At 46.6% G+C, this 121,896-nt stretch overlaps 1 protein-coding gene across 5 annotated transcripts; it reads left to right on the forward strand.

The window, feature by feature from the left end:
• The first annotated feature begins 17,037 nt into the window (after window positions 1–17,037).
• On the forward strand, window positions 17,038–116,912 carry Tacc1 (transforming acidic coiled-coil containing protein 1). 5 transcript variants are annotated; one of them, XM_057752139.1, is made up of 14 exons: window positions 63,933–64,292; window positions 65,228–65,343; window positions 88,358–89,414; window positions 91,888–91,923; window positions 93,144–93,204; window positions 95,628–95,748; window positions 99,669–99,721; window positions 103,086–103,211; window positions 104,463–104,539; window positions 106,669–106,712; window positions 108,630–108,790; window positions 109,159–109,265; window positions 110,146–110,266; window positions 111,903–116,912. In XM_057752139.1, the coding sequence occupies exons 1-14, from the start codon at window positions 64,129–64,131 to the stop codon at window positions 111,969–111,971; spliced, it is 2,313 nt and encodes a 770-aa protein (XP_057608122.1). In that variant the 5' UTR covers window positions 63,933–64,128; the 3' UTR covers window positions 111,972–116,912. The 5 variants fall into 5 exon arrangements, with proteins under 5 accessions (XP_057608124.1, XP_057608126.1, XP_057608122.1 ...); XM_057752141.1 differs by lacking the exons at window positions 63,933–64,292; window positions 65,228–65,343 and adding an exon at window positions 17,038–17,264; XM_057752140.1 differs by lacking the exon at window positions 91,888–91,923.
• Window positions 116,913–121,896: the final 4,984 nt, after the last annotated feature.

The raw sequence follows: 121,896 nt of genomic DNA on the forward strand, positions 1-121,896 counted from the left end.
TGTGTGTTTTGTATGTATCCTTTTGTTTGTTTGTAAGTTTTGTCCCTAAGAACTATCAATTCATCAAATAACACAGATACTAGCCAGTACTTAACTGACAAATTACTATGTGCCAGGCTCTGTGATCAGTTCATGGTCTGTGAAGCTACGTAATAGCCTCCGAAACGTACAAAAAAATTATTTGGGATTAAAAAAATAAACTGAGGAACTGTGGTCAGGGTTGTGGGGAGGCAGACGGGAGCTGCTGGGCGGACAATGGGCAATGCCCTGCTCGTCTCCTAGGTAGTGTCTCTTCCTTTGTTGCCAAAACTCCTCAGTGTTGTCGTGGGCACTCTCGATGCCTTCTGTTCCAGATTCCTAAACCACTGACTTACCCCACAATTCTGTCAAAAGGTTCTCCACCGGGTCACCACGGCTTTCCTCTGGTCAAAGACAAGGTTTGTGGGTTTTTTTCATTCCATCCTTACCTTCTCTGACCTCACGGCAGTACTGGATTTGTTAAGTGCACAGCCTTCTGGACTCCTCCAGTCTTACCTCTCCAGGTTTCCCTTTGCCAAGCTCTCCAGGGTGCTTTCAGAATGCAAGAGCCCTGCAGGGTGCGGTGAAAGCCATAGTTCCCCTCTGCAGGAGGATGTCCCTGTCTGCCCCAAATCTACCTGTACTGCCCGCCTCTGCCTCTTCAGTCCTGGGCTTTAGAGGCGTCTCATGAACTGAGACCTCAAACAAAGGCGTCTTCTTTCTCCAATGAGTTCGTCTTCTTCCAAGTGTCTCCAAGGGGAATGGAAACCCAAGAGACAGCCCATTTGGGTTTTGGACTTGCCTTGCGTGCCTGAGGGTCAGTTTTCTACCTAGTACCTACAATGAAAAGACCTCCTCTGACATCCGTATGAGAATCGGGAGATACCTTCTTAAAAAATATCCCGCGACTAAGGGTATGTCCCAGGGACAGAGTTAGCATCAGTGAGGAGCTAGATTCAGCCCCTAACACTGAGACAGACAGACAGACCAACCGACGGCTCCTTTAACACATACCTGTATGTAGTGTTCTTTCTCTTCACCCATCTAGCCCTGTTCATTCTTTAGGTCTCGGCTCTGACATCACTCTCTCAGAGAGGCCATCTCAGATCCCCAAGTCCTCCACGATTCCTCTCTGACAGACCTATGCCTGCACAGTATATAGTATATGGATTATAATGTCTGTTCTATGTGCTTCTGGGAGTCAAACTTCCTGCTATTGAAGGTTTCTTCTTTGTATTTTTCTTTCTTCCTTCCTAGATTTTTAAAAATAATTTATTTTTTTGTTTTTTTTAATATTTATTTATTTATTATGTATACAATATTCTGTCAGTGTATGTGCCTGCAGGCCAGAAGAGGGCACCAGACCTCATTACAGATGGTTGTGAGCCACCATGTAGTTGCCAGGAATTGAACTCAGGACCTTTGGAAGAGCAGGCAGTGCTCTTAACCGCTGAGCCATCTCTCCAGCCCTAAAAATAATTTATTTTTATTTTATGTGCATTGGTGTGTATGTTTGTGGGAAGGTGTCGGGCCCCCTGAAACTGCAATTACAGACAGTTGTGAGCTGCCGTGTGGGCCCTGGGAATTGAACCAGGATCCACCAGAAGAGCAGTCAGTGCTCTTAACTGCTGAGTCATCTCTCCAGCCCCCCTTTCTAGATGTTTTAAAGCAGGGTCTTGTTGTATAGCCCAAGCTGGTTTCAGGTTCAGGCTACTTCCGCCTCTCCCACAAGCGCTGGCATTACAGGCCCTCACCACCACACTCTGCTTATGATATTCTTTATTATGTACATTTTCTGTAAGGAATATGTATACTTTTATAATGTTAAAGATGGTATCTTTAATCATTGCTGTCAAAAAGAATAGAGGAAGAAAGAATCGCAGTATTCTCATTGCGAATTTCCTCTTGCATCTCCATGGAAGCCTCCCTCCCCCAAGACTCTGACCCACTCAGAGTGCTCCCCACACAAACTATTGCGAATGGCAGTTATACTCACTTCCATACAATCATCCTGACTGCAGCATTCAGTAACAGGGTAACAAGTGTGTGTGTGTGTGTGTGTGTGTGTGTGTGTGTGTGTGTGTTACAGTGCCCCTCAAAAGGAGTTTATGGTCTAGTGTATAACAGATGACTAAAAGGCAGAAGCAGGGTGTGTGACTCAGATAGAAACTGGTTAGAACATATAAGGTGATGGGTTCAATCCTCAGCAACAAACAAACAAACAGGAGTCACATAACAAAATGAGATGCTATCAGACCAAGTGCCGTAACTTTATACAGCCACTCAGGCTTGAGCTCTCCGGGTCCGGGATGGCTTTGTACCCTCTATTGTGATATGAGGCTCTCCTGTTTGTACATTTTATGAGTTAGGCTACAACAGTGTAGCTACACAGAAGGGACCATCCTGCCTTGGCTGCCTTAATGTGGCGCGTGTCAGTCGGTAGCCTAGACAGATGGCAAAAGTTCCCCGTGATGGGGTCACTTACCATCCAAATCAATGGGCTGGGTCCACTAGGAAGCACTTAGTTTATCTGGAATCAGGAGTTTGCCTGGGACGCTCTCCCACCTTAGCTGGATGTGTCTGTTCCTGGTATGTAAGATTGCCAGAGAGATGAAGCAGCTACTCAGAGGCCGAATAAAGGATGCCTGTGTCTATTCGAGGGCTCTTTGGCAACTGGAAAAGAGCAATGGCTCCTTCCTGCAAGGCGTGTTGTTATGGGAACCCAGAGCACAGCCAGCCAGCGTGCTTCTAGAAGGTGGGTCTTGGCTTAAATAGCAGTCTCAAGCCAATTGCCTAGTCAACACCTCTGCCTCTGCTCAGGTCACAGCAGTGCCCCCTGCTGGGAACCTTGGCTTCTGCAGCGGCTTCTGTAGCGTCTACAACTGAGAGGCAAGTGGTAACCATGCCACTCCACTGTTGCTTTATGCCCCTGGGCACGGGTGCCCTCTCCCACACTGTCCTGAGAAGGCTGCTATTGTGCACGGCTGAGAACGGCTGCCCAGGAGACATTACTCAGCCATTTCTAAGTATAGGTTGACGTGGCAGGCGAACCTGTCCCCAAATCAAGTGGCCCAGAGGAATCCAGCTGGGAGAGGGAGCCGTGACAAATCACAGTACTCTGTGTGTTGCATCTGCAGGTGACCCCAGAAACTGTTCTGAACACATCTTTCTGTTCTTCATATTGAAACTGTTTCACGATTACCCTGAATTCTTTTGTTGTTTTGCTTTTGGAAAACTCGTGGCCAATCTGAGTTTCCTTCGGAAATGAGACTCCAATAGACCTCTTTCTTGGGCACATGCCCTTTCTCTACCCTCTCCCTAAGATGCCAAAGAACCATCCTACAGTTCCCCCCACTCTTTTTCTGTCCCCCCCCCCTTACATTTTTGCACTGTGGGATACAAACCAGGACCAGAGCATGCTAAGTGTGTGTTCTAACGATGAGCTGCACCCCCAAGCCCCTGCCCCCTTAGTTTTCTGTAAATGCCAACTCCAGAAAGATTCCTGGGCAGGATGGACCAGAGTCTAAACCCGTGCGACTCCTTTTCCGGGGGACCCACCCCTGGCTGGCGACTAAGGATGTAAAAGTTTCTCAGACACTGGTATGGAGACCTAGTGAGAGTCTCGGTGCCACACTGTGACTGTGACAGCCCCGAATACAACAGGAGCAGCCAAGTGTAGGGCTGGAATGCCAGGCAACTGAGCTCTCGGCTCCCAGTGAGGCCTCTCAGCCCACTCTAGGACAATGTAAGAGATTGTCATGTGTTCTTTGCAACTTGGCTGCGAGGGTTTTCACGCAGGCCTGGGGGCCATATTGTTCTTCCCCTCTTGGCAGATCTTTGGCCCCCTCCCTCCTCTCCGGCTGCCCGCAGGCATCCCTGCAGTTCCACCTTGGCCTGATTCATGCAGTCTAGATTTCCCCAAGGGTCCCGGGGAGTGGGGGTTAAGTCACGCTAGAAGCCTAATTTGACTGATCACTTTTTTGGGGGGAGGCGGATAGACTTCCTGTTTACTGTTCCTTCCTATACAAAGCCAAGCAGACACACGATGTTTTAAGATTTTCTTCATTCAAGGATAGCCAAGAAACAAAATTGGAGTCTGCTAAGAAAACAAAAGAAGCCGTGGCTCCGGAGCATTGGGGCTCTGGGAAATGGCTGCGTCCCCGTTGCGGGGGCGGCTGCCACCACTATGCTCTCCACGTGATGGCTGCCAGTTATTAAACCTGTCTGGCTGAGGGGGAAGCCAACGAAGAACACAACAAGAAAAGGGAGACAAATGGTTCCTGAGGAATAACAACTGCGCAGACCAGGGAAAATAAAAAAAAAAAAACAAAAACCTGCGCTTGATTAGAGTTTATAGCCAGGAGAATAAACAACACTTCATTCACAAACGATTACCATTTGGAGATGATAAATAAATAAATAAATAAATAAATAAATAAATAAATAAATGTCCTTGGAAGAAGAGTTTGCAGGACAGAAATCGCGAGATTCTCTGCAGAACATTTATGAATTCTGTTTTTGGTCTGGAGCGCGCTCAGAAATGGCCTCCTGGCTTGGCTCCCGAGGTGCTGCAGGGGTCTCATCCTTACAGCCCTGGGGAGCCGATTCCCCACACACCCCAGTACTAAAGAGGAGGGGTTGTCTTGGCACAACCTTGTAAGTGTCAAGTGCGAGGCTGTAGTGAGCTGGACAGCATGCCCTCTTCATCGTACTGGTCCAAAACGCCCACCATGCCGAAGCTGAAAAGGTCTCAGAGTCTCCTCGGCGCTACAACTTCCTGAAAGAAGTCAAGCAAAAGGTTCCCGACTTTCCAGAAACATGGGGCTCATGGGATCTATGGAACTAGTATTCTGATCTTGGTGTGGCTGGAACGTCCCCAGGGCTTCTGAAACCTACACTTAGGCTCGGGGTCACTCGCTTCCCCTGGATCCAATTGCCAAACGCCCAGACGCAGGCAGCCGGCTCCCTCTAGAGGAAGAAATGCGTGCCTGCTGGTCGAGGCGGTCCCTAGGTCCTCTGGGCCTCTTCCGCACCCCAGTGTGGCTAGGGAAAAACCCAGGCTTTACTTTATTAAGAGTCTGGTTTCGGTTCCAGCTAGTCCACTGGCTCCCAGTGACTCATGAGCTTCCTCTCACATCCGTGCTCCGCAGAAGTTCTCAGGGGAGTAGGCAGTGAGCAAGCACAAAGGCATGGTTCAGTTGTAGCCCTGAAATATTACCGTCACAAGTGTCTGATCATGGCCAAAATGGTTAGGCAAATACGGCAGAATGCGTGGTGAGTAAAGGGGCGGGGGTGGGGTTGGGGTGGGGGTGGAAACAGAACAGAACATATAATGTCATTTCTACGGTAGCTCCAGCCTGTGGTCCCAGCACTTGAGAGGCTGAGCCAGGAGGATCCCTGGTTTGAGGCCCTGTTTCTGAACAAACCCCAAATGAGATCTAATGTAATTTCAGGTAGGGTTCACAGCTTTTAACAATGATAACTGAGGGACGGGAGGTGGATACCCCTTTCCGGTGTTTCTAGCAGACAAGGAAGGTCTTTCTGCGAAGTCCTAAGAGAGGACATGAGGGCGCACACTTGGGAGGGAGGCAGAGGCAGGATTTCTGTGAGTTCAAGGCCAGCCTGGTCTACAGAATGAGTTCTAGGACAGCCAAGGTTACACAAAGAAACCCCGTCTTGAAGGGAAAAAAAGAAGACAGGTGTGACCTTACGAACTGAGTTACCTTTGACCAAGGCAGTAGAGACCGCACCCTGGGCCCTGAGATTTAGAGGTTCCCAGGCATCCCTGTTGAGACTCGGGGCAGACCCTTCTCCACTATAGCCTCATCCACATGCGTCATTGTTGTGGGCTGCCGTCTGCCAGGGTTGAGACAAGCACAGGCCACGTGGCTGAAGAGCTTAGGTAAGAGGGGGACGAACCAATGCGCCACCGGGGCTCCTTCTCAGATAACATCTGTGGAGTGGGGTGGACAGAGGATCGTGTCCTGGAGGTCTGCACATCTTCCCCTCGTCTTCCTGCTCTGCAGACGCTCGCGGATCGCAGCGATATCTGCAGCTCGTGCACACAGAATGGGGAACGTTTTGTAGTGTTCACGTGAAACAATTAGTAAGACATGCCACTTCTTAACCCTTACAGCCAGATGGGGACTGAATGCTAAGGCTGAGACTGTTGGAGGGGCTGAGGATGTAGCTTAACGTGGAATGAGGCTCGGGTTCAACTCCTAGAAAAAAATCCAAACCAAAACAAATGTAAGGACTATTTTACATAATATAGTTGAATTCCAAATAGTTTTTTCCAACAACTACTTAAATAATTATTGTAAAATTTCAAACAACTCATTTGAATATGCGTTGATGTCATTATAAATAATTTTGAATACTTGAGAAAAGTAACTTTTTTGAAAGCACACATAAAAAATCATTTTAACGTCGAACTTGCGTTCATTATGTTTTCAGTGACAGTGTACTTAAATTCTGTACCCACTGAGACAAGAACATTTTAAAAACTTCTTTAATAAACCACCTTAGGAGACCATGAATGATTTGATGGTGCCCGTATTCGTGATTTCCCTTAAATAAAAGTCCCTCTGCACAATGAACTTATGCTTTGGTATAAATAATGCATGCCCCCATTTTATTATTCATTCGGGTTTCACTGACAAAAACCCAGAGCGCCCAGACATACGCAGTAATAATTGGATTCAGTTGTTCTATTTTACTAACGTACGTTTAGCACAGACTTTTCCACTTTGTCATTAGGAAGGATTTGCCATGGTAGGAACAAAGAGTATATTTTATGTAACAGCTCTCAGTGGGGGGGGGGGTTTGCTTGTTTTTGTTTGCGTAAGTTCTTGGAGACAAGGTATACACGACCGGTTTGCGCCCACGACCGGTTTGCACCATCGGTCAAGGTCCCTGTTAGGTGGAGATCTGTGAGAAGAAGCAATAACATACTTGAAGACACAGAAGTAGCAAGGTGCTGGGTGCGTTTGAGGGTCAGAAAGGGACCCGACAGGTGACGCTGAAGGAGACGGGCAGGCCAAGCCATCACGGGGAGTTTGAGTGATCCCACACTAACACTGGGGAGCCATTGGGGTTTAAAGTACAGAGGGTGGTTCTGGCTACTGCGTGGAGGACAAGAGCAGAGGCGAGCCCTTTGGGAGCCTCCTTTGGCCCTGGCGAAAGACAGGCACAGTGAGTTCCCTTTGAGTTTCGTCAGCCAAGGTGATGAGGCTTGCGCCGATTGGGATTACATCTGAAGGAAGAGTGGACAGGACTTCCGGATGGATTGGGTGTTTGTGACGGGGAAAGGAGAAACTGGTGTCTATGTTGTTGGTTTGTGTGGCCGGGTTTACAGCCATCCCCAGCATCTGTGCTATTGTCTCCAGGACTGCCCCCCTCCCCGGCAGATGTTCCAGCTGCAGATGTGCGGACCAGGTTTACATTTAGCCTCCGCTTCTCCTCCCGTGTGCTTCACAACGTCTCCACTTAAGACGCTTAATACGGCGCAAATGCTGTATCTGATTGTTCGGCTGAATGGGTCAGGAAACTATGACACATGGGGACTGCATGCGATCCGCAGACTGTGTGGTCTCTTCTGTTAGCGTTTGTCTGGACCCTTATACATGGAACCCATAGACGCGAGGGCCAGCTAGATAGGGAAAGAGAAAGTCTGCTTTGAGGAAGTGCGTGAGCTTCTGATAATGGTCAGGGAAGAATCTAACAAGGCGGGAGACATTTTCCTATAGTGCCTGCTCCTAGCCTTATCAAGTTTGTGGGTCTCGCTGGGGCTTGTCACCCATGTTCCGTCACTCAGTCCGTCAGCTGCTGCTACAGGGTTCTCACAAAATAGTTGCGTGAGCCTCCTATTTGATATTGAAATCCCAGTCATAAGGTAACATAGTGGGATTATGAGGATCTGAATTTTCTAAATGAATCCTCCCCTCGCCTTCCCTCCCCCCTTCTCTCCCTCCCTCTCTCCCTCCTCTCTCCCTTCCACATGCTCAATGCTGGCAATCAAACTCAGGATCTCTTTATCCACTGAGCTACATGCCTCGTGCTTCCAGAAGGACTTGCTGAGGGCTGAAAAGGTTTCGGTCAGTAGACATCTTCTCTCTGACCGTCCTCCAGCTGCCAAATCGCACTGCTGTGTCCTTATGTCATCCCATGGTCCCCATCTCTCTGCAGGTCCTGTTTCAGAAATGAGCAAGGTTGTGGAGATGTCACTGTGTGTTCCGTGGACTCAGCTCCGAGTACTCAAATCCGTAGGATATCAGAACAGTGAGTCTCAGGGCTGGGGCTATGGCTCAGTGGTAGAGCACTAACCCAACACACACAAGGACCGGAAAAAGAAAAAAAAAAAAAGAAGAGAAAGAAAGAAAAAAAGAACTCAAGAATCCAGCTGCTTGGCTTCTTAGCTGCCCTAATGAAGTAGGGATTTAGACTTCATTGTGACATTGGATGGCCACACAGCTGGCTGTTGACAGACGTGAGCTGGCCTCTAGGCTGAGACTTCAAGTGTGCTTCCCAGAAGTACAGCCTCTGGCCCCAGGGTAAAGAAACGGGTCAGCCGGGCGAGCACATGACAGTGGGGAGGTTTAAATGACTTCAGAGGCAGGGGTAGACTTAGGTCATTTCCTAATGGGCAGAGCCTGCTCCAGCCTCCCAGAGGTCAGAGTTCTTTCCTAAGTGTAAGTCATATTGATCTGCCCTCCACCAATCATCCAGCCCACCAGCTTTGATAAGAACCTCGTAGTGGCCCGGGTAGCTAAGGCCGTGTCAGTGAAGCCTGCGGTCTGGATGCGGTGGGGGTGAGATGGAAAAATTGACGTGACAGCTCCCACCTTGAGCTTGTTGCTGCGACAGACATGTTCACAGGGTTACCTGGGATGACTCAACAGAGACAGAAATGTCTGGGGAGGGCAGACGTCAAGCGCCAATCAGCCCTGGGCTGTACAGAGGGACTGATAGGAACTAACCAGGCCAGAAGGAAGCCAGAGGCAATGGTGGTCCCAGGAACCATGTGCAAAGACAAAGAAGCAAGCAGTAGAATCTGGGACATTTGAAAAGTCACAAGACCTTGGTTCTGACTCTGGCAAGGGTTGGGAGGGAGCCAGGAGGCTGAGGTGGGCGGAGCCAAGGACAGTCTCCTGTCCTCTACTGAAGCAGACCTCAGATGGGCCTCAGAGCCCCAGGGCCTCCTGTTATTTGTCAAGTAATGCCCCAAATGAGGGCTGCATCCGAATCATAACTACTCCCTGCCTCCCAGACATCCCTCCTGAACAAAAGTTTCAAATAAGGGATCCATCCGGAGTGAGAATCAAAGATCATATTAGAACTTTAGAAATGAATGGGGAAGCCACAGCTTGGGCTGTGTGGGAGCCGGGCCTTCCTATTTCCTTTCTGCAAGGCCTTCTACAGCTGCTTCTGGATCTTTCTTTTGCTTCACCTGGTACATTGCTGGCCCCCTACCAGCCTGAGCAATAACCCCCCCCCCAGTTTCTCCCATAAGTGTGGAAAAGGCTCTGCAGAAAGTTCCAAGGTCATTAACCTCAATGTACCTGAGACATACAAGGTGATTTCTATAGTTGGAGAGTTGAGTGTCGTGTGAGTGTGTCCACAGGGACTCTGCTTTGTGTCCTTCTGGGGTTTTCCTCCAACTTTGCAGGTTCCCGCTACCGTGGATTGGGGACAGAAGAGCCATAGAAGGCCAACATTGTGTTCAGCCCTTACCCTCCTCATCCTTAAAGCCCCCTTCACGCCATCTCCACCCAGCTGCTCCTACCCAGTGGCAAGATGTGCTCAGATTTTGAAAAGAAGACACACAATACATATACTTTTTGAGAGGCTGAACCTCCTCTGGAGTAGGGAAGCCCCTGTGGTCAAATGGACAGAGCCTTTTTGCTGTGCCATGTAGGGATATTAGCACTCAGTAGCCCCTTGTAGAACTTAGGTAGGTCAAGGCCGATCCAACTGTCCAATGAGTCAATGAATGCTTCCACATTCCCACTTCCACCGTGTGTCTGTGCATTCGTGCATGCGTGTGTGTGTCTGCGTGTGTGTGTGTGTGTGTGTGTGTGCGCACATGCGTGTGTGGTATTACAGGTCTCATGTAGTAGCTCAAGCGGGTCTTAAACAGAATGTTTCCAAGGCTGGCCTTAAGTCCTGGATCCTCTTGCCTTTGTCTCACAAATGCTGGGATTACGGGTCTGCTCCACTTAGCAGAATCAAGGTGTTCAGAACTCAGAGTCCTCAGTTTTTGGACCCTGTCCATGAGGGGGTCTAGTGAGATGAAGTTAGGAGCCTAAGGTTATTTTTCTTAGGTGAGAAGCCTGGCTAAGTCAGAGGCCTATGTTTCGACAGCATTATTCTGGCCTACATGCCTGGCGCCTGAAGTCGAAGACAGGGCCCTTGGCTGTGGTCCTCAGTGGCAAAGGAAAGTAAGAAAGCTGGAAGTTTCTTCTGAAACGACAATGCCTCCATCTACTGGACAACTTGAGAATTACATCTGTCCACCCGGAAGCAAGAATGCGCCGTCCTATCGAAGGACTCAGAAAGAAGGGCAGCTGAATTACTTATTGTTCCTTTCTGTACAACTGATATTTCAAGGCCAGAATGGAGCCACTAACTCCTATATCATCTGTGCCGTGAGATGTTAATAATCGAATCAACTATAACATCAACACTAGTAACGAAACTCCTGGCCATACACTCTATAAAGTCTCTATAAAGTGCCAGTTTCACCATTTCCCAGTTATCCAAGCAGGCACAAGAGAGGGATTGGGGAAACGGAGGGAAAAGACACAACAAAATTAGAGGTCAAAGGGTATCATTACAACGGACTCCAATGAAATACAGAACATAGGAGAATTTCTAAATGTGCATTTTTTTTAAAGATTTATTTATTATGTACACAGCGTTCAGCCTTCATGTATGCCCGAAGGCCAGAAGAGGGCGCCAGATCTCATTACAGATGGTTGTGAGCCACCATGTGGTTGCTGGGAATTGAACTCAGGACCTTTGGAAGAGCAGTCAGTGCTCTTAACCTCTGAGCCATCTCTCCAGCCCTCTAAATGTGTATTGTTCACCAAAATGAAACCCAGACTCATTATGATGCGATGAATCTTTTTTTTTTTTTTTTTCGAGACAGGGTTTCTCTGTAGCTTTTTTGGTTCCTGTCCTGGAACTAGCTCTTGTAGACCAGGCTGGCCTCGAACTCACAGAGATCCGCCTGCCTCTGCCTCCCGAGTGCTGGGATTAAAGGCGTGCGCCACCACGGCCCGGCTGCAATGAATCTTTTTACAAGGATTTATTTACAATGCATGATGGCTCTATCTATGTGCATACTTTTATGCCAGAAGAGGGCATCAGATTGTTGTGAGCCACCATGTGGTTGCTGGGAATTGAACTTAGGACCTCTGGAAGACCAGCCAGTGCTCTTAACCACTGAGCCATCTCTCCCACCCATGATACACTGAAATAAGCAGATTCATGACGCATAAAGAGTTGGGCTCTGCAGCCAAAGCCTCCTTCAAAGAAAAGCCCAGACCCATCAGATCCGTGGCTCAGTCCTGTCGCACCTCCACAGAAGACCTGAGACCAGTTCTTCCTAACCTGTTCCACGGACTAGAAAGTGAAGGAACCCTGTCAAAATCACTCTGCAAAGTCTGAATTTTTATGATATCCAAACTGTGTAAAGACAGAAAGATAGAGAAGAAAAACAGAAAAGATAACAGAAAACTATAGAGCGATTTGTTAGATGAACACAGTTGCAAAAATTCTCAGCAAAAGGCTTGTAAACTGAACTCAGGAACACATTAAAGTCACACAGTATGATCAAGTGGGCTTCATCACAGAAAAGCAAGGTTGGTTCAACATATGTAAATCAATAAGTTCACCATATAATTAAACTGAAAGGCATAAACTACACAGGTGTTTCAATTGATGCTGTAAAAGGCATTTGACAAAGTTCAACATGCCCTCAGGATAAAGGAAGAGATGTAACAAGCCTCAAAATCATAAAGGAGATATATAACAAATCTATAGCCAACACTGAATTAAATGGAGGCAGACAGCATTTTCTGTACACATCAAGAATGAGGCATGGGGGCTGGAGAGATGGCTCAGAGGTTAAGAGCACTGGCTGCTCTTCCAGAGGTCCTGAGTTCAATTCCCAGTAACTACATGGTGACTCACAGCCATCTGTAATGAGATCTGGTGCCCTCTTCTGGCCTGCAGGCATACATGCAGACAGAACACTGTATACATTAATAAATAATTGTAAAAAAGAATGAGGGATGAATGCCTACTGCTTTACAGAGTGCCTGAAGTCTTAGCAAGTGTCGATTAGGGGAGAGAAAGGCAGACTCATAACAATAAGAAGGGATGAAAACGATGCCTATTTGCAGATGACACAATCCTTTACTAAGGCACTATAGCATCTACCAGAAAACTCCATGACCTCATAAACACTACAATAAAGTTGTAGAATACAAAATCAATATATTGGAAAAGCAGCCTTCACCAGTTCCCAATGTGCTGGCTAATTTTATGCCCACTTGACACAGCCTAGAGTCATCAGAGAGGAGGGAACCCCAACTGAGAAAAGACCTCCATGAAAGTAGACTGTAGGCAAGCCTGTAGGGCAGGAGGGCCCAGCCCACTGTGGGTGGGGCCATCCCTGGCTGCTCCCCCTGGGTTCTATAAGAAAGCAGGCTGAACAAGACGCGAGGAGCAAGCCAGTAAGCAGCACCCCTCCATGCCCTCTGCATCAGCTCCTGCCCTGCTTGAGTTCCTGCCCCCATTGCTTTTCGTGATGTTCTGCTGTATGGAACTGGGAATGAGATAAGCCCTTTCCTTCCCAAGTTGCTTTCGGTCATGCTGTTTCATCAGAGCAATAGTGACCTTAACTAAGACACCAGAACTCTATCTACAACATGCGAGCGTGCTGTAGTGTATATATATGTGGAGGTCAGAGGATAATCTGTGGGTGTCAGTTCTATCCCTCACCATGTGGGTCCTGGACACTAATGCAGGTTCTGGGGATTGAACTGGGACTCGGCAGCAAGCACTTTTATTGTCTGAGCCATCTCACTGGCCCCAGAACATGGTTTCTAAATGGAGAGAGGCTCGGCGTTTAAGAGCACTTAAGGCTCTCTTCCAGACGACTTAGGTTTGGTTTCCAACACCCAGCTCCAGAGGATCGATGCGCTCTTCTGGTCTCCACAGACATGCACTCACACGGCGTACATTCATACAAACTCACGTACATTCGTAAATAAAATTAAGTCTTTCAAAACATATTCTTTTTCTTGGAATGGTTTGGCAGCGAATGGCCCCTGCATACCAAGGAGGCCCCTGTTCTCCGCTGACTGGCACATCGTGGTCCCCTCCCCTTGCGTGCTCTACATCACCTGCGTATGCTAATGAAGCCCTGAGTGGCCTATGCCAGTGTTCACAGGCTGGCTCCTCTGCCAGAAACCTCACAAGTATCCCAGAATAAAGCTAGAGCTTGCTCATGTCTAAACAGTAAAAATTAGAAATAATTTATTTGATTTGCTTCAGGCAATAACTTCGCCCCTGCCTTAAATATTAGTTCAGTGATGATTAAGGGTCTAAGTCTCTGTGATTTTACTTTTAAAATCCTTTAAAATGTGCTAGTTGTTTATTTGCTTGTTCGCTTATGTGTTGAGATAGGTTCTCGTGTAGCCTACGTGGGTCCCGAACTTACTCTATAGCCTAGGCTGGCCTTGAACTTTGACCCTCCTGCCTCAGCCTCTCGAGTGCTGGGATGACAATGCGCACCACCACACCTGGTTTGTGTGTTTTCGTAGGGAGCAGAATGAAGTGAGCCTGGGAATCTCATTTCCTCAGAGAGGAAAGCCCTTCCGGGAATGAGAACATGGCCCACAGAGGAGCTGTTCTATGAGTGGCTTCTTCCCATGAGTCTCCCGTGAATCTTCTGTTTTCTCAGACAACGTCTTGAATGTCTCAAAATGCACCTCAGGATGAATCAGCTAAGAAAATAAGAAAGTACACAAGAAAACAGCCCCTTGGGCGTCAGGGTGAGTCACGGGATGGGTAGGTACGGCTCTCTTTTCAGGCATGGAGGGTGTTGGTCCGCTCGTTTCTTTATTTGAGACAGGATCTTGCTACTGTCTATCTCCATCTTCCTGCCTCACTTCCAAGTCCTGGTTGCAGGTGTAAACCACCAGGCCTACTCACATTTTGTTTCTGAAACGGCTTTTCTTTCATGTAGCTCACAGAACATAAATTCACCCATTGTGATTATACAGTTGAATGGTTATTAGTATATTCAGGAAGTTATGCCATAAAAAGAAAGGAAGTAGCCACGAACGGTAGTGTGCACCTCTGATCCCAGCACTGTGGAGGCAGAGGCAGGCTGTCTACAGAGCGAGCTCCAGGACAAGCAGGGCTACAAAAGAAATGAAGTATTGATATATGATGTTTAATCGTAGATGACCTCTGAGCTTGCAATAAATTCTTGCAAAATGAAGAAAGTCAGTCACGAAAGAACACATGTGATATTGTTAATATGAACTATCCACAATAGGCAAAACTGTAGAGACAGGAAGTACCTTAGTGGATGCTGGATCTGTGTGTGTGTGTGTGTGTGTGTATGTGTGTGTATTGAAGTTGGGGCTTTGGGAATTGATAAAAGATTTCTTTCAGAGAGATAAAAATGTTTCAGAATTGCTTGTGATAATGATGGCTGACAAATCTGTCTCTCTCAGCTCTGTATACCTAGGGGTTGGAGCAGTTGGTTGAACGATACAAGTGTGTTTATTTCTCTGCCGACTAGATTACAGACATCCCTTGGGCATTCCTTCATCTTCTGGCCCAGTGCGAGGCACGCTGACACTCATAAATATTTATTAGCTGGAATGAATGGATAGATGATATTTGTAATCCTCACACAGAACAACAGAGCGAGTTGCTGGACTAAACAGGTATCATGAATAACATGAATTTTAAAAAAGAAATGCTTCAGCCAGACCCAACGGAACAGATGCCCATATGAACTCACAGAGACCGTGGCAGCAGGCATAGGGCCTGCACAGACTCAAGCCAGATGGGGTCCCAGGGCTGAGAAGGAGAAGTGGGCACACGCCCTCATCTCTAAGCAGGAAGCTATCTGCCATTGAAACCTGTTGACACAGGGAAAATGAGTCTACTTCAGTGGAGTCTCTCACTGGGTATATTAGCCATTCTCCAGGGTAAGCCGCATGCCTGGGAGTAGTTGGCTAACACAAAACGATCTCACTGGGTTTCTGTAGACTTTTTGTCTCTTTTTGCTTTGCCTGGGTGTCTTAGTTAAGGTTTTTATTGCTGTGAAGAGACACCAAGACCATGGCAACTCTTACAAAGGAAAACATTTAATTAAGGTGGCAGCTTGCAGTTTCAGAGGTTTGGACCATTAGCATCATGGTGGGGAACATGGCAGCGTGCAGGCAGACGTGGTGCTGGAAGAACAGCTGAGAGTCCTACATCTTGCAGGCGACAGGAAGTCAACTGAGATACTGTATCAGAACGCAGTATCCTGAGCATAGCAAACCTCAAACTCTACCGGGTATTTTTGTCGTATTGGTCTTTTGCTTGTATATTTTAGTTTTGTTTTTGTGTTTTTTTTGGGGGGAGGAGCTTTGTATGTGTTTCTTGTGTTTCGTTTGTTTATTTTTGTGTGTTTATTTATTTTTCTATTTTTTTAAATTTATTTTTTTGGTTTTTCGAGACAGGGTTTCTCTGTAGCTTTGGAGCCTCTCCTGGAACTAGCTCTTGTAGACCAGGCTGGCCTCAAACTCACAGAGATCCTCCAGCCTATGCCTTCCTAGTGCTGGGATTAAAGGCATGCGCCACCACCACCCAACCTTATTTTTGTGTGTTTTTTAAAGAGACGAAAGTGAATATAGAGCTGGGTGGGGGGCATTTGGAGAAACTTGGGGAAAGGAAAGATATGATCAGAATACATTGGTTGAAAAAAATTTTTTTTTCAAAGGCTCTGATCCCCAACAGTCTTAATACCAACAAGTATTATTGCAAAATATTCAGCCACAGCCAGGCGATGGCGGCGCGCGCCTTTAATCCCAGCACTCGGGAGGCAGAGGCAGGCGGATCTCTGTGAGTTCGAGACCAGCCTGGTCTACAGAGTAGTTCCAGGACAGGCTCCCAAGCCACAGAGAAACCCTGTCTCGAAAAACAAAAAAAAAAAACAAAAAAAAAAAAAATTCAGTCACAGCTCATCTTCTGTAGACGGAGAGCATTCTGCTTGGGGCTGGAGAGATGGTTCAGGGAATTGGGAATGTGTCCTGCTCAAGATATTCCGTTTCCTGACTGCATGTGCACCCCTAGTCAACACTGTGGGGGTCAAGTGTTCTAACAGTTCCCAGTTTGTGGTTGAGTGTGACCATTCACAGAAAGGCTAAATAAAGGTTACCAACACCCGGATCTTCTGACGGACACCTCATCCCGGGCCACCGCTGGTCTCATCCCTGGGGGCCAGCGGAGACAGTAAGTTGGGAAGGGTAACAGGTTCTGCCCCTGAAGACCCTCCTTAGGTACCCCGATCTTTTATTGTGCTCCACACAGCTACCGGGTGGCCGCACCGATAGGAACCGGCTCAGCTGGAGGCTCCGAGTTAAAGGGCTGTCCCCTGCCAGCTGTTGTTTTTCCACCGGAAAGAAATAAGGGGACTGGGACCAGTAAGAGGGATGTGGGCGTGCATTTTCTTGGAATCCAAAGGATCAGGGAAGAAAAAAAATATCAAAAAATGTTCCCAGTACAAAGTTCAGAAGGGAAAAAAAAAAAAACCTCTGGGTGTTTTGTTTTGTTTAACTAAATTTTGTAACATGAGAGAGTCTCACACAAGAAGAGTGTTCTGGAGCCAAGTGTACCCAAGAGGAAAAAGTTTTCAGTACATGACGGAGTAAAGAGGGCCAAGGAGAAGGCGGGCGGGTGGGGGGGGGTAGCAGGGAGGGAAAGAGTAGAGGGGTTGACCGGGAAGGGAGGGGAGAGAGAGGGAAGTAGCGAATTTGAGATAGCTTCCAGGAAGACCCGCGATTACTCCTTGAGCTCCGCGTCCCTGAGGACGTCTCCTGTTCAGCCCCTGGAAGTTCCAGCCAAGAGTTACAAAACATCCTCTCCCCTGTGCCCAGGGGCTGGTGGTGGAGGGAGGCGCTGGCAGCTGCCAGTCCTCGCAGCAGGTGGGATGAGGCGGGCGCCGCGGACAGGTAGGATGGCTGCTTTTCAATCCTCCTTTGCCAACCAGGGGTGGGTCCTCCAGCTTTGCTCGGGGATGTTTCCGTGAAGAGGGTGGTTAGAAGGCCACCTGGGGGAGGTGGCGACGTTTCAAAATGCTTGAATGGATAGTGTGAATGGCCGAATTCTAGGAAGGAAGTTCTGTAAACTGAGGTTCTCTCTTCTGACTCCTTGCCCCCTGGCCCAACTTGGCAAAGAATGTCGGTAAATAGGGTCAGCTGGAAGTAGATTCAGAGAAGCGATTAAGGTTAGAAAGGGCCCTAATGAACCAGGGCTTGGACCTTGTGTGTTTCTGGCTCATTTTCCTCCCTCGCGTGGTCCCGGCTCAGCGTGCCCTGATGCAGTGGTCCCTCCAGGTACCGGGGTGTAGCGCCAGGGCTGTGTCTGTGGACAGGTGGGATGTGAAGGGTCTGTGGTCCAATCAGATGCCTGCATGTAGCCTTGGCCCTTGGTGGTGACATTCAGCAAACCGTGGCTCTATAGTCTTGGCCATTGCTGCTGACGCTGAACTGGCCTAGCGAATTCAGGGTGTCTCCCCCCCCACACACACCCCGAAGCTGAGGAAGTCGATGGAGAAGTCGTTGTGATGGAGCCCTTCTCGGGAGTCCTACGGCTTTCTTCTCTTAATGACACATTTTGCCCCTTAGCCACACATCTCCTTGCCTTATTCTCTGACAGGCTCACTACATGAGGAAGGGAACTGGACTAAATCGTCAGAACTTACCAGTTGGCTATGAAGAAGTACCAGCTGACTCTTGTTGGGCATCTGCCATATGCCAGGAGACAGGCGAAAGGTGGCAGACACTGTCATCATCCTTTCTGTTCTACAGATGACGATCAGGCTCGTGGCTCAGTAAATGACAGAGGAGGGATGTGAGCCACGTAGGTTCAGAAGGCAGGGCTTCAAATCTGGGTTCCAGCCAGGTTTTACTATAAAGCAGGTGGACAATGCAGATGTGTTCTTTCTGGGTGTTGCAGTATGAGGGTTCCTGTGCAAGGGTTCCTGTGCGGGGTTCCTGTGTAGCCACGCACACACACCCCACCCCATGCAGAGGCCTGGGCTCTGTAGGGAGTGTCCCGAGTGCCTCGACCCTAGTTCACTAGCCAGCAGAGTGTGACTAGAGCTAGCCATTTACCCCAGCTTCCCACCTCATACGCAATTGCATCTCCTGGATGATGCAGGGACATTGCTCTTTGTAATGTTGGGGTCCCCTTTGGGGAGGAGGAGTTCAACATGGAGGCCGAGGCATCTGGGGCCGCGATGACCTCATCTTTTAAGTTCCAGCCCAGGAGCTGCATCTTTATCTGGCTGGAAGGTAAGGGTCTAGTTTGAAAGGACGTTTTAACGGTTTAAACCGGGGGTGCATGGTGATCTGCCTGGACTGCACATGGTTGCTCTGGAAACCCTGGTTCACGGACTTGTAGTCACACAGTTCATGTGGTCCTCACTGAAGCCCTGAGAGGCATCTACAGGGAGGGACAGACCTCATATATCTGGTCCAAGCACACTCAGCCTGTGTGTGCAATTGGAGCCCCATCCTGCCGAGTCTGGGCCTCAAGGCATTGAATGCTTTTGAAGGTTCCTTTTACAGAGGTAAGAGACTGAAGTAGCAGGGGCTCTTTGTGTTTTTGTAATGGGTGATTCTGAGAGGAATCTGAGCTGAGCGGGTCACAGGGCCGAGACAGAATGTTCTATGAAAGGAAGCGTGCTCTGTGCATGCATGGAGTCGGGGTCTTTTTTGTTTTGTTTGTTTGTTTTTCGTTGCGGTCCCGTATGGTAGTCTTTGGAGTGCTAGGATTGCAGGAGCCAGCAATGCTGCATCCTGCTAAATATCTATTACAAAATGGTACAGAGGGTCCCCTGTCTGTCCGTCCGTCCGTCCGTCCGTCCGTCCGTCCGTGTGGTGTGTGTGTGTGTGTGTGTGTGTGAGAGAGAGAGAGAGAGAGAGAGAGAGAGAGAGAGAAAGGGAGAGAGAGAGAGAGAGAGAGAGAGAGAGAGAGAGAGAGAGAGAGAGAGAGAGCGCACTGAGGATGGAACACAGGGCCCCATCCATGCTCGACAATAACTTAACCTCTGAGCTCCATGCTCAGCCCTAGACACAACCGTTTAATGACAGAGAGCTGAGCCTTGCAGTTGGCCTGCTGGTCCATGGTCCACGTCTCTTCTCTGCCACACAGTACACCACAATGTGCATCCAAATGTGTGGGGTTTGGTTGTTGTTTGTTTTGTGTGCTTGCTTGTTTGTTTTCTTTCCGTTTTCGTTCCCCATTGAGGAAATGCCATTAGCAAACCCATTAGTATTCTAGGAGAATGACTTTAGGATTTCGAGCCGAGATATCAAATATCAAGTGCTGTATGTAACTTATTTTAAAGAAGTAAGGCAGCTCAAGATTTACAGAAGGGCTTTTGTGGCTGTTGTTTTCAGAACCCAAGTTGAGCTGGGCGGTGGTGGCGCACGCCTTTAATCCCAGCATTTGGGAGGCAGAGGCAGGCGGATCTCTGTGAGTTCGAGACCAGCCTGGTCTACAGAGCTAGTTCCAGGACAGGCTCCAAAACCACAGAGAAACCCTGTCTCGAAAAACAAAAAAAACAAAAAACAAAAAAAAAAAAAAACCCAAGTTGATCAGCATCTCCTAGTTCTGGATTAAGTTTAGAATGTTCTTGAAACTAGTATGCCTTGGACTGGAGAAATGGCTCAGAGGTTAAGAGCACTGACTATTCTTCCAAAGGTTCGGAGTTCAAGTCCCAGCAACCACATGATGGCTCACAACCATCTGTAATGAGATCTGGTGCCTTCTTTTGGCCTTCAGGGACACATGCAGGTAGAATGCTGTATACATAATTAAATAAATCTTTAAAAAAAAGAGAGAGAGAGAGAAACTAGTATGCCTTGATATACCAACTTCTAGAAGTCAGTGAAGAAGAAATTGACAGCTAGTGTTTGCCGGGTCCTTTGTGTGAGCCCGGCCTGTGTGAGGCACCTCTGTGCACTCTCCCAGGGGATGGGTGGATGGGCATGTATTTCCTCAGTTTGCAAGGTTCTGAGAAAGAAATGAGGTGCACAGCAACACACAGCATGTAGGTGCTGGAGCTGGGGTTCGAACTCTGTCCTAACGCACGGATGCTTCTGTTAGACATCAGAGCTCTGCTAAATTCCACCTGATGACCTGCTTGAATCCATTTTCATCCATCTGAGGCACAGTGAACATGAAAGCTGAGGGCACACTACTTCTAAAGTGCCAGAGGCTAAAGGGCGCCAAGGGGGACCTCACAGGAGACTCATGGGGTCATGGCATCTGAATAAGAAAACTACCTGGAGCAGCTAGCTGGTCTGGGCATAACTGTGAGATCCATGGCCTCCTTCTCCTTCCTTCTCTTCCTCCTTTCTCTCTCTCTCTCTCTCTCTCTCTCTCTCTCTCTCTCTCTCTCTCTCTTTCTCTCTCTCTCTTCCTCCTTCTCCTCCTCCTCCTCCTCCTCCTCCTCCTCCTCTTCTTCTTTTTCTTTCAAGACAGGGCTTCTCTGAGTAGCCTTGGCTGTCCTGAAAATAGTTCTGAAGGCCAAGCTGGCCTTGAACTCATAGAGATCCACCTGCCTCTGCCTCTTGAGTTCTGGGATTAAAGGTGTGTGCCATCACCACGTGTGGCCTTCTTAATTGTACCTGTGAACCCCCAACGGTTCTGTACCTCCATGGTCTCCCCGCCATACACACACACACCAGAATCCCGGTTAACGTATGTCGTGGTTTGAATATCTCCCATAGGCTCAGGCATTGAATGGGTGATCTCCAGTTGGTGATGCTGTTTGAAGCAGAGATGGGAGGAAGTTTGTTGTTAACTGAGCACTTGCGGGGAGGTGGGGTTTAGAGTCTTGCCCCGCCCACTTTTGGTTTGCTCTCTGCCTCCCTTGTGGTTGAAGATGTTAACTCCCAGCTTCCTACTCCTGTCACTCCCGCTGCCATGCCTCTCACCATGATGGGCTTTTGTCCTTGTGAAGCCATGACCCCAAACAAACCCTTTCTTCTAGGAGCTGCCCTGGTGGGGCTGTTTTATCCTAGCAGCAGAACAGTCACTAATACACCATGCCACAAAATACAGAGTCCTGCCCTATGTCTTACACATTCAGAACCCCCCCTTCTCTTTCCTTCCCTCCCTCTCCACCTCCCTCCCTCCCATGCTAGAGTGTGTCTACAGCAATAATCAATTTTTTTTTTGCTAGAAACATGATAACAATAGAAATCAGGAGTAAGGAAAGAGATGTCTTTCATTTTTTTAAAAATCATTGGTCATCATTTTAACTTTTTTGTTTGTTTTTATGTGTACAGGTGATTTGCCTGCACATAATTCTGTGTGCCACAGTCAAGCGTACCAGATCCCCTGACCTGCAGTTACAGATGGCTGTGAGCCACCATTGTGGGTACCAAGAGCAGCCAGTGCTCTGAACCACCCAGCCACCTCTCTAGCCTGGAAAGAGTTCTTAAGGACTTGGGAATATAAGTCTCCTCGGCTTCTCTCCCTCCTCCCATCACACACTACAGTAGTGCACATTTGGGACTCATCAGTAACTGGGGGAGGTCCTGGTTTGATGACCGAGAGTGGGTGGATGAAAGAAAGGAACGCTATTTAGTCTGCTACAGTCTACCCGAAACACATGAGATGGGCACTGAGGGGGGCACCACCTTTATGTTTCTTTACCCTCAGTTCTGGAAATACCAAAGAAGAGACTTTCTCCCTTAGCCTGGTCCTCCAGTCTTGGAGGCCCCCAGGGAAACCAAAGCAGACAGAAGCAGCTGAAAACCAATGCAGAAGAGAGTGTCGCAAGGCAAGGCAGGAAGGGAAGACTCGGTGTGTTTGTTGGCCAGCTTAGGGCCCTTGGAATTTTCCATAGTTTGTCTTTCTGGCTAATCATTACCATCTCCATAATTGCTGGCAATTGACCGTTTGCTGCTGGGTTTGCCAGCCACCTGCCCACCAGCCTGAGCATTGCACCAGCTGCTGCCAGCTGCTGAGGTCCTTCTCAGGCTTCTTCAGGAACAAGGGAGGGTGCTGGTTGCCTGCCCACCCAGATGCCGGATGAATGATCGTCTCATTCTGTTTCCTGGGCTCTTAGAAATAAGCTCTCCAGCCTATAACTCACATGAGCGCAGCATGATCATCCCTGGAATGGCTCAGGAGCCAGCCACCATTGCCCATGCAAGCGCAGATGCTAGTCATGTAAGGGAGAAAGGCCTGGATATATTTAGCAAGCAAGCAGCTGTCGGCTCTCAAGGCTCACACCAGCCTAGTCTGCAAAGGCCTTTAGTGGCTTCTGGAATCCCATGGACCAGAGCGGGACTCTGCATGGCCGTTTTAAATTCTCAACTTCTGATGAGAGCTGGGAACTGAGCGGGATGCCTGGAGGGGAAATTGACTGCTTAAGACCACAGAGCAGGGTCCAGAGCCCCTCTGTGTCAACAAGCCAAGGTGATACACGTGGATTATCCTGGGAAGGACTTGGTGCTCCAGCCTTCCTTGTGTCTTCATCTTCCGTGCTCCCCCACTGTCCAGCCTCCCCCACGGTGCTTTGGACTCAGCATACTGGCCTCTGTGGATGCCTTGCATCAGCTGTATGTTCACCTCACTGATGAAAGCAGCTGTAGGAAGTCAGAGAGAGGAAAGGGTGGAGAAGGGACATAGTCCCCGGCTCTTCTCCTGCTGGGATGTCCCGGGATGGTCATGTTACCTGACTGACAGCTGAGTCAGGCTGGGCCTCTGTCTTTGTTAGGGTTACTATAGATGTGAAGAGATACCCTGACCATGGAAGCATTTATAAAAGGAAGCGTTTAACCAGGGCATGTTACAATTTCAGAGGTTTGGTCCATTGTCATTCTGGCAGACGCATGGCAGCCCTCAGGCAGACATGGCACTGGAGAAGGAGATGAGAGTTCTACACCCAGGGGACCAGAGTGTGGCTTCCAGCACCCACATCAGATGGCTCACAACCACCGATAACTCCAGTTCCAGGAGACCCAGAACCCTCTTTTTCTCGTCCATGGGTTCTCACATGCACATTTGTATACATACACACGGTGACACACACATAAATAAATAAAATATGAAGTAAAATGAAAAACCCCATAGGTTGGGAGTTTTAAAGCATGACATCTTGACAGGGCATTAAAGAAGGCAGACGAAGTCGGTAGTCATATACGACGGTCCTGCCTTGGGAGCCTCGGTGTTCGCCACTGTCAGTTCTTGGAATAATCAGCACTTTAATACAGCTGACAATCTTATTTTAAATCTCACACGGAAAGACCAAGCGATTTAAATAGACAAATTGTTTTTAAAGAGGATGGTGATATTGGAGCCCTCACCTCACACTGCTTGATCTCAAGAATAGTCTGTGAATCTAAAAATATAAAGCAAATTGATCCTTCATAAATTAACATGCAAGGGACTGGAGACACAGCTCAGCAGTTTAGAGCACTGGCTGCTCTTCCACAGGGCCTGGGCTTGATTCCCAGCACCTACGTGGCAGCTTATAGCCAACTGTGACTTCAGTTCCAGGGATTTGATGCCCTCTTCTGGCACCAGGCATGCATATAAAAAGGTCCACACACAGGCAAAATACTCACACACATAAAATAATAAAATTTTGAATATTTTTTTTAAAAAATCTACATAGAAATGATATCCAAGCCAGGTGAAATGGTGCCTCTCTGAGATCACCACATACTCCTCAAGGGGACTTCCTCTCCTACTGGATACTCATGTGATGTGATTTGCAGGAGCACGGGGTGTCATGTTGAAGGTAAGCTTTGTTAGAGAGACAGAGTTGGGCTTGCCTGCTGTGTCTAACTGGGGGTTGCTGCTGTTTCTTAGTTTTGTCTTCAACGGGAGCATAAGAAGGAGAGGACTCTCAACAAAGGCACATGAGTAGAGACATTGCAGATAATTCCACAGTGTGCTTCTGATCTGACAATCCACAATGATGTCTGGAGTAGAAAAACAGGTTTTGTTTCTGCATCCGTGAGAACACAGATTGTACCCTGGGGGCTGAGGGGCATCGGGGATCTTAATCTGTCTTGGGCCTGCTTTCTGAAGAGCTCTCGGATAAGTTTCCTTCCCAAGGACGAGGTGAGGACAAGATGTCCCCTTCACTGTGGTCATTCCCATGACCTTGGAGATCCAACTCCCCATAAGCCCTTCCTATAGCTGCCAGGGCAGCCAAAGAAACAACAAAGCAACATTGTGGCCACCCAACACCGGGAGAGAGGCTGGGTAAGCCTCAGACTTTCCTTTGTTTTGTAGAACCCCTGTCTCAATGTCTCTGCAACACAGCAGGGTCCCTCTCGCTATTTATTGTTCTTTGTTATCGTCATCATGGTGGTCGTTGTCCTCCTCCCCTTCAGTGCTGGGAACCAGGGATAGCTTCACACCTACTAATCAAGTCTTCTAATACTGAGCTCCGCCTTTAGCCCCATCTTTGCCTTTCAAACCATTTTAGGGACACTGCCCCGTGTCTTCCGGCACTAAACAAGAACGAAATGTCCCACATCCCACAGTCCCACAGTCTTATCTACCCAGAGAAGGAAACTTTCTGGTTCCTGCCCTCTGCCGTCCTACCCCTCCCATTTCCTTTGGAAGGCCTCTTGGAAAGAAGACCTTCCCAGGAGGAGGGGCCAAGCACTCCTGAAGAACTGGTAGCAGTGTTGCTCCAGGGTCATCCCACTGCTCCAGACAACCTGTGAATAATCTGAACTTTTTATAAGATAGGTCTCTGGCTGCATTCTGCTTCTCTAGATACTTGAAGTCTTTCTTGCAAAAAAATCCCAGTTCCAGCTCTGCTATGCTTTCCTTAGTTAATCTTTTTTCCCCACTCCTCATACTCAGGGCTTCAATGTGTCAGCACTGTGGACATTAGGGACACTGCCCAAGCAGTGTAGCGAATCAACAGATGGTCAAGATGTTGACACACAACAGAGAGCTTGTTAATGTAACACATCTTTATTTTCCTATAGCTTCCAGTCAAGAGAAAAGTTAACGCTGGGCCCAGTGCTGTGTGCCCAGCAACCACCTCTTTTGTTCAACTAGTGCATAGTCATCGCTGATAAACCAGAACACAAGCACAAAGCTAGGAGACAGGGGTCCGAGAATCTTCTAGCCATTACAAAAGTTACAATCTAAAGGGGCATGGGCTGCTGAAAATCTGAAGCCACAGTTCCACATTTCAAGGCTAGCCTTTGTAACCTTTGCGAGAGTTTTTCCACAAAAAAAAAAAAAAAGTGTGTGTCTCTCTCTGTTTCCTAAAAAAAAAAAAAGTGTGTGTGTGTGTCTGTGTGTGTCTGTGTGTGTCTGTGTGTCTGTGTGTAGCAAATAGCTGGACTTGCTGGCACATACCAATAAAATACCTGTACTTGGGATGTGGAGTAGAAAGATTAGGAATTCAAGATCATTCTGGGCCAGCAGGTCTTACAAGAAACAAACAGCGTCTCAGTATGTAACTCTGGCTGTTCTGGAACTCACTGTGTAGACCAAACTGGCCTCGAACTCACAGAGATCCACCTGCCTCTGTCTCCTGAGCGCTGGGATTTAAAGGGATGTGCCACTATGCCTGTCTGTTTTCTTTCTTTTTTTATTCTTATGAATTTGGAAAAGACTTCATTCTTTGGTTGGCAAAGGCAACGTGCACATTTCGCAGTGAACACGTTCCCTTATTCTACAGATGAAGAAAGCAGGACTCGGAAAGGGTGCAGTAACTTGTCCCAAGTCACCCAGCTAGTTGGGGAGTTCGGGTGAAAGCAGATGGCAGAAGTGAGATTCGCCGGGCTTCACTTGCAGCCAGGGCGGGCGGGAGGTGACTACGGCCCCGCCCCTCCCCGCGTCAGGCCCTTCCTCCCGACGCCTCCCGCCGAAGTCACCCGTGGGCTGGCAGTGATGGGCGGCTCGCACTCCCAGGGTCGCGGCCCTGGGCCCGAGTGGGAGACGCCCCCGACAGTCGTGGACGCCGCCGCGTGAGTCAGCGCAGTGCGTGGGACGGGGGACCCGGGGCAGGGACGGACACCGAGCAGGGTGGGGGTGCTCGACGAGGACCCGCGCGGGCCTGCGGGGTCCAGGGGTTGGGGATGTGGCGCTTGTGGCTCCCAAGAATTCCCTCTTGTTTGTGGCGAGTTTCACGATGACCTCAGAGAAGGGCAGCATTGTAGCTGCAGTAAGCGAGCTTTGTTCCGGGACAGCAACAGCTGGGGACACCAAGTACCGTAAGGGGCGGTGAAGGGAACTCAATGCTGGGAAAGTTGGGGAGAAGGCGAGCGCTGATGAAGACTTGAGAGATGGTCAGAACCGTACAAACTGTGTTATAGAGTTGTGTGTGCTGGAGGCGACTCTTCAGGGAGATAGACGGTGTGGCATGGCATGCCTTTTTCCTTCTTTCTTTCCTTCCTTCCTTCTTTCTTTCCTTCCTTCCTTTCTTTTTTAAAATAATCTTTTCAAGGCAGAATAGCCTCTTGGTATCCAAATACTAAATATGCTATTTTACTCCTATTATTTAAAACATTATTGTTATTAGTAGTAGTAGTAGTGGTAGTGGTAGTGGTGGTGTCAGGGCACATGTGGAGGGCAGCTCTCTTTACTACTACGCGGGTCCCAGGAATTGATCTCAGGTTGTCAGGCTTGGTAACAAATACCATTCTTGACCTGTTGAATCATGTGTCATGAGCTCTGTGCCTCCTGATATTTACAATATGATCACAAATCTAAACGAAGTCTGAACAACTTGTTAATAAAAAGGGTAGCTGAGATTCACTGAGCCAGTGAGAATTATTTTTTTAAAAAAAACCTTAATAATTGCTTTGTCCAATTTAATCTCCAGGAACACTGAATTAGTTTCTTGTATTATCATCCTATGGGTAAATAAACTCAAGCATAGAGAAATCAAGGAAGTTGTCCAAGGTCCCCCAGCTAGAAAGTAGTGGGCTCCAGGGTGTCTGACGTCAGAGCTCAGGTTGTAGCTGCCTCCCACTCAAGAAAAGAGGGAAGAAACTGTCAGATTTTTAGTTCACGCAACAGAACACATACCCCCCCCCCTTTCATTTCCCTGCATAAGGAAATCTGAATTGGCACTGCTTAATACAAGAATATAAAATGCTAGAGCTGACTTAACTTTTTTTTTTTTGGTTTTTCGAGACAGGGTTTCTCTGTGGTTTTGGAGCCTGTCCTGGAACTAGCTCTGTAGACCAGGCTGGTCTCGAACTCACAGAGATCCGCCTGCCTCTGCCTCCCAAGTGCTGGGATTAAAGGCGTGCGCCACCACCGCCCGGCCTGACTTAACTTTTATTAAACACACAGAAGGGACTGCCACGGTGGCTCAGCGGCTAAGCACACTTGCTCTTACTGAGGACCTGAGTTCAGTTCCCAGCACTCACATGGTAGCTCAGAACCATCCATAACTCCAGTTCTAGGGGATCTGACCTCCTCTTCCTTGGGTGCCAGGCATGAATGTGGCACGCACACACACATGCATGCTGGCAAAACACTCATATACACAGAATAAAAATAATTAGCCAGGTGGTGGCAGCGGCACACACCTTTAATCCCAGCACTCCCAAGGCAGAGACAGGTGGATCTCTGAGTTGGGGCCAGCCTGGTCTACAGAGCAAGTTTTAGAATAGCCAGAGCTACACAGAGGAACTCTGTCTTGAAGAAACAAAAAATAAAATGAAATGAAAAATTTCGGGTAGGCTGGGGGTCTTTTATTTATGTTTTAACTTCTCTATTTCTTTGCCTCATCGTTCATTAACCGAATGGCAGAAACAGTTTCACGGGCTGTTCTGAGGTTGATAGAAGGTTGGGTGTATGTGAATCACAACCATTTTATCTGTGGACCATTTTATCTGTGAACTCACACCGTCTATTCTGTCAGTCAAGGATGAAAACTGAGTGGTCTTTGTGGATTGTGACTGTAAAGGTTTGCTGTCTAGATCGTGAGATTATTCGCTGGAGGCTTTTGGAAAAAACGAAGGTGCATGTGATGTCAGTGGCTGGGTATTAAGTCGCCAGTTGTTCAGTGTCCAGTGTGTTGGTGTTCTCTCTCTCTCTCTGAGATCCCCTCCCCTGGAAGTTCTTCTGTGTTTGGCAAAGTTTGCCTAAAAATCAGCCAATACACGTGGCCATCCTTGGTCTTCCCTTAGGGTAAGCACACCGGTTGTTACTCAGTGGTGGAGTGCCTGCCTAGGCTCTGGGCTTCGCTCTCAGTACTGCGATTTTTGGTCTTCCCAGAGTACACAGTCTCTGACAGTGGTCAGCCTTAGCGGACACATGGGACATCAGTTAAAGACCGTTCAGAAGCTGTGGTGTGGTGTGGTGTGGTGTGGTGTGGTGTGGTGTAGTGTGATGTGGTGTGGTGTGGTGGTCCATGCTTTCAGTATCAGCACTCAGAGGCAGGCAGATCTCTGAGCTGGAGGCTAGCCTGCTCTACAGAGCAAGTTCCAGGGTAACACAGAAACCCTATCTCCAGGGATGGGGGGGGGGAGGAAAAAACAAAAAAAGATCCCTTTAGAAAGATGAAATTCCATTCCTGTCAAAGCTGTTCCCCAAGTGTTGCTGATCGGAGGCACACGCCACAAGTCTCTCCAGGGCTCACGAGAGCAAGGACGCATTGTCCACACGGTACCCACAGACTTCCTGTCGGACGTGTGACTGCCCTGGATAACGTTGACCTCAAGGAAGCCCCCCCTTGGACAGTGGCACTTTGGAAGCTTATTGTTCCTTTAAAAAAATTATATGAAAGTCACATGACGAATGCACCCACAGGCATTTTCTTTTGAGGGAGAAATTGTCTTTGAGAATGGTCCCGGTCTGTGTTTCAGAAGGACTGGATACTAAAAGGCGCCAGATAAGGCCTTTACAGAAACTCCGCTGAGAAACACAAAAGTGCATACATGTGCGTGGAAGCAGTGCCTGAGTCAAGGTCAAATTCGTCAGTCTTTGAAAGTTTAACCTTTTCGGAGCACAAGGAAACAAATGGCTGGCTTGGGCAAAAGGCTGGAGTAGTTTGGTTCATTTGTTCCTTTGTTCGTTCGTTCGTTCGTTCGTTCATTCATTCATTCCAGGAGGCTTTGAGAATTGAGGGAGCACAACTGTGGGGTCAGGCAGACCTGGATTAAGATTCCTCTTCTCCTGCTCACTCCCCCGCCCCCGTTTAGTTTCAGGCGAGTGGGAAATGCCCGCCCCACAGCCCCACCAGTGCTGGGATTACAGATGTTCTCTGCCCTGCCTGGTTTTACACAGTGCTGGGTATTGAACACAGGGCTTTACATTTGCCACTCAGGCACTCTGTCAAGTGAATATCCAGCAACCTCTCAACTCCTTCTTTAGCTAATTTCCAGGTTTCTTCAAGAAGAAGCGCTACCAAGAAGATAGGCACACCTTGGGTGTGCGGTAGTTTAGTGTACTGTTCAAAACCATCACTTCCCTGGTCGATTGTGGTGATAGGGTTCAAAGAATGACATAAAGCAGAGCCCATGATTTATAAATAATCACCTCGTTCTTATTTAGCTTGTCTGAAATAAATGATACACACAGGTTAAATTTATGGACTGATCTTTGCATTCTGGATTTAGTGAATAATGGACTGGCTGGGCCAGTGGCGGTGTGTGTGTGTGTGTGTGTGTGTGTGTGTGTGTGTGTCTAGGCAGTGCTCCGAGGTCTTCAGTGATTTTGCCTGTGTCTTTCAGGTCATGTCAACAAGATGCAGCAGGTTCAATATTCTCTTGACAGTAAAGTCTCCAACATTTAAGCTGAAGGAAGCCCTCCTCTCCTTCCTCCTCCTCCCTTCCCCCTCCTTCTCCTCCTCTTTTGTGGGTGTGTGGGTGTGGTTCCAGGATTAAATGTAGAGCCCTGTGCGTGATAGGCAAGGACTCTGACTGAGCCACATCCCCAGCCCATCCCCCGACTTTTTTCCCCACTTTGGTACAAGGTCTTACACTGCAGACTAGGTTGGCCTTGGATATGCAGTCTTTCTGCTCCAGCCTTCCAAGTAGCTGGGATTTTAGGAGCAGCATCTAAAGTGTCGCTTGATGGAAAAGCTGTGGTGGAACAGACGGACGTCCTGACAGGAAGAGGGCTGTCGGCCTTGAACTTTTGAACTCAGAAACTTGGCTCATAATATGCACACTTATTGTGAATCCCACTGGCTTCAAATTCATAGTGTTCTTCATCATCTTCTCACTAGATAGTTGTAGTAACATTTGAAACATTCTAGTTCAGCCAGGCGTGGTGGTGCCATTTTTAATCCCAACACTCAGGAGGTAGAGGCAGGTGGATCTCTGTTAGTTCTAGGCCAGTCTGTCTGGCTTATATATCAAGTTCCAGGCCAGCCAGAACTATGTGATGGGGTCCTGTCTCAAAAACAAACACAAGACAAACAAACAAACAAACAAAACTTAATTAAAAACATGTTAATCCCAAGCCTGGCATGGTGTGTACACTATAATTCTGACACTCAGGAGGAAAGCTGGGACACATAGTGAGACCTTGCCTCAAAATAAATAAATAAGCAAATGAATGAAAAATGAAAGCCTCATTGGTTTTCATTTACTACAGGGGTTTTAAAAATGCCTATGTAAAATGTTTTAGTGTAGAATAAAAGAAAGATTTAGAGAAAGTTTTGGAAAAGACAGAAAAAAGATTAGCTATGTGAAGACAAGTTAAAAGAATTATGGTATCTAACTTGGAGAACTGGCCTGAGAGATGTAGAAATATAAGATTTGAGGAGATGTTGGCTTGTTCTGTCTAGCAAAGCTCACCCAAAAGGAAATGGCCTGAAGTGTATGACCTGTGTGTGCGTGAATGCACATGTGTGTGCTTCTGTAAGTGTGCTTGTGTGTGTGCATGCATGTGTGAGTGTGCATGTGTGTGTGTGTGTGCAGTGGGGATATCTCCTGTGTGTGAGGGGCTGGAAGTAGCCGTATCTAGTAAGGCAGAAGGTACTGTCTCTAATCATGACAAGACACATACTCCGTCAAGGTAGCTACTGAGTAGGAATGCAGGAAAAGCCTAGTTCCACTAACTCTTCCCCTTTGGGGCTAGTACACAGCAGCACCCCATCTTCTTTCCCTCCTCCCACACCTTTCCTAGCTGGCACATGTTTCAGTATTAAACACCCAGAGACACAAGAAAGAAAAAAAAAAGGCACAGCTGCTGGATTGTGTAGGTCTGAGCTGGTGAGGGGCCAGAGTGGCTGTAGTGTACAGAACGCCATCAGCCTGAGGCTGGGCATGTCCTGGCACCATCCGTGCGGGTCCGATTGTGAGGTTGCTCGCTCTGGCTGTGAGGGTGAGGCATGCTCTTTTTATTTTTTTACTTTCCCCACTGTGCAGGACCGATACTGGAATTCACGATTTTAACCCCTCAGGTGTAAGTGTGTGGGTGTGTGGTGGACATATCTGCTCTTGCTGGTTTGTACACGTGTCCACTTTTACCATTTTAAAGTATATGATTCAGTAACACTGATAACATGTACAACCATCTCTGCTGCTTAGACGCTTTCACCACTGCGAACTGCACTCGTGGAATGATGGGAAGTTCCCCATTGCTGCTCCCCTGGCTCCTGGTAACCTTTGGATTTTTTGTTTTTGTTTTTGTTTGTTTGTTCTGTTTTATACTACCTATCCTAGGTCCATCATACAAACAGAATTATATAATATTATTCTATGTCTGGCTATTTCACTTAGCATAATATTTGCAGATCTGTTCATGTTGTAGTGTGTATCAGAATGATTAAAATGTGACTCGAGTGTGTACTCGTGTGTGTGTGTGTGTGTGTGACATTTTATTTCTTCATTCATCTGTGGGCAGACTACTGTGAATAACCCTGCTTTGAACATTAGAACACAAGGGAGACCCTGCATTAGATTGTTTAGGCTATACACATAGGAGTAGCATTATTGAGTGATTCTGTTTAATTTTTTTTGAAGTTTCCCAAAGTGGCCTACCCCCTCTTTTTAAAGATTATTTTTATCTCACGTATACGAGAGTTTACCTACATGTCTATAGGTACCCCTTGTGCATGCCTGGTGCCGGAAGAGGCCAGAGGATAGTGTGAGTTCCTCTGGAACTGGAGTTACAGCGGTTGTGAGTTGGGTGGGTGCTAGAAATTGTGCTGGGCCCTCTGGAAGGACAGCAAAGGCTCTCAACTACTGAGTCGTTTGTAATAGCCATCCTGAGAGGTGTGAAGTAGTATCGAGTTTGATTTCTGTGGTGATTCATTGTATTAGTTACCATAATAACCTGACAAAAAGCAACCTAGAGAAGGCGGATTTATTTTGGCTCACAGGTTGCCGGTACAGTCCGCCTCACAGGGAAGGTTGGGTACTAGCGGTGTGAAGCAGCTGGTCCTGCTCTGCAGTCAGGAAGCCAGAGGAGCGACTGCTTCTGTTTAACTTAGTTTCTCCTTTCTCTTCAATCCAGAACCGCACCCATGGGTAGGTCATCCCGCTCAACCTAATCCAGATAATGTCTCACAGATGTGCCTAGAGAATTTATTCCCATGGCACTTCTAAATGCCACCAAATAATAATCAAGATTACCCTCACAGGGACTGGAGAGCATGTATTGTTCTTCCCGAGGACCTGGGTTCTGTTCCCAGCCCTCATATGATGGTTCACACAGCTGCCTGTAATTCCAGTTCCAGGTAATCTGACACACTCACACGCTCTCCTACCCCTGTGGGTGCCAGATATCATACATGCAAACATACACATACAAAATAATTAAAATAAAAATAGAAAAATATTACCCGCTATAGTACTGGTCCAAAAACTCATGTACTTAGTTAACGTATCCTGTTAGGGAAGTCTGTAAACTCTTTCTTTAAGTAAACAAATCTTTTCTTTTATATTTTATGTATGAATGTTCTGCATGTCAACCCGTGCCAGAAGAGGGCGTCAGATCCTATTACAGATGGTTGTGAGCCACCATGTGGTTGTTGCAAACTGAACTTGGGTTCTCTGGAAGAGCAGCCAGTGCTCTTAACCACTGAGTCATCTCTCCAGCTCAGCTATGATTATTTTTTTTTTAATATAAATCGACCCATGATGTTATCTTTTGTAATTCTTTCTTCAGCTCTTATGTTTCATTATAGGATGAGATAGGTTGTTTTTCTTCTTGTTGCCTTATGACTTCTTCCTCATAATAACCGTTTATTCTGTTTGAGATTCCTGAGTCACCAATGGGATATAAGCCTCTAACAGATCCCCTCTCCCACTAAAATAGCTAATCAGGTCCAGTGTGGTGACTGTGATCCCAGTGCCTGAAAAATGGAGTCAGACACTGGGTGTTATCACACATGCCTTTAATACCAGTGCTGGGAAGGCAGAGGCAGGCGGATCTCTGTGAGTTCCAGGACAGTTAGAGCTATGTAGTGAGACCCTATGTTGGAAAAAAAAAATACCCCACCCCCCCCAGAAAAAGAGAAAGAAATGGAGATAGGAGGATGAGGAATTCAAGGTCATCTTCAGCTACATATCAAGTGGCTAGCCTGGGCTTCATGAAATCATTTCTATATATATAACAGAAAACAAATCAGTTGTTCTAATATAGTATTGAGGTGATTTGAAAGAAGCTGGCCCACATAGGCCCATGATGGAGGAGTTACTTTCATTTAATAAAGAAACTGCCTTGGCCCATTTATAGGCCAGCCCTTAGGTGGGTGGAGTAAACAGAATGCTGGGAGAAAGGAACAGAGTCAGGAGTCGCCATGATTCTCCCACTCCAGACAGACGCAGGTTAAGATCTTCCCTGGTAAGCCAGCTCGTGGTACTACGCAGAATATTAGAAATGGGTTAGATCAATATGTAAGAGCTAGCCAATAAGAGGCTGGAACTAATGGGCCAGGCAGTGATCAAAAAAATACAGTTTCCGTGTAATTATTTTGGGGCATAAGCTAGCCATGTGGGCGGCTGGGTGCCGGGGACGCTGCCCTGCCGCTCGTATTACAACAGGCCCAGAGGGAGTGGCACTATTAGGAGGTGTGTTCTTGTGGGAGTAGGTGTGGCCTTGTTGGAGGAAGTGTGTCACTGGGGTGGGTTTTTTAAAAATATTTATTTATTTATTTAGTATACAATATTCTTTCTGCGTGTATGCCTGCAGGCCAGAAGAGGGCACCAGACCTTATTACAGATGGTTGTGAGCCACCATGTGGTTGCTGGGAATTGAACTCAGGACCTTTGGAAGAGCAGGCAATGCTCTTAACCACTGAGCCATCTCTCCAGCCCCCCTGGGGTGGGTTTTGAGATCTCAAATGCTCAAGCCAGGCCCAGTGTCACTTTCTGCTGCCTGAGGATCCAGATGTAGAGCTCTCAGCTAGCTACCCCTCCAGCACCATGTCTGCCACTCTGCCACCATGCTTCCTGCCGTTATAATGAATTAAACCTCTGAACTGTAGGTCAGCCCAATCAATTAAATGTTTTCCTTTATAAGAGTTTCCATGGTCGTGGTGTCTCTTCACAGCAACAGAAAAATAGAAACACTAAGAGAAGTATAAATTGTCGAATAACCCTTTCTCCTCCCTCTTTCCACCCTCCCTCCCACACCTTTTTTTTTTTTCTTTTAAGGAGGCATCTTGCTACACAGTCTGGGTTAGTTTTGAACTCCGATCCTCTTGTGTCTATCTCTCATGTGCTGGTGATGATCACAGGTGTGTGCCACCATGCCCAGCCTACAATACTACTTAGAGTTCATTAATGTAGCCTGTCTTTGCTTTTGCTTTTCCCGTTAATGACTTTTTCTTCCTTTCTTCTACACTGCGGAGGAGAGGACATTCGTTGTTTTGTCTTCGGTCAGCAAATGTTAATTGGCCCCTCTCTTATGGCTGAGCACTGTGAACGTTCTGTTTCTCATGTGGGAATTCACACACACCTCGGGAGGCCTTTCTAAATGTATGCAGTCTGAATGTTCCACTACACTATTGAGGTAAGAGTGAGAACAGGGAGGGGGTGACCTTGAGGATGGGAGAGAACACCGCACCTAAAAGAGGTGGACGTTCACAGTCAGACCTTTCTTGTGGTTACTACACCCATCTTACTCATCTTAAGTGATGCAGCTTTCTCTTCGACGCAGCAACGGCATGAAGCCTGCCACTCTCTGCTCACCCAGGGTTTTATCAACCCGTGGCTTTTCCATAGACAAGACTTGCTTTTTTATATTCAAGGTGCTAGCAGGTTCCTGTGAGGAAAGGCAGACAATAAATCACCCTGCTCTCTCCCTTCATCTTCTGCTCTTTTGCACACGAAGACTTGGTAACTATGGAGATTTCTACCAGTAGGAGTCCTGCCCTTTGACGTTTACTCAGAAGTCTTGCTGGGGAGGGTACCGTGGATATAACTTTTTTTTTTTTTTTTTTTTTTTTGGTTTTTTTTGAGACAGGATTTCTCTGTGGTTTTGGAGCCTGTCCTGGAACTAGCTCTTGTAGACCAGGCTGGTCTCGAACTCACAGAGATCCGCCTGCCTCTGCCTCCCAAGTGCTGGGATTAAAGGCGTGCGCCACCACCGCCCGGCTCCGTGGATATAACTTTTAAGAGTGTTTTGGTGTATAGATAGTATGCTTTCCCCTTCATCAGTCTGATGGGAGATTGGCTGCAAGTGTTGTCGGTAACAACTGTAGACAAAGAAATTACCTTCCTTAAACTTGGGGATTGTCTTAGTCTCTTTTCTGTTGTCGTAACACAGTATTTGAGACTGGCTCATTTCCAGGAGTGCGGCAGGACTTACTCAGCTCACTGTTCTAAAGTGTGGGAAGTTCAAGATTAAGCGGTGTCCGCTCAGGTCTGTCACAGACATTCTGCAGAGCCCCCAGTGTGTAAGGTGACATCACGGGGCACAAGAAGTGAGAACTAGAGATAGACGCGGATCCAGGAATGGCTCTGTTCTCACGACCCAGTCACACAGCCCATCACTTCCTCCATGTATGGCTTCTCAGTGGAGATTAAATGTCAACATGTGTTCTGCTGGGAACAGTCGAACCACAGTAGGAGTAGACTGTGTAGAACTGTGTCTATTTTCTGAGAGCAGGATGGTCCTGTCTCTGAGAAGACTCATTCATCCGTCTTCTACTGCACACCCTGGGAAAATTCTGATGGTGCCCAGCACCGGTCAGGGTGAGCGCTCCCAGAACTCTGGCAAAGGTACTGTCATTTACAGCAATAGTTCTTAAAAGATTTATTTGGGTTAAACATTCCTTTCTTTCTTAAAAGATTTATTTATTTATTTACTATGTATACAGTGTTCTGTCTACACCAAAACTCATTATAGGTGGTTGTGAGCCACCATGTGGTTGCTGGGATTTGAACTCAAGAGCTCTAGAAGAGCAGTATTCCTAATCCCTGAGCCATCTCCCCGGCCCCTAACCATTTCTTGATACTCCAATAATATCCTTATAGACATTTCTGTGTGAAAATGTACACACACAATATATAAAGGGGGTGTCAGAGACCCAGAAATATCATCTCGTGTAATCTTTTTATTTTTTTTTTCGAGACAGGGTTTCTCTGTGGTTTTGGAGCCTGTCCTGGAACTAGCTCTTGTAGACTAGGCTGGTCTCGAACTCACAGAGATCCGCCTGCCTCTGCCTCCCAAGTGCTCGTGTAATCTTTTTGCAGTCTTGTGAAGCAAGTACAATTTCTCTTTTACACATAAAGAGACTAAGGCTTGGGACTGGAGAGATGGCTCAGTGATCAAGAGCCCTGACTGGTCTTCAAGAGGACCTGGGTTCAATTCTCAGCACCCACATGGTGGCTCACAACTCTCTGTAGCTCCAGTTGCAAGGAACCCAACACCCTCACACAGACATACATGCAGACAAAACACCAATGCTCATAAAATAAAAATAAATAAATAAATAATAAAATAAGGTTTGAGAAAAGTTCATGAACTGGGTCACAGAGTCATCAACGGGAACCTGGGCCTCAGGTGTGGAGAGCAGGGCTGAACCAAAGACAAATGACCAGGTGTCTGTAGTGGTGGCTCATCAGCCAGCTGAGGGTCTGTGTATCTGCTCGGAAGATGTGTTCATGGCCTTTCCCCTGCTGCTGAGGTAGTATCAGGAAAGGAGATGCTGAGAAAACGTTGTCCAGTCTGGTCTATAGATAGGTCCCATACTGCATCATATTCACAGAGCAGAAAGAATGTCTCTTGTGGGCTTCTCGGAAAAAAAAAATTATTTGTAAGTCTTACTTTTCTAACAAGTGCAAAATGTTATGTTTCTATGACTACACCAAAACTCCTCTTAAATAGAGGTTTGAGGAAGCCAAGTGAGAGAGGTTTGGGCAAGATAGGAAGACGAGAAGACAATTAAAGTTGTCTTTTTAAGTGTAGACACCCTAGCCACTGCGGTTCCTCCCACCCCGTTTATTTTGAGACAGAGTCTGACTACCTAGCCCTTGCTGTCCTGGAACTCACTCTGTAGACCAGGCTGGCTTTGAACTCACGGAGATGCACCTCCCTGTGCCTCAAGTGCTGGGACTAAAGGCGTGTGCCACCACGACTGATAGTGAGCCCTCCTTTTGATCAAATTCAAGAGTTTTCTTAAACTGGTTGTGATGGTACACTCCTTGAATCCCAGCACCTAGGAAACACACACACACACACACACAGAGAGAGAGAGAGAGAGAGAGAGAGAGAGAGAGAGAAAGAGAGAGAGAGAGACTATCTCTGAATAACAGCAATAAAATAGTCTACTTAGCCTGCACAGGCTTCAGAGTAAATCTCCAACAACACACCATCACCCCCCCAAAAAAAAACCATATTTTTTTCTCAGCTTTTGGTACTTCATGTATGCAAAGGTATGTATGTTAGCCTCTGTCACCATAACAAAAACATTCAAAATAATCGATTTATAAAGAAAAAAGGCTTATTCTCAGAGTTTGGGAGGTTCTAGCCCATGACTTGGGGCAGGTAGAGAGGCACCGCATGGTTGTGCCAGTGTGTAGCAGATCAGGAGAGGAACAGGCTGGTATGAACAAATCCCCTCCCTTGAAGGGCATTCCACAACCTCCCACCAAGCCCCACCCAATAAAGATGCCAGAATTTTCCAGGGATGTCTTCTTGTTGGTCAAACCTGTAGCCCACGGACGTTTTAGAGGACAGGCAGCCTCCAAACTTAGTACTATAGAACCTAATGAATGTTCAGTGGCCCGGAGCAGACACAGTTCTAATTATCAGGGGCTCACATGAACAAGTTGATACCCGAAATGGAGGCTGATATGTTTTCTTGAGGACAAGATTAGAACTAGAAGATGTGGCTAATTTGGGGAACATATAGCGGTAATTGGGAAGGGAGTCAGTGTGAGCATGTCTGAGTGTGCAGTCTGGAGTGGGTCCCTCATCCTGTCTAAGGCTTTCCTTACCTTTTGCTAGAGGAGGCGCTGTTCTCCAGTCCTGCCACCAGGGGGCACCAGCCACCAGCCACTTAGTTTCCCCCCATGGGTCGACTGTCTGAATTACTGGGTGGGATAAAAAGAAAACACCCCTCAGACACTGAGATTTAGTACATGTAAGTCAAAAGAAAATAGAACGAGGAACTGAAGGTTTTGACGCTTCGTTCCCTTCTGACCAGGATCCTACATCTTTTTGTTTAGCCTCCAATCTCCAGGTTCAGAGAGATTTTTTGTTGTTGTTGTTGCTTTTGGGAGTTGGAAATCTTGGTGTTCCTCATGACTTGTTCATTGGTACTCGTTCATGAAGTACGACGTAAACACCTTCGTTAGAGGCAGAGGGATTCACGGAGGCTTGCTTGTATTCATAGCAAGGCAAGTTTAAAGGCATTCTCTTGAAAATCGTATTGGTTGCATGACGACAGTTTGGGGTGCCCAGAGACTCTGTTCGGCCTATGAAGATTTTAGTAACAGAAGCGGGGAGAGTGTCACTTCCCCACGCAGGAGGATGCCAGTTCTTCACCAAGAACGATGGGTGTGTTCCCAGAATCCCAGGAACCCTGAGGTTGAAAAAGGGGGGTTAGGGGGTTGCTTGAGCCTCAGAATTCAAGATTAGCATGGGCAATATACTAAGACTTCACCTAAAAGAAAGAAATTTTTTCTTTCTTTTGATTGATTTTCAGGTCTATAACATCCATTTGGTTGGGTCTTCCAACATTTTTTTTTTTTTTTTTTTTTTTTTGGTTTTTTGAGTCAGGGTTTCTTTGTTTAGCCCTGGCTGTTCTGGAACTCTCTCTCTCTGCAGACCAGGCTGTCCTTGAACTCAGAGAACTGCCTCCTGAGTGCTAGGATTAAATGTACTCCACCTCCATCACCCAGCTCCTTGTGTGTTTTCTTTTGGATTAGTTTATAGTTGTTTGTTTTTTTTTTTAAGTAAATGTTATTTTCTTGCCCTTGATAATCGTCTACTTTGAGTCTATACTCCTACCCCCAGTGTGCTTGAGGTGTGTGTTTATGGTGTGTATGAGTGGTACTTGGGGTGTTGGAGAGTGTTCTGTGTGACTCTGTGTTTATTCATGTGAGAGATTGGAAAACGCATGACTCTGTTGTCAAAGACCAGCTTCGACAAAACTCGTATGCCCTAGAATAGGAGCGTGAGGATTAGAATTATGAAGCCAAAGGAACAGAGGTCTAAGAGAAATAAGAGACAGAAACACAGAACAGCATCGGGAGGGACATTCAGTGAATACTGAACTCATTTATTTTCCACAATTCCAAAAGGGGAGGGGGGAAGAGGCTTCACTAACAGGATATAAGGAATAGACTTGAATTCTTTGACCTTTGCTCCAGGTGGAGCTCCGGGTGGATCCATCTCTACACCCAAAATACTAATTAACCACACCCTTCATCAGGATCTCTTGTTTGTAGCCACACCTGTTTTAACAACTTGGAGAGAGCAAAAATAAGCTCAAACTCTCTGACCTCCAGTCAAGGTGGAACAGGCTCACATCTGTGGGAGTCTCATATACATATGAGACTGAGTGACAGAAGTGTGTGTGCTGTGACTGCGTGTAACTGTGGTGTGTGTAACTGTTGTGTGTGTGTGACTGTGTGTAACTGTGGTGTGTGTAACTGTTGTGTGTGTGACTGTGTGTAAATGTGGTATATTTATGTGTAACTGTGTAACTGTGGTGTGTGTAACTGTTGTGTATGTGTGACTGTGTGTAGCTGTGGTATATTTATGTGTGACTGTGTAACTGTGGTGTGTGTGTGACTGTGTAACTGTGGTGTGTGTGTGACTGTGTGTAAATGTGGTGTGTGTCTGTGTGACTGTGTGTAGCTGTGGTATATTTATGTGTGACTGTGTAACTTTGGTGTGTGTGTGACTGTGTAACTGTGGTGTGTGTGTGACTGTGTAGCTGTGGTGTGTGTGTGACTGTGTGTAAATGTGGTGTGTGACTGTGTGTAGCTGTGGTATATTTATGTGTGACTGTGTAACTGTGGTGTGTGTGTGACTGTGTAACTGTGGTGTGTGTAACTGTGGTGTCTGTGTTACTGTGTAACTGTGGTGTCTATGTGACTGTAACTGGTGTGTGTAACTGTGGTGTGTGTGTGTGTGATTATGTAACTGTGGTGTGTGACTGTGTAGCTGTGTGTGTGTATGTGTGACTGTGTGTAACTGTGGTGTGTGTCTGTGTGACTGTGTATAGCTGTGGTGTGTGGGTGTGTGTGACTGTGTGTAACTGTGGTGTGTGTCTGTGTGACTGTGTAGCTGTGGTGTGTATGTGTGACTGTGTAACTGGTGTATGTGTGACTGTGTGTAACTGTGGTGTGTGTGTGACTGTGTGTGACTGTGATGTGTGTATCTGTTACTGTGTGTGTACATGAGACTGTTCATGGAATTGTATTAGTGTGTTTAAAGTATGTTATGTATCTGTGATTGTATGATACTATGTGAGGAGTATATGTATATGAGTGTGTGTGTGTGTGTTGTGTACACATGCCCAGTACTGCCTGTTCTGACTTTCTCATAAAGCCTCCAAAAAGCAGTGACAATTTCTCACATAGAGATGTCAGAGAACTTCGTACCCCTGTCAAGCCACAGAGCCTGGCTGGGCTGTCATGTTGCTGTACGAATACTCTAGGTGGCAGTATCCAAGTCTGGTCCATTACTATCCGAGAGGGATTTTTTAGAAGTCCCTCCCCAAGGGCAATGGCTTCCCTGTTTCTGAACGTTTGAGGGACTTCAGTTCCCATTTTTCCTTTGCTGGCTACACTGTTGCCACGGTAGGATCATCCCTCCCTCCTTCCTTCCTCTCAGCTAGTCCATTCCCCTCCGTTCCCCCTCCAATGTTGCCCCCCCCCCACCGTGGATGCTGAATCAACATGCTTCCTTTTTTGGTCATAGTTGAGTTTCTTCCACTTTCGGAGCCTTGAGTTATGTGAAATGAATCAGTCCTTCCCCATCTGAATGCCTGCTTCCCTGTCAGCTTCAGAACAAACAAGCAGCTCCCCGGGGGTGCCCTGTTCACAACCGAAAGCCACTTGATGGGAGATTTTGAATGGTTGACTTTTAATTAAAGTGTTAGTATAGATGATAAAAATTATTCTAAATATCTTGCTTGGGGGACAAAAATCAGCATTTTCTCAAGAGCAGAGAAGAACTCCAGCAAATAAGAAAGGAATAGGAGAATTCTTTACATTTAGTCCCTTATATTGGTAGGGAGCTAATTCTGGGGAACATTGAGGCAGCATTTGGTCACACAGATGTACCAGGAGCTGTGGGATGAGACTGAGGAATGGCTCACACCATCTGCGTATGTATTCCTGGCACCCGCCAACCTGGGAAATGTCTCTACCGGTGGTTATTGTAGAGGTTGAATTCAACATCTGAAATAAAGGGATTAAATAAATTCAGAGGCCAGGGACTGGTGGAAATCCCACTTTGTTGGCTAATTCAGCGCTGAGTCAAGTTTCTCCATATAAAGCCCCAGAGACTCAGTCCTTTCCCCAGGATCCCTGCTGGGTAGGTACCTTGCCTCCATCTCAAGGAGGTTATTTCCCCTGTGAGGGTACAGGTAGGCGGCTCTTTAGCGCGTTTCCCACGCTGGGGATGCTGTCTTTGTTCTGGAATCCTGCCAGGGCCCTAGATTTAATCTACTAAACATAGTTGAAATGTGGTAAAGGCCGTTGAGGGACAGTCGTTGGGTAAGTTTGGGTCCTGCATCTTTGCCGGGTCAAATACTGGTTTTGGGGCAAATGTCAGGGTCCGGTGCTAGCCCAGACCATCAATTATTTCTCTTGACCAGACCCCAACATAAACTCTCTCTCTCTGGACTGGCGTGGAGGCACGGAAATAAAGACACAACTCACATGGTTTTATCGGGAGGGGGATTCTCAGTGGTCCCTCATGATATCCTGAGTTCACATCTTGAAGAATTTCTCCGTTTATTCTCCAAACAGTCTTTATACCAAAACTTGACTTAGGGGAAACCATTAACATTCTGTCTCCTAGGTAGACAGGTGAATGGCTTTTTGTCATGTCCACATTTACCTGTCTGGTGTGTATGCTTGCTGTCGAGTAGGTTTGAATTAGCATCTCTATCAGGCATCCTCCAAATTACAAAGAAAGGAGCAACAACATCCTGACCCTTTGTTAGGGCAGTGACAGCCTGCCTGGCAGGATACGTGACCGCCTCAGGTGTGGCCTATGGCTTGACAGCTTGGCTGCCATGCTATATATAAATATGAGCCTCCAGACAAGGGACTAAGGAGATAGGAGCAGGAAAGAATTGTGAGTGGGGTCTGAATCCCGTTCACAGCTTGCAGTTGAGCTGGAACTGCACCCGGGACAGGCAAGCCTTGGAGCTCCGGAGGAAGTATGGGTGGTCATGAAATATGGAAAGGTGTCATGAAGACAGAATCAGAGATGCCTGTCATGGCTATACTCTGTCGGCTGAGCCTTTGGGCTCTGTGAGGCTGTGGGCCTGGGAGTTTCACTGAGGAGAGAATGCTGCAGGTGAGAGGAAGTCGCCAGTAATGTGCAGTCTGGAAACACCAGGCTGAGCGCGAGGCGTTGAACCTGGAGTGGGAAAAGCTTTTAGGCTCTAGTTTAGTGCTGGAGAGGAGTGTCCTGGGAAGACAGCACAGCTTTACGGACGGTGCTGGGGACAGGACAACCACGTGTAAAAGGGCGAAAGTCGGTCTAGATCTCTCATTCCCAACAAAAATAAACTCAAAGTGTGTCAAAAGCCTTCGTGTGTGCAAAAGGCTAAAACTCCTGGAGGGGAACTTGAAACTCTGCAGGACAGAGGTTTCAGCAAGGACTTCCTGAAAAGGAGACTCCAGCCCCATGGGAAAAGATCCCAGGAATTAACAAATGGAACCCGTGACTGTGGAAGGCTACCGCACAGCAAAGGGATCATTGAACAGATGACAAAGTGGAAGAGAGATCTCAGATAGGAGATTCATATGTAAAATCAATGGAGAACACCCTCCCCAAATTAAATACAAATTATCTAACCAATAAGTAGCCAGTGAGTTAAAGGCAGTTATCAAAGGAAGGAAATACGAAAGACCGATAAATATTTGAAAAGCCGTTCAACATCCTTAGCTTTTTGGGAGGCTGCGCGTTAGACTACATTGAGATTCCCTCTCCTTAAAGTCAGAATGGCTGTCACTGAGAAAGCAAGTGTCTTCAGTGCTGGTGAGGACGGTGGGAGAGAAAAGATCTCACCCGCTGCTCGAGCTGACTTGGGCAGCCACTGTGGAAATTAGTTGGTCCTCAAGGAAAGGACAACAGAAGGACCATATGACGCTGCTGGGTGTGAACCAGAAGGAGTCTGAGTCAGCATTCTACAGAGATGCTTGCACACCAGTGTGTGTTGCTGTGCTCGTCCCAACAGCCAAGAGGCGGAGCCAGAGACGGAGCTTGTGCATCCACAGACGAATGGGGGGGGAGAGAAGTGCAGAGTGTACGTGTGCTTTATTCTGTAAAGAGGAATGGAATTATGAAAGGCAGGAAAGGGCTTGTTAGTATGGTAAGTGAAATAATCCACACTCTGACAAGTATGACCTTCTCTGATGTGTGGAATCTAAACATTTTATATATATAATATTTAATATTTTAATTAAATATTTAAATCTTTTTATCTATCTATATAGATAAAAAGATTTAAAAGATTAATGGATCTTGGTATTAGCTAAAGTCTGAGGGAAAGACTATCTTATATACTGTCATTTAAAAACGTGGGTTAGTATTGTTACTGGAGCCCTTGACCACACAGCACCTCTCTTTAGAGAGTATAATAGTTGGATTCAGCCATTTACCTGGAAATGGAAAAAGTAATGCCGAAAGACGGGAGAACAGTTTAATCACTGTGGCTGTGTCTTAGTTGCTTTCCTATTGCTGTGATAAGACACCATGCCCAAGACAGCTTATAGCAGAGAGTTTATCAGGGCCGTCTTAGTTAATGGTCTATTGCTGTGAAGAGACACTGTGACCATAGCAGTTCTTTTTTTAAAAAAAGCATTTAATTGAGCCTTGTTTACAGTTTCAGAGGTTTAGTTCAGTAATGTCATGGTAGGAAGCATGGTGCCGTACAGGTAGACATGGTGCTGGTGAAGTAGCTTAGAGTTTTATATCTGGGTTGGAGGGAGGGAGAGAGAGAGGGAAAGAGTGTGTGTGTGTGTGTGTGTGTGTGTGTGAGAGAGAGAGAGAGAGAGAGAGAGAGAGAGAGAGAGAGAGAGAGAGACTAGGCTTGGCTTGGGCTTTTGAAACCTCAAAGCCCATCCCCAGTGACACACTTCCTCCAATAAGGCCACAACAAGGTCACATTGTAACTGAATTTTCTTTGGACCTCCAGCTCCCAAATAATGACAGGAAGACTTCTTATTAAGTGTGAAAGCTTGGCCTTAGTTTAGGCCTGTTCCCAACTAGCTCTTAAAAACTTAATCTACCTTTAATCCCAGCACTCGGGAGGCAGAGGCAGGCGGATCTCTGTGAGTTCGAGACCAGCCTGGACTACAGAGCTAGTTCCAGGACAGGCTCCAAAGCCACAGAGAAACCCTGTCTCGAAAAACCAAAAAAAAAAAAAAAAACTTAATCTAACCGCTTATATTAATCTACATGTTGCTACCGTACATCTGACTTGCTCCATGTCTTGCTGGCGATTCTTCCCCGGAGTTCCTCTCTCTCCCCAGAAGTCCAGCCTAACTATTGGCCACTCAGCTCTCTATTAAACCAATCTGCAGAAGGTGCCTTAGGCAGGTGAGGTAAAACAGACATTTTCACACAGTGTGGTCAAATATCCTGTCACACACACACACACACACACGTCCTAATCCTTCTCAAGTAGAGCCATTCCCTGGTGACTAAGCATCGGAATATATGAACCTATGGGGCCCACTTTTCTTCAAACCACCACAGGGGGTTACAGTTTCAGAGGGTGAGTTCATGGCCATCATGACAGTGAGTGTGGGAACCGGAAGGGAGGCATGGCGCTGGAGTAGTAGCCAAGAGTACACATCTTATCTACAAGTAGGAAGCAGAGAGGGACATAGGAACTGGCTTGAGTCTTTTGAAACCTCAAAGCCCACCCTCAGTGACGCATCTTCTTCAACAAGACCACACCTCCTGACCCTTCCCAAATGGTTCCACCCAGCTGGGGACCAAATATTCAACTATATGAGCCTATGGGGGCCATTCTCACTTAAAACACCAGAGGCTATATTAGCAAAATGGGGGGGGGATTTGGCATCTTAGCCTTGTCTTGGGGTAGATCATAAGCCTCAGGTGCAAGAGGAGGAGCTGGGGTGGGGCCTAGAGTGTGCATCTTTTAACAGTCTTCATCAAACAGTGATCTGGCAGAGTTATCTTGTTCTGAGTCAGCTTGTTGCCTCGAGGGAAGAGGGCGATCTAGTTCCCACAGTAAGATGATTGCTTCCACTTGGGCGAGCAGCCTCAGTTCCCACCCAGAAATAATTGTTCCCCACTGGGTTTGGGGGTAATTTCATCATAGGATGATCTGCCTACAAGACTTTGCTGTTCCTGGGAGGTTACAACAATAACTGGGGACATCTAGGCACCACTTCACAGGTCTGGAACGAGATATAAGTGCCGGCAGTTGACAGTATCTCAGAAAAATGTTAGCTATTCTTTTGACTTTGAAGGGAGATGTGATAGGGCAGGTAAGTGTAGGGTTACTTAACCTTGTGTACCAGCTTTGAGACTGATACTCCTTAAGTGGTTAGCATACCTATGTGTGGAGGTGAGCAAGAATCTGACCCAAAGTTTAAGGTAGGAAAGAAGACAGACACTAAATGAAGCAGAGAAGCCAAACTTTGCCCTGCCTTCAAATACCCACTGGGCAACTGTAGACCCAAATGAAGAGTCAATACTTTTAAATAAAACCTGTCTCTTAGTCCTTGTTACAGTACACCCTTTCTCAAGGGCAGTCTACTATGTGTATCAATGTAAAAATGTATATGGTTTCTTTTTTTAATATTTTTTATGGTTTATTTAACTTTTATTTTATGTGCATTGGTGTGAAGTGTCAGATCCCCTGGAACTGGCTCTTTCAGACAGTTGTGAGCTGCCATGTGAGTGCTTGGAACTGAACCCAGGTCCTCTGGAAGAGCAGTCAGTGTTCTTAACCACTAAGCCATCTCTCCAGCCCAAAATGTGTATGATTTCATATTCTGGTCCCACTTCTGGCAGCTTGTGCTAAGAAATCATTTATCTTTTTAAAAATGATGTATGTGTAAAAAGATATATTTGCATAAGTTTGTTCATTAGGGTTCATTGATAACAAAGAATCCATTAATACATCCTGCCCCACCATGAGGAGTGAGCTGGTCACACAGGAATGTCACACAGGAGTAGGAAAAACATTTGGCTCTGTAGGGAGGCACATAACATCCTGTCTCCCTCTTCCGCATCTGGGGAGCAGAACACTATGAAAAGAGAAGGTGTCGAGAATAGTTGCTGTCTTGCCGGAGACAATGTTTATATTTCAGTCCTATTTTGGGGGGACTGGAGAGATGTCTCAGCGGTTAGGAGCACTGGCTGCTCTTCCAAAGGACTCGGGTTCAACGTCCAGCACCCACATAGCAGCTCACAACTGTCTGTTACTCCAGTTCCAGGGGATCTGACACCCTCATGCAGACATACATAGAGGCAAAACACCAGTGCACATTAAATAAATAAATAAACTCTTTAAATCCTATTTCTGTAAAAGTTTGTCTGTGTATGTGCACACATGCATGCTCATGCATGTATGTATGTATGGTCTATCCTTCCACATAAACACATGCTTGTGTTTAAGGATTTGTACACTCTTGTTTTTGCATTCGAATGTCAATATGGTTAAGCAGATGGTCACGACTGATGAGACCCTTTGTGGTCAGAAAAGACTTCTGTTGGGAAGCACAGGTTACATGTAAACAGCAACAGCAATCTCCGGGTAAGTTGATTCCAGATGTGAAAGTATTTTGCAAAAGAGAAGAGCAGAGCCTGTCACTGTCACTTTAAAGAAGCTGTTTGAAGATTGTCCGTTGCTTTCCGCTCTTCCTTTCTACTTCCCCAGCCAGCTCTGAGGTTTTCTTTCTTTAACAATGATGACAATGCCCCTTGCTATGTGTGCAGTCCAGCTTCTTCTGCCTGTGACAAAATATCTCAGAAGAACATTTTGTTTTCCTTTTGCTTTGTGTTTTGAGACAGGGTCTCATTTTTGTAGCCCGTGCTGTCCTGGAACTCACTGTGTAGCCCAGGCTGCTCTTGCACTTGTAACAATCCCCCTGCCTCAGACAGATAAACAAGTTTAAAGTGGAAAGGCTACTAGGTTTGGCTTGTGCTTTCAGAAGCTGTGGTCCACATTAGTCCCGTTGTGGCATCTGGCAGAATACCTGGGGAAAGTGGCCTGACTGCCTCAGGGCAACTGGGGAGCAAAGATAAACAAGGGGACCAAGCTCCCATTGTCCCCTCCAAAGCATCCTCCCAATATCCCAATTTCTTCCCCCTAGGCTCACCTCCTAAGGTTCCTGTCACTGTTCACTAGTGCCAGAGGCTGGGGACCAAACCTTCAACACGTGGGCCTTTGGAAGACACTCACACTCAGCTGGGCTGTGACTTGTGCCTTCTCCCCTTGACTACATGAAATGTTTCAGTCCACCCTCTCCTGAATTTGCCTCACTGTGCTCAGATGAGAGCAGGGACTCCCTTTTGTCCACTCGGCATCTTGGGGCACATTGTTCTGTTACCCTCAGACTTCATGTATTTCATCTGTGACAATTCATAAATTACATACGGTGTATTTGTTTACTGATAGAATTGGGGTCTGAGTCAGGAGGACATAGCATAGGCCGGCAGAGTCCTGTCGTTTGTAATATTTGTGAAATAAATGTATGTATATGTATGTGTTTTGACTTATGCAATTAAGTTATTTAAAGGTACCGTTAAGGCCCATGTGGTGGTGCATGCCCATCATCCCAGCACTCAGAGCCGGTGGCAGAAAAAGCGTGAATTTGAGGCTAATCTGAGCTATGTAGTCTCAGAAAAGGAAGGGCTGAGAATGTAGCTAAGAGTGCTCGCCTAGTCTGCACAAGGTCCTGGGTGTGCTCTACACTACTGGGGTGCGGGGACGACAGAGGGAGGGCATTAACTTTGGAACAAAAACATATTTGTGTGCACGCACCCTTAATCACAGCACCCTGATAGAAGCAGGCGGATCCTTGAGTTCAAGGCCAACCTGGTCTACAGAGCAAATTCCAGGACAGCAGGAGCTACACAGAGAAACCCTGTCTTGGGGGTGGGAGACGACGACTGTTTCTAAGGAAACCATTGAAAAGAGTCCTTAAAAACTGTGACAAAGATGCTGGAGGGTAACTCTTCACAGCTGGTGACTTCTGATGGGCGTGGGGTGGGAGGGGCAGGCCGTTGGGAGCTTGACCGTGCTACAGTAAGCGTCTGGGCACCACAAATTGGGCTTGGAGTTTTTCTGGTTTTGTTTTGTTTTTCTTGTTTAGGGGAGGACACAAGGATGGGAGGGTGGACCCGGGAGGAAGGAGAAACAAGTGTGATTGGGATACATTGTGTGACATTCCCAAGTAATCAATAAAAATATTTTGCTGGAAAGACTTTTTTAAATAGAAGAAAATAAAAATACTTTGGAAGTGGGGACTTGGAGCAGAGGCCGGAAAGCTTGCCTCCTGGCGTGCTCGGCTGCTCAGTCCTTGGCACCACAGAAAAGAACAAAATGTTTCGATACTAAATGCTGGAAATTGTTGGGAGTAGCCAGTATTAAAATCAAACTACAGCAACTGTCTTATAGATTGTGGGTTGGTCATTCTTTTATCTGTGGGATCAAGCAAATACTCCTATTTATTATTTAGTATTTTTTAGACTTATAAAGTCATATTGTTTCAAGGGCATCCCTCCAAAGACATTAATATTGATTAATCAGGATCCAAATCCATTCTATTTATAAGTCTTAGCCTTTGATGGAACCTAAATATTGACTCCTAGCCCTTTAGATCCGCACCTGGCACCCAAAGTGGTCCTTACCCTAGCTGACGAAAGAACAGCACTCACCTCAAAGGAATAAAAGACACGGTTTATTCTGGACTATATATGAGTGACTATGGCCAGGGACCCAGATTTAGGCCGCCCCAAGTTCTGTGTTCTCACATGGAAATAGTTCCGTGAAATTTTACAGTGTTATAGAACAAAGAAAGTAGTAAGTCTAAGCGAGGTGAAAATACATTGGTGAGTGCATCAGAGAGGCAGATGCAGCGAGATGGGAGGGGGTGCTTTCCTACAGGGCCTAGATGCAATCTGATGACATTATTAGCTTTGGGCTTGGCGGAAGCTAGTGGCCTGCTAAATTAATAGATTCCAAAAGTTTTTTGTTTTTTTTTTTAATCTCTTTGTCACAAGATGTTAGTTCTGACACAGGAGGGCAAGGAATTTAGCCCATGATAAGGCAATTAGGCCCTGGGCCTCAACATTCCAATCTCTCTGCAGTATTGAAGTTCTGCTGGGTCCATCAGTCTTCATAGACACAGCTCCTTTGTATCAGCCAAGCTCTCTCTGCCCACGTTCCTTACTTCTTGGAATTTTCCTCTATGCAGGAGAGGCATAAGGGTAGCGCAGTCTTGTTTTGGGGTGGCCAGGATCCAGGCGGCAGACTTGAGGACTGGAAATGGGAGCTTGGGCACTGGCATGTCTTGAAGGAAGGGGGCTATGCTGCTGGGGGGGGGGGCAAAGCCATAGGAAGGAGAGGCATCTCACAGAGCAGTCCCCCAGAGCCTCGGGCGGCTCTTGGTAGTTACTGTTCTCTTCTCTCTCTCTCTCTCTCTCTCTCTCTCTCTCTCTCTCTCTCTCTCTCCTAGCCTCACCCACACAAGAGGTCTGCTCACAAAGAGGTTTCCTTCCTTCTTTCCTTTTTTTTCCCCTGGAGGGTGGGAGGGTTGTTTTATTATTTCAAGATAAGGTTTCTCAAAAATTCACTCGGTAGTACAGGCTGGCCTTGAACGCAGAGATCCGCCTGCCTCTGCCTCCCAAATGCTGGGCTTAGCACCGCCTGGCAGAGAGGTTTTCTGTTTTAAAGGCTGTATGTATTAGGTTTCTGTTGCTGTGATAAAAGACTCACCAAAACCAACTTGGAAAGTAAAGGGTTTATTTGGCTTACAGGTCATACCTCCTCCTCCTTCTCCTCCTTCCCCTGCTCCTCCTCTTCCTCTTCTTTTTCTTCTTCTTTGTGCTAAACCTCAGGTATGCTAGGCATGCGCTCTTCTGTTGAACGCTCCTTCTTTCAGATTTGAAAATGAAATTTTTTTTTAAAAGATTTATTTATTTATTTTATTTTATTTATTTTTTTTTTTTGATTTTTCGAAACAGGGTTTCTCTGAAGTTTTTGGAGCCTGTCCTGGAACTAGCTCTTGTAGACCAGGCTGGCCTCAAACTCACAGAGATCCGCCTGCCTCTGCCTCCCTAGTGCTGGGATTAAAGGCGTGCACCACCACCGCCCGGCGATTTATTTATTTTGTATACAGCACTCTGCCTGCATGTTTGTCTGCACACCAGAAGAGAGCACCAGATTTTATCATAGATGGTTGTGAGCCACCATGTTGTTGCTGGGAATTGAACTCAGGACCTCTGGAAGAGCAGTCAGTGCTCTTAACCTCTGAGCCATCTCTCCAGCCCCCGAAAATGAAATTCTTAAATGTTTATTTATTTCCCAGGTTTCACACTGTATGTAACTTAAGCTTTCTTGGAATTCACTGGGGAGCCCAGGTCAACTCAAGCTCATAGGAATCCTCCTGCTTCAGCCTTCCAAGTGCTAGGATTACAGTTAGAGACCACTAGGCTTGGTTGAAAAATTAGACTCTAAAAAAAGAAAAAGAAAAGAAAAGAAAAATTAGACTTTAGTCAGCCTAATATTCCTGGTTTGGAGCTTGGCCACATGTGGAGACGAGGAGGAGAGAGGCTGATGCAAATCTATATTTAACTGCAGGTTCATTTGAAGTTCCCTGCTCTGGAGATTGAAAATGTAGCCGATTTAACTTGTCTGTCTGTTCGTTACCTTTTCTTAGACAAAAGCCATAATAATGCTTAGATATAACCAGAATGCTGGAGCTCATTGCAGAGATGCCAGTGAGTAGAGATAGGAACTGACTTTTCAAAGATTTATTTTATGTGCACAAATGATTTGCTTGTATGTGCATTGTGTGTGTGCCTGGTTCTTGTAGAACTCAGAAGAATGGACCCTAAGAAAGACATACAGGGATCTAATCTACATGGGAAGTAGAAAAAGACAAGATTTCCTGAGTAAATTTGGAGTATGAGGACCTTGGGAGAGGGTTGAAGGGGAGCGGGAGAGGCAGGGAGGGGAACAGAGAAAAATGTAGAGCTCAATAAAAATAAAAAAACTCAGAAGAATATGCCAGATCCCCTAGGAACTGGAGTTATAGATAGGTGTGAGCTGCCACGTGGGTGCCCGGACCCAAACCCAGACCCTCTGCAAGAGCAATAAGTTCCTTTAATCACTGAGCCATCTCCAGCTGCAGAATTGGTTTTTAAAAAACTGTTCTTTATTCAGCAAGCCTGTATATGAGAAGACAGTGGATTGACCTCTTAAAGACCTATCTTCCTTCAACTCCAGGCAGAGATGCTGTAAGGAGAAGAGAGTGGGGACAAAGGCAGTCAGTCATTCTGGGACTGAGGCTTGCTCCTCGGGTCCAGCTCTCAACGACTTTCCCCCCAGTTTGTCTGCTTCCTGTCATCATCCCTCGCATCTTCCTCTGTTTTGTGGATGCTTGCGTGGTCAAGTCAGCCTGTGTGGGTACCAACCTTGTATTCTTTTTTTTTTGGATTTTCGAGACAGGGTTTCTCTGTAGTTTTTGGTGCCTGTCCTGAAAGTAGCTCTTGTAGACCAGGCTGGCCTCGAACTCACAGAGATCCTCCTGCCTCTGCCTCCCGAGTGCTGGGATTAAAGGCGTGCGCCACCACCGCCCGGCAGAACAAAAGTTGGAGTGGAGGTACCGGGGATCGAACTGGGGGCCTCGCAGGGACATCCAGGCTGGGGTTTAACTCAGACAGATGTGTGTACAAAGTGAGACATGACATGTACATTCTGATTCCTTTTTCCAGTATGGAGTACAAGTATGTCTGCAATACAGAATATGAAAGTTCCCCCATCATAAGCTTCTAGGTTATATTCACTCTGTAGCACTAACCAGCCAACTAACCAAAAAGATCCATATTAAGACTCTCCTCAATCCCCACCCCCAGACTGTGGGTTTCAAGGTAGGGACTGAGTTTGCTTATAGTTCAGGTCAAGTGCTTGGTGGTTGTATGGCACCTGGAAAGCAGTTACAATTGCTCAATTTATTGTAACCGCTAGGTTCCGGGTGTGAACTTCCAGGTTTTCACACGTGTATAAGGTAACAAGAATTAGCCTTTGTTTTCCCTCAGCCTGTCGTTTGCCTTTTAATTTGAAGACATTTACAAGCCTGACTTTCCATGTGTAGCCCAATAAATCTGGGATTTGATTTTGTGTGTGGTTTCATTAATTACTTCTGAGTTGGACTGACATCCTTCTCACAGAGCGCTGACAGATTCTGTTTCTTCTAGACTGCTTTTTCCCCATGGCTTGATTTTTAGTATTTAGCCATCGGATCCATCTGGAATGTCTTTTGGTATATACTCCGAGGTAAGAGTTTATGCCGATCAGTTTTTCCATTGCTAACCAATATTCTCCATGCTTCTACTAAGCAACCATCCTTTTCTGTGTCTTAACATCTTTATCGTATAGCAAATGCTTACATCTGGAAGGCTCCTTTCCTGAGCTTTCTGCTGGTTTAAAGAATAAAGATATTATTTTTGCATAAATGTATTGTGCCGGCTGGTTTTATGTCACCTGGACACAAGCTAGAGTCAGCAGAGAGGAGGGAGCCTCAATTGAGAAGATGCCTCCATAAGATCTGACTGTAGGCAAGCCTGTAGGGCATTTGCTTAATTAGTGATTGATGGAGGAGGACCCAGTCCATTGTGGGTGGTGCCATCCCTGGGCTGGTGGTTCTAGGTTTTATAAGTAAGCAGGCTGAGCAAGCCAGGAGGAACAAGTCAGTAAGCTACACTCCTCCAAGTCCTCTGTATCAGCTCCTGCCTCCAGGTTCCTGCCTTGACTTTCTCTGATGATGAACAGTGATATGAAAATGTAAGACTAATAAATATTTTCCTCCCCAAGTTGCTTTGGTCATGTTGCTTCATCACAGCTATAGTAACCCCAACCGTGTATCATTATTCCTCTCTGGTACATGTTCGTGTGGGTGTGTGTGGCGTGTGTAGTGCATCTACAAATGCTTGCACATGTGGGTGTGTGCGGTGTGTGGAGTGCACCTGCATGTGATTGCACATGTGAGTGTGTGCGGTGTGTGGAGTGCACCTGCATGTGATTGCACATGTGAGTGTGTGCGGTGTGTGGAATGCACCTGCATGTGATTGCACATGTGAGTGTGTGCGGTGTGTGGAGTGCACCTGCATGTGATTGCACATGTGAGTGTGTGCGGTGTGTGGAGTGCACCTGCATGTGATTGCACATGTGAGTCTGTGCGGTGTGTGGAGTGCACCTGCATGTGATTGCACATCTATGTGGAGACCAGAGGCCCAGAATAAATCTCTTCCTCTACCACTCTTTCTTCCTTTTTGAGTCAGTCTCACTGCATCTGAATCTCATTGATTTGGCTAGGCTGACTGGTCAGTGAGCTCTGGGGATCCATCTGGCAGTATGCCCAGGTCTTGGGGTTACAGACCGTGTCTACCTTTCTATTCCTGGTTGCCGGGGAATCTGCACTCAGGGGTTCATGCTTGTGCATCAGGCCCTCTACCTGCTGAGCCATCTCTCTAGCTCCTGTCATACTATCTGTGTGTGTGTGTATGTATGTGATGTGTATGTGTGTATGTGATATGATGTGTATGTGTGTATGTGATGTGATATGTGTGTATGTGTATGTGATGTGATGCGTATGTCTGTATGTAATGTGTGTGCATATGTGAGTATGTGATGTGTGTATTGATGTGATGTGTTTGTGAGTATGTGATATGATGCGTGTTTGTGATGTGATGTGTGTATGTGTGAGTATGTGATGTATGTGATGTGTGTATGTGATGTGATGTGTATGTTATGTGATGTATATGTGTGTGTGAGCATATGATGTTTGTGTATGTGTGAGTATATGGTGTGTGTGTGTGTGTGAATGTGTGATGTGTGTGTGTGTGGTGTATGCTCATATGTGTATGTGTAGGGGATGCATGTTCCCTCAGGCCCAAGGAGGACATCAAGGGTCTTGTTCTAGTACCTCTGCTTCATTCCTTGAAGATAGTCTTTCACGGAATCTGGACCTGGCATTTAAAACATGAAGCTGGAGAGATAGCCTGCTTTCTTAGTGTGTACTTTATTCAAGAGGAAGCTGAGTTCTGGCTGGGGATATAGCTCTGTGGTAGAGGGCTTGCCTAGCATGTTAGAAGCCCCATCACTGGAGGAAAGAATGGAGGGAGATATGGGGGAGAGAGGGGAGAGAGAGAACATAGAGAAAATTAGGAGAGAAGAGAGAGGGGGAGGGAGAGGAGACAGGGGAAGAAAGGGGGAGGGGGAGGGAGGGAAAGAGAGAGAGAGAACGCAGAGATGGAGGTAGGGAGGGAAGAAGAAGGAGAGAGAGATCTAATAAACCCAAGGAGACAAAGTGTTACCCCGGTAAGGATAATTCTAATTAGTCTTGTGGGATGATGCTCTGTCTAGGAGTCCTGCAGCGTGTCTGCAGGACAGACACAGCCTTTCTATTGGACTAGGAGCTGTTTCTAAGTCTGATGGTCATTTTCTACAATAAGTAGATCTTTGTGTTTCTTTTTTCTTTGCCTCTTTTAAACTTAGGGTTTGTGGAAGGCTTAAGGCTACTGTTTGGGTATTTTCCTCACTTGGAATAAACAGACTGACCTAGTTATGTTTATGTCTTTGATACTTAAGGGCTGCTTCTTGTATCCCAGGGTAGTAAACTAAAGTGATCTCTCTTCTTTTTTTAAAATAATTTATTTTTATTTTATGTACTTTGATGTTTTGCCTGCATGTACATCTGTGTGAGGGTGTCAGAAACCCTAGGAACTGGAGTTACAAACAGGTGTGTGCTGCCACGTGGGTGCTGGGAATTAAACCTAGGTCCCCTGGAAGAGCAGACAATGCTCTCAACCGCTGAGCCATCTCTCCAGCCCCCTATAGGGAACTTTTTATGGGGTCTAAACAGGGCCAAGAAGTGTGACAGCAATGAGTGGGAACATCACAGACCCCCAACACGACCGGTTCTTTAATGACACTAGTTATTGCAAACATCATAAAATAGGTGTCGTCTTCTCCAGATTCTCTGAAAACTAACAGCACACAGAGACAGTTCCAGTACTCGGAAGACAGAGACATGAGAATAAGTCCATACCAACCAGGGCCAGCCACATCGTGAGACTGTCTGAAAAACAAACACATTTAAGAAGGAATTTCTCTGATGTAATTTTCAGTGTGAATAGGCAGCACACATTCCTTGATTTGGGTGTGGCTGGACAGTGAGAAGAAGATTGCGGGGATGACAGCTCACAGGTGATAGGATAGCATCGACCTCCCGAGACTAAGACGCTAACCTAAGTCACAACCCTCGAGATAACACTACGATGATAATAAAGTTACAAGCTGTCTAGTGCTCTTACAGTCAGCGCTGTACAGGCATTAACAGAAACTCTATGCGGGGACTGTGGGGGACAGCAAAGTACATGGGCTGACCACTGGCTTCCTGCTAGCGTTGGTCATTCTGTAGACCAGGCTGGCCTCGAACTCAGAGATCCTCCTGCCTCTGCCTTCCTCTGAGTGCTGGGATTAAAGGTGCGAGCCACCACTGCCTGGCACAACGATAGTTCTTCATAACAGCAACATCTTCCCAGCTGTGACTTTGTAAGCTGTCCGGATAAGGAGGGAGCAGGCAGAAGAACCCTTGCTGAGATGGAACGGTGGCCAGTGGGCACCCCGCATACTTTTCTACAGTACGGTTGGGAGGCCAGTCTGCTTCCTCCCAGCATAGAGAATGAGGACGACCAAGTTCGGAGAGTGGAGTGGAGTTGCATACTGGCACCTGCCTGCCCCGCTGGTGACTTTCTGGCTGGCAGTTGGCCTTCTTACCTTCAGTTACCCTGTCCCCAAAGAGAATAAATCTCATCTACCTGACGGGAGGGATTGTGAGGACCGATGAAATCATTTGATTAGAAGAGCCGCATTGATAGATGGCCCTGTCATGACCGTAGGGACATTCTGTGCTCAAGTGTGCAAGGGGAAAAAAGCCGGCAGCTGAGGGTGTTGAGCTTATCCAGTGTGGGGAGAGAGTGGTCAGTAGTCAGGTTGTAGAGTCCGCCAAGGAAAGCCCTCCATCTCTTGAAAGCTTATCCAGTGGAGATAGGAGATACTCTACCGAGGCCCCGCTGAGGCCCTAAGCATCATAGAGTCCTGAACCTTTCCTAAGGGATTTTGAGAAGTTTGGCTATTTTGTTTTATTTTATTGAACTTACTTTTTACAGTGCTGGGTATTGAACTCAGGGCCTTGAGCATCCCGGGCAAGTGCCCTACCACTGAGCTACATTCTCAGCTCTCATTCTGGCATTTAATCTTGGTTGAGTTAGGCACATATTTTGCTCAACAAAAACGAATTTTTTAAAGATGTTTTTACGTATGTGTATGACGATGTATCTGTGTGAAAGGGCCTGGAGAGGCCCAGAAAGGGCATCAGATCCTCTGGAGCTAGAGTTATAAGAGGTCGCAGCTAGGGTTACTATTGCTGCGATGAAACACCAGACCTGAAAATCAAGTTGGGGAGGAAAGAGTTTATTTGGCTTACACTCCACATCACTGTTCACCGGTGAAGGAAGTCAGGACAGGAACTCAGACTGGAGCCTAGAGGAAGGAGCCATGGAGGGGTACTGCTTACTGGCTTGTTCCCCATGGCTTGCTCAGCCTGCTTTCGTACAGAACCCAGGACCACCAGTGTTGGGGTCTGGTGCTAGCCCGGACCATCAATTATTTCTCTCGACCAGACCCCAACATAAACTCTCTCTCTGGACTGGCATGGAGCCGCGGAAATAAAGACACAACTCACATGGCTTTATTGGGAGAGAGATTCTCAGTGATCCCTCATGAAGTCCTGAGTTCACATCCTGAAGAATTTCTTTTGTTTTATTCTTCAAATGGCCTTTATACCAAAACTTAACTTAGGGGAAATGCATTAGCATTCTGTCTCCTAGGTAACCAGGTGAATGGCTTTTTGTCATGTCCACATCTACCTGTCTGCTGTGTATGCTAGCTGTCACTTAGGTTTGAATTAACATCTCCATCAGGCATCCTCCAAATTACAAAGGAGCAAAACAACATCCTGACCCTTTGTTAGGGCAGTGACAGCCTGCTGCAGGGCTATGGGACCACCTCAGGTGGGGCCTACGGCTTCAGAGCCTGGCTGCCACACCATATAGAAATATGGGCCTGCACAGTAGCCCAGGGATGGCACCTCCCACCATGAGCTGAGCTCTCCCCCATCAATCACTAATTAAGAAAACTTACAGGCTTGCCTACAGCCAGATCTTATGGGGGTTCCCTCCTCTCAGATAACTATAGGTACCTATAGTATGTCAAGTTATAAAACTAGTCAGCACGACTCCCTACATGGGTGCTAGAAACCAAATTTGCATCTTCTGGAAGAACAGAAAGTGCTCTTAACTGCTGAGCCATCTTGGCAACCACTAAATTCTTAAACTAGCTAGATGTGGCATATTCCTACCACCCTAGCACTCTGAAGGCTGAGGCAGGAGGACTGCCTTGAGTTCAGGCCAGCCTGAGGTAAAGTGTGAGATTGTCTCATTCCCCTTACCAAATAAAAATTACGTGGATGTTAGCAATAGACATAAAGCTGGAGGGGGTGTCCACGCCTTTAATCCTAGCACTCAATTGACAGAGGTAGGAGGAGCTCTGTGAGTTCGAGGCCAGCCTGGTCTACATAGCAAGCTCCAGGCCAGTCAGGGTTATGTAGTATCTTTAATTAAGGTTTTTATTGCTGTGAAGAGACACCATGACCACAACAACTCTTATAAAGAAACCATTTAATTTGGGGGGGCTTGCTTACAGTTTCTGAGGTTCAGTCCATTATCATCATGGTGGGGAGCATGGCAGCGTGCAGGCAGGTTGTGGCGCTGGAGCTGAGAGTCCTGCGTCTTAACTCAGACACAACCGGAGATGGGCTGTCACACTGAGTGAAGCTTGAGAAGATCACAAGGTCCGCCCCCTCCGTGATGCACTTCCTCCAACAAGGCCACACCCCCTCACAGTGCCACTTCATGTGGGGGCCATTTTCTTGCAAGCCACCACACACAGGGAGGCCCAATCTCTGTAAGACAGAAGGCCCACAGTTGCTGGAGTTCTCCAGCGTCACCCTGTCCTGCTCTCTCCTTGTCTCTTTTTCGTTCGCTTTGTCTCATGGAAATGCCTTCTTGCGTCCATGGGTGGTCAAAAATTGTTTGTTTTTGGTTTTTTTTTTTTTGTTTTTTTTTTTTGTTTTTTTTTTTTTGGTTTTTCGAGACAGGGTTTCTCTGTGGCTTTGGAGCCTGTCCTGGAACTAGCTCTGTAGACCAGGCTGGTCTCGAACTCACAGAGATCCACCTGCCTCTGCCTCCCAAGTGCTGGGATTAAAGGCGTGCGCCACCATCGCCCGGCCTTGGTTTTGTTTTTAAAGCAGCCTGGACATTCTGTTCCTTCAGTGTAGTTATGTTTCCCAAGTGCCGGGGTTATTCACATTCTCGTGACTTACTGATCAAGTGGACTGAAAGAACCAAGTGAGCACTGATTTGAATCTTGCTTCTGTGAGAGGAGCTATTATCTTTGCTAGGCAGTTCCGTGGCAGAGAATAGACAATTTCTTGCATCTCTTCAGTCTCGAGTCCTTTAGTCCAGGCCTCCCAAGTTGCTTCCAAATGATCTATGGTCTTTCTAAATGCAGTCATAACTACTGTGTTCCAAAGAATGGGTATTCCTCTTTGCCTGTTCGGGTTCTATGGAACAAGAGGATGCACACATGGCTTTGGTCGGTACTTCAGCTGCACCCGATCTCAACAGTTTACATGAGAGAAAACAGTCATGATATTGAAAGATATCTTTTAGAATCCAATATTTAGGTGTTGCATGGAAGATGGGCAACGGGGCTTGCTAGAGCTCCCAGCTATGCCCTTTGATAAGCTGGGTGGGCTCTTGTGTTCCCTCCCTTTATATCAGGTTCTGCTCTCCATATAAGGTCTATCATGTATAAGAATTGATCACAGTGAGGCTCGCCTTACCTGCCTCTCTCCTCCGACTCTGTCCTCACTGTGGCTATGCTACTAAATAATGGTTTGCTTGTTAAGGGGAGGTCTGCTGTGACTCTTGTTAAATATGGAAGACTTCATTTAAGGGGCAACTCTGCTAGGCTATTGAAAAGTAGAGATCTGGTTTAAGCCCAAACAAAAAGACAAGTGAGTATTTATAGGCAGGGATCTGCACTGAGGCTGGGGGGCGGGGATGGTGGTGTCACTGACTTGAAAAATTACTAAATTACTAAGAGGAAGTTCTGGGGGCGCGTGATGGTTCTGGCTAAACCTACTTGACAAGATTCTTGGGGAAGGCAGGCCAGTGTGAGAGGGTGAGGGTGGAGATAGTCATTAAACCGAACCTGCAGGATTCCAGATAAAACTAGATTCTAGGAGAACAAAGACAGCTTAAGGTAGAGGCAAGCTGGGGTTTAGCTGAGGCTAACAAGAATTAGGTGGTGGCGCACGCCTTTAATCCCAGCACTTGGGAGGCAGAGGCAAAAAAAAAAAAAAAAAAGAGGGCCAGCAGAGTCTTAGGCATCGGAATTTGTTTACTCGGTTTATTTTCAGATTGATTTGTTTACGCGTATGTGTGCTTTGCCTGCGTGCATGCATGTATGCCACTTGTGCCCTTGTGGGCCAGAAGAGGGTGTCAAGCAAGTATCTAGAACTGGAATGAAGGGTGGATGTATGTAACCTTGTGGGTGGTGGGAAATGAACCTGGGTCCCGTGCAACAGCAATTAGTTCTCCAGCCCCGACTCAGTTCATTTAGCTTTTACTAAGGAGACCCACACTGCAGACCCCTCTGTAGCCTGGACTGCTCTGTCATGCTTGGCCTGGCCATCATTTGTGGGATGCTTCGAAGGAGTTATTTTTGTCAGCGGGAATTGAACCCAGAGCCCCATTCACGCTACACACCAGCTATACCACAGAGCTACGTCTCCAGCCCCACGGAACTATGTTTTAGATTTTCATGTTATCCCAACCCATAGCTTCTGGGAAGGGCACGAAGCTGTGAAAAAGAATAAAGGGCCCTTTCTCAGCTGAAGGTCATTTCCAAAACAAATAGGTTTCTTGACTACTCTGTTATGTATTTGCGGACATTCTGCTCAGGGCGGCGGAGGAGGGCAGCTACCATGGTCTGCCTTTTCTAGAATTTTGGGGAAATGGACATACCAAACTTATTCAGTTTCTGTGATATACAATCCCTGAAGACTATGGAGTTACTTTGTTGCTGTTTACTCTGAGTGACTTGAACAAGATGGGCATTTCTGCTCCTCTTTTCTCAAGCTGCCACCCTTTCTCACTCTGAGCCACCCCTGGAGCTGGTTCTGTTCTTTGCTCCTTCAAGACATAGCTTCCCTAGGAGCTTAGTCAAGCTGGGGAAGACAAATGGAAACTAGTATGTTTGTTTATATAATTTATTGACCACCGTTGAGTGTGCTTACTTGTCCAAAGTTTCTGGAAAGACAAAAATATTATCACAAATATGACATGGTCTCTGACCTTTGGAATACATGGCTCAAATGTAAGATGCATGTGTGTGAATAAACATGTTGCACATGCTATGTTAAGTGTAGGGTGACCTTACACCCTGAGACAGGCTTGGCTTATGCCTGTCATCCTGGTGTCCTCCTGAGAACTCTCCTTTTCACTTGTACAACTAAGGCCACAGCCGTGATCTCAGGTGTACAAGGGTAGGGAGCACAGAGGTACTTTCCCACAGGGCGCCACTGAGCTGGCTGAGGAGAGGAGTTTGGCTAGCCAGGGCCAGGGATTCAGGCGGGAGAAGAGGTGTAGTTCAGGAATGCAGAAAGCTCTGCAGGCGAAGAGAAACCAGTTGTTCTGGGAGCGAGGGCAGTAGTCGGCCTGAGTTAGATATCGTTTGCCAAGTTTACCATCTTGACAGTTCCTCAAGGACAGTATAATACATGTACAACCGTCTAGACACCACTGAACCCCTCCTCCTTGCTTCAGGATAGGGATGGAATTCAGGATCTTGTGTGGGCCAGGTCTTGTGTGCTCCCTCTGAGCTAGCTAGATCCCCAGAGTAAATTTCTGTTTTTACAATCTCCTAGGTGTTCTTGGGCATATAAAAGTTAGATCTAGGTCCCTGCTGATGGTGGCTAGGGAAGTAGGATCTTTTAAAATTTATTTTATGTGCATTAATTACTGTTTTGCCTGCCTGTATGTCTGTATGTCAGGTCTTAAGAGTTAAGAATCGTTAGTAGCCATGCGGGGTACTGGGACTTGAACCCAGGTCCTGTAGAAGAGCAGTCAGAGCTCTTAACCTCTGAGCCATCTCTTCAGCCTGGAAACTGAGGTTCTAAGAGGTTAGGGAGTGCAGGAACGATGTACATCACACCAAGGATGGAGAGAAGGGAAGAAGATTCTAGCACTATTGAGGAAGAATGATCAAAACCAAGTGCTGACTCACATGGGGATTATATTCAGGCCACAGGATATGTGTATCAAACCAAGGAATCTAAGGGATTTCTAACCTGGAGATTTATTTGGTGATCATAAACCCAAGACACCAACAGTTGGATAGTGTTGGCATACTTCTTGTAGACCTGAAACAAAATGACTTCTGCCTCTATTTTAAGTCTTACGCCACTCTTTCTTGACAGTCCTGTTTATCTCTGGCAAGAAGCAGTAATGGATTCCAAAGCATCCTCCTGCCTTTTCATTACGGTGGGATACCTGCCAAGCCTTATCTTACATGTTTGCTTTGTTATGGGGTATGTAAGACCTTTCTGATTCATCAGCAATATACTTGGTGCCAACTCCGTTCAGGAGATCATCGGTGTCCTACAAGTTTCAGCGCGACCTTGTCCTGACTTTTGGAGGCGCACTCTCTGTGGGAATTGTAGCCACATCACAGATTCCCCGAGACTCAGAAATGACAGCAGCACAAGAAACACATTATTGACGCATCAAGAGACTCAAGCTTTGGCGTTAGAGGCAACGGGTTCACTTCGTCGAATCTTTCAAAGATGAAAGAAAAAAACTCTTCTCTTCGCCTACAAAGATAAAAAGATTTTATCCTGAAGGCTGCGGTCACTAGGCCTGCTGGCTTCGTACTGGAGCGGGAAATGACATCAGTAACCAAAGACCTAGATTATATGAAGAAACCCTTAAAGTTCTGAAAAAGATGGACAACGGGAAACCGCTCAGGCTGTCTTGTCAGGGGGTAATTTTATGTCCTCTATCCCAGGTTTGGCCACTCCAGAGCCTCCGTGAGTGTGGTTTGGTGCTGGCAAGGCATCTTCAATTCTTATGTTGGCTGGGGGAGCCTCCCAAATCCTGGAAGTAACGGGGATGGAGATGAGTAGTGTCAGGGAGCGGGCACAACAGAGGGTCCGAGTGTTTTTTGTTTTTTTTGTTTTTAAATGAAGGGCTTAACTTCTGTGCGGTCCAGCGTCAGCCACGCCATTAAGTCGTAGCGGCAGGAAGAACAGATAAAAGGGGGAAGAGGAAAGGCGCAGCAGCGCGTACACGCTCGGAAACGGACGTCGGCGGCGCGCGGCGCGGCGAGCTGCAGACGCGGGTCCCCGCGGGGGGAAGAGGGCGAGCGGGCGCGATCGTCCGGGCGGTCGGGCAGCCCCTGCCGGAGCAAGGCCGGGCGCGACCAGCGCGGCGGGGGGAGCGCGCCCCAAAGCCTTCCCAACCGTCGCCCCCGCGCGCCGCGCCAGTAGTTCGGTCCGAGGGGGCGGCTCCAGGGGCGCGGCTCCGCGGTGGCCCAGGCTGCTCTAGGCGGGAGCCGACCCCAGAGCCAAGCGGCGCAGGGAGGGAGGGAGAGAGGGAGGGGACAGGCGGGCGAGCGGGGGCGAGCGTGTGGCGCGGCGGCTCCGGGGAGCGGGGGCGAGCGGCGCTGCGGGCCGTGGGAGGAAGCGCTGCGCCCGGCCCGACGGCGCTCGCTCGTTGAGCCACATCCGCGGGTCGCCGGCGCCTGTCACAGCCCCTCCATTTTGAAGGAAGGAGGCCGCCGTTCCCGCCGCCGGGGCGGCAGCCGCGCTCATGGCGTTCAGTCCCTGGCAGATCCTGTCGCCCGTGCAGTGGGCCAAGTGGACGTGGTCCGCGGTCCGCGGTGCGGGCGCGGGCGAGGAAGAAGCCGGAGGTCCCGAGGGTGACCCAGAGGAGGAGGAGGACTCGCAAGCCGAGACCAAATCTCTGAGTTTCAGGCAAGTACACCGCATCCCAACCGGGATGCAGGCGCGCGCCATCCTCCCACCGCGGTCATGCTGTGTGCGCGCAACCGTGTTGCCGGCTCTGGCTGCGTCTTGCCCGCAGCCGGGTCCCCGCTGTGCACCCGAAAGTTCGGGATGTTCTGTCTGCCCGTGTGCTTTTCGTCCCCTGTCTTTGCTGTGAGCTTTCTGAACCCGGCCCCGAATCGGCGGTCTCCCCATCCCGGTTTGCCTGGCTCGTTTTCTCCTAAGCGTCGACACCCCGGCTCCGACACAGCCACACCGGGTAGTGTCAGTTGATGAGGCCAGGTGGGATATGTAGCTTTTTACCCTGTGGACAGGAAATCGTACCCCCCTCCCCCGCATCCATCTCGGCCCCGCAGTGTCCGAAAATGCTGCCGTGGTAAGAGAGGATCGCGTGATGACAGGCCCCTGGCAGCTGGTGAGAAATGGTGGTCTCTGCTGAGCTGTCACACGTGTGATTGTGGAAGGCAGGTGACGGCATTTTCAGCCGCGAGTGACTTTGAGACAGGTAGAGGCCTACCAAAGAACAAGGAAGGCATGGTTAAGAATTGGCTTAGTTTGGGCGGGGGAGGGGGACGATATTCACTTTTAAGCCTCTGAAAAAGGGGTCAAGTACGAGGAGTTGATTTGAAGCTCCCCTCCCCCCGTTTCGGGTGTGAAAGGCAAAGATGACCTCAAAAATAAGTGGTCCTGGTGAGACGTTCCAGAGGACAGAAGAGATTTCGGGGAGTTAGGATGTTGGGCATCGCTGAAAAACTGCCGCAGCCTCTCCCTCAGCCGGGTTGAGGATTGATTGGTTGGTTGTAAAGTTAGACGGAGGTGCTGGACTTGCACCGTTGTGAGTGCAGTTTAAAGGCAGTTGGAAATACCGTTGACCGTGGTAATGCCTCGTTTTTCCCCCCTGGCAGCTCGGATTCTGAAGGTAATTTTGAGACTCCTGAAGCGGAAACCCCAATCAGATCGCCTCTCAAGGAGTCTTGTGGCTCACCTCTAGGATTGGCAGAACCTGAGGCCAAACCCCAAGGTAAAAACAACTTTAATTTTCTACTTCTTTGGTTTTTACTTTTAAAAGGGAGGGGCATAAAAAGGGGTGCGTGTGCATCTCGAGGACCACTTGAGAGAAGTTAGATTGTCCCCTTGCTCCAGAAGAGGCTGATTTGTAAGGCTTGGCCTTTTGTTTTGTAAAATAAACGTTTTGATGATTTGGTGATCCCAAGCTTCCTTCGTTCTCTGAAGAGAGATTATGCTTTTATCGACATTCCCAGCCATTCCTGCTCTCAACCCGGAATAAGTAAAAATTGGGTGAGTGATGGGTTGGGTTATGTTTAGATCTGGCTTCTCAGATTCCACAGTCTAGTTGTTTCTACAAGGGTGTGGCTAGACACAAAATTATAGGTAAGAGTTGATTTTTGAGTCAGGAATCTTAAGCAGTTTCAAAATTGCTTGCCTTTCCTTCCCACCAAGGGCTGGTCGGGAGCCCTTAAGTGTAAACAACACATACCCTCTCCTTTCCCCCCAGAGCCCAATCTCATACATGCCCTTCAATTCTAGATGCCTCTGGCCCACTAAATTAATCACAAAAAAATTATTTTTTGAGACAGGATCTTAGATAGATAGCCCAGGCTAGCCTTGAAACTCACTATGCATAGCTGAATATAACCTTTAACTGATTCTGGAATGATAGGTGCGCAACGCAATGCTTGGTTTATTGTTACATAGTTTTGAATAAAATTTCATTTGCTCTAATCGGAATTAATTTGTTCCTTCAGTCAATAGAGGCCCTGTGATACAGAATTGAATCCCTGATTTCACTGAGCAACATTTTGGAGGGAGGCGAACCTTTTAAGCCATAAAAGCAAAATCTGTTATGTTAAGTTCTGTGGAGAACGTCAGGGTTGGGGGTGGGGGCTGACCTATGGGTCTGGTTCGTAGGTGCTGGAAGTTGGTTTAGGGGAACCTGATAGAGATGGTACTGTGAGCCGGGCGGTGGTGGCGCACGCCTTTAATCCCAGCACTTGGGAGGCAGAGGCAGGCGGATCTCTGTGAGTTCGAGACCAGCCTGGTCTACAAGAGCTAGTTCCAGGACAGGAACCAAAACCACAGAGAAACCCTGTCTCGAAAAAAAAAAAAAAACCCAAAAAAAAAGAGATGGTACTGTGAACAGACTCCTAAGGGGAGAGTTGAGGAAACAAGAGTTGTGTGTGTTTTGGGGAGAAGAACCCTTTCTGCAAAGGGAACAGTGTTTGCAGAGAAGCAGCCCCTAAGCATGGAGCCCTAGGGCCTAGAGAATCACGCATCGTGGAGGAGCAGGCCCAGAGGCCAGTGCTGCCCACGTGGAATGACTGGGCTGCTAAGTAATAGGAGCTGAAGTCAGCAAGGCGAGAGGCAGGCCAGGCAATTATAATGATAGGTTTTCAGAGTGAGGTAGGAAGCGGCTGTAGGGTTTCTGAACAAAATACCATAAACCGAGGAGCTTGAAACCAGTTCACTCTCATAGTTGCTGAGAGCTGATCAGAATCGGAAGTCTGAAACCCGAGTGTTGGCAGAGTCCTGCTCCTGAAGACTCAAGGAAAACTTTGTCTGTTCTAACTTCTGCTGCTTGTCAGTAGCCCTTGGGGTTTGGCTTGATGCAACGTAATTCTTTGCTTTATCACACGGTGGGTTTTCCCTGAAAGTCTGTGTCTTCCTGTGGCCGTGCTTTGAGGACTCAGGTCTTTCAATTTATTACTCTCTCCAAACTAGTATGACCTCATTTTAACTTCATTGCACCTCTAAAGATACTATTTCCAAATAAGGGCACATTTCTGGTAAATTATGTCTTTTAACATATCTTCTTGGGGACAGTTTAATTCATTGTTGCAAGGCTTTAACTCCTTGAGACAGGGCCTCAACTGTGTAGCCATGGCTAGCCTGGAACTTGCTATGTAGACCAAGTTGGCTTTGAGCTTGTTATGCCCAAATCCATGGGTCCCCACAGAACCAACAAAGGATACCGAGTCCCATATGTAAAGCAAAGAGTCTTTATTTTAATCAAGTTTGCAAACTCGGTCTCTCCGCACGTCCAACATATTGGAATAAACGGAGAGCCCCGAGCTCAATTGGAATTGGGTTTTTCTAGTAGTAAAGGTGGGGGTGAGGGGGTTTCTGAGGTTCAGGACCTCTGATTGGCTGATATCTGTCTAGGGGTGTCCTGTTGAGGTACCCTGACAGGTGATCCCATCTACAGCAGTTGGAATGCCAGGCATTTCCTTTGAATGGCCTGCTCTTGGGTGGGGGTCTCAGCCTGTGATTCCTCTTGCAGCCAGGCTTTGTCTCAGGGTAAACTACTGAGACTCCAGACTCCCTTTAAATTCATCGATGGCCAAAGTCCCAGATGATAATGGTGGGAAGTAAAGAACTTCCTTTGGGTGACCTGCCCGGACTTAGCTTATCATGGCTGGCCCCCCATGAACTTAAGGGAGATTCATTTACCTCTGCATTCCAGGTCCTGGGATTAAAGGTGTCAGCCACCACTTCAGGCATAGTTTTTAATTTAAAAAAATTATTTTTTTTTGCATTTATTATTTGGTGGTGGTAGGGGCATGTGCCACTGCCCGTGTGTAGAGTTTGGAGGGCAGCTATCAGGAATTGGTTCTGTCCTTCCACCATGCTGGTTGTAGGGACTGAATTCAGGTCTTCAAGTATAGCAGTAAATACTTCTGTTCCCTGAGCCATCTTGCTGGCCCAGGTCTTTTGTATTTGAGATAAACAATAGTCTCCCTGTGTAGCTTAGGCTAGCCTTGAACTTGTGAACTCGTGCCCCAGCCTCTCAAGAGCTGGGCCTGACTTCCTTTTGACAAGGTTGTTTGCTTTATAGAGGAAGGGCTCTGGGGTGGATGTCCTTTGCATGTGGCTTCTCATCCCATTGCCTTTAACACCATCACCATATAGTGCCAGATGGAGGGGCTTTCAGTTACCCGATCTTGGAATGGGTTCTGGCTCACTTAGGTCCACAGTTGATGTAGCTTAGTACATGCTTCGTCACAAGTTGCCTGGGGAAGTCGAGTCTCTGGACTTGGTAGAGGGGTTAGATTTATTGCTATACCATCACTCTTTTTTTCGCAGTTTGATTTTTTACTAGAAATTGTCATCTGCATGCTAGGTGTACCATGCCGAGACTCAAAACAGCACCTTCGGCCTGCTCTGTGCTGCCACCAGGTCAGGACTCCTGGTTGGCATGGACTGGCGCGTGGCAGAGGGTGTGTGGCAGAGCTACACAGTCCTTCCTGTGATGAAGATGCCATCTGCCCCCATAGCTTCCTTGCAGATCGGGAGGGAGGTCTAGAAGCTAGAAAGAACTATTTCTCCGACCTTATCAAATTTAAATAAAGCTCCATAGGACAGACGTTAAGTAGCTATTTGAAAGCCTCTTTGAATTGTCCTTGGCTCGGGCAGCCTTTCCTCAGCGTTCTACTAGTCTGCTCTTCTGATTCCTGCGCCAGATTCTCCGGTAAATGAATAGAGGCTGGGATTGGCTCTGCCCCCGCCCCCCAGCCACAGCCACTCAATTGTTTGGTCTTGCCCGTTCCAGTGACTCTCACACTCTTTCCTTCTGTATAAATGTTTTCTTCTTAGAGAGCCTTACATCAGCAGAACTCTCCAGGGTAGTTCATGGCTGCAGAGTGTGGCTCTGGGGGAGGGGAGGTGGCTTATAGGGTGGGAACCAACCCTACATATTGTGGAATCCCCCCAGTGTAAGGTCTTTAGAGAGCGGGTGACTCCTAAGACTGGTTGGTTAGTGTCTGGCCTTTTAAGGACCTCCTGGAGTTAGTCCAGCCTGTGTGGATTACCTTGTCAGGCATACAAAGTAGTTGTGAGAACACAGCAGAAGCACAGGTCTCACTAAAGATGGTTTCACTGAGCAAAAGCTCTTTTTTTTAATGATTTATTTTTATGTGTGTTGTTGTTTTGCCTGTATGTATGTCTATGTGAGGGTGTTGGGTCCCCTGGGACTAGTTGTAACCTGCCATGTGGGTGCTGGGAATTGAACTCGGGTCCTCTGGAAGAGCAGCCTGCTGCTCCATCACCTGCCTCCTCGTTCTTTAAATTTGGAGGGAAGTACAGTTTTGCTTTTTTTTGGAACTGTTTTAAGAATTATGTAATTTTTTTAATGAGTCCTCTTAAGATGGTTTTATGCTAACAATTAAATAGTAGGTCAGGTTGTGATTTTTTTTTTTTTAGGCACAGAAAAAAGCTGGCTTCTGAATATGTAATAAGCTGACTGAAAGTTTTCTTGGAAATACAAACTGGCAGCTGTAGAACCCCACCGGTAGTCCTGCATCTGCAGTCGGCTTTTCCCAGCGAAGGATGCTTAAGCTGGCTTTGCTTGTTTTGTTTTGAATGAAATTGTTGGTTTATTTCTGAGACAGGGTTTCTCTGTGTGGCCCTGGCTGTCCTGGAACTCGCTCTGTCTGTAGACCAGTCTGGCCTTGAACTCACAGAGGTCCACTTGCCTCTGCAGCCCCCCCCCCCCCAGTGTTAGGATTAAAGGTGGGCATACAGAACTTTGGTATTTAGATCAGAAACACCAAGCCATGCTCCAGGCTAAATTTGGTCACCTCCTTTTTTTTTTTTTTTTTTTTTTTTTGACTCTCCAGGGACAGAAAAGATTTAAAATTTTTAAGTAATTGAGCCACTTTTAATCTCAGCTCTGGAGAGGCAGAGGCAGGCAGGTCTCTTAGTTCAAGGCTACAAGCTAGCCTGGTTTCCATAGTGAGTTCCAGGATAGTCAAAAACAAAAACAAACAAACAAACAAACAAAAAAAACCCCTCAAAAGTTAAATGGTTGAAAAAAATTGTGGTGATGCTGTTTGGGAATATAACCATGCTCAGGTTTTCTATGTGACTGGTTTTGTATCTTGGTAGTCAAGTACTTGGGCTGGAGAGGTTTGGTAACCTCTATCCATACTTGTGCCAGTTTCAGAGAAATCACTAGGATTGTAAAATAAAGAAGGTGGCCGTACTCAAATACCAGTTGAACAGTGTGTACCAATTTCCACCTTTGTGGGCCTATGTGGTTGGGAAGGGCTTCAACCTTATGGGAGAAAGGTTGCCTGACTTTTTGTCTCCTTTGGAGACAGTATGCTTGAATTTTAAATATAATGGTAAAATTAAAATGGTACCGGGCCACAAGGGGCAGTGGGTCTCAAGCAGGGAGCTGCGTGGTGGCTCAACCAGTCCCATGAGGAGCCGCAGCAGGTGAGAGACAGAGACAGATAGGCATGCCATGCAGAGAAAGTGGGTATTTATTTAGTGGGCTATGGAAGGGATAGGGAAAGGGGAGAGGAAGGGAGAAGGGGGACGAAGGGAGAGGGAGAGAGAGAGGGAGGGAGGGAGGGAGGAAGGGAGGGAGGAGAGAGGAGCCACGACAGTAGCCACCTCTTCTGAAGAAAGATGGGGGCAGAGAGAGCAGTGCAGGCTGGAAGGGAGGGGAGTTGGTGGGGCTTGTCTCTTCAAGGGACAGGACAGACCATTACAGCTAAAGGATTCAGAGTGTGCGTGTGTATGGAAAAGAAAATAAATTATGTAAGAAATCATTTTGGAATCATTCAATACAAGTACCAAAATAGACTTTTAAAATCAGATCTTAGTTTTTGGTTATATGTCTGTGTGTGGGTTTGCGCCTGGAGTGCAGTGATCTTCAGAGCTGGAGTTACATGTGGTTGTGAGCCACACTCGGCTCTCTGCGAGAACATTATCAATTGTTAACCACTGACGCATCTGTCTGTCCTCACCAACACAGACTTTTACCTATTCAATATTTCTGATGTAGTGTTGGGTGCTGTGTATGAGTGTATGGGTAAGTGGTAGATTTATGGAAAGCTGTAGACTATATGTTTAAGACCTAGAATGCAGATCTTGCTAAAATCTGAGCCCCTAGACCTTTTATTCTAAAGCTTTGAGCATATTTACAAGCAAATATTATGCAAATATCTTTTATTAGTTACATATTGAAGTGGTCCATTCAAATCCAGAAGTATGTTTTCCTCAGGATTTTGTTGAATGTTTCCTTGCCCGCATCAAGAGATTGCTTTATTAGAATTTCCTAGAAATGCTGATTGCCTAGGTGAACAGTTTCATATATGTCTACCATGCCGCGGGTTGATGCTTTTAGTTTTTGGTGTGATTGGCTTTGTTTAGTTTTTGATGTGATCCTAGCACAGGATGTCTTGAGTCCTGAAGACTTCAGCAGCATGCCCCACTCCCGTTTCTTTCCAGTGGAATGGGGAATGTTGGTTTGTTAGAATGTAGGGAGGTGTGGAGAAAGCGCCTCCCCTCCATAAGGCGCTCCACTGTTGTGTGAGCAAAGCTGCTCTCAGAACGCAGAACAGTGTTGGGTAAGGAACCCCTGGGCAGAGCTATCCTCGAAAACTTTTGAATTGTGTATTCTTTTTAGACGTAGCAAAGTCAAGGCCTTTGTGTATTTGTTTGTTTGCCTTTGGTTTTTCAAGACAGGGTTTCTCTGTGTGGCCCTGGCTGTCCTGAAACTCACAGTGTAGACTGGGCTGCCTCTAACTCACAGAGATCCTCCTGCCTCTTCTCAAGTACTGGGACTAAAGGTGTGCGCTACCACACCCAGCTACAAGGCCTTCTTAAGTATTCTAAGGATTAAACTCACTCTTGAGTTACATTCCTCCTTATCACAGGGCGTAAACTAAAACTAGTTCATTTACTCCGGTAATTTCTAGTGACAGAGGCATTTTCTACCGATGGGGCTTGGTTGGGGGGGGGGTAGAACACTGGGTGTTGTCTAAAGGCGTGCACTGAGAGAGTAGCTCTGGAGATGCCAAAAAGAGCAGTTCCAGAACTCTGGAGGTGGGGGCAGGAGAGGTGGGAGTTCAAGGTCATCTTTGGCTACACAGTCTGTTCAAGACCAGACTGGGTTATGAAACCCTTTCTCAAAGAAAACCAAAGAAGTGGTGGTGTACACCTTTAATCCCAGCAGTCAGGAGGCAGAAAGCAGGAATATCTCTTGAGTTTGAGGCCAGCCTAGTCTATAGATATAGAGTGAGTTCCAAGTCAGCCAGAGCTCTTACAAAAGACGGGGGTGGGGAGGTTGGGGGGCATTGTAATCACTCTGAAGCAGCTGTCTTATCTAAGGCAGCCTTGGGGTGTAACTGTTTTCTTATAATCTCCAAAATCCACAGTAGTGTTGGGAGTCCATTGTTTATCCACTGAACAGCCATCTTCCTCGAGCTTTGATAACCAAGATTGCTAACTATGCCTGCGACTATAACGGTTAGCTGTGGAAAGGCCTTGCTGCTTTTGAGTTTAAGATCTCAGCCTCCTTTGGAAGCACCAGCCTAGTCCCAAACATAATTAGGGTTTGCTTGTGCTGGTAAACTCAAAATACGGGTCTCTCGCTGCTTCACCAGGGCGAGTGTGTCCGCTGGCTGCTCTGCTGGGCAGGCTGCCTTTGCCAGCTCTCCCACTGAACTACATCCTTAGCCCCTTCGTTCCCCCCTGTTCATTCCATTTGCCTTTGGGGCCGAGTCACTATGGAGCCAGGGAAGCCTCTAGCTCCTGCTCCTCCTGCCCCAGCCTCCCCCATGCTGCAGTTGAAGGTATGCACCGCAATATCTGGTCCAGTAGCCTCTTGTAGCACCGCTGGGAAGGAATAGCGCATGTGTCCCAGTTCCCACTGCAGGATGCTCACCTTGCCAGCTTTCTATTCCCCCCACATTTGTTTACTGGGTGATTAGATGCAAGTAGTTTATAGTGTTTCCGTTATAGCAGTGATGCTGAGATAGGATATAGTTTCTGTTTCAAAAAGTGAGACATCAGGACCAGAGCCTTGATTGCCAGCAGTGTACTCAGTCTTAATTTCAGCTTTTAAGATGGAAAATCTGGGTCTGCAAGGGTGAGGTGGCCAGTGGGTAGAGGTACTTGCCATCAAGGCTCATGGCTTGAATGATCCCTGAAACCCATGTGACAGAAGGAGAGAACCATATCACGTGCCCCCACCCACCTACCCTCACCACCACAGAGTCAATCAGTGTGAAGTTTTTGTTTTTGTTTTAGAAATATGTAAACTCCACTAACAGTCTAACTGTTGGGAGGCTGAGACAGGAGGGTCAACACACGTTTGAGACCACCCTGACCTCCATAGCGCTCGAGCCTGAGTTCACTCTCTGTTCCTGCAGGGCAGGGAGGAGGGGTTGCCCGTCAGAGCTCTGGGAAATGTGTTTCTCAGCTTTTCCTCTCCAGGGAATTTGTGAATCCCCCTGTTCAGTGTTTGAGGAGGCTAAGAGGAAATGAAGGGCCTTAAAACGAAACCAGAACAGGGTGTGAGCTCCAGAACAGGGAGCTCCCTCCTCAGTGACAGCTAAAAAGTCACTGGAAGATGAAGTCTCCTGTGCCTGTGGACTTGGCACGAAGACACGTCCATATGCATATGCATGTGTCTGACTTACACATTGTAGTTTGGGGTTTTGAACAGCAGAAGTTTGCTGCACAGTTTAGATACAAACCAACAGAAGCAAAAGTCATCTTGGGTAAGTGTACAGCAGCACTGGAAATGGTTTATTTTCTTGATTAGCTTGAGCTCCTGTGTGGTGGCGCACGCCTTTGATTCCAGTACTTGGGAGGCAGAGGCAGGCGGATCTCTGAGTTCAAGGACACCGTTGTCTACTGAGCTCACAGTTCTAGGGCAACCAGGGCTACACAGAGAGACCTTGTCTCCAGATAAATAAAAGTAAAAACCGTGTCAGCTCTTCAATGAGGAAAACACAGGAAGGAATTGGTTTCTTCTCTCCAAGTCTTGTCTGGGTGAGGAAAGGGGATTATGTGAAGATGGCATTCAGCGTCCTGGGACTTGGCACCTATTTTTAGGTCAAGAGAGAAGGGTTGTTTATTTTTATTTTTGTTTTGGGGTTTGCACCAAGGTCTCACCTGAGGTGGACAAGTGCTTGTCTCTGAGCCCTGTCCATGGTCCCCATAGGAGTTCTGTATTATTTCAAAAGTTAACTTGAAACAGTTTTTGAGAGTGGGGCAGCTTAGCTGGCACTTGTGAAACCAAGACCCCTGGGCGACTTGACCTAAAGGCTAAGGTCTTTTCATCTGGCACCCCATTTTCTTACCGGGTATTGCTGGCTGATGGAATGAGGCACAGGTCCTGAGGGGGAGCCCTGCACAGTGTCCTTCACTGTCCTTACAGAATGGCAGCTGGCTTCACCTCCCCAGGCCGCTGGACCATTAACAAACAAGTCAGAAGCCTCAGAAGTCACACTGTTACTTCCACAGAACCCTTTCGATGACGCAGATTAGCCCAGTGGTGGGAACGCCAGCAGGTGAAGGCTCATTGGGAACTCCATGCTGGCGCTGGTCACCACAAGCTTCTTACATTGCCAAACGGTGTAATTTCCGGATCCACAAACTTCTCCCCGCTCCCGCCCCCTTCCCTTAAGGTCTCTTGTGTGCACAACATTCCTGGGTACGGAATGACCATCCTGCTTTGGGGTGTCTCCTGAGCTCACTGTCTGGGGGCTCTTTTTGCTAAGCATTCCTAGCTCTTTTTATTTCGAGCCTCGGCTTCCCAGCTGTGTGGGTGGTTACCGCTTTATGAGAGAAGCAGTTGGTATTTTGAATTCTGCAGTAATTATTTCTGAAGAGATTGCACATTATGGCTGTTTGGCAGCAGTAGATTGAAGTCCCACAATTTCAGGTCTCTGCACCACAAGCCCATCTGTTAGCACGCGTCTCCTGCCTTCGCTCTTCGGCTGGAGTAGTGCGGCCCTGTGCCGAGTGAGGGCTTTCTAACATCTGTCTGTGGGAGAGATTTCTGCGCCACGAGAAATGTGGCCTGAGATAGATCCAGATTGCTCCAGAACCGATGGCCACCGCATTATTGAGAGGACCAAACATAGTCAACTGTTGGTCTTGGCTTCTCTGGAGAAGGCCTTGGCTGCTGGTAGGCAGATGTGTCCTGGTTAGCCTAATTAACTCTTCGTTGAAGTATGTTTTTCAGAGGGTAGAGTTTGGATCTCTTGATTTGAGTGGATTGTGCTTGGGATGGAACCCAGGGACTCGGTGCATACTAAGTGACCTTCCTCTGACTCCCCCACCCCTTCTCTTGAATCTCTTTTTCAATGAAATAGTATAAAATGCTGTTTTTAGCCGGGCGGTGGTGGCGCACGCCTTTAATCCCAGCACTTGGGAGGCAGAGGCAGGCGGATCTCTGTGAGTTCGAGACCAGCCTGGTCTACAGAGCTAGTTCCAGGACAGGCTCCAAAGCCACAGAGAACCCTGTCTTGAAAAACAAAACAAAACAAACAAACAAAAAAAAAAACAAATAAAATGCTGTTTTGGAAATTTGAAGTGCTATCTTTGACCTTGGCACCAGTTTTGTTCTTTTATCAAGTGGGTTTACCTGTTTTTACATGTAGAGCTTTAGGCTGTGTGTGTTTTGAAACAGGGTCTTTCTGTGTTGCCCAGCCTGTTCTCAAGCAGGGTCATCCTACCTGAACCTCCTAAGTGCCAGTGTTCTAGGCAGGTGTCACATGCCTTCTGCTCTGTTAGAATTTTAAAGTTATCCCAGAAGAATGGCGTGGCAATTAGTACCCTGTCTTCAAACAAAAAGAAAACACGAAATAGCTAAACTTGCCCTTCCTTAGCTCCTGGGTAGCGAGTATTTTTGTAGTCTCAGAGGTGAGAAGGAACAGACAGGACAGTTGGTTTGTTGTCTGGGTCGGTGAGGGAGTTAGTGTTGGTGTTCCACCTTAGATACCCTAATGAATGGTGAATGGTGGTGGGAAGGAGACCTTCTGCCTTGATTTACCAACATCCCCACCCCCTGCGTGGTTAACTTCCTGTACCTTCAAAGTCATTCAGTCCCTGGGCAGTAATTCTCTAATTCTCCATTAGTAATTCTCTAATTCTCCATTTTAAGTCCCATGGCCTTGGCCTTTGGAATTTTTGTTTGTTTTGGGTTTTTTTTGAGATAGGGTTTCTCTGTGTAGTCTTGACCACCCTAGAACTCACTCTGTGACCAGGCTGGCCTTGAACTCACAGAGATCCACCTGCCTCTGCCTCCTGGATGTTGGGATTAAAGGCGCGTGCACCACCACTGCCCGGCATTTGTTCCAGTTATCTTGGAAGAGGGACTGTCGTTTGAGAACATACATAGAATAAATTGCAACTTTGCAACTTAGGGAAATCAGAGGCACTGGAACAGTTGTCGCAGGTGCTGATGTGTGCCTCAGTACCATTCTCCTCAGGTTTTTCCACTTGAGCAGAAAGGGGTGCTGCCTGCTTGAGGCAGTTTTTCTCCAGACCCCCTTGATTTCTGCACAGGAGAGGAGGATACAAGGCCAGTGTAGAGTGGGGTCCTACGAGGCTTCCAGAAGGAAGGGCCTCAAGTGAAGTGCTGATATAGATATGAATAATTTGCATTGGTATGGATTTTAAGGTCAATTTTGTTATATGTATATGTATTTCTGATCTTGATTACTGTATTGATTGTATAGTTCATTTAATATGTAATGTATAATTAGGAAATATAGGTTGTTAATGGACAATCATCAATAATAGTCAAGCTTGTAGTCATGTTAGTTAGATTTTCTAGATATATAGAGATATATTTCAGTTAGATAGGCATTCTTCATATCTTTCAAAGACTACAGAATATGGCATTTTAAACATTTTAATAACTTAGGGTTTTTCATGACAATGAGACACGTCTGCTCCTGGCAGCACCAGTCTACTTCGAGAGGAAGATGGGCATCGAAGAGGCTCCTTATGGAGTTTGATAGTCATTTGGGCAAGAAACTGCTCTTGCCTGGACTGTTGCATAAACTAGACACAGAGAACCCACAGAGAGAGGACTACTGAACTTGCCTAAAGGTGAGATGGCTTTTCGGGGTTCCTGACTCCTAAAAGAGTCCGCGAGACATTCTGCAGGACACAGCAGAAAATGACTGAACTGTCTTTGGAATTTCCTGCTTCATGAAAATGTCTGCTGGATACTATGGGCCTGAAGGCTGAAGATGGATGCCCCAATGGTACAGAGGAACTTTGGGTGACTGTCCAGGCAATGAGATGTCTCTGTCATTTCTAGAGTTTTGGATCTCTTGTTTACTTAGGTAATATTATATCCTTCTGGAGTCTTTGATGGAGTTGAAGAATGGTTAGTTATAGTTATAGTTTTCCTTAGTTATGATAAAGATAAAATAGATGTAAATATTGTAATTTTTACTTGATAACTGTTTTGTTATATGTAATTTTGCTGTTAAAGTTAAAGCCTTCTTTTTTTTTTTGTTTAAACAGAAAAAGGGGAAATGATGGAGGAAGGTCATTGGTTAACTAATAAAGAAACTGCCTTGGCCCATTTATAGGCCAGCCCTTAGGTGGGTGGAGTAAACAGACAGAATGCTGGGAGAAAGAAGCCGAGTCAGGAGTCGCCATGATTCTCCCATTCCAGACAGACGCAGGTTAAGATTTTCCCTGGTAAGCCAGCTCATGGTACTACACAGAATATTAGAAATGGGTTAGATCAATATGTAAGAGCTAGCCAATAAGAGGCCGGAACTAATGGGCCAGGCAGTGTTTAAAAGAATACAGTTTCCGTGTAATTATTTTGGAGCATAAGCTAGCCATGCGGGCGGCCGGGTGCTGGGGACGCAGCCCCGCCGCTCTTATTACAACAAAGTGCAAATGTTAGTCCTGAAATAGCTGTCAGTGTTCAGCCTGAGCGGTCTCATTGGTGTGTAAATATACCTTTCTCTGGATGAAAGAGAGAACCCGGCTGTGCAGTGGACACTGAACATCAGCTCTGTTGGAGCCTTGGGGTCTTCGATGGGTGGGATAAGGGGGTCTACAGAGTGAGAAGGCCCCTGTGGAGCGCTGTTGGCTCATTTCCCAGACCTCTGGGACCTTGGCTTCTGTGTTAGTTGAGTTTGTCAGCTTGTCATAAGTCAGTTGTCTAGGAACAGAGGCCGTGAATTGAGGGAATGCCCATCCATCAGACCAGCCTGGAGATAGGCATTGTCTTGATTGATGATTGACATAGAAGGACCTAGCTCACAGTGGGTGCCATCCCTGGGCAGGTGGTTCTGCTTTAGCATAAGAAAAGCAGGCTGAGCAAGCCCTGAATTGCAAACCAGAAAGCCTCGCTCCTCTGCTGCTTCAGTTCCTGCCCTGAGTTCTGCCTCAACCTTCTTCCATGATGAACTATGAACTTTAAGCTTAAGTAATCCCTTTCTGTCCTGGTTGCTGTGGTTGTGGTGTTTTAGCACAGAGGCAGCATGCAAAGAAACACAGCTTCTCAGGGTTTGTTTTTCTTAGAGAAAGAGTCTTACACTATAGCCCAGGCTGGTTTAAAATCCTGGCCCCCTTCTTCCTCTGCCTCTGAGTGTTCGGCTTATACACGTGAGCCGCTTCTCTTGGCTTCTCAAGAAGTTTTAGTGCCAAACGCAGGGGATGTGAGGGTGTGGAGAAAGTGGAGTTAGAATCCAGAATGGCAGTAACTTTCCTGGGTGACTCATTTCTTTCTCCAGCACCCCTCTTTCTTACCGTCTGTGTTTACCTTTTAATAAACTCCAGTGCTCAGGGAAGCCGATGTCCATGCCCCATAGAGCACATCTTAATTCTTCAGCACCCTTGCTCTTACCCTTGTGCTTAAACGTATACCGACATATCTTTACTAAACACGTATTCAGCTTTAAAAAATCAAATTAAAAATAGTATCCAAAGGTAGGCAAAGATAGAGGCAGGAAGATTGAGTTTGAGGTCAGTGTGGCCTGTGTAGTATATATATTGTACATTATATTGTCTTGTCCCCAGAAAGCAAAATAAAGCCCCCCCTCCAAAAAAAAAGCACCACCACCAACAAAAGACACAAAGCCTCTGGACTCGGCAGCTGCCATGTTTCCAGGCAGTTTCATATGTGTGGTTATTCCTGTCTAGGAGGAAGGAGTGACATCATTTTCACTTCTCTGTAAATAGAAATTAACTAGCACATGTGGGCTTCCTCAAGAAGGATTTACAATCTCAGAGTGGCAGTGCGATCTGCCCCCTCAAGTGTGGGTCCCTGTGAGTGACACATGAACAGTCATTTAGAACATTTTCTTAACGGTAAATCTGCGGTACACCCGTCCCCATTTCCCGTAGGACAGGTGTGAATCTGCGGTACAGCCCTCCTCGTTTCCTGTAGGACAGGTGTGAATCTGCAGTACGCCCTCCTCGTTTCTTGTAGGATGGGTGTGAATCTACGGTACAGCCCTCCCTGTTTCCTGTAGGATGGGTGTGAATCTGCAGTACAGCCCTCCCCATTTCCTGTAGGATGGGTATGAATCTGCAGTACAGCCCTCTCCGACTTATGTAGGACGGGTGTGAATCTGCAGTACAGCCCTCTCCATCTTCTGTAGGATGAGCACAGTTTGCTTCTGTCCAGTGATTTTTGATGGACCACTTGGAGGATGGCGCAGTCAGCAGAGCACTCGCCCTGAAGGTCTGGGTTTGATTCCCAGACCATACCGGGCATAGCAGCACACACGTCAGGGAGGAATTCAAACACCAAAGGGCTCCTCTATGGCCATCTAGCCTGGCATGAGCTCCATGCCAATGCGAGAGCCTGTCTCAAAGGAAGTAGATGCCATTCCTCACGGTGACACCCAAGGCTGCCCTCCAGCTTCTGCAGATATACACACCTGAACATGTTCACACACGTGTACAGGCTTTGTTTGTTCGTTTGTTTTTGTTTTTCGAAACAGGGTTTCTCTGTAGCTTTGGAGCCTGTCCTGGAGCTAGCTCTTATAGACCAGGCTGGCCTCAAACTCACAAAGATCCCCCTGCCTCTGCCTCCTGAGTGTTGGGATTAAAGGCGTGCGCCACCACCGCCCGGCGTGTACAGGCATTTTCAAAAAGTTGTGTGCAATTAGGTGATCTTAAAGACTTTTTTTTTTTTTTGGGTCTTTTGTTTTGTTGTTGTATTTGTTTTTCAGCAGGGTTTCACCATGTGTAGCCTTGGCTGGCCTGAAACTTGATATTTAAATGAACTGATCTTGAACTCACAGGAATCTGCCTGCCTCCACTTCTGCTTTCTGAGTCCTGGGATTAAATAAGTGTGCCACTATCTGGCAAATATAGTGATTGATTGATTTTTTTACTTTATGTGTATGGGTGTTTTGTCTGCTTGTTGTCTGTGTACCACATGCATGCGTGGTGTCTGCAGAGACCAGAAGAAGAGCATTGGAGCCCTTGGAACTGGAGTTACAGATGGTTGTGAGCCATCGTGGGAGTGCTGGGAGTTGAACCTGGGTCCTCTAGGGGAGAAACCTCTTAATCTTAGCTAGCCATCTCCAGCATCCATGGTCTTATTATTATTATTTTTTTAATCACTGGGAATTTAAATCCAGAACCTTGTATAGGTTAGGCCATCATTCTACCACTAGCTATGGCCCCAGCCCTTAAGTTTTTGGTTTTGAGATGGGGGGTCTCTTTATGTAGCTTGAGATGGCCTTGAACTCATGATCCTTTTACCCCAGCTTCTCAAGTGGGTGGGATTACAGGTGTTTTGCTACTACACTGTGCTAAATGATCCTTTTAACTCTCACCCCAACCTAATTTTTAGGATGTTTTTTCCATCTCCGGAAGAATCTTATGTCTATTCTCTGTCCACTATACCCATCCCCTTCTGGTTCTAGGCAAATAATGATCTTGTTTTTTTTTTTTTTTTAATAGATTTGTTTATTCTGGACATTTTTTGCATATGGAATCATACATCCTGTGGTCTTTTGTGACAGTCTGTCATTTTAGATTTGTTTGTTTATTTTTTAAGTGTTTTTGAGACAGGGTTTCTCTATGTAGCTCTAGCTATCCTAAAATTCGCTCTGTAGACCAGGCTGGCCTCGAATTTACAGAGATCCACCTGTCTTTGCCTCCCGAGTACCGGGATTAAAGTTGTGTGCCACCACACCTGGCTTTATTTCTATTTTATGTGTGAGTGTTGACCTACAGGTACAAATGTGCACCGTGAGCATGTCTTATGCCCTTGGAGGTCAGTAGAGGGTGTCAGATCCCCTGGTACCGGAGCTGTAGGCGAGTCTTCTGTAAGATCTCAACAGTTCAGAGTGCTCCTAACCATTGAGAGCGCTCCTCTAGCCCTACCATAGTGCTTTCAAAGCTCAACCCTTGTCATAGAAATACCAATGCTTCACTCCCTTTTATTTACCCATTCATCGGCTGCTTGAAATGTAGGTTATTCCCATTTTGCGGACTGTTACGAATAGTGTTGCTTTTTCTGTTAGTAGATATGTATTTTCATTTCTCCATGTGCAGACTGAGAAGTAGAATTGCTGGGTTCTGTGGTAACTCTGTGGCTAACATTTTGAAGAACTGCCAGACCAGTTTTCCAAGTGGCTGCATGGTTTTACTTTCATGTTACCAGGTACAGGGTCTCACTATCTAGCCCAGGCTGGCCTTGGACTCTCCGAGTGCTGGGATTACAGACGTGCAACATTTGTTATCCGTCTGTCCTGGCAGAGGTGAGGTGGCTCCCATAGCATGGTTTGTATTCCTGAGTGGGTCATTGTCTCTGGCATCTTTTCATGTAGTTATTGGATATTCTGCATTTATGTGTTTATGGAGTTCAGAATGTCAAACTAGGACTTCGATGGAGCTGGGTGTGTCCCTGGTTGTGAATATTTTCTTTTGAAATTTTATGGATTTATAAAAAAAAACTTGTAAATTAAAAACAACCCTCCCCTCAGAAACAAAACAAAACACACCAAAATTCACCAAAGTCTCTACATCTCAATGTACTTCTGGCGTTTGGATATTGTTATAAGTTCTTTAGGGAAATGTCAGCTCATACTTGTTCCCCTTTCGTTTGCTTTTCTTCACCCTGCCTCCCTACCTTGTTTTTCCTCTTTTTGCTTTTTGTTGAGCCATCTTTCCAGCCCCCCTCTTGGTTATTTGAGATGAGGTCTCACTCTTAGAGACCAAGTCGTCCTCTTGAACTCTCCGTCCTCCTGTCTCAGACTCCCACATTGCTGGACTTGTAGGTACACGATGTCATGCCTAGCTATAAGATGTGTGTGTGTGTATACGCACGCGTGTGCACGTGTATGTGAAGTTTTTTTTCCTTTGAGATAGTCTCCCTATAGCACAGGCTCGCTTTGAATTCACTATGTAGGTGAGGCTAGCCTTGAACTCCTGATTCTCCTGCCTCTGCCTCCCAAGTGCTGGTGTTATCTGTATGAGCCACTGTACCGGTTTTGCTTCTGCTTTCTTTGGACAGTTTTGTAGTTTGCGCTCATCTCTTTAGTTAGGTCTGTGGTCTATTTTCAGCTAATTTTTGTGTTTGGATAAGGAAGTGGTCCGGCTTTATTCTTTCACACAGAGCTTTCCAGTTGCTCCAGCGTTGTTTCTTTTCTTTTTCTTTTTCTTTTTTTTTTTTTTTTTTTTGGTTTTTCGAGACAGGGTTTCTCTGTGGTTTTGGAGCCTTTCCTGGAACTATCCAGCGTCGTTTCTTGAGGCTGTCTTTGCCCTTTTGCAGACACAGATGCTGCACCCGCCAGTCCATTGCCTCACCAGGAGGTCTTTTCAGTCTGTAACTCTGTTTCTAGCTGCAGAGGACTGTGACTTCCTTCATCTCTGAAATACTGAGCTTGGCCCTGAAAGTCTGTTGTCTCAGAGGCCACACCTCCTGGTGCTTCAAGAAGCCTTGCAGTCCAGCAGGGGTTATTATTTCTGTCACATGGAAATAGTACTGAGGCAGGAAGACTGCCACAAGTTGGAGGCTATCCTGGGCTGCTGAGTGAAACCTTTTTTCCAAAAACAAGTTCAGAAAGGTGGCTCAGTAATAACACTGTTTTCTGCATAGCCTGACAGCCTGAGTTCAGTCCATAGGGCCCACATGGAAGAAGAAAACCAACTCTCTTGGGTTGTCCTCTGACTACAGGCAGGCTGTAGTGTGCAACCCCACCCCCACCCCAAAGAACAGGTCAGCGGGTGAGGGAGTTTGCCATGTAAGTCTGGTGACTAAGGCCCGTCTCACGTAAAAGTGGAAGGAGAGAATTCATCCCACAAAGTCCTCAGACTTCCCCATGAGGTGTGTAGAACACATGCCCACACATACACATACATACACAATACATTTTTTAAATAAAAATATTTTTTGTGATGATACTTGCTTTTTTCCTAAGGTTTCAAAAAGGCTTTTATGAACTTGTATTTTAGCCCAGAGTATTCTTAGTGTACAATCTAGAACAGTACCTTAGTTATCTCAGTCTTTAATGTCCTGGCATTCCATGCCCTTCCTTTTATCAGTGTTTTGAGGAGGGAGGGACGAAGCCTACCGTAATATCCTTCCTGTTGGGTAAAGCATCTAATGCTGAAAAGCAGAGGGCTTTGTCGGGGTCTGGTGCTAGCCCGGACCATAAATTATTTCTCTTGACCAGACCCCAACATAAACTCTCTGGACTGGCGTGGAGGCACATGAATAAAGACACAACTCACATGGTTTTATCGGGAGGGAGATTCTCAGAGATCCCTCATGAAGTCATGAGTTCACTTCCTGAAGAATTCCTCTCATTTATTCTCCAAACAGCCTTTACACCAAAACATAAACCGAGTGGGAAATACACCAGCATTCTGTCTCCTAGGAAACCAGGTGAATGGCTTTTAGTCAGGTCCACATCTACCTGTCTGCTGTGTATGCTAGCTGTCACATAGGCTTGAATCAGCATCTCCATCAGGCATCCTCTAAATTACAAAGAAAGGAGCAAAACAACATCCTAACCCTTTGTTAGGGCAGTGACAGCCTGTCTGCAGGGCTATGTGACCACCTCAGGTGAGGCCTCTGGCTTCAGAGCCTGGCTGCCACACCATATAGAAATATGGGCCTGCAGGGGTTCACAGTTCTTCCGTCTTGAAGGAGATCTGTTAGCAGCAATGTGCAGCACAGGCAGCCGCGCCTTCGTTCTGGATTCCTCTGTGCTTGCTTTGAATTTATCCCTGATCCATTCCTAGCGACTGCCTAGTTTGTCAGAATCAAGCTCAGCGCTCACACTGGCTGTGGGGAAGGAGCTCCTGCACTAGCAAGGAATGCCAGGGGTTCTGTGAGCGGAAAGCAGCTGTTATGTAAGGGCGCTTTCAGGGGAGAAGCAAGGCTGAATCTGGCTAAAACTGGCCTGAGATGGGGTAGCAGATGTTTTGTTCATCTCTGAGAGGGAGGTGGCGTTAGACTTGAAGTTTCTGTCCTAGGGCAGAGGCAGTTATACTGGGCAGCTGCTCTTGGGACACTCGCAGTTGGTGGTGGGCGTGAATGAAACTTCAGCAAATTCGTCTTTTCAAAGAGAGAGTTTTTCTTTTTTTTTTTTTTTTTTTTCTTTTGAGACAGGTTTCTCTGGGTAGCCCTGGCTGCCCTGGAGCTAACCTGGAACTCAAATCCAGAGCCTGCTTCTTCCTCCTAGTGCTGGGTTTAAAGGCATGGCCTGGCTGACAATTTTTTAATGTTTGTTTTTATATTTGTACAGCTTCACAAGCTGGTTAATTGACAATTACTACTCTCACTACCCAGTGAAGATGTTTTACTGGCGCTGAGATGTGCTGTTAGAAGTGGGGTCCGCAGTGCCTAGATGAAGGAAGGGGTGGGTTCATTTACCTGGCACATGCCCAGAGATGGCAGAGGAATGACCAGGGAGGAGAATGTCCCTTGGCAAGGAAGGCTCCTTCAGTTGTCTGGAGGCTGGAGGCCGAGGCTGGGTGAGGGTGCTCCGTACTGTGTTTTTCCTTCCCTCGTCCACTGCTCCTGTGATACCCAAACACTGCTTAAAGTTTTTTGTCCCTAACCAGCACGACTGCTGATCTGGTCGTGGGTGACAGGAAAGCGCAGCATGTGGTAGGCAGCCGTTCCACAGCAAGCCCGTGGTCGGTTTCCATGGGTAGATAAAGTTTAGGTCTTACATTGGGTTAACCTTTTAAAGTAAACTTAAGGACTGACATCTATTTTAACAATTTGGATTTAAATATGTTAGAACTCAAGGTGAAAGTGTGGGGTAGCAATGGCTTGGACTTGAATAGTAGTCAATGTGTTTTGTTTTTTGTTTTTTAAGGGTATCTATAGCCATGGCTTCAATGAGAAAAATATTTCCAGCCCCTTTTATATTTATTTATCTATTTGTGAATTTATTTTTGATTTTTCGAGATAGGGTTTCTCTGTGTAGCCCTAGCTGTCCTGGAACTCACTCTGTAGACCAAGCTAGCCTCAAACTCAGAGATCCGCCTGTTTTCCTCCCAAGTGCAGGGATTAAAGGTGTGCGCCACCATTGCCCAGCAGCTGAGATTTTTTTTTTTTTAAAACAATACTTTTAAATATTTCAATGTATTTTTCGCCAAAAAGATTTAAACTTGTGTGGAATCACCTCATTGTTAGGTATATTTCTTAAGACAAGCCTCTCTGCTGACGCAAATAATTCCAGTCAGACCAAATTAGATCAAATAAAGATGCCCACGTTTAATGCAGCGCTCCCAGGTGGCCTGGGTAATCATGGTGAAAGGAAGAGAGCTGGGGAGACCACGTGTTCCCTTTCTGGGCGGTGACCTAAATAGCCTGTGGGAGTGGTCCTGACCCTCCCTGGGGAGGGGTTAGCGCTTGGCGGGGGAGGGGCTTGAAATAGAGCTTTCCTGCTCCATTCCTGCTTCACTGGCCAGGGACTGGGGTGACACTTTCATCCAAACATCCCGGACTTATTGGATATAGGGATGTTGGGGCTGGGGTCTCACTTTCAACCAAACACTCAGTGATGATTTTTGAAAATTTATATTTTCCAAAAAAAAAAAAAAAAAAGTTATAAGAGGGACTGGAGCGAAGGCTCAGTGGTTAGGAGCAAAACTTAGGCAAAACTCACTGGCGTTAGTAGGCAACCTCTTGAGCATTTCCCAGACTCACTGGAGCGTCCTACCTAACTTCAGTTTGATAAGCTAATGCCACAGGCGGCCTATGATACTCCCACCCCAGCCCATATCCGGTCTGTCACCAGGCCTCACCAATCTCACCTCCTTGTTTTCTCCCAAATGTTACATAACTTTCTGTTAATGAGCAACACTCTGGTGGAAACCCCAGAAAATTACAGCTTTGTTCATTTTCAGCTCCTTCCAGTAGATTCCATTCCCACACTGCAGCTGGGTAAGCTATTTAATCACAACCTAACTGTCTCAAGGTAAAGCCGACTTTGACAAGGTCGCAGGGCTCTGCAGGAAGCTCCTTTTCTGTCGTCCCAGCTGCTTTTCTCTCCCCACTCATTGTCCATCCGTCTGCCTCATGGGAAGGACACCTCGTCCAGAAGTCTGAAAGAATAGGGGAAATGTTGTAAAGTCGAATTGCTAAAAGTCCCGAGCAGTTCTTCTACTTTTTAAAAAGTTATTTTTTACTTTGTGTGTATAGTGTTTTGGCTGCATATGTCTGAGTGTGTCAGTCCCTTAGCACTGGTCACGGTTGTGAGCTGCCATGTGGGTGCTGGGGATTGAACCCCGGTCCTCTGGAAGAGTAATCACTGCTCTTATCTGCTGAGCCTTTGCTCCAGTCCCTCATCTCATTGTTTTTAATTTTGAAAATGTAAATTTTTCAAAAATGGGTCATGAAGTGATTCCACATGAGTTTAAATCTTTTTGGTGAAAAGTACATTGAAATATTTAAAAGTATTGTTTAAAAATATCTCAGCTGGGGCTGGAGAGATGACTCAGAGGTTAAGAGCATTGCCTGTTCTTCCAAAGGTCCTGAGTTCAATTCCCAGCAACCACATGGTGGCTCACAACCATCTGTAAAGAGGTCTGGCGCCCTCTTCTGGCCTGCAGGCATACAGATAGAATATTGTATACATAATAAATAAATATTTTTAAAAATATATAAAAATAAAAATATCTCCTGAGAAATCCATGTATAATACAGTTCTTCCTCCTTCTCTTCTTCAAATGGAAATCTAGTTGTTTTCTTTGTTACAGATTTCTTTGCTTTTGGTGACGGATAAATGCATAAAGTCTATTTGATAGTGGACGTATGAAACGTAACGTGAAGCTCCAGCTTCCAGTTCTGAGTGGCTGCGCTGACTGCATTGGCTCACTGAGATGTGTAGACATAGGAACTAGTTAATTTGGGGGCGTGATGGGTTTTATTTGCAAGCTTTTTTAATAATAAAGTTTATGAAAAAAGCTTAAGGCCATGGGATAACAGTACGATAAATTCCTTTCCACACATCCCTGGGTGGACTTATCAAGATTTGGCCACATTTGGTTTCTTTTTATAAAATTCTTTGAGAATAAAGAAAATGTTTGATGACTAGTATCAACAGCTTCTCTATAATGTTTATAGCTAAACACAGCCTTAATGCCATTTGCAGAATATTTTAAGCATATTTGGAGGACAGTTGAGAAGTCCCCGTGTGGTTACACTCAGAGAAAGTGAGGGAGAGCAGGGCTCTCCTGTGTGTACCTGTGATTCTAGCACTGGGGAGGCTGAGGCAGGAGGATCATCAGTTTCTGTTGATAAACTATTGTTTCATGTTAGAGTCAGGGAAGCCCTTAGCTTGTGTTTGAAACCCCCCCACTAATGCCCTTGTAGTAATTTTGCATATTTCTGTAAAACCAAAATTAAGAAATAATTTTGTTTACAAGTAGTTGGGGGGATTGTTGTTTTAGCCTAGAGATAAATGTTACAAGGGGAAAAAAATGACAATTCTTAATGGCTTATGTTTTAGTCAAGGGATATTTGGGATTTTTTTTGTTTTTTGGTTTTTTTGTTTTTTTTCTAAACAGGGTTTCTCTATGTAGCCCTGGCTATCCTGGAACCCTGTAGACCAGGCTGGCCTTGAACTCATAGAAATCCACCTGCCTCTGCCTCCCAAGTGCTGGGATTAAAGGCATTTGTTAAAGATGAAACTGCCATCACGGCTGAGCTAAGAGTAGGAGTCCTTGCTTGTTATGATGAAGTCACACCATGCAGACTCTGTACCAGAGGTGGAAAGGATTCTTTAATAGCTTTCTTTCTTCTTCTCCTTTTCTAGAATCAACAGAAACCACTGAACAGTCCATAGCAAAAGTAATCGAAAAGTGTTCACCTGATCCATGTTCTAGATCTTCAGAAAATGCGCCACAGACGACCGCTGATGCTCACTCAGTCGGGGATGCCAAAGGAGAAACCAAACATGATGTTTGTAAGGTCTCGGTAGTGAGGCCATTTTCAGTAGAAACCAGGAGTACCACAGATGACCCAGCGGCTCTAGGAACAAAAGCCGCCTATGGCTGTGGACCTGCACTCTCAGGCAGGGCATCAGAAGCCACTCAGGACAAGCCAGTGACAGAAGGAGGCATGGGGGCTACATTTGAGGCTTTTACAGAAGGCAGGCTGAAGACTGGAGAGCCGGTGGCCAGCAGAAGCAAGCTAAGAAAGCCTAAACCTGTCTCTCTGAGGAAGAAGACAGCCGGAGGCGATGCCTCTGAAACTGAAATGATCCTGGAGGGGTCGCCTCTCCCTAAGGCTTCTCCCCTGTCGGCTCCTGATGAATTGGATAAGAACACACATCCTACTGTGCTGAGAGGGGCCAGGGCCCTGAAATCTTCCCTTAACCTTAAAGAAGCTGCGGATGCTCTCAGTAATGGCTCCAGCGGCTCAGGGCTTGAGCTGCAGGAGGGGTCCAGGAACTTGCCTCCCAAGCTTGAGTATGATTTTACAGACGGCGGGGAAAATGTTGAGACCAAGAATGCCCTTCCAAGGAAGCCTATTAACAAACTGACACCCAACATACGGAAAGATGGCCTCGGCCAAGCAGTAGATGTCGAACAGCCTGCAGACCCAAGAGTTCAAGATGCCTCCCTCTCCCAAACGTCTCCTAAGCTAGATCCTAGTAAATGGGGCCACCCCAACGTTAATTCTTCTGGGAGCTGCCCTGTTCTGCAGAGCTCGCCTCCGTTCCCCTCCAAAGGCTCCCACCACTTTGACGAATCTGCGGATCCCTTTAAGCCAGACTCAGCTTTGACAAGCAGCGCCTTTTGTTCTCCCACTGGTAATCATGTTAATGAAATCTTAGACTCACCCAAGAAGGCAAAGTCGCGTTTAATAACGTGAGTGACAGCGGGTGCTGGGCGTGGTGCTCTGGTGTGTTCTCTGGGAGTCTGGCAGCTATTTTTGGTTTCTGTGAATTGCGATCATAAATGTGTGAGGTTCAAGGGGGGCACGTCACTCTGTAGTCTTTGCCTACCTCTCCTGTGCCTTTGGAAGCGCCAGAACTTTCCTGGTTGATTTCCACCTCATCTCTGGATCCTTGACTTGTTCAGGTCATCTCTCCCTCCCCCTACCCGGGATACTTTTTAAAAAAATTATTTGAAAGAAATCAAGATTTGAGGTTTCCAAGAATCACACTGTACCGGAATTCGAGTGTCAGTATCAGCCACCATCTTACATCCCATAGTTACCTGTCTGAGGTCAGCACTGTCAGAAATGGCCCAGAACAGTCCTCTGGAACCGAAAGGCGTGACTTTTGGTGGTGGTGGTGATGAGAATTCTTGCTGCCTTGTGTGTTTCTAGTTCATTAGTGGGTTTCCGCGATGAGAACTGAAAGTATTCTAAATGGCCAGGAAAATCTGGGTGAATGTGCTGTGTTCTTCGACCTCCTACTTCTCCTGGGAAACAGGGATGAACCTTTGTTTAGTGTAGGAATTTCCAGAGTAATCCCTCAGGCCATATTCCATTTCAAATTTTTAATTTTGATACAGGGTTACATTACCAAGAAACTCAAGTTGAATAAAAGATAGTGTACCTCTTTATAACTGTGACATCTTGTGAAACACTAGGTGCAGGGGCCAGTGACACGGAGGTAAAATTCTGAAAGGAAGTGCGTTTGTGGTTGTCATTAGATTGGCTAGGGAAACTTGGGGGTGTTGCCTGCGTGTATGTCTATGTACAGCTTTCATGCCTGGTGCCTGCAGAGGGCAGACGGGGGCATCAGATCCCCTGGAGCTGGAGTTAGAGACCATTGTAAGTCTCCATGGTGCTGGGAACCAAACCTGGGTGCTCTGGAAAAGCAGCCCGTGCTCTTAACATCTGAGCCTTCTCTCCAGCCCCAGGAAATACTCTTCAACAATTACTGTGTCTTAAAACCACCTGATTATGAATTGAATGGGAAAGAAAAATATGCAGAGGGTTAAAGAGTAGAAATACTAATTTCAAGAAAGTTAAGCCATCCAACAGTCAGTCGTGAGTGTTGCTGGTCTGTTCAGGGGAAATAAAGTACAGGAGTCCTAAATCTGCTCGTGGGCTACACAGGAGCAGTTAAATGGACTTTGAACACTGTCACTGATTGTTCGTGCGGACCTCTCTTGACTTTCATGTCTGGGCAGCACTTGGGGTTCATCTTGGGGGTGTTGCTCCCTTGGTGCTTTGCTCCTAGATGCCTGCCCAAGCCATAGTCTTTAAGTGCCTTCTTTCCAGCTGCAGGCTGAAGGCGAGGTCTTGCTCTAAGATGAGATCTGGGCTCAGGAAGGAGACCTGACTCTGTCCCTAGTGTTTAGAACCAAGAAATGCCAACTCTTGAGCCCTGCCGTCTTCACCTGGTGGTGCTTTCTACTGTTCCATTTTTGTGGAGTAAGTTTATTGGTCCAATAGATTACACAAATTTAATTTAAAAAAAATTATACCCAGGCAGAATTCTTTTCTTGTACAAAGAGTGCTTGAGCTCTTGGGCAGTGTTAGGACCCGGACAGCAGAGGCCTCCACTTTTGAAAAGACTGAAGCATAGTTAACATCCACAGTGGCTGGTTAGTTTCTTGGAACATTCAAGAAGGTGTATTTACATAGAGACAGTACAGTATGGTTAGGATTTTGCAGAGCAAATCATACAAATGATGGGAAAGCAGAGTCTCGTAGTATAAAATTCAGGCTAACCTGTGACTGTGGACCCTCCTGCCTTAGCCAGCATAGCGCTGAGTTACAGACATACTGCACCGTGCTTGGCTCACCTAAGTTGCTTAGTGACCCCGCTGGTGGGGTCAGCCAGGTGTCTTTCCATCTGTACTTTTGTTCAGGCATTGCCGTTTACCTGGTCTTGCATAGTCAGGGTGAGTGTGCCCAGTAGTGAAGTGCTGTTTCTTTGTGCTGCACACCTCCGTGCACGAGGGCCTCACTTGTCATCTCTGAGACTGAACCCAGAACATTTCTCAGTGTTTGCATCTCTCTCTACTCCGAGAAAACTGAGGTCTTGTCGTCATTCATTCGCCAGGGCTAACATTCATGAATATAACTTGTTATAAAAATTTTAATATTTTGTTTTTGGCGTTTTGTTTGTTTTAAAGCAAGGCCTCACTGTGCAGCCCTGGCTGGCTGGGAACTGACTTTGTAGGTCAGCTTGGCCTTGAACTCCCAGAGATCTGCCTGCAGGCACCACCGTGCCTGGCTTGAATATGTTTTTAATTTGTGTGTCACTTGATATCAAGGTCTATGCAACTTTAACGTCTACCAGACAAAGGATAAACGTTCCGGTTTTCACATGACTCTTTTCCGTCTGTGTGTCTTTTTCTGTCTGACTTGTTGATGCATCAGGACTACTGAGCAAGTGAAATTTCTCTGTTTTCTGTTGTAAGTACTTCTGCTCTAGGTCCTGTTTGTCCCTGGGACTCTTAGTCCCCTCCCTCCTCAGTCCCCGCATGTTAGCTTCTGTCTGACGTTGTCAAATTGCCTTTCATTTGCCACATCTTAGTCAGCTTAGCCTTGCAATTGTCTGGACCTAAAGGACTGGATATTGCTTTTTCCACCTTGGGTGCAAAAAGCGTGTGCCCCGGCTTACTCAGCATGTGTCTTGTGGCACTGTGAACCAAAGCTGGCCTGGCCCTGGTCATTCAGCAGTGATTTGAAGGCCTGCTCTGCTGCTCACTGTTGTTCGAATAATTAGATTGGTTCTTTTGGTAGGATAAGGCTGCTGTCTTAGAGCAGGTAATAACTTTTACCAAGTAAACGTAATTTTGGTGACACTTAGAACAGTGGGTGAAGAAGACCACGAATTAGTGACCTTGTACACTCTGGTAATTTATATACTTGTCTGTGTTTTCTCTTTTCTTCCATGAAAGGAAAACAAATTGGAAATGCTTGTTTTTCTTTTGTTGGTCACAATGGTGTGGGTTTTTTTTTTCTGAATATTTTAAGTTCCTTAAAACATAGAAGAATCTGTAATAGTCTTGTGATTACAAATTATGTACTAGTCTAAAAATAACAGATGGCCAAGTTTTCCTCACTCCTGGGTATTGTACAGTACGTGGTACTTGGTTTCCCGCCTTCCCACTTGACTACTTCCGAATGGTTTGTTTCTTTTTACTTTCCTTTGGCCATGGCTCCTTTCTGTAAGTGCCCAGGCCTAGACTGGAGCTGTCTTCGGAGAGTTCTGTGGTTTTTAGTGCAATAAAGATTTTTTTCAAAGACTCTGGTCTAGCGTGGTGATTCTTCTGATGAACGTCAAAGCCAAGCGAGTAAAGGTCATAACTGCTGTCTCTAGCTGCCCAGGCTGTTCTTAGCAGTACTTGAATCTCAGAAAGGTGCCTTTTTGTTTGTTTGTTTGTGGTGTGTAATTAAACATGCGGGGTATCTGGCAATCCATAGACTCGAGTGAGGTGGTCTTGCGGGAGAATGAGCCAGGCCGTGGGTCTCTAGGGTCTGCATCGTCTCCACAGCTCTCCCATGCAAATGTCTGATCATGGTGCTATGCGCTTTGGCTTCTGCCCTCCACCCTGTGCTCTGCTCCATCTCATGCCTGGAAAGTAGTCGCTGGGATTCCAACCTGGCTTGTCTGTTCCTCTCATTTCTAGGAGTGGCTGCAAGGTGAAGAAATATGAAACTCAGTCTCTTGATTTGGATACGTGTTCTCAGGTAAGTCTGTACTGGTCGCCAGAATGGGTTTTGTCCTGTGGGCGTGTCTGAGGAGTCAGACTTAAGGAAAACAATTTTTAGATCCTCAGTGTCCTGAACTTATTCAGGAAGGCTTGGGGCCTGGAGAGCTGGCTCAGTGGTTGAGAGCACAGGTTGCTCTTCAAGAGGACCCAGCACTCACATGGCGGCTCACAGCCATCTTTAACTCTAGTTCCAGGGCCTTTGACACCCTCACACAGACATGCATGCAGGCAAAACACCAATGCATTTGAAATAAAAGGAAATCATTAAGAAAAAGAAAGACAACTCTCTTAGTGGGGGGCGGGGCAGCACATTTTGCTGTTGTCAGCCCAGTGCGCAGGTCACCAGAGATGCTGTGACATTTTGGTGTCAGTTCTATAAAGGGTGGGGACTCTGATAACGGACGGGATAGCTTTTTATTTTATCCTTACTAAGGCTCAGGTGGCTTTCCGATTTGTTGCCTTCAACAAAATGGAGGACCTGAAAGTAAGTCTGGGAGAGGCTGGGCATTGAACCTGGAAAAGGGTTCAGAGAGTCGAGATGTGTCTAATATAAAATTCCTTCTTCTTCTTCTTCTTAATTCAGTAATAGATCTTATCATGGCTTTGAATGCTGTTCCTGATTATAATTATAAAGATGGAATCCAGAAAGTAAATTGGTACTGATTCTTATTTTATCCTAGTGGTTTATGATATACATACAGGAATATATGGAGTAATTAAGAAACAAATAAAAAACCCCAAACTAGAGCACACAGGTCTGTGATGCCATCTTTTTATTGATTGAGGCCTTATTTGATTATAGAAACACATGCGGGTTAATAGGATGCAGTTAAGTGTATCTTGTGCCGTTTGTACCAACAACTGTAGTGTGAGACCCTTTAAAAGGAGTGGTCGAGTCTGCAATTGGAATTCTTTTTTGATAATACAAATTCTTCTTTACAATTACATGAAAGAAAAGTTTTGCCAAAGCAGGCAACACAAACTGTAAGGTTTCTTTGCAGTTAATAAAGAAAAAAATCCAGCTAGGTGCGGTGGCCAGGGCTTGAGTCCTAGTACCTGGGAGGCAGGGGACCAGCCTGGGCTACATAATAAGACCCTTAAGTGTTAGGCTGTAAAAGCTTTAGAGTAATTAGTTCAACAAAATCTGCTTTTGTGAATAATTTTCAAAACCATTTTAACTCGCTTATTTACTTATTTTGTGTATGTGCTCTCACAAGTGCCCGAGTAGACCCTGTGTGGACGTCAGCGAGCAGCTTGTCCCAGGAGTTCTCTTCCGCCGCCCTGTGAGTTCTGGGAATTGAACTCAGACCAGCTTTGGTGGAAGCTCCACTACCTGCTGAGTCATCTCACTGCCCCCTGCCTTTGACAAGTCTTATAAATCTCACAATATTTTAAGGATAATTTGTACATTAGTGATTATAGCAATAACCCGACAGAATAAAAACAATTTAACACTCAGAGACTTATAATGAAAGAGGATATGGTATTTTTAAGCAGAGAAATTAAAGACCTTAAAAAAAAAAAAAGACTTTTTAGGGCTGGAGCTCAGTTGGTAATTTGTTGTTATGCAAGCATGAGGACCTGAGTTCAATTCCTAGCACCTCTGAAAAAAACAGGAGCGGCAGTGATGCCTGCCATCCTCGTGCTGGGGAGGCAGGGCGTCCTGGGGCCTGCTGGCCAGTCAGCCTTGCTGGGTGGGCGAGCTCCAGCGAATATTTTATCTGTTCTTGACAGTTTCTATATATCCACGGTGTATTTTGATCTTGTCCATCCCCCCCCCTCACTCCTTCCTCCATGAGATAAGTTCTCGGTGGAAGTGGAGTGCAAACAGATTCGAGGGAGAAATTGCCATCCAGTTTTGGCTGCTGAAGGACTCGTCTGAGGAGTTTTGGAATGTGTGGTAGGATATCGAATCAGCAGAGTAACTTGAGTTACAATAAGTCAGGTTAGTATTCAGCATATGCAGGTGTTGATGGTGCCATTTCCGGTTATTCCAATGTGCTCCCTGAGAGATAGTTGGTCATTATTAAAAATACTTGTTCTGAAAGTTCTTGACTGTGACTAAGAACTTGGTACTGCACAGTGAGGCGAGTGTACTTGAACCGAGGAGGGGGATTATATGCAAGAACAATGGATCTCCTACCTCAGAGCTCTTGAAGTGCTTAAACTTTCATGCTTAGGTTAGAAAAGCATAACTTTTAAAATTGCAGGCCCAGGCCACAGAAGTGAAGCTCTAGAAACAACATTTCATGTTTGAAAGACTGAAGCTTTCTCCTAGTGTTGTAGGTTTTGGACCTGTGGCGAGCCCGCAGTCACAGCTACATACTCCACTCTAGAAATGTCACTGGTCTCCATGACTGCCCTTCTGAAGGACAATATCTTCTCTGTTGCATTCCCCAGGATGAAGGGGCTGTGATCTCGCAGATCTCAGACATTTCTAATAGGGACGGCCACGCTACCGATGAGGAGAAACTGGCGTCCACATCCTGCGGTCAGAAACCAGCCGGGGCAGAGGTGAAAGGTGAGCCTGGGGATGCTCCGATGTTCCTGTGTCTCCCATAAGCCTGGCATCTTCATCCTCAGAAGTGGGCACAGAAGCAAAGGCATGCCGGAAGGTCCATGGCAATCACCCGAGGGACAGTTCGGGTGCAGATCTGTATTTGTTCTTTACTGGAGGAGACACAGACATATTATTAACACAGTCCTGGGTGGACATAGGGAGGAGTGGGGAGGGTGCCCAGGAGATGCCGTTGAAGTTTTCCTTGTTTTGTTTCGGCACGGTCAATCCTCGAGTGGCCTGTAAATATGTTCTGCACGTGTCGTTTTGGAGCTAGCTGTCATGCTTACTGAGCTTCCAGACGTTCTGAGGTGGAGGCGGGGTGCTTGCCTGTGGCGGCCTTTAGTGCTTTGTTGGCATTTTCTCTCGCAGCTTACTTTCTACCCGTTGCTAAGCCCGCTGGCAAGGCCATGCCACTGGTCCAGGAAAGCATTTGTGTCCTCTTTTGCAGGGTTCATAGCTAACGCTGATGCAGCAAAAGTGAGACCAAGAGAAAAATCACAAACTTATATTATGAGGCTCTTTTTGTTGGATCGTTTCTGTCTCTGCAGTGCTGGGTATTGAACCCAGGGCCCTGTGTATGCGCCACTGAGCTATCTCCCCAACCCTTGGTTTTGTTGAGTCAGACTTGCTGTGTAGCCCAGGCTGGCCTTAAATTCAGTATCCTTTGCTTCTATCAGTTGAGTGTTGGAATTATAGATAAATATCATCATGCCCATATTTAAGTAAGTTTTACAAAGTACAAAAACCTATTTATTTATTTATTTATTTAATTTATTTATTTATTTATTTTTTGGTTTTTCGAGACAGGGTTTCTCTGTGGCTTTGGAGCCTGTCCTGGAACTAGCTCTGTAGACCAGGCTGGTCTCGAACTCACAGAGATCCACCTGCCTCTGCCTCACGAGTGCTGGGATTAAAGGTGTGCGCCACCATCGCCCGGCACAAAAACCTTCTAAAATGAAGGCCAAACAAACAGAAAAGTATAGGGTTTGGTCTTGATTTTTCTCTTCTCTTTTCTTTTTTTTTCCACACTAACTGAAACTAATTATTTATTTTTGTTTTTTGAGATAGGGCCTAGCTCCATAACCTGCTGACTGGCCTAGAGCACTTACACAGATCAGACCGGCCTCTACTGTGTAGTATTTCTCTGACCTGGTCTCCCAAGTACTGAGATTGCAGGTTTATGCCACCATGTACAGTGTCTTAGGGGCTCACCTATTACTACGAGAAAATAGCACAGCCGAGGCCACCTGTAAAAGAAAGCATTTAATTTTGGGGCTCATGCTTCCAGAGGGTTGGAGTCCATGAGCATCATGGCCGCGGGCACTGAGAAGCACGGAGACAACAACTGCAAGGCAGGGAGAGGAGGGACTAAGTAGGGATGGCCCGGCGACACAAGGACACACCCCCAGTCCTTCCAATTGGGAACCACGCATTCAGTAGATGAGCTTATGAGAGTCATTCCTTTGACCTTCCACTTCCACTCTGGCCCCCATAGGCTTGTAGCTATATCATTGTGCGAAAATGTATTTAGTTCAGCTTCAAAAGTGTCCCTTTACTCTCTTGAGTCTCAAGACTTTAAAGTCAAAAAGCAAATTACATATTTCTAATATACAGTGCACAGACTATGCATTACCATTCCAAAAGGGAGGCATTGGGAAGAGTGAGGAAATGGCAAACTGGAAATCCTGTAATTCTGTCCGAGGCTAGAGGGTTTGGCTGGCTCTTCTCTCGCAACACACTTCTAGGCTGGTTCCACTCTCTGTCTGCAGCCTGAGGCATCTCCAGCATCCTGAAGTCTCCACTGCACTCCGGGCTTCACCTTCACAGTTAGTTTCCCGTAGCCACCTCTCAGAGCTTCCCTGCAGGGGCTCCCTGCTCTACAGCTGACCTCATGACTCTCCTTAACCTCGCAGGGAGAGTGAACAATCCCTCTACACCTGTATCCTTCCTGACGCTAGGACCGTGTGCCTTTGATGCCAGATTCTGCTGCTTGCTTAGAATGGCACCTGTCTTCTCTGTTAATTACATCAGCATCAGCTTTGTTTGTTGGTGCCTTTTAGGAACGCATAATTCCTTGGCTTTTTCCTTTTCACAGACTGCAGGATTAGCTGGCTAGGGTCTCACCCTTTAATTCATTTCTCCTTCTGTTTCAGCACCAGCCATGGCCCTACCACTACATTTCCTGGTGTTCTTTTTTTCCCCAGTCTGTACATTTTGCATTTCTTTTTCCCCCATTTCTCTTTTTTCATTGTAGATCCGCATAAGAGGGGTCGCTAATAACTGCATCACGTAATCAGTAGATTGTCTTAAAATTTTCTCTGCCAGTGAAATTAATCCAAAACACTTAGTTTACAACAAAGACAAAAACAGCCATGTTCTTTGCCTAAATATCAGAAGAATGGTATCGAGGCCAGCTGCTAATATTGTTCCCTCTAAAACCTCCTGAGCTGGGCCTCCATTGTCCACACTGCAACCAGCATTGTTCTTTTCCAAGCTCCTACTAGATGGCCAAGCCCCCTTTACAGTGTTTAACCACTTTCCTCTGCCACAGCAAGAGACCATGCCCTCGTACCGGTTCTTCTTAGTTATTTTTCTATTTTTGTGACAAGACACCATAACAGAAAACATAATGTAGGGGCTCAAGTTTCCAGAGAGTTGAAGTCCATGACCTCACGGCAGCGAGTGTGGCAGCAGGCAGACATGGCGCTCGAGAAGCAGAGAGCTTCTGTGTTGAGACAGTAACAGCAAGGCAGAGAGAGAGAGAGAGAGAGATAGGGAGGTGGAGGCGCTAACTGGGAATGGCATAGGCTTTTTGAAACCTCAAAGTTTGCCACTAGTGACACACCTCCTCCAAGAAGACCACACCTCCTAATCCTTCCCAAATAACAGTTCCACCTACTGGTGACCAAACTCTCAAATATATGGGGAGCCATTCTCATCAGACCCCTGCACCCAGCTTAAAAATGGTTGTCTGTATGGTATAGGTATGTGCATGTGAGCACAGGTGCCTGTGGAGGACAGAAGCCTCCGGTCCCCTGGAGCTGGAGTTCCGGGCTGATGTGAGCCTCCTGACATGACGTAGGTGCTAGGAACCTGCGCGAGCAGTGTGTTCTCTTAACCACTGAGCCGCCTCTCCAGCCCCTGCTGAAATTCTTGTGGACAGTCATACATTTAGAGAAGGGGAACGTTGGAGGTCATAACCTGTTACTAACCCCGGAAAGCAGGTAGAAAGTCCAAACAGAACAAGTTACCCTGACCCCACCCTCTACCCCACCGCCTCAGCTTCTGTTTGTGGTCATTTCTGCACTGTGTCTGATGCCTGAGATGGTCAGCTTGCGGACAGGAGAGGTTTACTATTCAAATGTTGCGACAAGGAGATTTTTTAGCTTTATTTTTTGTGTGATTTTCTAAATTTTAAATTTCCTTCAGAGATATAGTCATTGTCTGACCCGCCCCCCAATGTCACCTGATATCGGAAAAGTAGGCCCGATGGGAGGGAACCCAGCTAGATGACAATGAGCTTGGACTTACGGCAGTTTTATCTGCTGCATGTGTTATAGTGAGAGTGTCCTCCCGAGCCAGAATTTAAATGTGCTCAGATTTAGAAATAGAGTAGGATTCAGTGTTCGCTGAATTTCCAGTGGACACAAGGGGGCAGACCTGCCATTCCTTCAGCTGGAGGGTTGACAGCTGTGGCTAACTCTGCAAGGCAAGCCTGTGCGCTTTTGACATGAGAGTTCAAGAAAGCCAGCACACCTTTTAGGAATCTTTACGTTCTGTGTTCTGTTGTTCTAAGTGTGCACTGGAGTTGCCTGGTCTTCACCAGGAACAAAGGAACCCATTCCTTGCAGTTCGTATGAAAATGGCTTTCTGTCTTTCAGGTTTAGAGAAGGAGACATGCCAAAAGACGGAGAAAGAGGAGTCAGCCGTGCATGTAAGTTCCCAACTTGGAGGGGTGGGGCAGCTTATGTTTCTTTCGCTTTATTTAGAGCCCAGACTAATTTGATTCAGTAAATTCTAGTTAATGTTAGGTGATGGGGAAGAAAGAAATGTGCGACTGGCTAGATGGCTCACAGGTAACATGATCACCCACATGACGGTGGAAGGAGAGAATGGACTCCAGAGTTGTCCTTTGACCTCTGTGTGCACACCGTGCTACACAAGCTCACACTCATGCTCACATACATATTCTATACAGTTTCCTCATCTGCAGATGTGACCGTTTGTGCATAACATTCTTTACACAACCACTAGCCCCATGTGACTGGGCAAGTTGAACTGTTAGTCTGAATTGAGATGCCCTATAAAATATGAAATACAATCAGTCTTTGAAGACTTGAGTACACGAAAAGAGAACAGTTAGTAAATGTCTCAGAAAGTGGGTTACAGTCCGTGATGGTGGAGCCGAGGCAGTGGGATACAGTTTGTGATGATGAAGCAGAGGCAGTGGGATACGGTCTGTGATGATGGAGCGTGGGCAGTGGGATACAGTCTGTGATGATGGAGCATACAGGCAGTGGGATACGGTCTGTGATGATGGAGCAGAGGCAGTGGGATACGGTCTGTGATGATGGAGCAGAGGCAGTGGGATGCAGTCTGTGGTGATGGAGCAGAGGCAGTGGGATACAGTCTGTGATGATGGAGCACGGGCAGTGGGATGCAGTCTGTGATGATGGAGCCGAGGCAGTGGGATACAGTCCGTGATGATGGAGCCGAGGCAGTGGGATACAGTCCGTGATGATGGAGCACGGGCAGTGGGATGCAGTCTGTGATGATGGAGCAGAGGCAGTGGGATACAGTCCGTGATGATGGAGCACGGGCAGTGGGATGCAGTCTGTGATGATGGAGCAGAGGCAGTGGGATACAGTCCGTGATGATGGAGCACGGGCAGTGGGATGCAGTCTGTGATGATGGAGCAGAGGCAGTGGGATAGAGTCTGTGATGATGGAGCATACAGGCAGTGGGATACAGTCCGTGGTGGAGCATACAGGCAGCTATCCCCTCCGTGGATGAATGAAATGTGTGACTCACAGCTCATTGCCTAAATGCTTGCTAACACCATGGTTGAAGAAGACACAAAGGCAGATGCCTAGAGTTGACTGAGGAGTCTGACATACAGATAATAAAAAACTCACAAAAACTGACCATAAAATGTGTATCAGTTTAGCGTCAAAAAAATAAAGTCAGTTTGACCTAGTAAGTTATCTGCCTACGTGGGTTGTATAAAAAACTAGAAGGTGAGTAAGTTTTATGGTGCCAGCTGCAACCCAGAGCCTTGAGCTGGCTAGGCAGCATTCTCTACCCAGGAGCCCTTGGTAGGAAACTGGACTTAGTGGTTCCAGTATCCAGGGATAGATTGGCATTCTACTGCTAAGGAACAAATTGCTCCAAAATTTAGTGGCTAAAATAAGAAACATTTATTACTTCATTGTTCCTATGAGTTAGGAACCTTTGGGGGGTTTGCCAGGTTCCCTGATTGAAGGTGTTTCTTGACTAAGTTATTGATCAGAGCTGATCTTTGGGCTTGACTTAAGGTGGATTTGCTTCCAATCTTACATGATTATTGGCAGACACATCAATTCTTTGCCACGTGGGTCTTTCCACAGAGTATCCCAGTATGTAGAAAGCAGAGACTTTGTGGCCATCTTCCCTTAGTAAGGGTTTCTATTGCTGTAAAGAGACACCATGAGAATGGCAACTCTTACAGAGGACGGCATTTAGCTGTGGTGGCTCACTTACAGTTTCAGAGGTTCAGTCCAGTATCATGGGACATGGGACATGGCAGCATGCAGGCAGACATGGTGCTGGAGAAGTAGCTGAGAGTCCCACATCTTGTAGGCAACAGGAAGTAGACTTGAGCATATATAAACCTTAAAGCCCACCTCTTTGTGACATATTTCCTTCAACAAGACCACGCCCACTCCAACAAGGCCACACCTCTTAGTAGTGCCCCTCCCTATGAGCTTATAGGGGCCAGTACATTAAACCACTGCAGTGACCTTTGCCATGTCTGAGTGGTCCCTGAGGAGCGGCTTTCATCTAGAATGAATGAAATCACACAAGAGAATGGGTACTAGGAGAAGCAGCAGTTTGGGGGGTTCTGTTAGAGGTTGCCCAAGTGTCCACTGGTTAGACTCCCCTCCCAAGTGGTTCTGGAGAATGCACGTTGCCAGGTGGCAGCATTGGAATGCCTCTTTTCTGTAGCCAAAGATAAGTTTCTAAATTGAACCTAGGGCTAAAGCCTATAAAGACGCCTGCTAAAATTACATGTGTCTTTTGAGCATTTGGAGAGAGGCGGAGGCCAGGATGGCCCAGAAAGTTTTAAAGCCGCTGGTCGAAGTTGTCATCAGATTTTCTGTTTAGTCTCCGTTTAAAGAAGACTGTAGGAAACAGACTGATTGCCAGACAGTAACTCTCAGTTGTACTCACTCACACTTGGAGGCTGAGATTGTTTCCAGGTCTCTGTGGCTGGCATTTTGGTTGTTAGGTTACACATATGCAAAAAACCTCATTTTCCTAGGTTTGAGGAAATTGCTTCTTTTAAAAAAATACTTTTGGGAACAACAACATGCCAACCAAATATGGCTCTTTAGAACTGCAGCTGTCCTGGATGTAAACTGGTCACCAGAAGACCAACGGCCACCGGGAAGGAGCTACAGATGTAGTTGCTCGTTAACCTCTCTGCTCCCAAAGACTTGACACAGGTTTATGTTGAATTCAGCCTCTTTGTGTAAGGGTTAATATGGGTGTGTACTTGAGGTCATCACAGCAGCTGGAGTCTGTGGTGAGCCTGAGTCACTGAGGTCGAAGGTCAGATAGATTGGCCACGTCTGCCTGCTTAGGCATGGAAGTTGGTAGGTAATACATGTTAGAATCGTTGCCACAGTGGTTAAACAGAGATACAAGCATCCGTATGTGGATGGAAGGGTTCTCGCTCTTCTTGAAAAATTATTTGCATAAGACACATCCCCAGAAAATACCAGAAAAATGAAGTATTGGGACGTGTTTCTTTTCTGCCTGGGACTCTATGGTAACCGACCGCTTGACAATTACACTCTTCTTCTCGTAAGAAGAAAGCTTTCTTGGGTTATCTGTTCCTCCAGCATACGCCGACCTGAGTAGTCACTAGCACCCCTTCCTTTAGTTAGTCCTGTAACGAGATTGCTGGCTTAAAGCTGCCTTTCTCCTGCTTCTGCAAGCACATCCATAAAGGGTGTGATCTGTGGTGAGGAGGTTGCTAAGGTATATTCAGGGTTAAGCTGGAAACCATCTATGTTAAATATAACCCTGCCCCACAGGGACTGCTGGAGTCCTCATCGGAAAAGGCCCCCGTGTCTGTGGCCTGTGGAGGCGAGAGCCCCCTGGATGGCATCTGCCTCAGCGAAGCAGACAAGACTGCTGTGCTCACATTGATCAGGGAAGAGGTAACGTTCTCTTTCTGTCTGCAGAGGTCCCGTCTCTGCTAACTTGCCTCATCTCAACCTGCAGCTTCCTACTCTCTGTAGCTTGTGTGGCTTCTGTAGACGCCGGCCTTGGTGCTGGTGTTCAGTGAACTGATGGCACTGATGTATTGTTAAGACTTTGTACCCCAAGGTGACCACGTAGTAGACAGAAGGAAATCTGTCTGGTGAGTTGAAGCACACAGGGTCGCCCGTGGGTTCTTTTATTTTATGTGTATGCCAGAGGAGCACCTGATCCCTCAAGGAGTTATGAGCAGTTAGGAGCTGACACATGGGTGCTGGGAACTGAACTCAGGTTCTTTGCAAGAGCAGCCAGTGCTCTTAACCTCGGAGTCATCCAGTCCCGTCTCTGTATTCTTCTTCTTCTTTTTTAAAATGTACATTGATTGGTGTTTTGCCTGCATGTATGTCTGTGTGAGGTGTCAGATCCCCTGGAACTGGAGTTGTGAGCTGCCGTGTGGGTGCTGGGAATTGAGCCTGGGTCCGCTGGAAGAGCAGCCTAACCACGTAGCTATCTCATCTCTCCAGCCCCCATCTCTATATTCCTGAGACCCTTTATATAAGCACAGAAACAGAAGATTAGGAAGAAGGGAGAACCTGAGGAGGATAAGTAGAAGGGGGGCGCTGGATGCCTGTTTGAGCCCTGTGCAGGACAAACAGGTCTGAGACAGGGAGTGGAGAATACTTCTAATTATCGAGAATGTCTCAGATGTGAAGCTGGGTTCTGGTCATTCACAGTGGGCTGCACCCTGAGCCCCTTCGTTCTGACTCCGTTCTCATCATCCACTGCTGAGACATCACTACAGAAAGGAGTGTGATGGGTGTGGTAGTGCGTTAGTCTTGGCACATGGGTGGCTGAGGCAGAAATGAGACAAGATCCAGAGGAGTTGAGAGTACCCCTTAAATGTGAGGGAGCTGTGCTGTTCACCTCTCCCAGTGGCTGGACACTGTCCTGTTCACCTCTCCTGGAGGCCGGGCACTATGCCATTCACCTCTCCCGGTGGCTGGACACTGTGCCATTCACCTCACCAGGTGGTGGCTGTATTACAGCACCCTGTGTAGCTGAGAATGTACTTTCCCAGATGTTATATATAAACACTAAGATGTACTGTATTTCTAAGTGTTACTTGAATATCTTGTGTCAGACTTGGCCGTGTGTTATTTTTCAGTTTCCAGTAGACTGATGAAGTAAAACAAAGCTTTATTATAATCTAGATAATCACTAAAGAGATCGAAGCAAATGAGTGGAAGAAAAAATACGAAGAGACCCGAGAAGAAGTCTTGGAGATGAGGTCAGCCTGGTGCTGGGGTGGGTGTGGGGCCTTTGTGCGTTGTAGCTGTCGTTAGCAGTGTTCTCTTGTCACAGAGTCCACGGCTGGGGGCTGGCAGCTCGAGGGCTTCTGCTCTTCTCACTGTGCTCTGAGATTAAGAATGTCGGTGCAGTCTGGGCGTGGTAGCACACACCCTTAATTCCAGCATTCTAGAGGCTGAGGCAGAAGACAGTCATCTCTGGCGTTTGAGCCCAGCCTACTTTATGTACCAAGTACTAGGGTAGCTAGGCTACAAAGAAAGGCCCCATCTCAAAAAAGGAAAGGAAAAAGTCAGAGCTTCAAGGGTATTTACAACATCATATGTGAATAGAACTTATATAATTGTTGCCTTTTTAAAAGAAGAACAGAAGTCTATTTTAAAAATATCCATTTACAATAAAGAGTAATAAAACTTACTGATACAGTCAATGATGGAGGTATTGAAATTAGTAAAAGGCAAAATTAATGGGCTTTAAATAAAAATCTTTTGGCCATGGTGTTGGTGGTGGGGGCTTTCAAATTTCTGGAACCCCAGTACTCTGGAGACTGGGGCAAGAGGACTACCCCAAGTTTAAGGCCAGCCTGAGCCCCACAACAAATTCCAGACCAGTTGGGTACACATTTGTCTCAGAGATTCATGCCCCCCCCCAAAGAAAAGGAAATATTTTTTTTCTTTTTCTGTCCAGTTTAGAAATTTAAGAGTCATTACGTTACTAAAGATAACCTCAAAGAGAAGAAAGCATAAACCTAACCAGCGGGCCCTGGAGTGCTGACAAGACATTTAAACATTACTGCTGTAATTTGTGGCTCCTGTATTATTTGGTTTGGGAGGACTTCCTGGTTGGAGGCCCAGTGCTGGGCTTGGAACAGCCCTACCTTTAGTGAGCTTACAGTGGCCACCATAAGGACCCTGGATGCAGAGTCCAGCTTGGCAGACTCACCACTAAGGGGCAGCTGCAGGGAGATTGCCCAGCACTGGGTCCCTCAGAAGAACCAGGCTTCACTGAGGGAAAGGCCAACACAAGGGCGTGGTCTTCATTCTCGGAATAAGTGAAATATTTGTGCAGTCAGATGTAAGATGAAACATGAAACTGAATCAGAGGAGAACAGTGCTTAAAAGGTAATGGGCCAGGAAGGATGGAGTCAGGGTGGATCTCATGGGAGGAGCTCTGAGGAGCGGCTTTAATTTGGAAAGATCGTCTTACAGTATTTAAATAGAAAAACATGATCTTTAATAAAAGACTAAAAGAGCCAGGCGTGCACAGCTTTAATCCTAGTACTCGGGAGGCAGAGTCAGGTTGATCTCTGTGAGCTCAAGGCCAGCATGGTCTACAGAGCGAGTTCCAGGGCAGCCAGAGCTGTTACACAGAGAAACCTGTCCCGAAAAAAGCAAAACAGAAACAAGAAGACTAAAAGGCTTCTGTCTTAGCTGGCTTTCATTTGCTGTGAAAAACACCATGGCCAAAAGCAAGCTGGGGCGAAGGGTTTCAGCTTATACTTCCAGCATGGCCGTCATCAGGGGAGTCAGCAGGAACAGAGGCAGGAATGCTTCTTCCTGGCTTGCTCAGCTAGCTTCCTTATAGAACCAAACCACCTGCTGAGGGATGGCGGGGTGCTTGCAGGGTGCTGGGCCCTCCCACATCCATCAGGAGAACTACTGGGGGTCAAGGGTCAGTGTGATCAATATAACTCTTCAGTTGAGATTCTCTCTTGTCAGGTGACAATAAAAAATAACCAGGACAGTTTATTAAACACGGAGTGTCAAAAGCTTTTGGAGTTCAGGATGTGGTCCATCTGTAGAGCACGTACCTAGCTTATGCGAGACTAGGGCTCCGTTCCTACACCCAAGACATAAGCTGTTTTCTTTCTATTTCGCTCCTTCCTTTTTATCTTGTGCAGAGAACATTTAACCTTTCAGAACTTTAGTGAACCTAGTGTATGTAAGAAAAACCAAAGAGGGGAGACAGAGCAAAGGTGTTGTTTTATACCTGTTATTAGATGTTTGTGAATTTGTTTCAGACAGAATGTCTCTGACTTCCATTGCCTCTCTTCTGATAACAAAACAAGTTTTATGTTATGATTATAATTTATTACTTCTTTTTTCTTTTTAGAAAAATTGTGGCTGAATATGAAAAGACCATTGCCCAAATGATTGGTAAGGAGAAAGGGTTTTGGTGTGTTTGTTTTGTTTTCTGAGCATGGGCCCTAGAAGCTACGTGAGCCTGTCAGGTGCCACAGCAATAGACAAATGTGTTTTACAGTTTGGAATCTGGAGTCAAAGCCGAGGCTGTGACTGTGTCTGGAAGGACCCCTTCCCCTTGGTGCCTTCCCACACGATCATTTAGTCATCCTGGAGGAGACAGCTAGCTTTCTGAAGCCTTGTTTTCTTTCTTTTTTTGTGTGTGTGCACGCGTGCACACACACCTGCCTGAGTTTATGTGTACCAGGTGCCCATGGAAACCACAAGAGGAACTGGAGTTTCAGGTGGTTGTGAGCTGCCTAACATGGGTACTAGGAACTGAACCCAGATACTCCACAAAAGCCTTGCATGCTCTTAACTGCTCAGCCATCTCTCCAGACTCTCTTTGGCTTTTTCCTGCCTGGATACTGGCCAATCAGCATTTATTTAAAATATAATTGACAGGATACAGACCATGGTCCCACAGCACCATGTCATATTTGTACATATTTTGGGGAATAGTGTGGTATTTTGTACATGAATTCATTGGGCAGTGATTAAGCTATTATAGCTAGCATTTCCATTTCCTTAAACATTTATTATTTCAAGGCAGGTGCATAGCATCCCCACACTCAGGAGGCAGAGGCAGGCAGATCTCTGTGAGTTCATGGCTGGTCTGGTCTTTAGAGCGAGTTCCAGGCCTAGCAGTACTACACAGAGAGACCTGTCTTTTTCTTCTTCTTCTTCTTCTTTTTTTTTTTTTAAAGATGGTTGTCATTTCTTTGGGAACATTCAAATTCCTATGTACTTTCTAATTCTCTATAAATTAAATACCAAGTTCTTGTAGGTGGAAGCCATCCTACTTTGTTATGGAACACTCGGACTTACTCTTGTGCTCATTGCCCAGCCTTCATCTCCCAGCCCACCCTTCCCATCCTCTAGTGACCGCTATTCTGACCGCTACACCTATAGGATCAGCTCATTTAGCCTCCGCATATGCTGAGAACATTTAGTGTTTTGCTTCCTTGCCTGGCTTATTTAATACGATATTCTCTGGGCTGGGCTCTCTTTTCTATGGGGACTGAGCTGGTCTGTTCTCATGACTTGTTTCTGTATTTTCTCACCACTGTGACCAAATCCATGATTACAAACAGAAGAGAAAGGACTTACTTTGGCTCATGGTTTCAGAGAGTTTAGTCTGCAGTCACTGGGTTCCATATGGTTGTACGGAACACACGTGTTGGTGGGAGTCTGTGGAGAGAGAAGCAGGAAGGAGGTGTGGCAAAGACACACCCTGGGGCAGCCTTGAACTCACTGTGTAGCCCAGCTGGCTTTGAACTCGGTGTTTCTATGTCAGATTCCCAAGTACTGGCATGGCAAGTATGTGCCTTTGCCCTTAGTGAGTGTTTAGGTTCTGATTTCCCTCCATCAGACCCTGCACAGAGAGCATATGTAGAGAATCTGACTTAATTGTCTGTATTGAACTTCCAGCCTCATTTAGTTGCCATCCTAAGCTTGACTCTCACATGAATCTATTCTGACCTTCTAGCATTTAAGTACTGAAAAGATTTCCCTACTGTCCACACCAGCAGCTGCCTTCCCAGCCTAACCTTGGCCCTGGCTGTCAGCTCTGTGCAGCTCCCATCCCCAGTCTCTTCTGGGTACCTGCTCCAGTCTGCCCTGAGAGGCCACTCTGTGGACACCAGCTCTGTCCCCACGTGGCACATCCTGCTTGCCTCCCCGTCACTTGGTCACTTGTCACTGTGCGTCCTCCCTCTAGAACAGGAGTTCTGGAGCATGGGGACACCTGGGCCACGCCCCCTTTCCCAAGAGCGTTGCTTGGCTCACCCAGAGTTGGCGTTCACTTTGTCCCCTTTGGTTTGTGGTTCTTAGAAGATGAGCAGAGGACAAACATGACCTCTCAGAAGAGTTTCCAGCAGCTGACGATGGAGAAGGAGCAGGCCCTGGCTGACCTGAACTCTGTGGAAAGGTCCCTTTCTGATCTCTTCAGGAGATACGAGAACCTGAAAGGCGTGCTAGAAGGGTTCAAGAAGGTGGGTGTCCTTCTACCTTGTCTCCTGGGTGGTCGTGTGGTGTCTTAGTAACAGGCAGTCTCTGCTGTCAGAGTGGTGGGCAAGCTGAGGCTTGGTGGGCTCCTTCTTGATCATTCGCCTTGATGGTAGTAAGAGTAGAAGAGATTTACAAAGCAGTGTAAATTAGGACATGGAGAAGTCTATAGGCTTTCTTTAGTGGGGGTTGCCCAAGCCTGTTGAAGTTGCCATGGATTATGAATTAAACACATCTCAATTAAGCAGACTTTTCTATAAAAACAAAACCAAAAAACCCTCCAACCCTTGTGATACACTGTGCAAGAAAAACAAAGAGACATTCATGTTTGTTTTGAATTTTCCCGTTGGAACAGAATGAAGAAGCCTTGAAAAAATGTGCTCAGGATTACCTGGCCAGGGTTAAGCAGGAAGAGCAGCGATACCAGGCCCTGAAGATTCACGCAGAGGAAAAGCTGGACAGGTGGGAGCTTGTGATGTGCGCTGCGCCTGTTGACTGCTGCGGGTGGAGGCAGGCACTGTTGTCTACAGAGTAACAAAGTTGTACCTTTTACTACCTGCGTTCTTGCTTGCGACGTCAGGTGTGTGTGTGTGAGATTTTATTCCTCTGGTTAGAGTCTAGAAAGACGTGCACACACAGCATCCCCTCTGTTTCTCACCGTTTGACCTTTAGCATTCAACATTAGTGCTGGCATTTTGTGTTTTTCCTCAGATGTACATGCTAAGCCCCTTCGTTTATCTTTCTGTGCTCACGAGGACCTTCTCCCTGGCATTTCATTGTTGGAAGGTCTCCGTTTAGGCGGCCGCTCCTGCTGAACATCGTGGTCATTAAACTCGTCCTGGTGCAGAAGTGCCATAGCGAGCAGTGCTGTAGACTGTTCCTTCGTGAGAAAAGATGAGGAACTGGGAACCAGCAAGCGTGGAGTTATAATAATTGTAAACACTGACCAGTTGGCCTCATTAGACATACGTTGAATGACACCCAATATTGTATGATCAGGTGCAGAGTAATCCAGGCCACCATTGTACTGGATCGTTAAAAAGTTAGGATTGTTATGAAAAGTTAAGTAATGTCATTTTCTCATGAAATCTAACTTTGGAAGTATATTGCAGTCCTTCAGTATATTGAAGTATATTGATTGTGCTGTCAGGGTGTGCCATGGAAATATGCTTAGCAGTTTTATATAAAGCGCATTTTGTAAGTCATTGTTTCTGGGTTTTCCTCTCAGTTCTTTGGAATCTGGGTTTTGTAGAAGTCAGTAGTCAGTACCCCGAGTCTGTTCCTCGTGGCTAACCATGCTCTTCTGATTTCTTCCGCAAACAAACCCAACTCTCCATCACAGAGCCAACGAAGAGATCGCTCAGGTTCGCTCAAAGGCAAAGGCTGAGAGCGCAGCTCTCCATGCTGGACTCCGGAAAGAGCAGATGAAGGTGGAGTCCTTGGAAAGGGCCCTTCAACAGAAGGTACACGCGGGCTCTGTCACAGGGTTCTTGTAGTTGATACAGGGGCATTGGCTGTTCTCCTCCGTGGCGTATGTCAGCCCTTGGTGTACATAGCTTGACATGGATCTGGAGGAAGGTGGCTTTGCCCTTCTTACACAGACACTCCAGGCCAGCTCCTTTATGAACAAATTTGGGGGACACACATTATTAACCAAGGCTACGGGGAGCCATCAGACATAGGCAGGGTTCAGGGTGGGGGGAGTTGTGTTTTAAGTGAAGTTCAGGGGCTGTAGCTTATCAGTTTTCAGAGCAGATGTGCCCTGCAGGGACACGAGGCCTTGTCTGGAGGCTGGGAGATGCTAGTATCCCCGGAGTGAGTGAGAGGCCAGCAGTGCTGCCAGGCATCCTATAGTGGATAGGGTGGCCCCCATCAAATCTCAGGCAACATAATGGATTCTGAGAAACTGCCATGGAGAAATTGAAAGCAGAAATATTGTCGCCAAGCTCAAGACTGTCTGCTTGCCTTTGGACATGCCAGTGAAGCAGAGAGACAAGGTGGAAGGCAGCATGAGAAGGTGGAGGGCTCTTGCCTAAGCTGAGTTGGGAATGCTTTATAGAGACAGGAGTTGGGGGTTCCAGTCTGACGCCTGCATCTCTCAAGCCTGCCTGCCTCCCTCACACCTGCATCTCTCAGACCTGCCTTTCATGCCTGCCTCTCACACACCTGCCTCCCTCACACCTGCCTGACTGGGCTTGGTGGTGCATCCTTGATCCTAACCCCCATCTCAGGATGCTTTTCCATTCTACACATCACCTCCTCGGGGTATTTGTGTCAACACTTGCCCCCTTAGAGTTGTATATACACCCTGGGTGAGTTCCAACTGCCTGGATGAGGGCAGCTGCTCCAGACCCCTTGCGGATCCCTCTCGCTATCCTGGGAGGAGACCTCGATGCTCAGTCTCTGTGGCACCAGTTGTATTTCTCATGCTCGGCGGGTTTTGGCCTTTTTCTTTCTTCTTCGCTGTTGAACTTGCTGCATCGTCATGTGTACATTTGTGTGAACTCGCTGCATTGCCACGTGTGCATTTGTGTGAACTCGCTGCATCACCATGTGTGCGTTTGTGCAGTGATGTGAACTCGCTGCATCACCACGTGTGCATTTGTGCAGTGGTGTGAACTCGCTGCATCGCCATGTGTGCATTTGTGCAGTGGTGTGAACTTGCTGCATCGCCACATGTGCATTCGTGCAGTGGTGTGAACTCGCTGCATCACCACGTATGCATTTGTGCAGTGGTGCCCTTTGACTTAGAGCTTGTGTCTGGCCACCCTGACTCAGATTCTGGAATCCCAGTCCCTGAAGCACTTGGTGGGTGAAGCAAAATCCACGTCCTTGTATTTTAGCCTGCGAGCCACTCAACAAGAGAATCGGAAGCTAAGGTTTATGGACTGGCCTCAGGAGGGTTGATGGCTCTCCCCGCCCTTAGCTCAGTTAGCGCAGTACTGGGAGCATACTTTGATGGATGGAAGGCATTTGGTCCTCGACCTCAGAGGACTGGTGCAGGGGTGGAGAGGAACTAGGATGTCTGGGGCTGCTCTAGCCACCCGCTCTTCTCTCAGAACACAAAGCAGCCTGCAGATCATATCCTCTGTCTTTCAGAATCAAGAAATTGAAGAACTGACGAAAATCTGTGATGAGCTCATCGCGAAGCTGGGAAAGACGGACTGAGATTCCTCCCGTGAGCTGTGCAGATCTGAGTCTGACTGCTTGTGTTGTGACCACAAATTATCTTGCCTTATCCAAAAGTAATCCCTCCTTTGCAGAGAAAAATAACTTTTTAAAAAGCACATGCCTGCTGCTGCCTGTCCCGCTGCACCCACTGCTGCAGCCGGAGCCTGGCTGGTGGTGGGGAAGGGGCTGACGTGTCAGCAGGGCCTGCGCACCCAGGCTGCCGCTTCCCCTAGTCGGACTGCTGGGTCCAGCGCGTGCTTCTCCATCTGCAGTTCATCTTTACTTTTCCCGAGTGTGTGAAATTTCTAATTTTGTGGCAACCGTGTGGGGTTATCTTCCCAGCACACATTTGATATTTTCATGACCCGGTTAACCGTTTGAATTTCAGTATCAGTTGTTTTATTGAAGGAGACAGTTTGGCCCTATTGCCACTAAGAGTTTCTCAGTGAGACTTGAGTTCCCTTTTATTTCCAGGGATTTTAATTTCACTCATGCATGCCTGTGCGTACATCCTGCCACTTCCTCCTGAGGCATATTCAGATATGGATGTTTAGGGAGGAGCATAGTTACATAAATCAACCCAGATCAGATCCTTCTTTCGAAGCAGAGCCTAGGTCTAAAAGCCAGCTTCAGACTTTGTAGGACTGACAACACTGCACCGTTGCTCGAGTGTTTCCCATACACAGAGCACTGGGTTCGATCCCCAGAACTACAGAAAACTGGATGCTGTAGTGCATGCCTGTAATCCCAACACCCCAGAAGCAGGGGCAGGAGAATCAGAAGTTCAAGGTCATCCTCAACTACATAGCTGCTTGGAGGCCAGCCTGGGCTGTATGAGACCATGTTTCAGAAAAAGGGGTGAGTGGAAGCGTGGTGACATCGTAGCTGTTGGGAGGGTAGGGCAGGAAAGCCATTGGGACCTGGAATATAAGGGCAGCACGGCACGAGGTGGAATAGACCTTTTCTCAGAAATCAGAGGCCCAAACCAAAATTTGCGTCAGGGTGGGGTGATTGGGGATATGAAGATCGGGATGTAGGTTTCATGTCCAAGGAAGACTTTGCTGTGCTGTTTGTTGCCCTGGTGTTTGGACCCTTGTGCTCAGACTGAAAGTAGCCTCTCATATCTCCATGAGCAGCAGCGAGGGCCTCCCTCAGATCTCGCATCTGATGGATGTGTCCACCTGGGGGCAGTTGGTCTCTAAAACAAAATCAGCTGTTGTTATCTATTTGAAATACACACCAAAGGGGCTTGGGAAAGGGTCAGCTGGTTTTGTTAAAAGAGAGGGCAGCCTAGGGACCAGTTTGGGGTGGAGGGCTGTGGTTTTCTGTGTTTACAAGCATGGCACTTCAGAGACTTTAAAACAACAACACACATTTTCATGCTGGAGGTGGACTTTAAAGCCAAACAGGCAGTAAAAAATCATCCCCCAAGTCGGCTTGAATGTGGGGGAGGGCAGTGCAGGGAGGAGGTCCACACAGACAAAATGAAATTCTGTGAACACAGACTGGGGGATGTTAACCCCCAAACAGAAATTTCCCACTCTGTTGTCAGTGAGTTCCTTTCCATTTGACAGGCAAACCAGATCCATTCCAGCTTTAATGCATCTTTTGGCCTTGATCATCTACCCTGAGTCATCGTGAATATGCACTATTCAGTACACACACGTTTTCCTCCTTGTCAAACTATTGCAGGAGCCAGCTCCAGAAATGAATTATGCCTCATGGAGAAACTGTAGGTCTCAGAAACAATGTCCCTCTAGTGGTGTGTCACCATGCGGGTGCAGGCTCCAGCCCCAGGGAGCGAGCAATGTCTTTTCAAGCTAGAGGTCACATTTTGTCAATGTGTGTTTGTTATAATTGGTGCTTAGGTTAGGCTGTATTTTGAGGCCTACTGTCTTACCATTTTGTAGAAAACCATGAACAAGTAGAAGCTACCTGTGGTTGGAGGAATGGCTTGACAATCATTTAGTCACAATGGCTTAATGTGACGGCTGTAGCCATAGACATTATTGTCGGGTTCAAGTGTCTTTGGGGGACATAACCGACGTCAGCTTAACTCTCTTCCACAAGGGAAGTTAACTTTGCATTTCGGTAAACACTGCAGAAATTTCTGCCACAGTGTAATGGTGGTGTCCATGTGTGATTGGTATTGATTTTTTTTTTCCAGTATGAGTGGTCTCCATCAAAAATCTCTCATCCTTGTTTCCTGAATTTTTTTTTTTTTTTTGGTAGTGCTGGGAATTGAACCCGGGTCTTGAACATGCTGGCTAGGCAAGTACTCTACTGTGGAGCTGCGTCTCTGGCCCCAGTCATCTTTTTAAGCCTGTGTAATTTTAAAGCATCCTATGCTGTATATTACAAAGCATAGAAGAGGCGTGGTGCCTGTCCTTCCCTGCCACACTGGCGGAAGAGACCCCTTGAAAAACAGGTCCTGCTAAATGAGGTTGCTGTGCAGGGGACATGAAATAGCTCTGTAAGCAATGTCTGCCAGTGGCCTCTTAGTCATCACCATTGCCAGGAAATTTCTGCAGCGTCTAGTTTGTGGATACTCTCCAACAAGAATAAAAAATGTAGCTTGCACAGCTGGAAAATTAAGAAAATATACTAGGCAGAGGAGAGAATATTTATTTTTCTTTTAATTAAATGAGCCCTAAAAAGCTCTTAGCACTCTAGAGAGTAAAAATACAAAGTTTCCTTCCACACATGCTGGGGGGCCAAAATACTTGTTTTTTAGGCAATTAAGAGGGGGACCAGGCCTGGTGGCATACGCCTATAATCTTGGCTTTCTGGAGGCAGAGGCAGGGACCAAGAGTTCGGGCCTGCCTGGGCTATACAATGAGATCCTGTCTTCAAAGATTTAAGAGCTACTCAGTAGTAGCATTTTTTTTCTTAACACACACAAGGCATTGGTGTGCAACCCCAGCATTGTAGAAATAAATAACCCGTAAAACACAAGGGAAATAGAAGCTACTGACTTAGAAAGGAGAGTTAGGCGAACCTGTTGAGACTCAACATAGACCCATTTCTCTAGTTCCTCTTTGCCAAAGTGTCGACAGCTTTTACCTGTCAGTATCCCAGACCGGGTTACCGTGTGCTTACACTATTTGGAGACTGGTAACTTCCTTAAATTTTGTATTCTCTGCTTGGTGCTCTAGTGTGGAGCCTAGCATCTTCAGAAGCAGACCAAATTAGGAAGCGCTCAGTGCAGAGCTCTCTCAGGAGGGTAGTCCCTATCACTTAGGATTAGAGTTCAGGCTCAGCTTCCTTCCCAGCCAGAGCCCACTTTCTCCCTGTGCAGACTTGGCACTGTCCGTGCACAGATCATTCATCAGGCAGCCCTGGATTGACCACAGTAGACCAAAGCCCTCACCTGCAGCAGAGATAGCTCAGGCTAGACAGGGCCCCTCTGCAGCTCACCGGCATCGGGAGCTGTGACAGAGTTCAGACCAAACTGAAAGTGGTGCGGACCGTCTGTAGTTCCTTTCCTTGGTCTCTATTTCATTCTGTGGTCTTTCGACTTGGTCGTTCCTGCTGTCTCTCTGTAGGTCTGTGACCCTCTGAGCCTGCTCTCAGGTTGCTTTTCTTGAGACAAGAGAATGTAGGTGTTGAAAGAGTCTGATTCAAGTAAGGAATTTGAAAATGTATATATTATGAAGATTTTTAAGGGTAGGAGGTTATTATGTACGTACTAAAGAACAGATAAAGTCTGGGAATCCCCGGGTACCAAGCCAAAGGTCTGGGACATCATCTTTCAAAAAGTTTTAATAACAAAGTTATTTAAAGGAAACTAATGTTCAGAAAGGTTTAACTGGTCTCCAGATTCCAGTTTTTTTTTTTTTTTTTTTTTTTTAAGCGATTTACTAGGGCTGGGGGTGGCTCAGTTGGTGACACACTTGCTCAGCATGCTCAAGTCCTTGGATTTCATCCCTAGTGCTGGGGAAAAAGCATTTACTACAAAATTCTTCAGGGTCCCATATGGATAAGAAAGGGAAACAAATGTCTAGAAACAGCGTGTTTCCCTCTTGGTTCTCTCCTGAACCACTGCAGAGCACAGGCAAGTCACTTGCAGAGACTGCAGATTGCACTTCTGGTAGTTTCCATCCAAACGCAGCCCCCTCTCTGTGCCTGTCAGCCTGCAGTCAGATCTGGACAAATAAGATTCCTGAGGAATGACTTTCTTAACTGTACTGTGGTTTCAGCTTTATGTAAACACATAGATTCCCGTTATAGTTCCAGTATGGAGATGCTGCTGCAATGCTGGCCTTAGGTAGTCTGTATGATGCTTTCACTGCTCAGAGGAGACCAAGCATGGGGCTGAGGTATGGCCTGAACCTTCCCTGTATGGAGTCATGTATGTCAAGATGCCGCTTTGCCTTTTTGTGGTATCTGAATATGCCCAACAGAAGTGTTTCCTCTTCACACAACTGACTCTATATTTGTGAATAATTTTCAAATGGACACAGAAATTTGAACTCTGAAACCACATCTGATCCAGATACAGGGCAGCGTCTAGGTTACTCCTGCAGCCTCAGCTTCATCTTTTGCAACCCTTGGGACAGGATTCAGTCATTCTGAAGTCCCCAAGGCAACAGTCAGCTTTCCAGTATCGTTGTTAGCGAGTCTGTATTTGCCAGTAGATGCCCACTGTACTAACGTGCCAAGTGTTTATTGCACATCTGCTCCCATCGTGTCCCCTGGTGCCCTGAAGTGTGTGAGGAGCCCCTCACTGGGTGGGGGGGCACCTGCCGCGCTGGCTCCTGTTGTCAGGATTGTGTGTATGGAATAATCATCCCCATAGATTTTATACACATAGTGATTTCCCTTTTTATATGTCAGGTAAATATTTGTAAAGGTTATACTCACACAAAAGAATTATTATGATAATTACTAATATATTTTTTCCATGTTTCATTGCCTGAATAAAAACTGTTTACCACTGTTAAATCTGAGGTGTGTCTTCCTGGTTGTCAGTTGATTTATCCTTGAGTATTTATGGTAGCCTCTCATAGGTTCCATATTTCTCTCTGAAAATAGATGGCATTTTCCTCTGCTCGTTTCCTGGGGCTTCATGCATTTCACTGGGCATGTAATTGAAAACAAAACAAGCTCCGGAATTCTGACCCCGCCATAGAAACCACCATGACGGCGTCTGTGCAAACAGATTTTTGCTGAGTGCTCCTCGGTGTAACTTAGAAACTAGTCCATCCTGGCATTTCAAGTCCCCCAGAAGCCAAATTACTCTGAGCTTTCCGCCTTGCTGAAGGCCCCGGGGTGAGCTGGAGCTGTGGAGAACACAGCTGGTGTGCTGTGTGTTTTCTAGGTTAGTACAGGAAAAATGTGAATGTTTGGACCAGTTCTCCGGCTAGGGTGGGCCAGGGTAGAACTGGAAGAGTTCTACCTTCCGCATATTGCCATTGCAGTGGATAGTCAAGACTTGTTTTTACAATTTAGCTGAGGATGAGGAAGTCGGGATGCTTTATTTGCTTATTGTGAATCTGCAGCCTGTGATGGTCCTGGTTTGGGAGACAGGGTACCAATGTGTTCTGACTGCAGAGGGCATCCTGCAACAGATCTCATTTTCTTAGCATTGTTGGCAAAGTAAGATGAAAATTGACCTTAGATAAGACTGTCCAAGATAAGACCATCTTGATTTCAGTCAACAACAGGAGCCAAGCAGTGGTGGTACATGCTTTTAATCCCAGCGCTCAGGAGTCAGGCAGGTGGATCCCTGTGAGTTCAAGGGCCAGCCTGGCGGTCTACATACAAAGTTCCAGGACAGCCAGAGCTACACAGAGAAACTCTCGAGACAGCTTCGCCTAGGGTAAAGCTTTGGCATGGAAGGTTGAAATAAAGGTTCTAGCGTTGCTTGGGGCAACAGCGAGGCCCCTAATGCCCTCATTTAGATGGAGAATTCTAGAAGTGAATTGAGGTCTGGCTTTACAAATTTCCCTTATAGAAGTGCTGCCTATGAGTCTTGAGATGTATCTACTAAAGCAGATGTTCTGGAAGCCAGTGAGTCCACATATTGCCATTGATTTACATTATTTAGAAAAATGAAGTTGCTAGCCCATGTCACAGCGAAGGAAGAATTGGGCCTTAGATCCCAAACCCACATCCAAGTCTAGGCTAGATAGCTTGCTCTACATATTTGAATGCTTAGTCACCAGAGGGGGTACTATCTGAAAGGATTAGAAGGACTAAGAGATGTGGCCTTGTCGGAGGAAGTTTGTCACTGGGGGTGGGCTTTGAGGTTTCAAATGCCTCTGCCAAGACCAGAGTGTCTGTCTCTGCCTGCAGATGAGGACATAGCTCTCAGTTCCTGCTCTGGCACCATGTCTGCCTACTGCCATGCTTGATGCTAATGGACGAAACCTCTGAACCTGTAAGCCAGTCTCCGATTAGATGCCTTCTCTTCTAAGTTACCTTGGTCGTGCTGTCAGCAATAGAACAGTGGCTAAGAAAGGGTGTGTTGTCTTCGTGTCCTGTGTTGCATATGGGTGCTGTGGGAGCACCTCAGACTGGAGTTACAAGTGGCTATGGCTCACTGTGTAGGTGCTGGGAATTGAACCTGGGTCTTCTGGAAGAGCAGTCAGTAGTCTTTACCATTGCACATTCTCTCCAGCCCCAGACTGCTTTACTTTGGACCTTCCTTGATTCCGTACCCAAGTGGTGAAGAAACTAGGGTCATATTCTCCTCAGTTCTTTCCCAAGGAGCGAATGCCATTCCAGCCGCCTGTAACCAGCACTGCTATGATTCCAATAGGTACTGACTGTCCCTGAGAGATGACCCTGAGGGCCAAGCTACATTTCCCACATCTCAGATGTACAGAGTTCTTAAGACAGAAACATAGTACATGTACTCAGCAATAAGACTTTGTGTGGAGTTAGGCATTTTTGTTCTAGACATGGGAAATGGCAGGTAAGTTGGTTCTCGTAAGTGCAGTTAGCTGGTGGGATGCACACAGGAAGAGGCGTGAGATGAAGAGTTAACTCCAGACAGTCTCCTGCTGCGCCATTCAATCTGAAACGCACCTCTCTTTGGAAAGGGCCACCACTTCCATCGTCTTGCATGAAATTTAGACTTTTCCCAGGCACTTTTTGTTTTGCTTTGTGTGGATGATGCAGGTGACAACGTTGTGCATGTTTGGAAGTTAAAGGACACCTTCAGGAGTCTTCCGCCATGTGCGTCCTGGGGACCAAACTAAAATCCTTAGTCTTGGGGGAAAGCACCATCACCTACTGAGCCAGCTTCCCAGTTAATTTTTCTAAAGTAACCAATCTTCCTTCCTTCTTCCCTCCTTCCTCCCCCCCCCCTTCCTTTTTTTCATGACAGGGTTTCTCTGTTTAACAGCCCTGGCTGTCCTGAAACTCGGTTTGTATACCAGGCTGGTATACAAGCTCACAGAGTGAAGTCGTGTACCACCATACCCAGCCTTAAAGTCGCCTGTTTTCAACCAAAGCTCGGTAGAATGTTTCCCATATAGCATCTGCTTCAGTGCAGACATGATGATGGCCACTAGGTGGCTTCACTCCCAAAGTTTTCAAACTGAGCACAAAACCTGTTTTTGAGGCCACAAATAAAAAAGCAAGCAGAAGAGCCGCAGCAAACACTTGATGGGCAAGCAAATAGGGAGGGTAAGTGCCACCCACAGCTTGTACTGCATTACCTGTGGCTATGTCTGTTGGGCTGCAATTGAAAAGGATTTTTAGATATTTCTACTTTATGCATGTGAGTGTTTTGTCCATCCCTCCCACCGTGTGTGTGTGTGTGTGTGTGTGTGTGTACCGTGTACATGCCTGGTGCCCGTGGGGGTCAGAAGAGGGCATTGTATCCTTGGAACTAGAGTTATGGAAGGTTGTGAACCACCATGTGGGAACTGGGAGCCAAACAGTTCTTCTAAAAGAGTAAAATTGCCTTTAACCAATGAGCCAACTCTCCAGCCTGCAATCTTTAATGTCCTGATTGGGAGGCCGGGAAGCCTAAACCATTTTTAAAACGTTAAAAGCCCACTAGAAAGCAAAGCAAAAATCTTTCCTCCCTTAGCTGAGCAGTCCAACCACTTCCCTCCCATGGCAGCAGAGGGCAGCATGCTGAGGCTCAGGATCCGGTTTCTGTTCAGGGGCCATGGCTAAAAGAAACCTGACCCATGGCTGGAAGAACTCAGGCTCTGGGCTGGAGTTCAGAATAGAGTCCGTGACTTGCAAGGGTCAGGCCTGGGGTCCATACACAGTGCTACAACGAATTAAAAATGAAACCTTTCTTGTTGTTTTTGAGACAGGGTTTCTCTGTGTAGCAGCCCTAGCTGTCCTTGAACTTGCTCCATACTATAGACCAGGTTGGCCTTGAACTCACAGAGAGCCACCCAAGTGCTGGGATTAAAGGCGTGTGCCACCACTGCCCAGTGAAACCTTTCTTAGAAGAATTTACCTCAATAGAACTTCTCACTACTACTCGCTCCACACAGTTCAATTCTAAATTACAAGTATCTATATAAGCAATAAGACATCTTTTATTTAAATCTTAACTTGGTCCGGGTAATTTTTCTGCCTGCCAACGCTACTCTTCACAGGCAACATGTTAGTTAAATGACTAAGTGACCGAGTCATGAGTGTGCCCCATAATTACAGAAGTGTGAGAAAATTAAAGGTTGAGTCCTGGGAGGAGCAAACTCAGGACACGGCAGGTCCATGCAACACTGTCACACGCAGGTTGAAAACAGGCTGGGGAGAGCATGGGTCCTTTGTAACATTCGTTGAAGTAGCCGCTAGCTTCTCTGGACACCTTAGACTTAGAACCATTTTATACTTAGAGAAGAGCTGTACCCTTCTGTAATCAACTCTGGACTTTCATCTCCTACTGTCCCCTGCTGGTGTGGGGCCCTGCAGCCTTCCTTGTTTCTGTTGCCCAGCCTCCAGGGCCAGCAGTCCTGTTGAGGTGCTTTCTCTTGCTTTTTTTCCTCCCCTCTTTCCTGCATTTGCCTCTTCCCTCCCTGCTTCTTTCTACTTCTCCTCCCTCCTCCCCACTACTCATTTTTCCCTTCCCTTTTTCTTTTGCCACAGTAAGTCTGGCTCTGAACTTAGGAGCCTCTCTCTCACTCCTCTGCCACCCTAACCCCACCCCCACCCCCACTCCCGCATCTTTTCTCAGTCAATTGTTCTGATATGGTCCAAGGACCGTGAATCCTTTGCTCTATTTTAGGAACAGGAATTAATTGCAGTTAGAGCAAAGTGGGGGTATCATGAGCATCTCTTTCCTGATATTTATGTCTGATGACTTCATAGAAATTAGACAGGTACAAATCAATATGCAGTAGTTTGCATCAAATGGAAGAAAGGTCTCTCTCTTCCATCTCTGCACACTGCTCCTGTGCAGGCCTGAGCCTGGTTCAGAGGAGAACTAGGGTGAAGGCTTGCCTCACATCCTGTCAGTCTCAATCCCTCTCCTCGCCTTGACACCGAGAAACACCAGAAATGAGTCTAGTTCCAGAATTTTGTTCTCTGTGAAACTACGTATGTTAGAATCTGAATGTGTGGAACTAAATATTTCAGAATCTATATGTGTGAAGCTACATGTGTTAGGATCTATATGTTTGGAACTATGTATGTTAGAATCTATGTGTGTGCAACTTTGCATGTTAGAATCTATGTGTGTGCAACTTTGCATGTTAGAATCTATGTGTGTGCAACTTTGCATGTTAGAATCTATGTGTGTGGAATTCCATATGGTAGAATCAATGGGTGTGCAACTATGTGTGTTAGAATCACCTTTAAAATCTGAGCTCTTTTCCAGGTTGTTGGAGTTGAGTCCTTAAGGGTATGTTACCCCCTCTTTCTTTCCCAACACACTCTCTGTTCCATTAGTCAGGTGCTGACATTTTATTTCCTGTTCGTTTTGTCTTCAGTGGTGATCGAGCTCCAGATC

The sequence above is a fragment of the Chionomys nivalis genome, chromosome 20 (genome assembly GCF_950005125.1).
Source record: "Chionomys nivalis chromosome 20, mChiNiv1.1, whole genome shotgun sequence".
In the NCBI taxonomy this organism is placed as follows: Eukaryota; Metazoa; Chordata; class Mammalia; order Rodentia; family Cricetidae; genus Chionomys; species Chionomys nivalis.

What these genes read in the sequence shown, in the direction of transcription:
- Tacc1 (XM_057752139.1), top strand. Translation starts at nt 64,129, where the DNA reads ATGGCGTTCAGTCCCTGGCAGATCCTGTCGCCCGTGCAGTGGGCCAAG. An exon ending in AAATTTCTCTGTTTTCTGTT is followed by an intron (nt 91,924 to 93,143) that starts GTAAGTACTTCT and finishes TCTCATTTCTAG; the next exon opens with GAGTGGCTGCAAGGTGAAGA. An exon ending in AAGAGGAGTCAGCCGTGCAT is followed by an intron (nt 99,722 to 103,085) that starts GTAAGTTCCCAA and finishes CCTGCCCCACAG; the next exon opens with GGACTGCTGGAGTCCTCATC.